This window comes from Orcinus orca, chromosome 11 (genome assembly GCF_937001465.1).
Source record: "Orcinus orca chromosome 11, mOrcOrc1.1, whole genome shotgun sequence".
In the NCBI taxonomy this organism is placed as follows: domain Eukaryota; kingdom Metazoa; phylum Chordata; class Mammalia; order Artiodactyla; family Delphinidae; genus Orcinus; species Orcinus orca.
The window spans coordinates 42430045-42551940 of NC_064569.1; the positions used below are offsets into that span (position 1 = coordinate 42430045).

Consider the following 121896-nt stretch of genomic DNA (forward strand, 5'->3'; position numbering starts at 1 on the left):
CTGTAGCAATGGCAAGAGAGCATGGGCGGGCAAATGCCAGGTCTCAGGCAGTCAGTCCATCACCAGAGAGATAACCTCGGACTGGCAGAAGAAGCAGCAGCATACAGTGGGGCTGAGCTGAGCCAAAAGCACAGACAAAGAGGTCTTTTCCCTGCAGCTACTATCTAGGATGCCAGCCCCCTAGCTGCCCCAAGACCTCGGGCCTAAATAAGGAGGTGACATCCTGCCTGTCGAACCTGGCTCTGCCCATCCAGGGTCTCAAAGGCCTGCTGCCCACCTTAGCACTGCTTTGAGCCTGTCTGGCACCAGGCCCAGCCACGCTCTGCTCTGCAGAGCTCTCAGATCCTTGGGTTGGCAGGGCTAAGGGTGGCTGGACTGTGACAGCCCTGGTCAAAGCAAAGCCTTGCTGGGGTTCCCTGGAGCTGTGTCTCACGTGCCACCCACTTCCAGACCTCTCTCACCCCTCCCCAGCCCTCCCCAGCAAGTTCTCTTGTTTGTTCAAGCTCCCACTAAGTGATGTACAATGATCCTCAAAAGGCAATAACAAACCCTCATCTAACAATTTCGAACTCCAGAAAGCTCTGAAGACCAGAAGTTTTTTTTAGTTCCCCAGCCAGGGACCAGGGATTGAAACTGCGCCCCCCTGCAGTGGAAGCGTGGAATCTTAACCACTGGACCCAGAAGTTTTTTGTAATTCACTCACCTGCAAAACCTAACCTAGAAACATCAAGGTTTTATATAATCCACCTAGGAGGAATGTTTCTGCGTCTCACTGCATAAATAGTAAAGTATGTGATTCCATGATTCCAGGGGCCACCTCAAACCTCACTGGGGTTTTCCTTATACATTATAAGCACTACATTTCCTTTCTAAAATCTGAAAGATTCTGAATCCCAAGGGTCATCTGGACCTCAGGATTGGGTTTCAGGGGTTGTGGACTTGCAGCATCAGCCCAGGCTTAAATTTAGAGCAAACAGATTCCAAGCTTGAATGCCTGCTCCTTAGAGCTGGTTGCGGAAGGGATCCCAGGAAGACAAGACAGGGTGGGGGGACGCGGACAGCTCAGGCAGTAACTATTTCCCAAATGGGACACAAGTGCAATGTTCCCATGCTTTAACGATCACGCAGCAGCCCAGGGGCATACCAGCTGCCCAGCAGCCATGGCTTCACCCTTTCCAGCGGTCAGACGTTGAGCAACACACTCATTTCCTCACATGGGTTTCTTCATCATTTAAATGAACCCACCTTGGAGGAGCACCGGGTGGGGATGAAAGTAAATGAAACGCATAGCACACTGAAGGAACTCAGTGGGCATGGGCTACCTCGACTGTTCCTTCACCCAGTGAAGTCTTCCTTGACAGCCCTGTACTGCTAAGCCCCTGTGGGCAAGACAACGTATAAGTTACAGGGTGAACTCAAGGAGAGATAGAATGTGCACACCTAAGAGTGAAATTGGACTGAGGAGATCAACGTAAGATCTCAAGGGAGAGGAGAGTTTGGCCTGGAGAAAAGGAAGCTTGGGAGGCAAGAAAGGCGCCCTGGGTGGTATCAGAAGACCTGGGTTGGGTCAAGCTGACTCATTATGCAACTCTAACGTAGCTCTTTCCTCTCTGGGCCATTTGCCTAACTGACAAAATGTACATCTAGCCTTCAGTCTCCTCTGAGTTCCCTTCTACTTTCTGTGATGTCAAGTATCTGAAGGCCTGTCACTTAGGAGAAGAGAAGTTAGAGCTGGTCTTTGTAACTCCCAGGGGAGCAAAGTGAAGGACTTGGTAAGGGGTTCTCCCACAATCAGGATGCCCAATGAGGATGCAGGATGTGTCTCCTCACCCCAGTGAGGCAGCCTGGGGACTGGGCATTGGGCAGGGGGTCAGAGAAGGGGGCCATGGCATGAAGAAAGGCAAGTGGCCTGCCCTGGGACAAGGAGAGGGAGGAATGAAAACCCAAGGGTCTGGGATCCCAGCATGCTTGCTGAAAGTTCTCTCCCTTCCTGTAATAGCAGCTGCAAACAGCCCAGGCTCAGATTCCCAGAGACACCCTGGAAGGCAGTCCAAGAGCCCAGCCAATGCCCCCACAAAACAGTCTTGGAGAGATCATTGCCTCCATTCCCTGTCTTGGGGAGACATTCTCCTAGACCCAGGATCTGCGTTCCAGTGAACAATTCTCTTCCCAGGTCTTGACTTCTGGGGGTTGGTAAGGCCTGGGTCTGGGGGTCACGAGAGAGAAAGGAGACAATCTGGGGAGCCTCTGTGACTGGACTGAGCCTCTGGGATGTACTCCCAGACCCAGTGAGCTTGCTCCAAACCATCCCCTTGCTCTTGAATTTCTTCCCTCCGCTTGCTTCTCCATTCCCCACTCCCACCCACCACCCCACCACTGAGGTCAGAGCCTACAGAAGCCAGGTGGCACCAGTGAACTGAACCCTTCCCTGAATGGTGCCAGGTCATCTGGTCCAGAAGAGTTCACCCTGTCCTGTGTCACCCGAGAGGCAGGGACGCTCCATTGTGGACAGAACCACTGGCCAAGTGTGGACCCAAGGGCTGGAGAATCCCTGGATTGGGAGATGGGGGGACGTGTGTCTCCTGGCTCCCTCAGTCCCACGCATCCTGGATCTCTGCTCCAAACATTCGTGAGCCCGCTGCGACAGTGGCAACAGCAAAGGGTAAGAAGCGGGGGAGATAAGAGACCATGGGACCCTTACCTCTCTACCCTGGACAACAGTCCACACTTTGCTTCCAGAATTATCTGTAAATCCCCATCTGTCCCCTATCACCACTCCCTCCCCCGACAAACACCTTCATTGTTGAAAGTATAAAATCCCACCTCCTTATTCTTGCATTCCATCTCTCCTATCACCCCGTATTTGTCTCCCTACTTAACTCTCCAGTCTCCTCCTTCTCCCAACTCTTTGCTCCCTAACATTGTTTCCTCAGCTGCCTCCTGCCCACGCCTCTATAATCCCCCCTACTCTTCTGTTTCCTACTTCCCACACTTCCCTCAAGGCTCAGCACTAATGACACCTCCTCCCTGAAGCCTTCTCCATAGCCCTGGCACCAGATCCTGGCGCCCTCTCATTAGGACCACTCATCGAGATTGTTCTTTTAGTACTTGGTGTGCCTGGTCCCATATGTTGGCTGGAATTGATTATTTGAACGAAAGGTGTATTGATCCAATGATGACACCTGTTCTACCATCCTGGAAGAGAGAGGATAGAGAAGCCCACAGCAGGGGTCATTGACCCCCCCAAGCCCAAACCCAAGAGATGTTCATATTATGATTAAAGTGAGATGCCCCCCTCCAGGTTCAGAAGCACAGGCCCTGTATAGGATGAGGAAGCCATAAGGGATGAAAAGAGACCCAAAAGATGGAGGCAAGAGCTGAAGCAGGGGGCATGGAAAGCACTAGGGACGCAAAGATTCACTCCCCCCAGGGAAGAGGATAAATTGCAGGGACTAAAGGGGGCAGAAACTAGTTCCTGGGAAAGAATGTGTTATTCATCCTAGAAGAAAGAAAATGGAAGCTTCCTGGAGGGGAGGGGGTGCTGATCTTATCTGACGTTTACATTCCAGAGGGCCCCTGCTGCTTCTTCTCATCTTAATTAGAAAATACCTGAGGATCCCCGCTAAGTGCTGGGAGAGAGGAATTCAGGCGCCTCCCCTGGCCCCCGCCCCAGTCCTGCTCCCTTCACCTCTGACCTCCAGGCTTGCTGTGTGGATTTCTGTTTCTTCATCTACATTGGGCGGATCCTTTAAGCTAGATTCCTTGAGAGATAATATGAGAGAGTCTGTAAACTGTCAGGACTCCGCTCCATCACCAACATCGCCCTTCCCCACTACCGTGGTACGGGGTGCCACACTTCACCCATTCATTTATCTGGCCGTCCATTCAAAGTCATTTATTAGGGCCTCCTGTATAGGTGCCAGACACAAAGCTGGGATACAGACAGTTAGTCTCTGTCATCGATGATGTATGATAAAACCTATAATCCAGCTATAAACATGCTGTGAGTGGGTGGAGACGACGTTTGTCTTCCAGATGTCCCAGAAGCAGTGACATCTGAGCTGGTCTTTGAAGGACCCATACAAGGTGGCAAGGCGGTGGTGAGGCTCAGAAGCGCATTGCAGGCAGCAGGAATAGCATAAGCCAAGGCCTGGACCCCATCCCTTCCCACACATCATCAGCTGACCTTCCTCTCTCTCCTCCGTCAGATTTCTTTCTCACTCTGCTAGGTCCTCCCATTGGCATTCAAATACTGTTGTCCACCTTAAGACAAGCTCCCTGGACCGCTGACCCAGCAGCTCCTTCCCTAGCTCTCTGCTCCTTTCCACAGGCTCTCCCCTCCCTTGCCCCGTTCATTCCTCAGCCCACTCCAGGCTGGCCAGGGCTCCCATTGCCCCATGGCAGCTGCACTAGCCTAGGTTCCCAGAGACACCACATTGTTAAAATCAGTTGACACTTGACATTCCTTCTATTCCTTGACCTCTTAGCTTTCAACAGCTGAATATGAACACTCCCTCCTTCTTGCAACACCCTCCTTCCCTCTTCTCCTTGACACCTCACTCCTGGTTTTCCTCCAGACGTAGCTCCTCAGCCTCTTTCCTCAGCTCACCCCCTTTATCTGCTCTATAAACGTTGACATTCCTCTGCTTTTATTCCGTGTACTATTTCCTTGAGTGATCTCACCCATTGCCATGGCTTTAACTCCATCTTCTGTAGACCAAAGGCTCCCAATTTTAGATGTCCAACCCAGATCTTCCTTCCGAGCTCCTGATTAGTGTATGGAACTTTCTACCTGATGCTTCCTTTTGTTTTTGTTATTTTTTGTTGTTGCTGTTGTTTGTTTTTGTTTTTGGCCATACCGCGAGGCATGCGGGATCTTCTCTGACCAGGGATCGAACCCGTGCCCCCTGCACTGGAAGCATGGAGTCTTAACCCCCGGACCACCGTGGAAGTTCCTGATGCCTCCTTTTAGATGTCTCTTAGGCATCTCAGATTTAACCTGTTTAAAACTGAAAACTGAACTATTGATCTTAACCGCCACCGGTTCCTTCTTAATTATTGCTCATCTTAATAAATGACACTCCATCCATCCAATTGCTCACACCTGAAACCTGGGAATCATATTCAACCTTTCCTTCTCTCTTACCCCATCCCTCTGCAGCTAATGAATTACTAAGTCTACTTCCAAAATAAATCCAAACCTGTCCCCTTCTCTTCATCTACACATGGTGTCCAGGCTGCAGCCATCTCTCCTCTGTACTACAATATCTCCCTAACAGTAGGCCTTCTCGTGGCTGCCTATGACCCCTTAGCTATCCTCCACACACCATCCAGTGTGGTCTTCTTTAAAAATAACTCTCATCATATCCGTCACCTACTTGGAATCCTTCAATGGTCTCAGAAACATGCAAACTACATGGTCAGTCCCCTCTTTCCAGCCCCATCTTTTCCAGTATCCTCCATGTTCACCAGCCTTCAGCGACACTGGGCTTCACCCGGTTCTTCTAACCAGGCACACATTTCCAGCCCAAGGACCTGGGAGTGTGGTCCTGTCTGCCAGTCACACCCCCACCTACGCACACACATTGTCCCTCACTTAGCTCCCTCCTACCTCATGCTCAAAAGATCTCTCAGGCTCTGGCTTCCTCCCCAGGCTCTGGCTAAATGGTCTGGCACCCAGAAGGCACTCAGTGAACATGGGGAAGGAAGGGAAGACACAGGGAGGGAAGGAAGAGGCATGGTGGGTGAGTGAGGCTCACAGCAGAGAGTAGTGTATGTGGGAGCAGGGGAGGGCTGAGGGCAGTGTTTAGACAGGTCCTTTGAACTGCCTTTGAGCATTTAGTTTCTTTTCTTTTCTTTCTTTTTTTATAAATTTATTTATTTTTTATTTTTGACTGTGCTGGGTCTTCATTGCTGCATGCGGGCTTTCCCTAGTTGCAGGGAGCAGGGGCCACTCTTTGTTGCAGTGCGCACGCTTCTCATTGCGGTGGCTTCTCTTGTTGCGGAGCACAGGCTCTAGGCACGCGGGCTTCAGTAGCTGTGGCTCGCGGGCTCTACAGCGCAGGCTCAGTAGTTGTGGCACCCGGGCTTAGTTGCTCTGCGGCATGTAGGATCTTCCCAGACCAGGGCTCGAACCCATGTCCCCTGCATGGCAGGCGGACTCTCAACCACTGCACTACCAGGGAAGTCCGAGCATTTAGTTTCAAATCTGCACCTGTTTGAATTATTCGGATTTTTCCCTGGCACTTCACTGTTACAATGATCCGTTTTATCAAATGGCAGCTGATGGCATTGTACACCGGGGACTCCAGCAGGCCCTCCGGAAGCAGCACCCTCTTAACCTTCCTCTGCCCCCTGGTGGCCTTCCAGGAGCAGACGGCTGTTCCCGCCTAACCCGGGACGACCGTGCTGTGCTCTGATTCTCTGCCTTATAGCACCACCATCTGGCCAAAGCTGCTGATAGTCGGTTTCTCCACCCGCATTTACCTCCAATTTCTTTTCAACCTTCCCACTGGGCAGAGCTCATAGAATCATGGCCTCTTGGAGTGTAAACGACCTCAGTGGACGAAGTCCCATCCAGAGTTCATCTATGCTTGAAGTTCATTCTGGAGGGCCATGCTAGAGGTGACGACAGAGTGGCAAATGACCATAGTCCAGCAGTCAAGGAACTGGCAATATGCATGGCAGGTGTGAGGCCCTGATATCTCCTTTGTGCCTAAGCTATCCCAGGTTTCCTGGTCCTGCCTTCCATCTGCCCTCCTCCCCGCCCCCCCCGACACACACACACACACACACACACACACACACACACACACACACACACAAACACCTCTTACCCTCCTTCACCCTGGGTGGAAAGTCATCAGCCTCCTATGAGGTTCTCCTCCGGATTAGCTCAGTCCTATTAACCTATTAACACAATCTTTGACCCTGTCCACTTGACTCTCACCACACTTTAACAAATAATTGTGGGGACTTCCCTGGAGGTCCAGTGACTAAGACTCTGCACTTCCAATGAGGGAGCCCGGGTTTGATCCCTGGTCAGGGAACTAGATCCCACATGCCACAACTATAAAAAGATACTGCATGCCTCAAGAAAGATACTGAGTGCTGGCAACTAAGACCTGGCGCAGCCAAAGAAATAAATAAATGCTTTTAAATAAATAAATTAATGTGGGTTTTCCTTATTACCTAAGCAAGATGTGTTCACTGTAGAAAATTAGAAAACACAGATGAGCAGAAATAAGAAAAATGTTAAACCGCCAGAATACCTCCACCTAGCCTTTGTTAATTATAACTATTGTTAATACCTTGATGTGTAGCCTTCAAGATCTTTTGTTTTTGTTTCACAAAAGTGAGATTGGATTGTACCCACTGTTTTGCAATCTCCTCTTTACACATCATATAGATAATGGGATTTTCTTTGCTTGTGAAATAAATATTATTTTTAAGGATTGAATAGTATCCCTTCAATGAATGGATACAGCATAATTTATTTAACCGTTCCCTTAGTTTTGGATATTTACATTGCTTTTCGTTTTCTGCTATCACAAACTGAATTGCAACAAACATCTCTCTGGTCATTTAAAAACTAATTTTGCATTGTAAATGCTCCTGTGGGTGGCATGCTTACCCTGTTAAACTGTGAGGACCCCACAGATAGAAGAGCCCTGCACCTTCATGCTCTGCGGCATAAGGACCCCACAGATAGAAGAGCCCCGCACCTTTTTCCCTCATGCAGAGCCACACTTGCAGTCACTGCGGTCCATCCCCTTCTCTCCTCCTGTAAGCACAGGGGCCAGTAGACTCACTTCTCATCTAAATCCCACCTGCTTCTGGTCTCAACTTCTCCAGGGCTCCCTTGTTTCTTATTTTTCTTACCTAGGACATAAATCAGTACGCATCTATGAATTAGTTTAAAAGTAAGGTGGTATTTTTACCATGGCATAGTGGAAAGAGCTTTGAAATCAGCCCAGACCTCAGTCTGAATTGCTTGTTACTCATGGGTGTCACAGGGTGTCAGCCTATGCCACAGAAGGGTATGTCTCAGAAAGGAAAACTGACAGTGAACGCCTCTAGGCAGGACACACCCTCTACAGTCTTCCATGGACTGCACAGTGCTATGTGACTTACACCGCTTCACATATGTGCCTCTGAACCCTGCAGCATTTGAATTTGAGTTTGAGACCCGGGAAGATACTATCCCATTTGATCTTTAACAAGGACATTGTAAGGAGGGCAGGGCTGTGGGAGTAGTCCACTCTGAGTTAGGCAACAAGGGGGATCGTTGTCAGCAGAGGATTTAAAAACAATAAAACTGACTAAAAGTCTGTTTTTATTATCTTCATGCATAGACAATTCTTTTTTTTTTTTGGCCTCGCAGTGTGAGGCATGCGGGATCTTAGTTCCCCCACCAGGGATCAAGCCCGCGCCCCCTGCAGTGGAAGCGCAGATTGTTAGCCACTGGACCGCCAGGGAACTCCCATGCATAGACAATTCTAAACAAGGTCAGTGAGGGAATTCCCTGGTGGTCCAGTGTTAGGACTCGGCGCTCTCACTGCCGGGGCCCTGGGTTCCATCCCTGGTCCAGGAACTAAGAACCTGCAAGCCTAGTGGTGTGGCCAAAAAATAAACAGGGTAAATGATAAAATATTCTATAAGGAAATCTTTTGTTGGTCTAAGTGCTAAACAATGGCCGTGATGACTGTTGAGGTTTTTTTGGTTTGTTTTTTTTTTGCTGTACGCGGGCCTCTCACTGTTGTGGCCTCTCCCGTTGCAGAGCACAGGCTCCGGACGCGCAGGCTCAGCGCCCATGCTCACGGGCCCAGCCGCTCCGCGGCACGTGGGATCTTCCCGGACCGCGGCACGAACCCGTGTGCCCTGCATCGGCAGGCGGACTTTCAACCACTGTGCCACCAGGGAAGCCCGACTGTTGAGTTTTGATAATAAATGTGTAAGCTTCAAATGAACACACTTTCATTACTTATCTTTCAATGAACATAGTATTCTGTATGCAGTGGATACCCAGTGTTTTCAACAATGATACCTGTTCATTTGGCGAGAAGTTTGTAACAGTTCAGAATTGTCCAAGCCCTTGCCCAGCCAGCCTTTGTGATAATACACCTTCCAGGGTTTAAATAGTAGATGGGAAATAGACAACGACCAGACACGGTAATTATAAAGAAATAGCCCTTGGCTAACTCCAACTCTGCCATTCTATGTGGACATTTCCAACTTTCACTTGTGTTTAAGATTAAAAATAATGACTGCAAACTGCAAGGTATATTTTTGCTTGGTAAGTGTAAACTTCAGGTCATACATGAAATGTTACACTGAATCTGAATAATATCTTTTAAAATAATATTTTTAGGGCTTCCCTGGTGGTGCAGTGGTTGAGAGTCCGCCTGCCGATGCAGGGGACACGGGTTCATGCCCCGGACCGGGAAGATCCCACATGCCACGGAGCGGCTGGGCCCGTGAGCCATGGCCACTGAGCCTGCGCATCCGAAGCCAGTGCTCCGCAACGGGAGAGGCCACAGCAGTGAGAGGCCCGCGTACCACAAAAATAATAATAATATTTTAAAATTACTAATTGTTCTTAAGCTAAAAAGTGAATCAAGAAAAGAATGATTCTTTCTAAAAATAATTTTGTCCTGTAGAGGAAGGAGTTTCCAGGTACCCCACTGGAGAAAGACATAATTTCATTTTTTAGATGTATTTATTATTAGCTAATTCGAATTATTATGAACTAATAATTTATTTCTTGGTTAATTAGCATTGTTACTGAATTAATAACATTTGCCCTACGATTACTGTATCAGAGTTCTCCAGAGAAACAGAACCAATAGAATATATAGAGATATATATAAGACAAGATTTATTTATTTTGGTTTTTTTTTTTGACCACACCACGCAGCATGCAGGATCTTACTTCCCCGACCAGGGATTGAACCCTGGGCCGGCGGCAGTGAAAGTGCAGAGTCCCAACAACTGGACAACCGGGGAATTTCCAAGACAAGACTTATAATAGAAATTGGCTCACATGGTTATGGAGGCCAAGAAGTCCCACAATCTGCTGCCTGCAAGCTGGAGACCCAGGAAAGCCAGTAGTGTTATTCAGTCTGAGTCCAAAGGCTGAGAATTGGGGCCCAATGGTATAACTCCTGGTCTGAATGCAAGCGCCCAGTGAAGCACCATTGTCTGAAGGCAGAAGATGGATGTCTCAGCTCAAGTAGAGAGAGCAAATTCACCCTTCCTTAGCGCCATTGTCCGAAGGCAGAAGGTGGATGTCTCAGCTCAAGTAGAGAGAGCAAATTCACCCTTCCTTACACCTTTTTGTTCTATTCAGGCCCTCAGCAGATTGGAAGATGCTCACCTAAATTGGTGAGGACGATCTCCTTCACTCAGTCTACTGATTCAAATGCTAATCTCTTCCGAAGACACCCTAACGACTCACCCAGAAATAATGTTTTACTACTGATCTGGGCACATCGTAGCCCAGTCAAGTTCACATAAGCTCAATCATCACAATTACAAATTTGAATGGTAAAAAAGATATACAACGAAAAGTACGTCTTACCACATGATCCAGCAATTCCCCTCCTGGGTATATATCCGAAGAAAACGAAAACACTAATTCGAAAGATACATGCAACCCAGTGTTCATAGCAGCATTATTTACAATGGCCAAGCTCTCCATCAACAAAAGAATGGATTGGAAACTCCCTGGCGGTCCAGCAGTTAGGACCCAGCGCTTTCACTGCCATGGGCCCGGGTTCGATTCCTGGTTGGGAAACTAAGATCCTGCAAGCCACGTGGCACAGCCAAAAAAAAAAAATTAAAACAGAAGAATGGATAAAGAAAATGTGGTGTAAACAATGGAATACTACTCAGCCATAAAAAAGAATGAAATTTTGCCATTTGCAGCAACATGGATGGACTTGGAGGGCATTATGCTAAGTGAAGGAAGTCAGACAGAGAAACACAAATAGTGTATGTTACCACTTATACGTGGAATCTAAAAAATAAAACAATTTCCCTGGCGGCCCAGTGGTTAAGACTCCACGCTTCCACTGCAGGGGGTACAGGTTTGATCCTTGGTCGGGGAACTAAGATCCCACATGCTGCAAGGCATGGCCAAAAAATAAATACAAATTAAAAAAAAATAAAACCAGTGAATATAACAACAAAAAAGAAAAGTAGGTCTTCCTACTATCCCAGATGTCCAGCCCCATACCTTACTCCAGATGCAACCACTATATACAGGTTTTTTAAGTATAGGTAGATATAATTTAAATCTTATTTTACAAATGAGGAAGCTGAGACTGAGCAAGGTTGAGTGACTGCCTGAGATCACACAGCTGAAGGAGCTAACAGAACTGAATGGAGGTCTTCCCTGACACCACACTGCCACCCTGACATCATCTCGAGTTCATACATATGTCCTGGATGTACCGCCTGGATTGAGGGCCCTCAGAGAGACAGGGCTACACATGCAACCAGCTCTAGGCAGTCCCAGCACTGGGCCACTGGACACTGCAGCAGGAAGCCTGGGATCTGGCCCACGATTAAGCTCTGTGTGGTGCTAGGCAAATCTCTTGATCTCCTCACCTGTCCTTCTCACTCACTGGGCTACGTTGGGACTCAAGCTAAGTAGAAAGATGTTTGGAAAGTAAAAGTGTCACATGACACATATGAGGGAAGGGAGGAGGCAGATATTAACGACAGGTTTAACTTTGTACTTTATTACGGACACACCATGTCCTTGTTAGATGTAAAGTTCCTAGAAGAGTGTCGCTTCTCTTCTTTTGAAGAGGGTGGAGTCCCGCTGCTTTAATGAGTCACCAGCCCAGTGCAGACAATGAGCCTGTCAAAGCGGCTCCTCTCCGTGGACAAGGTTTGGGACCAAACAACATACCCAGGTAGTAATACTTCTGTCAAGGAGCAGCACAGGGGTCCCAGTCAGCTTGGGCGCAGGACGGCTGAGCCAGGAAATTCAATCACAGGGAGTAGTCTCCATCCCCAAAGAATAAACACTTGTCCCCTGCTCCCGGCTGACATTCTATGACTGCACTGACACCTCTGCATCAGTTTAGCCATCACCACATAACAAAACACCCCAAGACTTAGAGGCTTAAAACAACAACAATTTATGAGGTCACGATTTTAGCTGGGCTCAGCTGGGCAGTTCTTCTGCTGGTCTCACCTGGAGTTGCTCATGTGGCTGCAGTCACGTGGACCAGGATGGACCAAGGTGGCCTCACTCACATATACGACGGTTAACTGGGGCTGTCAGCCAGGGTGCCTCGGTTCTCCTCCATGTGACTCTCCAGAAGAAGACCTTCTGGAGAAGAGGTTTCTTACTCAGTAAAGGCAGGTCCCAAGACAGTGAAAGTGGAAGCTTCTGGGTCTCTGGAAGTCTAGGCTCCAGAATTGACACATTGTCACTTCTGACATATTTGCTGGCCAAAGCAAGTCACAGGCAATTCCAGATTCAAGGAGTAGGAAATTAGATTCTCCCTCTTGGTGAAAGAGATGGAAAATATTTTGGTCACAGTGTTCAATCTACCACAAGCTTTATAATCCATCATTCAAAAACTCTCATCAATTAACCAATCCACACTTATGGAACACCTAATATGCACTAGGTGTTGTGCTCAATACCTAAGTATGAAAGAACTCTAAGACCCAGTATTAATTAATAGTAAATAAATAATAATGATAAATTTATTTTCTTTATTTTTAGTTTTGGCTGTGTTGGGTCTTCGTTGCTGCGTGTGGGCTTTCTCTAGTTGCTCGTCTGCAGCAGGTGGGATCTTCCTGGACCAGGGCTCGAACCCATGTCCCCTGCATTGGCAGGGGGATTCTTAACCACTGAGCTGCCAGGGAAGTCCCCCTTTCATTGTTTTTGACTAGACTCATTTATAGCTCTGCAAGTTGGGAAAACTGATAGTAATGCAGATAATGTGGGGCCATAGAAATGCAAATAAACGTTGAGATAAAAGGGGAGATGAAATTGGTTTCTGAATAAAAGAGAAAACAGGGGCTTCCCTGGTGGCGCAGTGGTTGAGAGTCCGCCTGCCGATGCAGGGGACACGGGTTCGTGCCCCGGAAGATCCCACATGCCGCGGAGCGGCTGGGCCCGTGAGCCATGGCCGCTGAGCCTGCGCGTCCGGAGCCTGTGCTCCGCGTACCGCAAAAACAAAAACAAAAAAAAGAGAAAACAAATTTGTTAAGGGCTTTTAAGTAGCTCACAGATTTCTAAGAGGACCAGTGAGACACGCTCCATGGCTAAATATCCAGGGGTAAGGCCCAATCGGGGCAGCTGTAGAGAAAACACCATTGCTACTCCTGTTCAGCATTGATAGACACGTCCAGGCTGAATGATAGAAGCTCTGTTACTCCAGTCCTTTAATAGCCAGACTCTTCTACTGCCTCGCATGCCGGAAGACCAATTCTTTCCAGAGTGGCCATCTCCTCCCTCTGCTAAATAGTCATTCAAAACAATAATAATAAAATAAATTTAAAAATAAAATAAAATTGGCTTCTGCCCAGTAGAAAAGATGATTTCAAATTTTAGTACACATAGAATATTAACCAGTTTTGAACATATTAGCAACTTCATTTCAGCATTCCTGATTGCCTATAAATGTCTGCTCTTCAGATTCTCCTTTCAGTTGGTTTTAACAAATTGCAGGGTTTTCTCTTTAATTAGTGAGTTAAATAAAATCTTTGATATGTGTTCACTTCATGTTTGTGTGAGTCATTATTTTCCCTTTTTGAAAATTATCCTACAACACAGCTTCCTCGACTGTAAAATGGTAATAATCATAGAACTTCCCCATAGGGTTGTTGGGCAGATGAAATTAGATAAATTATATAGATATATTGGGTTGGCCAAAAAGTTCAATTGAGTTTTTCACGTTACAGAAAAGCCCGAATGAACTTTTTGGCCAACCCAGTATTAGCAAAGTACCAGGCTCATAATAAATGCTAGTTTAATGTTGTTACTATTATTATTATTCAAAAGAGTTATCATTTAGTTGGGAAATCACACAAAACAGCAGCCAAGAGTTTAAGTACATCATTAAGTTCTAAACTGTGTGGCAAAGGTTATTAATCCTGGTGTTCAAAACAGGTTAATGGAGTCTGGAGTCATCCAGGAAGGCTTCCTGGAGGAGCAGTGGCCTAACTGGTCCTTGAAGGATGGGCAAGATTTGGAGAAGGAAAGAGAAGGTGGAGGAGATGGTCCCAGGGAAGGCAAGGCAAGGTCAATGTGGAAAAGAGTATAACTCGACCAGGATCTGTGACAGGTTCATCCCTAGCTCCTTCCGCTGTTGCATTTCCCTTTGGTTTGTCTGTTAGAGAATATTTCACTATTCATTTCTCCACTGACATACCATAAAAACATTAATCAGCTGAATTATATTCTTATCAATACCTGTCAAGAGCACACAATTAACTACAGATTTGTAAACTCCTCAGGGGCAGGGGTCAGGCCTTTAGCTGTTTCTCAAACACACTTCAGCATTAAAAAGTTTGAACTGGTAAGTGAGAAGGAAAAGAAGAACTTGAGCCTGCTGCTGTCAAACAAGCCTGTCCTGATGAGCAACCCGACTGCTCTCTTGCCTAAGTCCAGAGTTGGGTTCGAGTTTGAAACACTACATGGCAAATCTCTAGCCAAAGCCCTCACCTGCCCCTCCTTTGATTAACAGTCTCTAACTCAGGAAGTGAAACTATGGCATCTTTGGTGTCAGAGGTTGGATTTGGGCAAGAAAAAGCCCACCCACACTCCTCAAGCAGAAAGAGAACAGGGTGAGGGGGATCGCTTTAGACCCTGAAGCCCTAGGCGTCCCAGTGGTTTTAGCACGATGAGCTCAGTCGGCACCAGGTATGACCTGTCAGCCTCTACATTCTCTCCTGATGGAAGAGTTTTTCAAGTTGAGTATGCTATGAAGGCTGTGGAAAATAGTAGTACAGCTATTGGAATCAGATATAAAGATGGCGTTGTCTTTGGGGTAGAAAAATTAGTCCTCTCTAAACTTTATGAAGAAGGTCCTAACAAACGACTTTTTAATGTGGATCGGCATGTCTGAATGGCACTAGCAGGTTTGTTGGCAGATGCTCGTTCTTTAGCAGACATTGCAAGAGAAGAGGCTTCCAAGTTTAGATCTAACTTTGGATATAACCTTCCACTAAAACATCTTGCAGACAGAGTGGCCGTGTATGTACATGCCTATATACTCTACAGTGCTGTCAGACCTTTTCGCTGCAGTTTCTGGTTAGGATCTTACAGTGTGATGATGCTGCACAGCTCTACATGATTGACTCATCGGGTGTTTCATATGGTTATTGGGGCTGTGCCATTGGCAAAGCCAGGCAAGCTGCGAAGACAGAAATTGAAAAGCTTCAGATGAAAGAAATGACCTGCCATGATGTTGTTAAAGAAGTTGCAAAAATAATTTACATAGTACACGATGAAGTTAAGGATAAAGCTTTTGAACTAGAGCTCAGCTGGGTTGGTGAAATAACTAACGGAAGACATGGAATTGTTCCAAAAGATATAAGGAAAGAGGCAGAGAAATAGGCCAAGGAATCTTTGAAGGAAGAAGACGAATCAGATGATGATAACATGTAACATTTACTTCATTTACTTCTATTTAACTATTTAGCCCTTTGGACTATTACATACCCACTGACCAACTTTCATTAAATCTTTGTCTTGTAAAAAACAAGAACAGGGTACAAGGCCTTGGAGGAGAGGAAAAACAAATGTGTAAAATACGTCCTGGGGTTTATAATCTAATTAGGAGGATAAAATCAACCAAGTACACAACTAAATAGGAAACCAGGCCAAGAAGTCTTGGGACGATGTCTTGGAGTGGGTAAGGCTTCTCCTATGAGACTGAGAAGGTGCAAGCTATTCTAAGCGAAGAGAACAGTGGGAAAGCCCAGCGTCTGCTCTGGGCAAGGCAGAAGTTGGGGGCGACGTAAAGTTGGAGAAGCCAGCTGAAGGCAGATTATGAAATGCTTTCAGTGCTAGGGAGTAGTGCCTTGGAAAGAAACAGGATGTGTATTAGTCAGAGCTGTCCAGAGAAAATGGAACCAATAGGATACACAGGGATAAATATAGGAGGAGGTTTATGATAGGAATTGGCTCACATGATTATGGAGGTTGAGAAGTCCCATGATTTGCTCCATAGAAGCTGGAGAACCAGGAAAGCTGGTAGTGTAATTCAGTCAGAGCCCAAAGGCCTGAGAACCAGAAGCACAGATGTCTGAGGTCAGGAGAAGATGGATGTCTCAACACAAGCAGAGAGAGCAAATTCATCCTTCCTCTGCCTTTTTATTCCACTCAGGCCTTCAGTGGATTGAATGATGCCCACCAGCACCATTGGTGGAGGTTATCTCTACTCAGCCTACCAATTCAAATGCTAATCTCTTCCAGAGATACCCTCACAGAAACACCAAGAAATGATGTTTTACCAGCTATCTGGTCATCCCTTAGCCCAGCCAAGTTGACACATAAAATTAACCAACACAGAGCCCAGGTTTAGCCAAGGTTCATCCAGGCAGCTTGTGCTGGGTAGAGTCAGACAATTCCTGAAGCAGTCCAGAGGGGAAAGGACAGTCACAGCTAGGGCAGAAGTGGTGGAGAGAGAGCAGAAGACAAAGATGGGAGAGGTGGGTAACCCGCCCCTATTACCCTCTGCCTTGCTCACCAAGTTCCAGCCAAAATGGTCTCCTTGTTGGACTTCAAACATGCCAGGCATGCCTCCACACAGTGTCTTTGCCTTTGCAACAGTCTTCCCCGGAAGTATGTAAGTCTCATTCCTTCACTTCTACTCAAGTCCCCTTGACCACCAAATATAAAATAGCACCCTTCCCCCATCATGGCACTCCCTAGTTCTGTTACCTTGCTTTACTTTTCTCCATGGCATTTATCACCATCTGACCTAATATATATTTGTTTATTTTCTGCCCATTCCCAATAGTGTGCAAGCTCCATGAGGGCACAGATTTTTTTAGTTCACCGTCGTAGCCTCAGTGCCTAGAATAGGGCACACAGTATGAATACTCAATAAATAACTGCATTGGTTTTAGATGGGTAGGTTAATGTGACATCAACAGTTTGAGACTGTGACATGGAAGACAGTAGTACCTTTAACAGAGATAGGAAATTTGGGATAGAAAAGTGTTTGTTCAACATGGAACATGTTGAATTTGAGATATATGAGATTAATTGAAAATTCAGGACTAGTCCAGAGCAAACCTGCAGGGAAGTGGAAGGCAGAATCCAAACCTCCAAAGAGTAAAACAAAAGCTGAGAGGAAAACGGTTGAAAGGAGGAGCAGGATGGAGAGTCAGGTACAAAGGGCACAACCATAGATGGTCAAGGCCATAAATGGGAAAGTAAATCACTAGGTCAGAAACCATGAAGAAACATTCAGGTTGAATATGAAATATGTCAGGAAAAGGTGACTGGGGTCAAGGCCATGAGAAAGAACCATTAGGTCTTTTACAGGCTGCATTTATCTGTGCTGGCTATAGGGAGCCAGGTAGGACTCATGGCTTAGCACTCAAGAGCTGCCCTCCACAAGTTAGACCAGGGCGAGAAACCCAGAGTTGGAGGCATCTGTTGAGCTCATCAGGAGCTGTGATACAAAGATCTGGTCTCTGCCCCATCTGAACAGGAGTGACAACAGAAGCTTTGGGAACTGATGAGTCACTAAGGAAGAAAATGCAGAGCTCGAGTTGCAACTAGTGGCCCCAGGGTTAAACTGACCCCCAGGAATGTTTTTCGTGTGTGTGTGTGTGTGTGTGTGTGTGTGTGTGTGTGTGTTTTGCGGTATGCGGGCCTCTCACTGTTGTGGCCTCTCCCGTTGCGGAGCACAGGCTCCGGACACACAGGCTCAGCGGCCATGGCTCACGGGCCTAGCCACTCCGCGGCATGCGGGACCCTCCCGGACCGGGGCACGAACCTGCGTCCCCTGCATTGGCAGGCAGATTCTCAACCACTCCGCCACCAGGGAAGCCCACCCAGGAATGTTTTATTTGGGCTACACAAGGTTTTATTTTTCAAGTTAACATCTACTTTTTTATTTAAATTTACTTAATTTATTTATTTGGTTGTGCTGGGTCTTAGTTGTAGCCGGCAGGCTCCTTAGTTGTGTCTTGCGGGCTCCTTAGTTGTGGCTCACGGCCTCCTTAGTTGTGGCACACGAACTCTTAGTTGTGGCATGCATGTGGGATCTAGTTCCCTGACCAGGGATCAAACCCTGGCCCCCTGCATTGGGAATGCAGAGTCTTAACCACTGTGCCATCAGGGAAGTCCCTAATGTCTACATTTTTTTTTTTTTTTTTTTGGCTGTGTTCTTCATTGCTGCGCACAGGCTTTCTCTAGTTGCGGTGAGCGGGGGCTACACTTCACAGCCGTGTGCGGACTTCTCATTGCGATGGCTTCTCTTGTTGCAGAGCATGGGCTCTAGGCACATGGGCTTCAGTAGTTGTGGCTCGTGGGCTCAGTAGTTGTGGCTCACAGGCTCTAGAGCACAGGCTCAGTAGCTGCGGCACACGGGCTTAGTTGCTCCACGGCATGTGGGACTTCCCAGACCAGGGCTCAAACCCGTGTCCCCTGCATTGGCAGGAGGATTTTTAAGCACTACACCACCAGCGAAGCTCCCTAACGTCTACTTTTAAATGTTAAGAATTTTCAGCAAAAAATCCTTATTTCTGGTTTATCTTGCAGAAACTGGAAGATCTGGTGACACTGGGCTAACATTCCAGTTGATAATAAGAGTCTGAGCTGAGTTGTGACTGCTGCCTTTAAAGGAAGTGTATAGGGTAGGCTAGGCTATGAAATAGAAGGAGCTTCGAACGAAGATTTGTTTCGTGTTCACTCAAAGCCCAGGGTCAGTCGGGCAACTCTCCGGAGCAGCTTTCCTCCTGGTAATGACTCAGGGATCCAGGCTGCTTACACCTTATGGCTCTAGTTTAACTTACGGTCTCCATGATCAGCAGGGAGCAGCAGCTGTTCAGATCGAGCTGCTCCAGAGCTTTTAACATGCTTCCTACTTGATGGGACACAGCTCCTTCCACTGACTGTCTATCTGCCAGAACTAGTCACATTTCCCCCAGTAGGGAGCTGAGAAATGGGGAGCTTATGGATTTGGGGTGAGCAGTAGATGTCTCTGCCACAGGGAGCAAGTGCTCTGTATGCAGTTTGCCACAATGCCTACCTACCAGGCTGCTTAAAAGTTCCCATTAGCTGCCTGACTCCTGGAGGCATCTGCATCCATAGCCTTTGGGGCAAAAAGAGAGGAGGGCTGGTAGAGAACCTTGTGGAGTGTTACCAGAGGCTAGCTCACAACAGAACCCTACACTGGCAGGTGTCTTTCTGCCTTTCCTCTCCTCCCCGAGGTAGCTGGTTATCGAGAGAACCCACATCCACACCTAGCCATCCCTTTCCCACTTTCCTGGGCACACCACTGAGGGATGCCTGCTTTTTCTCCAGAGATGAGGATTCAAAATGTTCTTGTGCTCCAGCCATTGCATATTTCAAATTCCTCATAGTCAAGAATATTCTTCTATATTCTATCCACTTTACTTCCCCTTGCATTGCGTTTTTCTGTTTACCCTTGTTCTGCAGAGCTGAGTAGGAACAGAGCTGCAACAAGAACCTGCACTACTAGGCTCTAGAAATTACGAATCCCCATGTAAAACGTTATTCAGGAAGATAATTTATGTGCTGTCCCTTTAAAGTGCTTGCTTTATATATCTTATTTTTCCCCTCTGGTTTTTAAAATTATTACCATTTGTTCCTCCTTTTCTGCCTTCTTTTGGATTAAATAACTTTTTAAATCCCACATTAATTAATTTATTGGATTTTTAGCTATACTTCTTTGCATTATTTTTTTTCCAATAATATGGTATTAATTGGGAAGTAAAATTAAATGTCCAGCAAGAGGAATTAATTGGAACAAACTGTTTTTCACAGCTAAGCATAAAATTAAAACATAGCAAACCAGCAGAAGTGAAATAATTGGTTTATAATGAATTATCATTTTTAATCACCGAGAGCCCCCAAACCTACTCATTTTCCTTTTACAGTAAATTTTATTTTTAGATTAATTCTAGTTTTCCTTATTACAAATGCAATACTTACAATTAAGATACAATTAAGTGAAAAAAAGTCATAGGAAAATCACATGCTTCCAGATATTTTAATGTATCCAGATACCACCACTAATAAAACCTTGATGTTTATATTTCCAAATCCTAGTCTATGTTTAAGTTGCTTAAGTAAGTTTTATTGACTTTAGGCACACTATCATAGTTTACGCAAGCATCCCATCAATTGTGAAACCCTAAAGGTTTCCAACTAACCCATTCTTTTCTTTCCTTTTTTTTTTTAATTGGAGTATAATTGCTTTACAATGGTGTGTTAGTTTCTGCTTTATAACAAAGTGAACCAGCTATGCATATACATATATCCCCATAGCTCCTCCCTCTTGCGTCTCCCTCGCACCCTCCCTATCCCACCCCTCTAGGTGGACACAAAGCACTGAGCTGATCTCCTTGTGCTATGCGGCTGCTTCCCACTAGCTATCCATTTTACATTTGGTAGTGTATTATTTCTCTGCGGTTTTTCTTTGGCTGCGTTGGGTCTTCGTTGCTGTGCGCGGGCTTTCTCTAGTTGCGGCGAGCAGGGGCTACTCTTTGTTGTGGTGCACGGGCTTCTCATTGCAGTGGCTCCTCTTGTTGCAGAGCACAGGCTCTAGGAGCTCAGGCTTCAGTAGTTGTGGCTCACGGGCTCTAGAGCGCAGGCTCAGTAGTTGTGGTGCATGGGCTTAGTTGCTCCGCGGCATGTGGGATCTTCCCGGACCAGGGCTCAAACCCGTGTTCCCTGTGTTAGCAGGTGGATTCCTAACGACTGTGCCACCAGGGAAGCCCTCTGCATTATTTTTAAAGTACCCGTTCTAAGGCTTAGAATATCTATCCTTAACCTTTCATAGCCTACTTAGAGTTAATATTGAATCTCTTCAGACAGAAGGACCATCATCCTTTACGCTATAGTTGTAATATACACATTACACCTAAATACATCATAAATCCCACAACACAATGTTCTAAAATTTGCTTTTAACAATCAGATGCATTTTTTAAAAAATAAAAGGGAAAAAAGTCTTCTATATTTATGCAGCAATTTACGATTTCTGAAACTCTCCATTCATTCCTGAAGATCTGAATTTCCTCTGGTGTCACTTCCCCTCAGCTTTCTTCTTCTGGCACTCTAAGAATCTTGTTTCTCTGCTTTCAGGACTCTACAGTTCATGGGAAGCCCATCGCCATTCAAATTATTGTTCCCCTGTATATGATGTCACTTTTTTTCTGAATGTTTTCAAGATTTTCTTGCTATCATTGGTTTTCAGCATTTTGACTATGATAAGCCAATGCAGTTTTCTTTATATTTACACTCTTCAGGGTTTGCTGAGCTTCCCGAATCTTAACCAAATGTGGTTAACCAAATCTACAGTTTGGGGGTATTATTTCTTCAAATATTTACTATCCTATCTCTTTCTCTCCTCTCCTTTCGAGACTTCAGTAACATGTTCTATCTTTTGATATGGTCCACAGGTCCCTGAGGCTCTGTTCACTACCTTTTTTCCAATTTTTTTTCCCTCTCTTCAGATTTGATCATTTCTGTTGATCTACCTTCAAGTATAGAGACTCTTTCCTATCATCTCTCTTCCACTCTTAATCTCATCCATGAAATTTATTTCAGATATTGTATTTTTCAATTTGAAAATATCCATTTGGTTCTTTTCATATTTTCTATTTCTCTGCTGAAATTTCCTACCTTTTCATTCATTACAAGTATATTTTACTTTAACTCAACAAGCACAGTTATAATAGCTGCATTAAAGTCCTTGTCTGATCATTTCAACATATGGCTCATCTCAAGGTTGCCCTCTGTTGTCTTTTCCCTCCAGAATGGGTCACATGGGCTTCCCTGGTGGCGCAGTGGTTGAGAGTCCGCCTGCCGATGCAGGGGACACGGGTTCGTGCCCCGGTCTGGGAAGATCCCACAGGCTGCGGAGCGGCTGGGTCTGTGAGCCATGGCCGCTGAGCCTGCGCGTCCCGAGCCTGTGCTCCGCAACGGAGGAGGCCACAACAGTGAGAGGCCCGCGTACCGCAAAAACAAAAACAAAAACAGAAGGGCTCACGTTTTCCATGTTCTTCACATGTTGAATAATTTTAACTGTATCCTATACATCGTGAATGTTACGTTTTGAAGACTCTAGATTCTGTTATATCCCTCTGTGGCAAGCAGAATAATGGCCCTCTCAAAGATGACAACATCCAAACTTCTGGAACCTGTGAATATGTTATATTACACAGCAAAAGGGAATTAAGGCTGCAGATGGAATTACAGTTGCAAACTGGATGACCTTAAAATAGGAAGATTATACTGGATTATCCAGGTGGGCCCAATGTATCACAGGGGTCCTTAATAGTGAAAGAGGGTAGCAGAAAGAAAAGCCAGAGTCAAAGTGATCAATACAAGAAGGATTCAACCCAATGTTTCTGGCTTTGAAAATGTAGGAAGGGGACCATGAGTCAAGGAACATGGGCATTTATACAGAAGGTGGAAAAGGCAAGGAAACAGAATCTCCCATAGAGCCTCCAGAAGGAACACGGTCCTGTCAACACTTTTATTTTAGCTCAGTGAAACCCATTTCAGACTTCCGACCCAGAATCGTAAAAGAATAAATTTGTGTTTTTCTAAGCCCCTAAATTTGTGGAAATTTCCTACAGCAGGTACAAGGAACTAAGGTATCCTCCGAAAATGTTCATGTTTTCATTTTAGCAAGCAATTAAATTGGTTGGACCCAAACTACAACCTCTCTCTCTCACATGAGGTAGATGGCAGCTCAGATCTCAGTTCAATTCTCTCTCTTTTTTTTTTTTTTTGCTTTCCTCAGCTGAACAGTTCATGCATTCATGCTTTAATGACCAGCCAGAGACTTGGGCAGAATCAACACTAGAATTCAGGCTCTCTTCTTTACGTATTCCCTCCTGACTTTCTGAGACAGAGACTAAGTAAATTGCATCACCCAAGTGTTCATGCCAAAAAGTTGGGAGAGTTCCCTCTCCTGTGCCCTTCACATCTAATCAATCATGAAGTCCACTTCCAAAATAGATCTGCATCTATCCCTTTCCATCTCTTCATTCATGCCTAAAACACCAACTTCTCTCATCAGGATTACACCAGGGTTGACTTATCCAGTAGGCACAGCAGGCACAATGCCTGGGCCCCACCATACTTTAAGGGGCCCACAAAAACATTTTAGTTTATTTTTAAATTATAAGAAAAAAATAGGAACTTCCCTGGTTGTCCAGTGGTTAAGACTACATGCTCCCAATGTAGGGGGCCTGGGTTCGATCCCTGGTCGGGGAACTAGATCCCGCATGCCGCAACTAAAAAAAATTAAAAAAAAAAAGATGCCGCACACAGCAATGAAGATTCCGCATGTTGCAACTAAGACCCGGTGCAGCCAAAAAAATATAATAATAAAAATAAATAAATAAATATTTTTTAAAAAAAGAAATGTTTAGGCCAAAGAAAATGTATAATATTAATATATTGGTCTTTATACCAGGACAATCATAAAATATAATTTTTAATACTGTTTTTTGGAGAAAAGGGCCTATGAAGGCAAAAATACCTAGAGTCCATGAAAAGTCATTATGAGGTCCTGGCAGCAAGAACCTTTTAACTGGTCTTTCTCTTCCATGAGTGCATGTGTATAATCCACTCTCCATTCACTAAACTGAGTAATCTTGTTGTCCTTGCTTGAAGTATGATTTCTATACAGTAAGGTGCACAACCCTTAAGTGTACAACCTGACGTACATAAATATACACTTATGTAACCACCATCCACATCAAAATACTAAATAATCCTTTTCCAAATTTTATTCAAGTCATGACATTCCCTTGCATAAAATCTTTCCGTGCTTTCCCAATCCACTTGGAATAAAATCCAAACTCCTAAACCTGGTTCACAGAGCCTCACATGATCCAACCCCTACCTATTTCTCAAACCTCATCTTGTACGACGCTCCCCCCTCCCTCACCAAACTCCAGCTACCAGCTTTTAAATTCCTCCACCTGCCAACATGTTCCTGCCCTGGAGCATTTGATCTGGTAGTGCACCCTCTACCTTCTGCTAAAGCTCTTCACGGGTCTGGCTCTTTGTAATTCAGATCTCAGTTTACATGTCACTTCCTCAGAGGACTTCCCTGACCATGCAATCTAAAGTTGCACAAAATCACTTTTATTAAGTCACCTTAATTACCTGCAGAGTGCTTATCATTTCTAATATTTTATTTATTCACTGCTTATTGTCTCACTGAACTGTAACATCCTTTGGAGCAGTTTTATTCTCCGTTGTACCCAAAACGCCAACAGTGCCTGACACATGGTAAGCGCTCAATGAAATTTTTCATTGAATTAACTACTATCTATGATAAAAATATAGCATTAGCTAGAGGAAGCATGGATGGCACTCGGCTGTGAAATCCTAAGGGCCTGAGTTTGACTTAATTTAGTCAGTAAAATGAAGGCTTAAAAGAGGTAAAAGCCCGTGGCAAGTAAGCGTTCAATATGTGTTACTTATTCCTTCTAAACATGCCCAATTAAAACCATCCTTAAGCAGAATACTGGGTTTGTTTTGCTTTAACAAAAAGCGATTTACAAAGAAACTCAAAATCTTCCCTTTCAGGAAACCAATTGTGGCACGCCCATTCTGAGTTCCAGCCCGCTGCCATTCGGTGCCAGAGAGGTGGAACCTGCAAGCGCGGCCCCGCCCCTTCCGCACCGGCCGGAAGTCTGCGGATCAGGAGACCCCGCCCCGGGCTCAGACCCTGCCCCTCGTCCGCGCGTAGCCCTACGTATAGCGGGGTTTCGCGACAGCCCAGGCCCCACCCCTTTGGCCACATGTCGCGCAGGTCTTCCCGTCGGACGCCGCGCCACCTCCTCGCGCTGCTTTACGAACCCAGAGCAGCGCCGCCCCGCCTCCTGTGTCCCTCCTCGCCTCCCCGCCCCCTCCCAGTTTTGCGTCTCCTAGCCCGACGCGCTCGCTATAATCACGTGACTGCCCCATCCGGGTCTTTTGCGTTCTCTCTCCCTCTCCCAACATGGCGGCCTCAGGTGAGTGAGCGGCCGAGCGCGGCCAAGGACCGGGGTCCGAAGCGACTCACCGACCCTGATCCATTGGTTCTCTGGAGTCGGGGGATGGGCGGCACCGCTTCCCTTCGGATTTTGGGGCTGCGGCAGGCTGGCGGCTAGGCCATGTGAGGTTATCGCCTCGGGATGTTTGGGGGGAGGGGAAGGTGTCCTTCCCCTCCCCCTCACACCCTTTTCACCCCGTATGCGCGAGGTTGGACTTGGGAGCAATGGTGGACTCTGGCTTGACTTGGAGTGAGGAGGAGGCGCAGAAAGAGCCGCGGGAGACGTGAGGCCTTCGCATAGACGTGAAGCACTGTGTCCGCGTGAAGGCGTGGTGGAGGGAAAGAGGCGGTTGGCGCGCGGACGGGTGCACACTAGACCAGGTCTCAGAGGCGCGAGGCCTTTGCGGACGGGAGTGGGGGCAGGGAATAAAGGGGGGGCAGTTAGAACGCGAGCGCGAGTCGGTGGAGGGGCGGGGGAAGGCGGCGGTGCGCGTGCGCGGTAGAAGAGACGAGGGTAGTGGAGACGGGCGCTCCTTAAAAGCACGCGCGAGAGCCCAGATGGGAAGGTTTACGCCCCTGTGTTGCTTTCTTTTTAGGTCCTTCCACTTTCTGACCTTCCCCTGTTAGAGTGTGACCCGGCCCTTATATTTTTACAAGGGTAAATGTGTTAGGTTTGGAGGTTGAAGTTACTGGAGTTAGATGGGGATGGGGAACCCGATGTGGGGCGCCCACGTGTTGGAGGAGAGAAACAGGGTGGAGACCTACATTTCTTCTAGGCTGTTTCATACAGTCAACATTTTTACTGAGTGTGAGCTATATACGTGCCAGGCACGATTCTAGGTATTGGAGATATAATGGTGAGCAAGATCTGATCCCTTGACAACTTCCATTTTGATTTTGGTCGAGTTTTGATAGCCCCAGTGGTCGAGTTGGGCTTTTTTTTTTTTTGGAAGATATTTGCACAACTGCTTGGGGGTGCTTTTAGAATATTAGTGGTTGGAGTTGATTTCTTTGACTTTGGGAGAGGGAATATCACTGACATGCAAGTCTACTTGCATTTCTGATGGACTTAGTGAGCTGTGCCAACATTTCGTAGCAGTCATTTTAGTTTGGCAGATATGGTCTTTTTTCCCTGGCATGACCCTGCATTCTACAAAACATTTATTGAACAACTGTTATCTCCAGACACTCATTTCTCACCACGGATTTCTCTCCACTGTTACATAGAGATGTATGTCTTTGAGGAAATTGAGGTGCATTTGAACATAATACCTTTTATTAGTGTAGCGCTTGACGTGGACCTAGCACTTTTTTGTATGTTGTATAATTTGATGTTCTGTGAGATAACATAGGCAGATATTGGTGTCTCCCATCTGAGGAAGATGAAATGATTCATTCAGGTCACACTGCGTGCTGATGGCAGAGTAAGGTCGATATCTTTGAAACTTCTCACTCTTCTCTATTATCAACTTGGAACTAACAAGGTTGGCTTCCATGTCATCCTAAGTTTGGGATGCTGCCCAAGAGCTTCATCTAAACTACTTATTTGGCCTGAATCTGCCATCCTGATGGCTTAGTGTCATAATCTAGAGAAAAGCCTGTATTCCCTTTCTCAAAACTTGTGTGGAAGTTTTAGAGGTGGAAGACACCATTAACAATCTGTCCTTCATTTTACAGAATTGAGTGAAATCCAGACTGATTAAACTGGATGTACTTAGTGAGGTCTCCTCCTGTTCTTCCACTTTACCTGCCTGGAAGCCCTCATCTCATTTCATTCGGTTCCATGAATCTTTAGCTTGTGTAGTATGTGTAAGTTACACTTATGCTAGTATCCAGGTGCAAGGTTGCATCTGACAGTCTGCCCTTGAGAAACTATCAAATTTCTTTCCCCACTTTGAATCCTTTCCCATTGCATTGACTTGGTTGAGTGACCAGTATTCCCACATGACTGTATTAATGAGTCCGTAAAATTAGTGTATTTTCAGTATACTTCTTGAGGGTGCCTGGTGTCTTGTTGAAAAAACAGATCTTACATTTTCTTAGTGAAAATACATGATAAAACTTCATAGGCCTCTCTTACTGTTAAGTGAGACCCAAAAATTCTTTGCAGTAATACCAGCATCTAGTGTGACCCATTATTGAACTTCAAGAACAGGAGGTGTCCCAGAGCTGACTATTGAATCTACTCTCCTTACCTATGGGGGATCAAATGTATTTGATATGGGTTAACAGTTTTTGAGACTAGACTGCTTTGAGATTGTAAATAGTGTATCTATGCCCACACAAGGCCTTTCATTTGCATAACACTTTCCAGAATTATATGTATCATCTTGATTATTTTTTATGGGGTGAGGATAGTGTCCAATAGTTGTTTTCATACAATTCTGACCCTTATGGTGAAAAATAGTTTCAGTGGTTGCTATTATATGCTGTTCACATATTACCTATTTTCATATCCCTTCCTGTATCATGTTTGTTATTCTGGGAGTAAGATACCCAGATTCAGAAGGCCAAGGTTAAAACTCCTTATGAAAATTCAAGTACAAATACAGAGAGAAGTACCAAGGTAAAACATATTTCTAAGTAATGTCACTTTTTAAAAAATGTATATATTTTTATACAGCTTTGAGGTATGTCACATACCATGTATAGCTTGAGATAGGATACCCTACTACATTGTATTTGTCTCAAAACATCCTAGAATTTGTTTTCCTGATCATGGGGGAAAGAGTTAACTTAAGGATTTGGGTTGGTTTGTTTGTTTTTTAACTGCTTGTTTGTAATTAAGTATATGTATGTACATTTGTAAGTGCACACACCAAAGTCAGTTTCTTAGGTTTGTAATGGATATTGCTGTGGTCCTAATGGTAGGAAAATGCCCAAAGCAAGAAGTTATTCTTGCATTTTTATAGCTCCTCTCTTACAGAAAAGCTGCAAGTACTTTGTGTAGTGATCTATCTGCATGATGTTGTATTGGACACTTATTTTATATATTTTATGTAAGTGATCAAATTGAGTAGTGTGGAGAGGTAAGGAAAAGACAGTGTGGCATTTTCCTCAGATTGTGTCAAGATGAAGAAGTTGGACAGAGAAGAGAGGTCCCATAACAACTGAACATAGGAGTCAAGGTGGTGGAGCTTATTGGTCCTGACTTAGACTTTATTCTCTACTCTGCTAAACAGTAGCATAGTAAAGGTTGAAGCCTCTCAACATCATGATACTGTACTGCATTGTATGAAATATCTTTTTGTGCTGGGCTCTAATCAGATTAGTTCAGTTCTAGGCACTCTGGTATTTGAGTAGATTGCATTTGTACAGTATTGTTTCTTTAAGGAAATATTTGTTGATCGTTAACTAGCTTTTAATTCTGGAGACTGGCAGGATTCACTTCCCAGAAAGAACCACCTTTCCCATTAGCAGTCATTTCTCTTCTCCCCTCACCAGCCATTAATCTTACTGGGTTTTTGTATTTACTTATCCTGAACGTTTCATATAAATGGAATCATATAGTGGGTGGATTTTGTTCCTAGCTTCTTTCTCTTAGCATGTTTCAGGGTTCATCCATCCATATTGTAGGATGTATGGATACTCGTTCCTTTTTATTGACAATTCCGTTGTGTGGACATCTACAATTTATTTATCTATTTATCAGTTGGTGGGCATTTGGATTGTTTCCAGTTTTTTGCCTATTATGAATAATGCTGTGATTTTGTACGGGCTTTTATGACACTTTCTGACTTACTTAGTCTTTTTTTTTTTTTAATAAGTTTACTTATTTATTTGTTTTTGTCTGCATTGGGTCTTCGTTGCTGCACGTGGGCTTTCTCTAGTTGCGGTGAGCGGGGTCTGCTCTTCTTTGTGGTGCACGGGCTTCTCAATGCAGTGGCTTCTCTTGTTGCGGAGCACAGGCTCTAGGTGCGCAGGCTTCAGTAGTTTTGGCTCGTGAGCTCTAAAGTGCAGGCTCAGTAGTTGTGGCGCACGGGCTTAGCTGCCCCGCGGCAGCTAAGGATCTTCCGGGACCAGGGATCGAACCCATGTCCCCTGTGTTGATTGGCAGGCGGATTCTTAACCACTGTGCCACCAGGGAAGCCCTCCTAGTCTGTAGTTGCTAAGACATTCAGAAGACTTGATAACCCTGTAAAGTAAGTGGGACTTACTTAGTCTGGCAAGATCTAAAATTAAGAAACTGAATTTTTAACAACTTATCTGAATGTTAAGAGCTATGTGAATTCTCCTTCCTAAATAAGAGATACTAGTTTAAGAAAGATGGAGAAGTAGGGCTGCATTGTACAACAAATAAGCTTTATTGATTAAAGTACTTTAAGGTGTCTTCTGTTTTGTTTAAGGAAAACAGCACTTCCACAGATTTTATCACTCCAGTGTCTGTCAGTTCGTGCTTTTATTACTAATACAATGGAGTTAACAGGACAACATTCTGAGAAAAATAAAGGAAGCATTTTTACTTGCTACAGCCTGATAGTCCTGAAGACTTGGTTCAATGTGGTCACTTTTCTGCTGATGTGCTTTATATAGGGCTAACGTTTCCTTTTGTTTGTCTACTTATTTATTGATATGAAATTACCACTTAGAGCAGTGGTGCTCAATCATGGGCAGTTTTGTCTCACCCATCCCAGAGGACATTTGGCAATGTCTGGAGACATTTTTGTCACAGTGGGGTGGAGGGGTTGCTACTGACATCTAAGTCGAGACTGGAGATGCTGTTAAATATCATACAATGGACGGGACACCCCATCGCCCCCCAACACAGAATTACCCAACCTCAAATGTCAGTGATGCAGAAATAGAGAAACAAAGAGTTAAGTTGATCAGTTGTAGTATTTATTTTTATATGTCATAACAAAGCTTGTTTTTTTAATTAAGAAGACGGTAATTGTAAGATCTTTTCTTTAACCTAGATGAGTATATAAAGACCTTCACAAGAACCTAGTACTTAGTGAATAAATTACAATTGTAATGAGACAAGCAGGCAGTTAGAGGATTTAAGAAAATTTCTGGGACATATGGTTTTTTTTCCTCTTAGTACATGTGGATTTGGTCCTTTAAATAATTGGAGTGTGTTTTGTTTACCAGGTGGTTGGTTTAACTTTAACCAATTCACATAAGATTTAAAGAAAACTAAGAGTTGGACCAGTTCAATCATTGTATCAAGGGATTGATACCTCTAGAGCATTAAATGATGCTTTACTTATAAAGAAGAGAACATTGTTGAAATCCTAAACATGCAATGGACCTAGATATTGAAGGAGCAAAGCACAAGGAGGATTTAGATAACATTGTTTCTCGGTTACTGAAATAAAATACAGTGGAACAAACATTTAGGTTTATTCATTTTACTTTTTAAAGGCTTGTTCCTTTAAATCTGCTTATATTGTGATTGAGTCAATGCTGCTGCTAGATTTAAAGAAACGGAAGTTAGGGATCTTGTGGAAGAATTTTAGCCTGTCTTTAATTGAAGACTGTCCATCATCCCACAGTGATTCTCAGCCAGAAGTTTTTGGAGGGGCCAGTCACAGAATCAGGGGAGAGGGAGATGTATGATTTGAAAAGACATTCTAAAACAGTGCTTTAATATTTTTCTTTGTCATGATATTTATTATTTTGAAATTTCAAATAACATTAAAGGAGAGTGTGAGACTTGTTTGTCAAGAGTCAAGGGGTAAAAGTTGAGAAACTCTGATTTAGAAAATTGATGTAAGCCAGAATCAGACCAAAGGGCAGGTTAATTCCAGACTGTGCTGTTTTGGTATTAGATTCATATATAAAACAAAGGGAAAAGGGATCCCTCAGTCAAACTCTTACTATTCTTATGTTGGACTTGACCTCATTGTATGACTGACCACCAGTTCTATTTTTATTTTCTCAGTGACCAGACAGATCATGATACTACCTTAAGCCCCATGAAGGTAAAGATCTCTAGCTAGCATCATACTAGTCCCAGACACTTATTTTTAAATTGGACAACTAAAATAAGCCTATACATTATAAGCGTTCTACCACAGAGGTATGCTTTATGTCTTATTCAAATTAAAATTTCCCCTAGGCCTTTGCATATGAGCTAGGAGCAATATCAGTGCTATAGGACTTAAACTTTGCATAGCTGCTTTCTTTCAAGCATATAATAGATCCAAAATATAACCTGGTGATCATAAATTATAGTTTTGGAGCAGGGTTAGTGTTAAGTCACTTGAGAGAGACATGGAAACTTCACGTTCAAGACCATCTTTCCTCTATATAATTACAGCCAAGTTTGTCTGGTTTGCACATTGAGACCATAATCTCAGTGTGCAAAATGAGGTCAAGTCCAACATAAGAATGATAAGAGTTTGATTGAGGTATACCTTTTCCCTTTGTTTTATATATGAATTTAATTCATATTGTGTCCAGAATGTTCATAACATTCGTAGCAAGCAGGTCTTTAGTTCCTGAAAATGGTATTTTAAAGGAAAGGCAGGTACCAGGTGAGAGAACAATCTTCATTCAGTTAAGCAAATGGTGCATCGAGTTACAGATTCTTCATCCTCTTGGATGGAAAATTTGTTGAGAATTGGAACATGGAGGAGGAACTCATCATTATAAAAGCCATGAAAATGATCTTTGTTAACAGCAGAGCTGCTTGTTTTTTGTCTTAATTATGTCACAGCTGTTCTCAGGGGCCAGTTTTAGAACTTCAGTTAGTCCTTTCAACTCTTCTGCGTTAGCTGCTGGTGGGTGCCATCTCAGAAGTTCTGAGGGCTGGAGAGTTAAAGAGCCAAGGTCAGGCCACTAAGTGGAGCCATTTAGAGATTCCTGAAGATTTCATAACCATGGGAAACATTTAAATTGTTGGTTCTTAGGGATTTCCTATGTTTTCCCTTTAGTATAATATCTTCATATGTGGTATTAAGGTAGGGAAGGAGATTTTTTTTTTTTTCCCCTAGAGGGCAGAGAAATCAAGCTGTGTATATGAGTCTTACAATCTGAACACTTTCAAATGACAGTGAGTACATTTGCCCTGGTTGTGATAACCTGCCACAGAACTAATAACAAGCTTCTTAGGGGCTGGGGCTCCCATGGGAAGAGCCCTAGACTTGGTATCCAAAACCTTAGGTTTAATTCTAGCTCTGCCATCTAATATCACTGTAACTTTAGGATGGTCATTTAACCTCTCTGAGACTTGGTTTCCTTCTCTGTAAATTGATAGTAATGATTCCTTCCTCATGTGATTATTTTACGAGTATCAAACAATTCTCCAAAGTGTCATACAGAATATATTATTAGGGATAGGGATTTTGTTTTATTTCTTTGTGTCCCAGGAGCAATAAATGTAGTAACCTACAAAAATCTCAAATGCTACACAAGTGAATATAGTAGGAAATAAAAGGTTGCTGCCCCCACCTCAGTTTTACTCCCAGAGTAAGTTTGAAAACCCTTCTAGACCCCTTTGCATCCGTATGCATAATGTATATTTAAACAACAGGGACTTACATAGGGGCTTCCCTGGTGGCGCAGTGGTTAAGAATCCACCTGCCAATGCAGGGGACACGGGTTCGAGCCCTGGTCCAGGAACATCCCACACGCCACAGAGCAACTAAGTCCATGCACCACAACTACTGAGCCTGTGCTCTAGAGCCTGTGCGCCCCAACTCCTGAACCCTCATGCCACAACTACTGAAGCCTGCACACCTAGGGCCTGTGCTCCACAACAAGAGAAGCCACTGCAATGAGAAGCCCGCGCACTGCAACAAAGAGTAGCCCCTGCTCGCTGCAACTAGAGAAAGCCTGCGCGCAGCAACGAAGACCCAATGCAGCCAAAAATAAATAAATAAAATAAATAAATAAATTTTTTAAAAGAAAGGGGGACTTACATAATATGTATTCTGTAACTTTTTATTTTTCACATCTCGGACTTTCTGTGCCAGTACATTGTGCTTTCTCCTTTATATCTGCATGGAATTCTTTCACAGAAATATACCACAATCTGAACCTTTGATGGGCATTTATTGTTGCTTTCTTTATAAATACATTTAACAATAGTGCATTGTACAACTCTGTAAATACCCAAGTATTGATGAATAATCTTTCTCTGGCCCTTTTAAAATAGCAAAAAAGAAGAATAAGAAGGGGAAGACTATCTCCCTAACAGACTTCCTGGCTGAGGATGGAGGGACTGGTGGAGGAAGCACCTATGTCCCCAAACCAGTCAGCTGGGCTGATGAAACAGATGACCTAGAAGGAGATGGTAACTTTTCTTTTGTTTTCCGTCGTGTTTGGAATTTTCATTACCTTCTAGACAAAATCTGTTCCACAATAATTGTTCTCACGTGTAATTTGGAAGGAATTTAACTAATTTTGTAGAACCTATGTTTATGTATTTTGTAGAATCTTAGGTTTAGGCTCTAAGAGTTTGTGATAGGGGCTAAAGTGGTGATTCAAGAGAGCTTAGTGCTAATTCTGGCTATTGTAGTAACAGGGCTTTCTCAGCGTACTATCCTTTTAAGCCTTATTTTCTTCATTTGTAAAGTAAGGACTAGATTATTTCATTTTAGGTCTGAAATTCTGTGATGTCCTTATAAAGTAATATGCAGTATTAACCTATACGGTCTTTATACTCAAGAGTCAAGGAATAATTTGTTCTAAGAGCTATTAGTATGAAGTCAGGGCGCCCTGGGTAAACAGAACTGGTCTGAGGAAAAGGAATAGGACTAGGAATTATGGTGGGAAAATGCAGAAGAGTCATTGGGGTATCATTTGAATTTGTGCCTTCAAGGAATAGCCAGGAACAGGTAGGAGCTATAAGATCATTGGGTATGACGTAAATCTGATCACCCATCATTTTTCTCTAAAAGCTTTAATTGCAAACAGAAGAATACTTTTTCTTTTGTGACCTGTTTTTGTAACAAGAAATTTCATCTAGATCATGTTTTCCATAAGTGTTGATACCTGAAGTACAAATTCATGGGCAGTGCAGTAGGGACAGTATCTCCTAGCTCCACTAAGATTACCATCCTCCTACACTACCATCTGTGTGACCTTGGGCAAGTTACAAAACCTTCCTGAAATCTTAGTTTCCTTTTCTGTAAAATGGGAAACAAACTCACATGATTATTACAAAGGTGAGTTGGGATATAATGAATACGAAGTACCTGGCACACGGTAACATTCCATAAATAGTGATTGATATTCTCTCATTTCTCTGCTGCATAAGGAATAAGTTATGATTCTGTTAACAAAAGCCTAGGCTTTGAAAGGCCTTGAAATACTTAGAAACAAAGAGGCAGTAAATAGTACTGAGTCTTTGCATTGCTATCTGATTCTGACATTTCAGAAGCATTTTGTCTGTAAAGGGTCCTTATTGCTGAACCCCCCTACCCTTTTTATCTGTTTATTTCCTGATATAGCTTATTTAATACTTGGCGCTTAGCATATGTCCTCTTATTCTACAGTGGCAGTAAGGGAAGTTTCTTCTAATTTCTTATGTCTACTTTTCTATCCTAGTTTCAACCACTTGGCATAGTAATGATGATGACGTGTATAGGGCACCTCCAATTGACCGTTCCATCCTGCCCACTGCTCCACGGGCTGCTCGGGAACCCAATATCGACCGGAGCCGTCTTCCCAAATCACCACCCTACACTGCTTTTCTAGGGAACCTGCCCTATGATGTGACAGAAGACTCCATTAAGGAATTCTTTAGAGGATTAAATGTAAGTGTAAAGGTTTTAGGCAATTAACTAGATATGGAGGGTACTGTATGGGTAGTGAATGTCTCTGAATTTCTGTGTTGAGAAAGGATCTGAGGTTATGTCTATACTTGGAAGAAACAGGTATGTAATTTAGTGTTGTTTAGGCCCTTTGGCTGAGAATGTTCTCATCCAAAACCAGTTGGACAGTCTTATCAGCAAATTTAATACCTTATTGATATAGAGAGAATCTCTCAAAAATATATATCCCTTCTCTATGAAATTTAAAGGTGACATACCCAGTTAAACATTGGAAAGTGGAAGAAAGTTTCTCTGAACTCAGCTGTTCTGTTCTTGACATTCAGGCTTATATCAAAATTACATTTTAATTTTTTATATGAATACGTTTAACTGAGCAGATGTGTAGTTTTTATTAACAGAGTCTGTTCACATATAATGGGATTCACAGACTTGCTTAAAAAGCTTAAGGCAGGATGTTTGAAAACACCTAGAAGTTTCCAGAAAGACGAAAAAGTGAGTGTGAGGTGCTAAGAATCCTTTTTCTAAACTTTGATGAAAAAATACTTAGGATTTCAAAAATGGAAGAATGAGTAATAATTTCCAATTCTATTCGGTTTTTCTCCAGAGTCTTTGCTGAAGAGAAGACATTAAAAACTAGGTTTCTTCTAAGAATCTGCTCCCTCTTTCACTTTTTTATTTTGGCTGCGTTGGGTCTTCATTGCGGCATGTGGGCTTCTCTAGTTGTGGGCTCCAGAGTGCTTGGGCTGTCTAGTTTGCGGCTCGCAGGCCTAGTTGCCCCGCGGTACCTGGGATCTTAGTTTCCCAACCAGGAATCAAACCCACGTCCCCTAAATTGGAAGATGGATTCTTAACCACTGGACCACCAGGGAAGTCCCTCCCTCGTTCGCTTTTTTTTTTATTATTATGAATACAGCAGGTTCTTATTAGTTATGTTTTATACATATTAGTGTATATATGTCAACCCTTCGCTTTTGCTATGTTGGTTGACTTCTTTACTAGATCCTGTTCTCTGCAATGGGCCATCAACTTCTGTAGCTGGCTTTTCTTGTGTGATTATTTTTGATAACAACTTACAAATTTTACTCTCTGTTTAATTATGTAGTACATCTAGAAGCATGGCCTGTTTTGGATTCCTCTCTAGTAGCCTCTTTCTTCCGTAGAGTGTTGAATAATCTCTGGCCTGTTCAGGCTTTTCACCTTTATGCTCTAGAATTGGTCTGTAGCTACTTCCTTTTATTTTATTCCCTTTTTATTTTGTTCCTTTTCCTGCTCTCCTCATAAGTTGAGTTAAACTAGAATTTAAAAGCGACTGTGACAAAATCTATATCTCAGGAGCCCAGAATAAAGTATCAAATCAGTGATGCAAAAGATAGCTTGAATATATGCAAAATATTGGAGAAATGAAGAAATAAGTAAAAAGAGTAAGAAAACAGACATAAAAAGTGAAAAGTACAATTCAGTGGTTTACCATCTCAGAATTCGGCAGAAGGGGTAAGTATGGTGAGGGTTTACAATCCAGTGTTTGATTCAGCCAAGCTATTAATAATGAAGACAGTAAGTAATGTTTCTCAGGTAAGTCAGCTTGCCAAAAAATATACTGCCCAGAAAATTTTTTGGCAAAAACTGAGTCAAATTTCTGAGAGACAAAAATTGGAAATAAACTAATTGTGGAACACAGGCAGTTCCTCTTAATTGAAAAACAACTAAAAACTAGAAATGTAGAATGAAGCAGAAGTCAGGGGTACAAGGAATACACTGAACTCCTTAGTTTTTTAAAGGTTATATTCATATTGTTCAAATTGAAAAGGTTTAACAGGGTATACGATGAAGTCTCTCTTGTATCCCTCTGTACCGGTTTTCATCCTGGAGACAGCCAGGTTCTTGGGTATTCTTCCGAGAAATCCACTGCATACACAATGGTAAAAAAAAAAAAAGAAGATGATGATAAATGAACAAGAGCATTGAATTAGGAAATATTTTTTGTTTCTTTCCTCCTTAGATCAGTGCAGTGCGTTTACCACGTGAACCCAGCAATCCTGAGAGGTTGAAAGGTTTTGGTTATGCTGAGTTTGAGGACCTGGATTCCTTGTTCACTGCCCTGAGCCTCAATGAAGAGGTAAATAAACTAAGGGTGGGAGGTGAGGGCTGGGAGCTAACAACTCTTGTGTTTATCAAACTGATAGTTTTTAGGCCAGGTCAATAGCCGTTTCGAAGGTTCCCATAGTACCTACAAAGAAAAGCCTGGATTATTTATCAATATACCGGTTAACATTCAACATCTAGCACGTCACACCTCCCTTCTGCAAGTTCAGCAGGGCCTAGTAATTCAGGAATGTGTTTAGGTGGGAAATTGTGAAGAAATCCACCACGAAGTCCTTAATAAAATCTCACATTAGTTTACGCACAGCTTTGCCTCAGCTCTGTGGCTTTGCTTCTTCAAAATAATATGACCGGATCAAGGCAAATAGAAAAATCATGTTATTTTAGTATTTAAAGACGTTACCTCATTTTCAGGGAAGTAATTTTTTATTTTTAAGAGGGCTCTCCTGGGAATCTGTTACAGGAGAATGACAGTAAACATTCAGTCCTGCTTTGTAACATTGCCCATAGATATTTTTTAATCCAGACACTAGAGGTTCTGTGGGGAGAGGAGATTTAGCTGTTAATACATGAGGGGGGATGGAGATTAAATCTAATTGAAATACAGTTATTTAAGTGATTGGTGCCAGGTAGGGATTCCTAGGCTAGCCAGAGCAGGATATTGAAACATTTAGTTACTTGTTAGTGATGGAAGTTTCTAATCCAAGAACTGCTTTTTTATCTCTAGTGAGTGACTTTAGAAATCAAACTGATTATATATCGAAAGAAAAAAAGGCTGGTTTTTTCCTCTTTTAATTCCAGAAGCATCTCATTGTTCGTTGAGAAGGTAATTTCCAATGCCATTTGTGCCGTAATTCTATGGTCCATGTCTGCCATTGGACGTGATTGAAAGCAACTCCTCTTAAAATATTTTTCCTATCTCATAACTTGAGTACCACCATGATAATCTGAAGCAGATGTCAAATAGGAATAAAATTCATGTATTTAGTTAAATATATGAAAAGCAAAAGTTGTTTGAAAGTTTTTCTTCTCAGGTCATTTTAGGTTTTAGTAACATTACTAACTTTTACCTCTCAGTCTGAATAAGAAAAAGAATACCATACAATTGTTATTATCTGAAGTTTGCTGAATTGACTGTTAAATAGTGTTGTCATGGTCCAGACTTGGGAGTTAGTTTGTATTTAGAGATATCATCATAGTGGTATTTAATATAATTCCAGGTGTTCTTAACTAAATTTCATTGTTATCCTTCTTCAACTGTAGATTCTACTATGAAATGAGAAAAATATCATCAGTAGAAATAATTGGGTTCAAAGTATATAAATAGTGATGTGGGAAAGGGAAATCAGAGGGTATCCTGGAGGAACTGATTTATCGTAAGGTAATACTGAGTGAAAGAAGTTGAGATTATAAACAGACCATGCTTTATGCAACTTTGCTGGTGCATAGTAGGGACTCTATAAATGTTTGAATGTATAATTGCCCTGGACCCAAATAATACCTTTTATTTAGCTAGTTGTCTAGAAATGTTTTTAATTTATTACATGTGACAAATTGCCTGTGATAGTTAAAAAGTTAAATCTATTCTGTGAGGTTTGACTTTATAAAAATAGTAAGACAATTGACCTGACATTCATTTAAGCCCAACTTAAATGTTAATTCTAAGGGGTTATTTTATATTCAAGTCTTTATAAAGGATTCTTTAGCCAACAAATTGTAGTGTTGGCTAGATTACAGTGTTCTTCCTTTATCTTCCTTCCCCCAGTGCTTCTGCTATGCCCAGACATTCAAGGTCACTCATGGGATTTGTGCATAATGGGGCAAAAGGTTGGTTAATATGGTCCTATGCTCTCAGTCTCTAGGTAACAGGAGAATTCGAGTGGACGTTGCTGATCAAGCACAGGATAAAGGTAGGAAAGATGATTGAATGTTTTGTTTTGTCACGGTCCTGGGAAGACAAAGCAGAGGTGCCCTTCCCCAGAAACTTGTAGTAGAGGCAGATAGTGGGGGCCACCTTAACCTTGAGCAGTAGTTCTTGACTGAGGATGGTTTTGCTTCACAGGGCATATTTGTCAATTTTGGGAGACATTTGGGTTGTCACAACTGTGGGGAGGGCTCCTAACGTCTAATAGCATCCAGGGACTATCCTATAATGCGTGTGACAGCCGCCCCAACAAAGAATTGTCCAGCCCAAAATGTTGGTAGTGTTGAGACTGAGAAACCCTGATTGACCTAGATGAACGTTAAATATATACTAAATAGATTACGTACTTAGCAGCACACTGGACACAAGAGGAGCCTGATTCATGTATATTTCAGGGGGTTCCTGGCCTATCTTTAAAAAATTTTAAGATGCCTATCCAGAAGATGAGACAGGTAAGCATTAAACCAGTAGGAATAAATGTGAGGAAGGGAGTCACTTGGTTGAGTTGGAGAGTACACTTATGGGGCCTGGGGCGACTTCGTGATGACGCTGTGGGGTAAGCAAGAAGTGCAGTATGTGGGAGCAGGAGGGGGCCTCTGTGCATATGAGAAATAGCTGGCAAAAGTTTTTGTGAGCTAACCTGTGTTTTTTCATTTTATATATCTGTAGACAGGGATGATCGTTCTTTTGGCCGCGATAGAAATCGGGATTCTGACAAAACAGATACGGACTGGAGGGCCCGTCCTGCAACAGACAGCTTTGATGACTACCCACCTAGAAGAGGTGATGATAGCTTTGGAGACAGTAAGTTCATTTTTATCTAGTTAGTTTCTTGTGTATTCTGGGGGGTTGTTTTGTAATAGGACAAATGTGTTAATGTAGATGATCACCATAGCAGATAAAGAGGAGGGTAGCAGTAGATGCAGAAAAAAAATTTAAGATGCCTTTTAAAATAACAGAAAATTCATTACCTTCAAAAATACTAAATGTCTACCACGTGCCAGATACTTTTGTAAGCTCAGGATACAGCAGTGAACAAAACAGACAAAAATACTGTCTTTGTTGGACATTATTTATACCAAGCGAGAGAAACAATATGCAAATAAAATGTAATTTAGAGAAGGGGAGTAGAGAATGTCATGGGGTAGGAGCTGGGATAAACTTTTACACACACCACCTAAATCCAATAAAAGCTTTTGTAAAACGTTTGTGGAGAAAATGCTACAACTTTATTGAAATACATGAAGAAAGACTCAACACTGTCATTTCTTTTTTTAATGAAAAGGACCTTCTGTTGAGTAAAGAAATGACTAAGTGGGCTTCCCTGGTGGCGCAGTGGTTGAGAGTCCGCCTGCCGATGCAGGGAACACGGGTTCGTACCCTGGTCCGGGAAGATCCCACATACCGCGGAGCGGCTGGGCCCATAAGCCATGGCCGCTGAGCCTGCGCTTCCGGATCCTGTGCTCTGCAACGGGAGAGGCCACAACAGTGAGAGGCCGGCGTAACGCAAAAAAAAAAAAAAGAAATGACTAAGTAGTGGTTTGTCTATATAGTAGAATATTTGATAGCATAACATACATGTGATGACAAGGATAAAATTCAAGACCTGTTTTGTTTGGCCACGCCAAGCCTCTTGTGGAGTCTTAGTGTTGTCCCCCTGTCCGTCTGCATCCCCCCTGCCCTGGTCCGGGGATCAAACCCTTGCCCCTGCACTGGAAGCGCGGAGTCTTAACCTCTGGACCACCAGGGAAGTCCCTTAATTTTTAAAATTTAAACTACCTGCGGATGAATGTTCACGTAGACAAAGTGATGTCCTCTGCAAAATGAAACCATTGTTTTAAAAGGAAGCTGTCATAAAACTAAGATACTTCTTAGGCCTACTCACAATTAAACTCAAAATGTCTTTTAAGTTTTTTTGTTTTGTTTTTTAATTGGTTCATGTTTAGACATTGAGGGGTTTTTTTTTCCATATAAAAATCTGGGTTTCTGACATGTCACCTGAAGCTAAATAGCATGCAACGATTTTAATATTATAAACAACAATCCAAAGAACCTTCTTATATGTATATCTGTATAATGTGTCCAGTTACTTGCTCAGGTTAAATTCCTAGAAGTTAAATTGCTGGCCCAGAGGGTATACATGTTTTTTAAATCTTTTAGTATATAGTTCCGAAACAACTTTCAAGGCCTTTGAACTATTTTTAACTCAGCAGAGTAGGAATTGACTTATTGTGCTAAACTTTGCCACTACAAGATGTATCATTTATTTTAACCTTTCCATTTGGGCAGTAGAAAACAATGTCCCGTTTTAGTTTCTGTTACTTAAGCAGTAACAGGTAATTAACCAGTTGTCATATGTTACATATATTTTTCTTATTTTGTTTGCATCTCAGATTTGTGGTATGTGTATTGTTTTTCTGTGCTAAACTTTTTGTTTGCCAGGCCACGTGGCTTGCGGCATCTTACTTCCCCTATCAGGGATGGAACCCAGGCCCCCTGCAGTGGAAGCACGAAGTCCTAACCACTGGACCACCAGGAAATTCCCTCCATGCTAAACTTTTTAAGTAGTCTTTGGTTCTTTGGTATCAGGCATGAAAGATTCCAACTATATTTTCTTCTGGTGCTTTGTGCTTACATTTTTAGTATTCACATCTTTAATCCTGGAAGTTCATTATGGGATATAAAGTAGTCCCCGCGCCCCCTCATCTGTGGGGATACATTCCAAGAACCCTCCTGGATGCCTGAAACCTCAGATATTACTGAACCCTATGTTTTATGCTATGTTTTTTCCTATACATAACAGTATACTGTAATAAAAGTTACATGAATCTGATCTCTCTCTCTCAAAATATCTTACTGTCCTATACTGTACAGCGTGGATATGCTGGACAAAGGGATGATTCACATCCCGGGCAGGTTGGAGGGAAACGGCACGAGATTTCATCATGCTACTCAGAACAGCACGCAATTTAAAACTTAACGAATTGTGTATTTCTGGAATTTTTCATTTAAAATTTTTGGACTGGTTGACCACAGGTAACTGAAATGTCAAAAAGGTGAAACCACACATAAGGCAGTACTACTGTATAGAGATTTTTCTCTCCCCTAACTCCCTCCTAAATTGTTAGCCCAGCAACATTTATTGAATTAGTGGAGAACTTTTTAAAATAAATACCAAGGAAACTTTAATTCAATACAAATTCTTCTACCTTGGATATAATGCGATTTTTTTTTTTTAAATAAAAACAGACACAGCAGTGAATATGAAGTCATGAAAACAAACTGACCTAATGGGCTATGTTTGTTCTTATCAGTATGTGTCAAAGAAAAAGGAATGACGATACCTGTCTCTTTGCTCTCTAGAGTATCGAGATCGTTACGATTCAGACCGATATCGTGATGGGTATCGGGACAGTTACCGTGATGGCCCACGCCGGGACATGGATCGATACGGGGGCCGAGATCGCTATGATGACCGAGGCAGCAGAGACTATGATAGAGGTCGTTGTAAAACACAATTAAGTTAAATTGCTTTCTTTTAAGAACTCCTTTCTTGCCTTCTCCCTTCCAGTGTGATGATCACAATTTGGGATATGTTTACAGGCTACGATTCCAGGATAGGCAGTGGCAGAAGAGCATTTGGTAGTGGGTACCGTAGGGATGATGACTACAGAGGAGGCGGGGACCGCTATGAAGACAGATACGAAAGACGAGATGACCGGTCATGGAGCTCCAGAGACGATTACTCTCGGGATGATTATAGGCGAGATGATAGAGGTAATCATTTGCTTTTGCTTACTTAATGGGGCATTACCGCTAGAGGAACTGGTTGGGAATTTTTCAGTTATGTTTCAGATCCCTTAAGTGGGCACAGATAGAACCTACACATAGTAAAGGTTGCATTGGAACATAATGGAAAGAGCATCAGATAAAAATGGACATAATGGAAATAAAGTCTAGTTCTAACCTGTTTTAGCATATAGATTTTTTCAGTTAAAATTTAATTGGGGCTTCCCTGGTGGCTCAGTGGTTGAGAGTCTGCCTGCCGATGCAGGGGACACGGGTTCGTGCCCTGGTCCGGGAAGATCCCACATGCCACGGAGCGGCTGGGCCCGTGAGCCATGGCCGTTGAGCCTGTGCGTCCAGAGCCTGTGCTCTGCAACGGGAGAGGCCACAGCAGTGAGAGGCCCGCGTACCAAAAAAAAAAAAAAATTTATATTGTATAAACAAAGGAAAAAACATTTGCCAGACATTCTTATAGTATGATCTCACTTAAAATAGGCTGTTTTAGCCCCATTTTTCAAGTGAAGGAATGAGACTCAAACATGGTCTCATAGCCAGTAATTGGTTGGCACTGTGGGTTAAAAACCAGGTGTTGCTTATTTCAATGCCATTGATACCAAGTAGTTGATACTCATTAATTAATGGTGAGATGTCAGTGTACCTATGCTAAAATTATGCCCCTGATATTGTATCATTTATATAAAACATACAGTGTGTTACAACTCTGACCTCTCAAACATTATTATAAATGGCCACCATTTGTTGTTCTGACTTGAGTGATGTCATTTTATGTATGTATGTATGTATGTATGTATTTATTGGTTGCAACGGGTGTTCGTTGCTGTGCACGGGCTTTCTCTAGTTGCGTCGAGCGGGGGTTACTCTTCCTTGCGGTGCGTGGGTGTCTCATTGCAGTGGCTTTTTTTTTTTTAATTTATTTTTGGCTGTGTTGGGTCTTGGTTGCTGTGCACGGGATTTCTCCAGTTGTGGCGAGCGGGGGCTACTCTTCATTGCGGTGCGCGGGTGTCTCATTGTGGCTTCTCTTGTTGCGGAGCACGGGCTCTAGGAGCACAGGCTTCAGTAGTTGCGGTGCACAGGCTCAGTAGTTGTGGCACACGGGCTTAGTTGCTCTGTGGCATGTGGGATCTTCCTGGACCAGGGCTCAAACCCGTGTCCTCTTCATTGGCAGGTGGATTCTTAACCACTGTGCCACCAGGGAAGTCCCTAAAATTTATTCTTAAAAGCATTGATGATATCTGTTTCCTCTATTTCCATGCAAGAAACCTGGAAATAATAGCTAACATTTATTGAGCATTTATGCTGCACCAACAATGAGCTGAGTGCTCATACAGGTATTATTTAAGTATTCTATGTGGTAGATGTACAGTTATCGTCTTCCCTTTACTTGTGAGAAAAGTCGAGGCTCAGATGTAGTCTTCATTGACTACTGACCTTTGCCTCTCATGCCATTTCTTGCCTCCCCCAATGGCTGTACACCTGATTTCCAGCCCCCCTTCCCCCCGATGATCAAACCCCCAACTCCTTCTAAGATCTGCCCCCCTTGTCCTCAGGGTCACTGCCACTACCTCTGTTCAGACTTCATTGCTATGCCCACGTTACTAACATTTCCCTGCCTCACTCCATTTTCACGTTGGCCCAAGTAGTCTTTCTGAAACGGTATCTAATTAGGTTATTCTCCTCCTTCTAAAACTGTATCTTGTCTCTTCATGGCCTGAAAGATATCCCTTTGTACCTCTGACATACAAGGGCCTTCACTGCTGTACCTCTTCAGTGTTGTCTCCATCCCTTCCACAAAAATTGCCCAACCATCATATTCCGGACGTTAGCATGGTATCTGAAATATAGGTGTTCTAGTTATTTGTTGAGTAGGTAAACGAAATTACCAAAGGAAGAAGGAGACATTGTGTACCATAGTGGGAGGAGCAGTGGAGTTGCTTCAATAACGTGGATTTCATTCTTTGGTCCACCAGGTGTTAGCTGTGTGACTTCAATGAGTGCCTCTTTCTGACCCCAGTTGTACCCTATTCACATAGGTAATGGGCTCTTCGCAGGGTTATACAGATGAAAAATGTATCTCGGAAGTTATATAAACTACCAACTTAAAACCCTTGTAGAAAATTTAAATCTTGTTAAACAATACCCTCTTTGTTTGCAGTTGCATAGATATGTAGTAAAAGACCAAAGACGCATAAGAATGATAGATACCAAATTCAGCATACTAGTTATGAGAAGACAGCGCAGCACTAAGCATGTTATCGGGAGGCTTCAGTGGTTTTTGTGGTGTCAGGTGGTTGATGTACACAGGCTTTCTTTATATCTTTTATGTATTTTGTGTCTGAAATACTTAGAATAAACACTGATTTTGAGAAATACAATATCCTTGAAGCACTCAGGTTTATCTTGAAATATTCTGACAACTTGGATCCAGGAAGAAGTCAGACTCCCTTACAGTTTATATTCTAATGTTCGGTGTTGCATGCTTTGCCCTATGAATCACCATCAAATTTATATTCTACCCAGAGATAAGAATGTAAGAACTAGAGCCTTCCGCATCATACTGTTACAAGTTTGTCTTAACCTACTGAAGCAATCCATCTTCCAGACCACATTTTTTAACAAGATACTTTTCATCCAATATCTTATAGTCAAAAAATTTCCCCCAGATAATAGTAATCATGATAAATGCTTAATTTACCGTTGAAATTTTTACTATTTTTAGTCTTTCCCTCAGTCTGGTACTGCATCATGGATGTGGTAGTGGAAAGATTAATTGGACTTGGCTCTTTGGGCCACCCATTTTTAAATGATCTCCCTTTTTACCTTTGCTGGATTGGCTAGGCCACTCACTAATCTGAATCCCAAAAAGCATTTCGTTAAGAGGTATGTCTGGAAATCTGGCTTTCAGCCATCGGCTTCTGATGATTTTCAAAAACTATTACTTAGACTTTCATTTAACTTAGGTCCCCCCCAAAGACCCAAACTGAACCTAAAGCCTCGGAGTACTCCTAAGGAAGATGATTCCTCTGCTAGCACATCCCAGTCCAGTCGAGCAGCCTCTATCTTTGGAGGGGCAAAGCCTGTTGACACAGCTGCTAGAGAACGAGAAGTAGAAGAGCGGCTACAGAAGGAACAGGAGAAACTGCAGCGTCAGCTGGATGAGCCAAAACTAGAACGACGGCCTCGGGAGAGGTGAGGTCGTCTTGTATTACGGATTTCACATCCATGAATCCAGTGATTCTTTTTTTTTTTAATCCTGAGTCTTTATTTTAACATTTATTTATTTTATTTATTTGACTGTGCCGGGTCTTAGTTGCAGCACACAAACTCTTATTCGTGGCATATGGGATCGAATTCCCTGACCAGGGATGGAACCTGGGCCCCCTGCATTGGGAGTGCAGAGTCTTAGCCACTGGACCACCAGGGGAGTCCCCAATCCAGTGATTCTTAATGGGGGGCTTACATCCCCACGGGGCACTTGGAAAATTCATGTGGGTGTTACTGGTTGTCACTTACTAGCATTAGTGTGTGTGGGGTGGGGCTGCTAGGTGGTCTGCAGCGTGTGGGAAAGTTTCTTTACCCGATGAAGAGTTGTTGTTTATCCCTCATGATTTTCGAAAGGCCTCCTGGGCCCTGGTGGTACTTTAATACAAGAGTCTGCAAATTGTGGCCTGTACCTGTTTTTATAAATAAAGTTTATCTGGCCCTTTAAGAAAAAATTTGCCAAACCCTGCTTTATTGTGTAGAGTAAAACTCCACCATAGTGAGGTGAATGGATTTACCTCTTTTCAAGTTATTAGGGATGGAGTAGACAAAATGTTTTCACTGATACTAAGTGTAGGCTGTAAATTATTTTCCAGTTATTTTTATTTGTGTGTATGTTGGTTATATTATCTGTTATTTCAGGATAGTGTAAAGGAGTGTTTATTATTAAAAAGATGGCATGACATCCAATAGGGTAGACACCTCCTATAATACGCTGAAAAGCTAGGCCTGGTTTTGAGCAATTTGCAGAATTGTGTTACCACTAAGGGAGGGCAGAGTCGTAGATTATGTAGGTTATGTAAAAGCAGAAATCCTCTTTGGATTTCTTTCGGTTAGCAGCAGCATATATGGATCTTTCTGTAAAAGTGAAGTGGCATAAAGGAAACTTTGGAAAGGCAGGGGATACCTGTATTTAGAACCAAAGAATGCTAATGTCTGCTGCTTTCAAACGGTTTGCGCAAAAGAGACAGGTGCATGCACCCACACGTAAATAAAGCCAGCACGATAAAATATTAATAAGCGATAGTTCCTGAGGGGTCGGCATGGGTCCAAGGTGGCCTTCACTGAGCTGGACATGATGTATTTTGTCAAATCTCTTTTATACAGACACCCAAGCTGGCGAAGTGAAGAAACTCAGGAACGATCGAGGACAGGAAGTGAGTCATCACAAACGGGGACCTCATCCACATCTGGCAGAAGTAAGTCAGACCAGGGTGGGTATCTTATTATTGCCCTTTTCCATAACCTATCCATAACCAAATTATGCAGAGATTTTGGAGTATTAGCATAGATTGATCTGACTTTCACATCTGCTTTGAAAAGTCTGAGAAATGTGTACCAGAAGAGACTTTTGTTATGGGTGTATGTGCACTTGTGCATTGAGCCTCTATGTGGAAGTTGATCAGTGGTCCCTCGAGTTTACAATTTCATTGTAGGTCCCCTTCACACACATATGTGTATCCTTCTTCAAGTACCAACGTTCTAACATGGAGAATACAGAAAGATGATAATCCTAAAATAAAGAATTCTCATTCCTAGGAGAGGTCAGATAGCTATCCTTGGAGTGTCATTATTTTTCCTATTTCTCTTGCATCAGTAAAACATTTTCGCCAGAGGACATTTGGAAACCAGTTTGGGGATAATTGTATCTATTGGGAATCAAATTCAGCAGGTCTGTATTTAAGAATAATGATGGAGGGGCTTCCCTGGTGGCGCAGTGGTTGAGAGTCCGCCTGCCGATGCAGGAGACACGGGTTTGTGCCCCGGTCCGGGAAGATCCCACATGCCGCGGAGCAGCTAGGCCCGTGAGCCATGGCCGCTGAGCCTGCGCATCCAGAGCCTGTGCTCCGCAACGGGAGAGGCCACAACAGTGAGAGGCCCGCGTACCGCAAAAAAAAAAAAAAAAAAAAGAATAACGATGAAAAGCAGTAAACTCGGATGTGGACCGTTTGCCACTCTGTTGAGGTCTTAATAGATTGTTGTCCAATAAGCCCTTTTCTCCTGATGCTTTGACCTTCCCATTCTGACTTCACAGATGCACGAAGGAGAGAGAGTGAGAAGTCTCTAGAAAATGAAACACCCAATAAAGAGGAAGACTGTCAGTCTCCAACTTCTAAGCCTCCCAAACCTGAACAGCCTCTAAAGGTAATGCCAGCCCCTCCACCAAAGGAGAATGCTTGGGTGAAGCGAAGTTCTAACCCTCCTGCTCGATCTCAGAGCTCAGACACAGAGCAGCAGTCCCCTACAAGGTGAGTCAGCTTGGAAACATAGCAGTTGGTTGGCTATAGACTCTTCAGTGCTATGCTATCATGGTGGAAGGTGCCCTGTGGGGTACTGGCCTTATGCCATCTGATAAGTTCTGCCATCTTTGCTGTCATAGTTCAAATTCTGTGGTGTGCCGGTGGCTCAGTTTTCTGGAGTTTTGATAGCTGGTTAACATCACTTTGGTGACTCAATCTGCACTCACTATAAATCGGAACCTGCCAATGCCACATTCTGGCAGTACAGCCTTGGGGGTCACATCACTTCCCTAAGTTTTAGGATTCTCATTTGTAAAGTAGAGGGATAAGATTAACCTAGCATGACTATAATAATTCTAAAGGACATGACATTTGGTCAAGTTCACATAATTGCTTTCATTGTTGCTTTCCCGTATTTTAATGTTTCACAGCATTAAGTATGTATTTTTGGTTCTCTGTAAAACTTCACTTGAAGTAGAAGTTTCTCATCTGTTCCTTCCCTAAGATAGCTGATGGATGTGATTACATGTTTTCCTTCTAGTGGTGGAGGGAAAGTAGTTCCAGCTCAACCATCTGAGGAAGGACCAGTAAGGAAAGGTAAGGCCAAGAGGGGAATAGGTTATTCGCCCAGATAGAGGCCTAGATAAAAAAGTCCCCATAGAGGAGTCACAAAATACTGAATATCATTGTATTTTGCACCCATTTTTTTGTGTTAAAGGTTCTTTGATTGTCTGCCTTTTCTTTCCAGTAGAGGGCAGGAGCAGCCTCTTTGGAGAAAACATAGAGCCCTGCCCTTTCCCGGTAGAACATTTCTTTGAAAGGGAAAAAAAAAGAATCGGAAGGAAATTGACATGCTCAGTCCAGATTAGAAATGTTGCCATCTGCAAGGCCAAGGTCACTACACAGCATCATAGTCCTTATTTCCACTTTGCTTTTTATGATGGCATAACCCCACGGTGGAATTTTTTAGTGGATCTTGTTTGCGGTGTGTGTGTGTGTCTGTGTCTGATAATAGAAGGGAAGAAGGGCTTAGGAAGGAAATCTGGATTGGGGGTAGTTTTCATTTCCCTCAGTACATATGGGCACACTTCTCTTCAGCTTAAGGGAAACCTGGGAGAGGAAGAGTGTCTATTTTACTGACTTCCATTTATTTTTGTGTCTCCACTCAAGCAGATGAAAATAAAGTAGATGGGGTGAGTGCCCCAAAAGGCCAAAGTGGAAATTCCAGCCGTGGTCCAGGAGATGGAGGGAACAAAGACCTCTGGAAGGAGTCAGATAGGTACGTGTGTTCCCTCCTCATTTGTAATCTTTGATATGATGCTAGATACCTGTGTCTTTGTATGAGAAAGTTCTTGGTTCTCCAAGCCTTGCCAGATCTCCCACTGTGAACCCATTGAAGTCAACCAATATAGTCAGTTACAATTCTGAGAATCTAGATTACAAAATGTCTAGATAGCCAGAACTGTTGATTGGAGGTGCCTATTCAGTACGTCAGAACTGCTTGTGAGTATCGGGAGAGTCCTCTCCTAAAGTTGTTCATGTCTCTGCAGGAAAGATGGCAAAAAGGATCAAGACTCCAGATCTGCACCTGAGCCAAAGAAAGCTGAAGATCCAGCCTCTGTGAGTGTCAAAGACTTGCCCTCAACTTCTTGTAGCTTACTTTTGCCATTGAAATCCTGTACATTTGGGGCTGCAAACAGAGTGGTTGGAAATAGGCATTGCTGCTTGTTCTTATCGATCGTGTCTATTACAGAAGTTCAGTTCTGCAAGCAAGTATGCTGCTCTTGCCGTTGATGGTGAAGATGAAAATGAGGGAGAAGATTACACCGAATAGACCTCTGCATTCTGTGCTTTCTCCTAGTCTCTCACCACCCGGGAACATTCGAGAGCAAATCAAACCTCTATCCAGACAAGATAAAATAAAACTCACCATCTCCTGGATACCTTTCTTAACTTTTTTTTTTTTAAAAAAAAAAGAAACAAAATGAAATTCTTTTGCATGCTGCTGCAGCCTTTAAAATATTGAACTAACTGGAGACTCACCAATGTAGCCAGAGAGAGGCGTACAGCTTTTAATGCTGTAAGTTTAAAGTTGTGGTGCATTTTTATGACACGTGCAGTTGCCTGTGTGATTAGTGCCTAGGGGCCTCCGTTTAGCAAGATGGCAGTAATAGTGATGCAGTGTCTGGAATCTAGTTGGGCAGTAGGCAGGTATAAGGAAGAGTGTGAGGTTTCTACCTTTAATTCTTATCCCGTTGTGGCATACATGAATTAGCAAACAGTATCTGAATAAACTCTCCATTCTTGGCAAGGTAGGTTTAGTCTCTGATGTTGTTTTAGTCTCCAGGAGGCTGCCAGCCCCACCTCTTATTTAATTCTGAGTTACTGGGGCCAGCCTAAGGGGGAGTTCCTTCATTTGTGCCCCCCAGGGGGGTAGGTGGGAGTGAGTCTACAGGCCACTGAAGAATAGGACTGTTTGGTGACCAAAGTAAATGGGGAAATCGTGATTTGAAAAGAAGCTTGGGGATTTGATGAATTATTTTGCACCAGTAACAGGGAAAATGGTATGACCTCCAGTAAACACATAATCGTTTACCTCCTGGAGCAGGAAGCACTTAGGGGTTGTGGGAATTCCCAGGTCTTTTATGTGTCCTGGTTTCACCCTTTCTTAAACCCTGTCCCTTCTGAAAGTTCAAATATATCCACATTCTGTTGAAATCTTGGAGCTTTAAAAATTTAGACTCTTGTCATCATCTTATGTTCATCTTTCCTGTTAACCTTCCTACAGGCAGCTTCTGCTTAAGTCACATACTTGACCTCCTAAGCATTCTCTAGAGCCCCTGGGAGCTGTCCAATGAGGAATCATCACTGCTTTTTCTCAAGCAAATCTTGCCTCCTTCATGTTTTGACACTCCTTCCCTCCAGCCATTCGTGCTCCTGCTGCTTTGACCCCTTTTACACCTCAGAAAAGAATTACCAGTCTTAGGTGGTGAGCGAGGGTGGTTAAATTGGGAGCCTTTCTTACAACCTTGATTGGGGTTTGAGGGGCTTTTTAAAAAACAAAAGTTTCCTTCTCTCCAAGTGAAATCCCACACCAATGTTTGGATTTATAATGTGGCCTAGACCAATGTGTGTTTTTTTTTGGTTCTGTTTTTTTAGCATCCCCTTGAGAGAATAAATGATAATGGTCCTGGCTTCTCTTGCAACACAGTAGCTTTACTTGCCTGCTTTTATGTGCACCTTGGTACTGTCAGCTCAACAGATGGTGTCCTTACAGGCAATATTGGTACCTGCAGAGGAAAGACACCTTGGTCTCTTCTCGCATCAGTCCTAGGTTAGACCCTTTACAGCCGTGCAGGGGTGCTGGTTTATGAGTGCTGCAGCAGTGAGCATAATGAATCATTTACCCAGTGGACATAAAAGACATACCAAGTGAAGTAACTTTAAATAATTGGCTTGGAGTGGGTAGTAGCTAGGAAGTGGCTTTTAGAGATACCCAAGGTTGAGAGGGTATTTTTTTTTAACCATTTGCTATAGATGATGAAAAAGTAGGGTTTGCCCTCTTCATGTCTGCTTCCAAATAGATGTGTCCAAAAAAGCTGTTTTTTCCCCCATTCCTCTACCCTGCCACCCTGTTAAAACAAACAGGGATTTATGACCCGCTCCTCAATACATGTAAAATTTGTACAAAAATATCTTCTATGAAAATGATTTGTAATCTGTAGACTTAATACCTGGGAGATGTCTTGAGATGTAAAATCCCATCCTTTAGGTTGTGGGGTTTTTTGTTTTCTCCAAATAAATCTGATCTTTAAAGTTCACTTTAATGCTTAAGTGTCTTGGCGTGCATGCCTCATGCTGTGTTTTTTATTCCATTCCCTATTGATACTCTGCTCTACAGACACACACACACACCCCTTTCTGAAGTTCCCTCTCAGTATTGGATACCATTTTATGCAGGTGGAGGGTGGGAGTACAAGAGGAATCTGTTGATTGAGGCCCCAGAACTGGGAATTTGCGGAGCACAGGCTCTGGACGCGCAAGCTTACCGGCCATGGCTCATGGGCTCAGCTGCTCCGCGGCATGTGGGATCTTCCCGGACCAGGGCACGAACCCGTGTCCCCTGCATCGGCAGGCGGACTCTCAACCACTGCGCCACCAGGGAAGCCCTCCCCTCTGTTTTTACCTGGTGTTTACCTTTAATATTTGAGAGTATCTGTGTTCCATTTCCTGTACTGTTTATTTTAGTCATAAGATTAAGCGGGAACTCTAGCGATAAATCCTCATGTCCTTGAGGGGGTGTCTCCATAAACCTCCACCCTTCAGTCTGGAGAGGTGATGTGTCTGCTGTCCTAGGCTATACCACACAGGCAGAGTGGAGTTACGGTTGACAGCGTGGTGTGGGTTACAACTGAGGCCACTTTTAATGCACAGGCAGCGGGAATTTTCCAAACAGCTAGGGACAGACTGTTCATTGTTGCAAGGCAGGAAAGAGGTTAGAACAGTGGCAGAGAATCCTTAAGGTCACAAGGGGGTGGGAGCACAGAAAGCCACGGAAACCTCAGTCGACAGTTTTGGGGACTTGGAGCCAAGAGGAAGTGTGGGGCGGGAGGTGTAAGGAGATGGAAGCACAGTGACACAGGTGGCTTTCCTGGGCCAACTGCAGCAGCAGCTGCTCTTGTAGTTTATTGCTGGTGCGTTGACTTCTGAAGTCGAGCAATAAGTGGCTTGGTGTGCTGTGATCCCTGTGGGTAGGGAGGAAAAGCTCCGGCCCAGGCTACCTGTACCTACAGCCTACAAGGCAGCGCTTGCATACTGCAGCTCCACCGCAGGCAGCAGCCTCAGTCACATCCTCCAAAGCCTTCATTTCAAGCCACTCCCCTCACTGTGTAATACTGAGGTCTTGGTAAACGATGATGGAAAAAAGGGTGAAGCTAGGAAAGGCTGACCGGAAAGAGGTTCATGTTGGTTGTGCACAGAAAAGGCAGGGAGGAAAACTCCCTGTACTATGGCCCAACAGGGTACTCAAGTTCAAGGGAAAGGTAGGCACCGGTATGGCCCCCATCCTCAGTCATAAGAATGTGTGGACTCTTTCAGAAGCCCAGCCGTGGAAACGGGTCCCAGGATGGGTCAGCCCTGTCAACCTACGTAAATCTCGAGCCATCAGAGGCTGCAGGTTTGGCATCAACTTCAGTCTGGTCAGGTCCCTCGTGTATTCCAATCCACACGGCCTAGTTTCTTCTAAACAGAGTCAAACACTAGGCTCTGGATCCCAAGGCAGGGTCCCAGTTAGTGCTGAGGGCGTCACCTCGAGCGCTAAGTGAGCTCACAGCATCTGGTTTCTCAGGAAGTGGGAGAGCTACATACACATCTGCTCCTGGGAAGCATTATTTCTCAAATAAAACCTTGTTTCTCAGCAACAATTTGTAGCCCCCAGGGCCACAAGTGTGGAGGGAAGACGTGCCTTCCCTCACCCCCCAGCCTCAGCAGAAAGAAAGAGTTTGGAAGAGGCGAGCTGTGCAGCTCCCCGCCCAGCTGCAGCAACCTCCCAGCTGGACAATATACCCTCTGTCCTCAGCTAGGAGATCTTGCCTCTGGAGACAGCTCTTCCCCTTCCCCCACTCTTCCTGGTTCCCAGAGCCCAAACCCTCCCCTGAAGTTCCCCTGACCTCTTCCAGCCAGACCAGCCTACTCCCTCAATGCTCTCCTATAGTCCCCCACCCCCAGGATCTGAGCACACTCAGTCACAGGCATGGGATCACCCCAGACCAGGGAAGAGGGGGTTCAGCCTTCCGTGCCAGGATGGGCTGCCCCCTGCATAGTTAAGGTAAGAAACCCTGCATGAAGGGTCAGAGGGTGTTGCTCAACTTGTTTCACCTTCACTAACATGATCCTGCTTTTCTCCTCCCTTTCCCCTTCCTTTCTAAAGTCCCCTCTGCTCTGAGCTGGTAGTCAGGATGCCTGGCTGGCCCTATGTGCCACGTGCCACCCATTATAATTTCACCCCCTCCAAGCCACCTTCTATATTTTCTCACTCTCAACCTTCCTCATCAGCTTCCCCCCTTCAGCCCCCTTCCGCCGTCCCCACATTGAGAGCAGGAATCAAGTCTGGGCTGGAAGTTCCGCTACCCATCTTACGACCCTCCCCCAATTCCTTGGAACCTCAGAAGTGCCTCTTAGCGAGAATTCCCTGGCGGTCCAGTGGTTAGGAGTCGGGGCTTTCACTGCTGAGGGGCCGGGTTTGAAAAAAAAAATGTCCTCTTAGGGGCAGCAATACCAGCATGAGTGTGAGGCTCTGGCCCTCCCATCATTCTGGGATCCAGTCAAGTACGTTTTCTCTGGGTCCCAGTCTCTCCTTTGGTACCTCTAAAACCTACCCTTTGGCGTGCATCCCAGGGCCCAGCCAAAGACCCTAATGAACTCTGGAAAGAGCAAGATTTTAAAAGAGGTAGACTTAGGCTCCAAAGAACGGAGTGAATTTTCCTATCTTGGCTATCTCGATTACATAATCAAATCTTACCAAAATACACAGAACGACCTTCAGCCCTGCCCCTTCGCCAGTAGCCTCTGATCCCCGTGGTTCTCCTCTCTCCTCTGGCCTTCTCCAGACTCTGGCCTCTCACCTTCTCCCAGTGCCTCCCTACCTCTTCCCTCCCCCGCTCCGTTGGCCCCCAGCCCTTCCTCCAGATCCCAGTGACTCCTGCCGCTCTAATCTCTGCCTATTGGACACCAACTCAGTCAAGAGCAGTAAGATCAAGGCTCCCCGGTCCCAGCCACACCTACCCCTCCCAAATGCCAGTCTCTGGGGGACCTGCATTGTCACCATCCGCAGCTTCCCAGCCTCTTCCCTGCCGCCAGATTAGCATCAGGTGCCCCACTCCCTCGTAGTCAGAACCAGACTTCTCAGCCTTTGCCAAAGGCTAGATGAGCACAGAAAAGACCCAGCTGAGAGAGGAGACAGGGAGGGATAGAAGGCCTTAGCGCGGGCGATACTGGCTGCCTTGAGCAGGTATTGGGCATTGAGGTCTGGGCACCGGCTCCTCAGAATCCGCCTGCCCCCCTCCCCCACCAGTTTTCATCATGGAAAATCCAGTGGGGAGGGTGAGGGAGAAAGTGTCAGGAAGTGCTCACTGCTAAAGAACACTGGGGAACCTGGGAATGGGAATAGATTGATTGAGCTTCTAGAAAGACATCCTTTCCCTCTACCTTCCCCTCCAGGGTGGCACAACTCAAACCAGCCCCACAGCCCATTAACTCAGCTCCAGGAAGTTCCTATCCAGTACCAGATCCAGACACTGCAAAAGAAGTGAATGAGATTAGACCACAGAATAAATTTCCATGTCCACTGGAAAGCCTGGAACTTGAGTTAAATGAGAGGAAGACTTTAATAGAATTATCCTAGGGAACAGGAATGACAGTCCAGGTCCAAAGCAGGGCGATGTTTGGGCCGACTGGAGCAGCTTAGGCGTGGGGTTGGGAGGTTGAACTTGACCTGAAGGTCCTCAGCTGTGAGTCCTTTGGGGCAGACTAGGTGGCATTCGAGAAGTCTCCCGTGGCAGAGGACCAGAGGAGTGCGTCCAGCGACTTGGGACATAAGTGATACCAGATGCCTTCGTTTGAAGCCCCGGTGGGTAGGTGGCGCTAGCCCCACTAGGCTAGGCCGCAGGTGGCCCCTGATTTCGGGGTCAGGCCCACTCCCAAACGCATTCCCGTGGAGGGGCCGAACTGAGAGAGGCCGAGGCAGTCCTCTGCACCCTTGTTTCTAGTGCCTTCTGGACCTGTGTCCACCTTTTCTTCTGCGTCTGTTTGGCTCGTAAGTTTTTTTGCCTGTGTCCCTCTGGGTCAGTCTCTTCCGGACTCTTTGAGATTTTCCTGTCCCTGTGTTCTCCGCGTCCACCTCTCCCAAAATCTCTCCCCGCATTTCTGTCTCTTCCGATCTCCAAGGGTCTCTGCCAGTCCCCGCATGCCTCCTTCCCAGCTCCTGGGCGCGTGGGTTCGCCAGAGAAGGTGGGGAGGAGAAAAGGAAGAAGGAGAAGGACGAGGGGCGGGGAGCGGGCGGCACGTGGGGATTGGAGCCCGGGAAGGAGGGAGAGAGGGAGGGAGAGGAGCCCGCGGGAGGGAGGAGAGGGCGGCGCAGGGAGCGGCAGGGGCGAGCGCAGCGCGCCCGCCCCGTCTCCTCCGCCTCCTCCGCGTCCGCTCGGCGCGGGCCCGGACGAGATGGGCTGGCCCGGGGGCTCCCCCTGCTGCTGCCCCGCCCCGCCGCGCCCCCGCCCCGCCGGGCGCCCCCCGCAGGTGAGTGGCCGCGCTGCGCCGGGCGGGAGGGCGGCGGCCTGTGCGTCACGGCCCGGCGGGCAGTGCCGGGGGCGGTCGCCAGGGGGCGCGGGGCCACCGGGTGGGGCGAGGGGGCGCGGGGAGCGGGGCGGGCGCGCTGGGCCGGGGGTCGGGAGCCGCGGGGCCGGGGACGGCAGCGGGCGGGGCCCGGAGGCCGGAAAGGTGACCAGGGGGCGGGGCCGGCCCGCGGTCACTCCCCGGCCCGGCCGTCTCGCCTTCGCCCGTCCCGGGCGCACACGCCGCCGCTCCGTCCCGCCACGCACGCGCTCGCGCCGCCCCTGCAGGCCCGGGACCTGGGCGGGAACTGGCCGGGGAGAGTGCGAGTCAGGGTTTTGCTATTTTACTTCACATCTGGGGAAACCGAGGCAGATTCGGCTTCCACCGTCAATTCTCCAGGTCACCCTGGGCACACTCGCACACTCCGCCTTCCCTCCTTGTCTCCTTCCCTGGGCCTCACCCCTCCTCGCGGCTGGGCTCCCAGCCGCTCATCCAACCACAGCTATTTCCAGGAAGGGGGAGTGTTGGGTGGAGGGGGTTCTCCAAACAAACCCAGGGCTTGGGAAGTAAGAGGAGGCCAGGCTGGGGGACAGACTGACGGGCTCTGGAAAGTTCCAGGCAGGAGGAGGGTGAGGGTCCCAGGGGTCTGGCCTGGCCTTTCCAGGCCTGCCCCAGCGAGCTGCTTTTCTTCTCAGCACTGCCTGAAGGCTCAGCGCTCTCCCATCCCATCTCACTTCAGAGGTGCTCCACAGGGTGGGGAGGGACTCAAAGCCATGCTTCCCTGGCCACCCAACATGGGGGCTAGTGAGCCACCCACGAGGACAGGAGTGAGGGTCAGAGAAGGTCTGGGGACCTGTTGCCAGGTGAGGGGACTTTCAGCCTCGGGAGGCAGCAGGAGTAGAGAGAAGCCTGCTGGAGGGGTCCTGGCCAGGGTAACTGTAATAGGAGGGGAGAAGGGCCATCCCACCACTACCACAGCACCTCTCCTGATCCCAGCAGGGCTGGGGACTGCACCAGGCCAGGCCCGGTTGCCCACACTGGCCAGGGGCCTGGAATGTCCTGGGACCCAGCCAGGGCTGGTGGGGTGGGAGTGTGTTGCAGAGCTAGTGCCCCTCTCCAGTTACAGGCTAGGCCTCCCTCTGGCTAAGGTACCCTGGGGGCAGACTTCCTGACCTGGAAGGAGAATTAGAGCTTCAAGGGAGAAGCCTCAGGGTAAACCCAGTCCAGGCAGCCCAAGGAAGTGTCCTGATTGGGCTCATCCCGGCAGCAGCGGCAGGGTTAGACCAACCCAGATGGGCTCGAGGGAGGGAGAGGGAAGGTTAAGGAGGACCTGGTGGGAGAAGCCAGAGCTGGGGGAGCTTCCAGAGCCCTGGGACATTCAGTAATACGCTGCAAATGGGGGCGGGACACACACGTTTGCACATTCTTTCAAGCCACTGGACTGTTCCACTGGACTGCTCTGGGGAGCTGCTGTCCAAGGCTTGGGGCTGAGGACCCCCAGGCTATTAACCCCTTATACTTTCGGAAGATTACTCCCCCCCATCCTTTCCAAGGCCCCAATCCACCTCCTTCCCTTAACTTCCGGGACAGGAAGCTGGCCGCATTCCCAGGAGGGAGGCAGGAGGCCCGCGGAGGGGCGTGGAGTATGTGTTGGGAGGGGGGCCTCCTGTCCGGTTCTCGGGCCCTGGGACAGCTGCTGAGGAAGGAGAGCGGAGCTGGGAGAGCCATGAAGGTAGCGTTCAGGCTCGGGAGGGGGGGGGGCGGGGGGGGCCCAGACCTAGAGCTTGGGGTGGCAAGGCTCAAAAGAGCTAGAGACCTGAGAGAAACAAGCCAGAGAATAGGTGAGTAGGGTACTGTGTCAGGAGCAGAGCAGCTGGGGAGCTCTCAGGAGAAGGGCCCCAAATGCCTCGGGCTGGGGCAGGAGAATGGCTCGCTCCTGTGCGCAGAGCGGACTCTGGCTGGAATTTGACCTTCCAGTGTAGATGGTGGGGGCAGGGGGCCAGTGCACGTTCTCCTTTTCCTATTTCTTCACAACTGGTAAAACTGAGGCAGGAAGCTGGCCCTCAGTCCCATTCTCCCTTACCCTCAGGATGCACTTCAGTCCTGAGCTGGCTGGGGTGGCAATTCCCAGCTCCCACTCCCCCCACCAGAGTCCCCAGAGAGCCTGAGAGTTCAGGCCGGGAGGCTGGCCTGGCTGGGACGCGGTGTTCCCCGCTGGCCCTTGAGCCCTGCCCTGAGACCTAAATTCCCACCCCGCCCCTGCCCCGCCCCACTGGGGGCTGGATCTCAGGATCCCACAGATCCCTGGATAGGGCAGATCCCTGGGCATGGGGCAGCTCCAGAGCAGGGTGGGCTGGGGGCAAAAGATCCTGGGCTGACACTCCCAGCAGGGTAGATCCTGGGAATCTGATCTCCTGGCCTCCCCCACTTCCTACCCCCCCCACCCGCCCCCACTTCCTGGAGCAGCGACCTGCCCCCTTCCCGCCTGCACTCCCCTCCACTTCCAGGGCTGGGCTTCTCCTCACACCAGCCAGACAGCCTACTCTCCACCCAGGGGAAGTGGCTGCCTCCGCCAGGCCGCTTCCAGGAAGCCCCGGGCCAGGCCCCAGCATTGTTCGGGCCCCACGGCCGGCACCCCAGGCAGCCGGACACCATGAAGTCCAGCGGCCCAGTGGAGAGGCTGCTCAGAGCCCTGGGGAGGAGGGACAGCAGCCGGGCCACCAACAGGGTAGGAGGGCCCATTGGCTGGACAGAGGAGGGGCAGGGGCGGAGGTGTGGGCAGTGGGGGAGGGGGCCAGGACTCAGGCCAGACCCCCTTCCTAGTTTCGGCTTCCTCAGCCTTCTCCCCTTATCCCGCATCCCCTCGCAACCCCTCGTTACGCTATCGCTCTGGAGTGGCCAGTCTGGCTGTGGCGTGAGCAGCAGACGTTAGGGTTAGAGCAAAACCTGGTGTCCCTTTCAGCTCCCCTGACACATTCCCTGCCCTAGCCCAGGCCAGCCCTGCACCCAGGAAGGTATACATCATCGTAGGACCTTCCTGGGTACTATTCTGGAACCCCAGAGAGGACGTCCCTAAGCTGAGAAGTTTGAGGGAGATGGGATGGGGGTGGCGAAGGAAGGGAGGGAGGGAGGGAGGCAGCCAGGTCTCAGGAGTGCTTTAGACAAGCGGGGGGAGTTGATTGGCTTTCCACTGCTATCACCTGTGTGTGCCATTAATGCCAAAATGCACCCAGGTTTCCTAGTGGGTCTGGCAGAGTTGGTCCAGCCCAGAAGAGTTCAAGTTGGGTTTAATCCAGAAGCTTCAGGGACAGCCAAGAGACCAGAGGTGCTGCCTGCATCCCCAGGCTGAGGGGCCTGGAGGCCCCTTCACTGCCTTTCCCCACATTTTCTCAGCCTCACCCCAAAAGAAGCATCTCAGGGCAACATGAGACAATACAATGGGGGAGGGAGGCAGGAAATTGAACGCCAGAGAAGGAGAAAAATAGGTAGAAGAGAGAAGAGGCAAGGAAGCAAATGGTCCCCAGAGGATGGGAGGGATGGGACAAGGTAGGCCTGGGCCATAGGGGGCATCCCAGCCTCCCCGCTCACTGCACTCTGGGTGGGGAGGGGCCCAGGAGCATCTGCTCCACCCTCTCCCCCTCCAACGCTGGAATCCCACTTGAACCTCCTCAAGTGACGGGGCACTTACTACATCCCGGGCACTTACTACATCCCGGAGCAGTAAGGCAGCGAAATATTTCCAAGTCATGCCTCCATCTGCCTCTCCCTCTGAGCATTACCGCCCCCTCCTTACACAACTGCTGCCTGCCGCCTGGGTGCACAATGAGTAAACATGTTGTTCTGACACTAGGGGGAGGAGGGCGTGTCAGCCGCCTGGAGGACTGGGACATCGGGACCAGGGGAGCAGGCCTGGCTGAGGCCCTCCTGCCGGGTCAGTCTGGGTGCTGTGTGACTGACACCGTACATTCATGTCTGAGCCCCTCCCTGCTCACTCTACCGAAGCCTCCAGCTGGGGAGGGCAAGATGGGAGGAGAAACAGGTTGTCTTCATAGCAGAGTCAAGGAGCACCATCCCCCCACACCAGGACGGAAGCTCTAGGGCTTGGGTGGCAGTGACCGCAAGGGTATCACACACCAGGGCCACGTGAGGGGCCTAAGTGATCCCTTGGGGAGGAGCTGACCCAGCTAGGGTGACGCAAGGCGCCAGGTTCTATGCACTGTCTAGGACAAGCCCTACAACTGCCCGGAAACAGCTGTGGCCAAGTGCATTCTACGAGTTTGGGGGCTTTATTGGGATGGAAGAGAGAAACTGTGCAGTGCTCGGGCCCCGGCCTGGTCCTGGAGATGGGCCCGTGGGAACTGACACCTCTGTCTGTCTGTCCCTCCACCTAGCCTAGGAAAGCTGAGCCACATAGCTTCCGGGAGAAGGTTTTCCGGAAGAAACCACCGGTCTGTGCAGTGTGTAAGGTGACCATCGATGGGACAGGCGTCTCATGCCGAGGTGAGGCGCCCTGCCCTATGCTGTGACTCTGCGAGCATCACCCAGCACCACTGGGTTGCACAACCCCAGCAGGCAGACCGCAGAACAGAACCCGTACTGCGCGTGCTGCCCCTGGGCTGGGCCACGTGGGAGCCAAGAGGAACTGCGTCCCCTCCAAACAGCCCTTGCTCCCCCAGCACCCCAGGAGACCCAGTACTCTAAATCACCTTCCCACGTCACCTGAGACTGGAGGCTTTCCTCCCTTGCTTCCTCTTCACCCGCACCCACCCTAGAACGTTACCCCTGGCTCCCTCCCTCCCTGGCCTGGGCAGTAGGGCACCACTGCCATGCGCTTCCCTTGAACTCTGCCCCTGCTCCCCCACTCCAGCCAGCTCAGTACAGCCGGAGTCCTGGAAGTCCCAAGGTCTAGTTCCAGGGCCTGGGGAGATGGGAGAGGGCCACCCCTTCCACTGCCCCAGTGGGCCCCTGCTAACCCCTCTCCTCCCCTCCATCCCCTCTAGTCTGCAAGGTTGCGACACACAGAAAATGTGAAGCAAAGGTGGGTACCTGCTGTGGGGAGGGGGACTGGGGTCCCTTCCTCCTCTGAAACAGGCTTCTCCGACCACACTGGCATCAACCCTCCACCCTTCTCATCATTGGGGAACCCCTGCTGGGTGGGAGAGGGTACTGTACTGGGCCCTTTAAGAACCATCCTACTCCACCCCCTGGAGGGCTGGCCCAGGCAGCGCAGACAGCGACAGCGCAGCGTTTGTCTTGGTGCGGTGCCCAGGCTGCAGCTGGCGAGTGGATGGGGGGTAGGGAAGAGGAGGAGAGCGAGGAGGAGGAAGGGTGGGGTGGGTGGGTGTCAGAGCAGGATTTCGGAGACTGGCAGCCGGATGGGCTGTGCCTTCCTTCTGGGGAAGGGTCCTCAGGATGCCTGAGTGGGTCTTGTCCTGGGCCCTGGAAAGGCTGGGCAGAAGGTGCAAGGTGTAGATAGCACCCACTGTCCACTGGGAACCTGAGACAGCTGCATCTCTGGGGAGGTGCCCTGGTCCTCCTCCTGCAGTGTGAGGGGTCCTAGGGCCTTGGAGCTGGCTTTGGGGAGCTGTGTGCCCAGGGGCGGGGTCTCCCAGTGAAAGAGGCCAGTGTCCATCCCTAGCCATGGCCTGCCTGCATGGCTCTATATATAACTCCTGCCCTGCAGCTGGATGAATGGGGGTCTGTGTGGGCAGGGGGCTGGAAGCCAAGAGTAACAAGTGGGGGGCCCAGGGGTGGGGGACCGAGAGGCCAGAGGGGAGGCTCCCTTAAATAGAAGAACCTCAGTTGCAGCCTGCGCCCATCTGCTGACAGCCCCTCCAACTTCTCGCTGAAGCTGAGGGGTGGCCCCATCCTTAAGCCTGGGAAAGCCCATTTCACCAGCAGCTCAGCTCCTCACTCCCGTCTCCTTCCAGGTGACTTCGTCCTGTCAGGCCTTGCCTCCCACGGAGCTGGTAAGTATGCTCTGGGATGGGGTGACCGAGGCAAGGAACCTGGCTGCGGCGGTGTCCAGAGGTCTGGTGGCCACAGAGAGGGCCCCCAGGAGGTTACCTTGAATGGACTAATGTGGATAGTGGTCAATCCTGAGGCAGTGGGAAAAAACTTGAGCCCTCTGCTATCGTCCTCTTGGGCCTGCTGGGGGCTAGGACTCCGCCCCCCCCCCCAGTACATTCCTCACAGGGATGCCGGCTGGTCCTCGCCCCTTCCCTAACCACTCCCTTTTCCTCCCCCATCTCCCTCTAGCGGAGAAACACGGCCCCTGTGAGGCGCATAGAGCACCTGGTAAGGTGATGCTGGAGGAGGGGGGCGGAAGCAGGTAGCTCTGGGACTAAGGACCTAGGTTTCTTCTGAGGCAAAAGTTCATGGAACTCTGGAGTGGGGAGCCTAGAGTGAGGGGCACAAAAGACGTGTGCAAAGTCTCATCTCATCCACCAGGGATCCACCAAGTCTCTGAACTACTCAAAGCAACGCAGCACTCTGCCCAGGTAAGTGAGGGCGCGGGGTGTGGTCCCATATGAGCCCCTTCCGCTGGCCTCACACCTCAGCCCAGGGCAGGGCCCCCCAACAAAGCTCTCCAGGCCAGCGCCGCCCCCCAGCTGGTCCCACCCACTCTCAGGACCCAGGAGACCTCACCTGTAGTCAGCCAAACACCCTTCCTCCACACCAGCCTCCGGTGCCCGCCCCACCCCCACTCTCCGCCCTGTTCCTAACACAGGCTTCGCCTCCTCCCCAGGAGCTTCAGCCTGGATCCTCTCATGGAGCGCCGCTGGGACTTGGACCTCACCTACGTGACGGAGCGGATCCTGGCCGCCGCCTTCCCCGCGCGGCCCGACGAACAGCGACACCGGGGACACCTGCGCGAGCTGGCTCACGTGCTGCAATCCAAGCACCGCGACAAGTACCTGGTGAGGGGCGGGACCTGCCTCAGTCAGCCAACGAGAGGGCTGGGAGGTCCAGGCCCCTCCCTGACGTCACGCCGCGGAGGCGGAGCCCCGAGTGGGCGGGGCCCGGGCGCAAACCTGGACCGCCGACTGGGCTGTACGAGCTAGGTTGGGCCTTAGCGACCCCCTCATTTTGGAGAAAGACCCTTCCTTAGGGTCACAGCGGGTGATACCACCTCCAAGCATCATCGCGCCTCGCTGCCTGGGGTCACTTCGCCTAATGCCCCCACTTTACTTGCAGCTCTTCAACCTTTCAGAGAAAAGACATGACCTGACCCGCCTAAACCCCAAGGTAGGAGGGGATTAAAGCCATCACCCCCTGCCTCCTCGGTATTAATAGTAGCAATTGCTATCTACTTCACTCTGAAGCACTTTCCCATATGACACGCCACTTGGGACACCCCAAAGCATGGTGCATCAGGTATCAACCCATTGTCCAGGTGAGGGAAGTGTTGAAGCTGCCATGGACACAGCCAACAGGCCCCTGACCTTGTCTCCAGGCCCCTACAGCCTGTCCCTCTTCCACCCCCACCCACCTCTTCTTTGGTGGCCACCAGCCCCAGTCCCACTCCTGCACCCCTCAGGTCCAGGACTTTGGCTGGCCTGAGCTGCACGCGCCCCCGCTGGACAAGCTGTGCTCCATCTGCAAAGCCATGGAGACGTGGCTCAGTGCTGACCCGCAGCATGTGGTCGTACTGTACTGCAAGGTGAGCTGGGAGCGCGAGTTCGCAGGGCTGGGGTGCCCTCAGCCAGGAGCCCCAGCAAGCCCTGCATCCCTGTCTCTTTGTCCTTAGGGGAGCAAGGGCAAGCTCGGGGTCATCGTCTCTGCCTACATGCACTACAGCAAGATCTCTGCAGGGTAAGGCTCCCCAGCCCCGAGCGCCCCCTTCCCCAGTGACCCTTCCTCCAGCTGGCCCTTGACGAGCCCATCTCCTCTGAAGCCCACCTCAGTGTTCAGAAGAGCCATTTACTATAAACTTGACCTTTCCACCTCCTTCTTCTCACTTGTACTTCACCACAGTTTTCCTAGGGCTGCTGTAACACAGTGCCACAAACTAAGTGGCTTAAAACAACAGAAACCTGTTGTCTCAGTTCTGGGGGCTACAAGTCTAAAATCTGAGGTGTCAGCAGGGCCACACTCCCACTGAGACTCTGGGTAGAGACCTTCCTGGCCTCTTCCTAGCTCCTGGTGCTGCCAACAGTCCTTGGTGTTCCCTGGCTTGCAGATGCACCACTCCGATCTCTGCCTTTGTTGTCACATGGCCTTCTTCCTGTGTGTCTGTGTGTCTGTGTCTCTTCTTCTCTTCTTCTAAGGACACCAATCATATTGGATTAAGGGCTCATCCTACTCCAGTATAACATCATAACTAATTACATCTGCAACGACCCTATTTCCAAATAAGGTCACATTCTGAGGTACATATCTTTTGCGGGGACACGATTCAACCCATAACATGGTCATATTGTCCCATTTTACAGAGGAAGAAACTAAAACTCAGGGAACAATTGCCCGAGGTCCAACAACTAGTAAAGTGACTGGGGTTTCTAGTTCTCTTCACCACCACTCTGGGCCTCCTCTAGACTTGGGGGAAATCGCACCTCTCTTCCCTCCCCTGGGGCTTAGGGATGGGAGACCAGGTTGGAGACCAGCCCCTAAGACCCCACACTGGTCCCACTCTCCCCAGGGCGGACCAGGCGCTGGCTACCCTTACCATGCGGAAGTTCTGTGAGGACAAGGTGGCCTCGGAGCTGCAGCCCTCCCAGCGCCGGTGAGCAGCCTAGGTGGGGACGGGCCAGAGGAGCAGTTCCCTCCGTGGCTACGAAGGCCGAGGTTCTCTCATTCATGCCGCACACCTTCATGGAGCGCCTCCTGTGTGCTTGGGATTGTGCCAAATGCTGAGAACGCAGAACAAGCACAGGGTCCCTGCTCTCACGGGGCTTATTTACACGCTAGTGGGATAGACGGCAATAAACCTGTGAATACGGAGACAAGGTTGTTTTGGATGATGACAGGTGCTATCTATACAAAAATAAAGCTGAGTCTCGTGGTGAACGGAGACTCACAGGACAGTCAGGGCCCACCGCTATATAACGTGAGGCAGAGATCTGGGGGAAGAGCATTCTAGACAGAGGGAACAGCAAGAACAAAACCTCGGAGACAGCAAGAAGGATGGAGGTTAGATGCAAGGAAGAAATCTCTGTTGAGCTGGAAGATGGGAGGGAAGCGCCGAGGAGAAGGTGGCTGGGGCAGCGTTCGTGGTTGAGATGACACCAGGGGATCTCCAGAGGAAGGGGCTTACGTCCTCCTTGACATCCCCCCACCAGGTATATCAGCTACTTCAGTGGTCTGCTGTCCGGCTCCATCAGAATGAACAGCAGCCCTCTCTTCCTGCACTATGTGCTCGTGCCCATGCTGCCAGCCTTTGAACCTGGCACGGGTGAGTCTGCTTGGAATGTACTCCGGGGAGCGGGCTGTCGCCCACCCCCTCCACTCAGCACCCCTCACGTGCCTTCTCCTTCCTGCCCCTCCAGGTTTCCAGCCCTTCCTCAAGATCTACCAGTCCATGCAGCTTGTCTACACGTCTGGAATCTAGTGAGGGCTCTGTTCCCGGGCCCCTGCTTCCCTGCTCCCTGGGTCCCTGTTTCTCCAGCCTCCCCAGATAGCTGGGCCTCCAGCCACTGCACCCACAAACTAATAGCATCACAGAATCCGTTTTATAGGTGGGGAGGCTGATGCTTACGGGGCTCTCACTAAGGCAGTGTTCAGTCTCCAGTCTCCCAACTGCCTCCTGGCTCTTCACAGCCACCCGTGTACCCGAGTGCCCCTGATTCACCTCTGCCCTCTCTCTTCCCCAGTCATGTTGCAGGCCCTGGTCCCCAGCAGCTTTGCATCAGCCTGGAGCCGGCTCTCCTCCTCAAAGGCGATGTCATGGTGAGGGGGCCTTAGCGACAGGGAGAGTCCTGGGGGTGGGGTGAGGGGCGGTGGTATGAGCCGCCAGCTGCACAGTCTCTGGTGAGCCATCAATTCGAGGCCGATGGGAGGGCAAAGAGGGCATCCTCCTGATGGGGAGGTCACCCTGGGGTTCAGGCAAGGCAGAGCCGTGGCCAGATAGTCCCCAGGGTGGAAGCACTGAGGAGACGTGAGTGGACACGAGGGCCTGAACGCCAGTCTCCCTCCCCTCACCCAGGTGACGTGCTATCACAGGGGTAGCCGGGGGACTGACCGGACCCTCGTGTTCCGAGTCCAGTTCCACACGTGTACCATCCATGGACCACGGCTCACCTTCCCCAAGGACCAGCTGGACGAGGCCTGGGCCGGTGAGTTGGAGACAAGTGGCTTGGGGGCTGGAGCCCAGGTGAGGGCGGGCGGGCGGGCGCCTGGTTCCTCACTGCCCACTCCCCGCAGACGAGAGGTTCCCCTTCCAAGCCTCGGTGGAGTTCGTCTTCTCCTCCAGCCCAGAGAAGATCAAAGGTGAGAGCCAGGCCTGGCCCCGACTGGGGGCGGAGGGGAGTCGTCCCTCCCTGCGCCTCACCCCCGGGTGCCCTTCCGTAGGCAGCACCCCACGGAACGAGCCCTCGGTCTCTGTTGACTACAACACGGCAGAGCCTGCCGTGCGCTGGGACTCCTACGAGAACTTCAACCTGCACCACGAGGACAGTGTGGATGGTGTGTGGGGCGCGGGGCGGCAGGAGGTGGAGTTTTGGGGGGCACACTCTTCCCTCCCCAGGCAGACACCCCTCCCAAGAGACACCCCCTGAGCTGGAGTCTCCTGCGCTGTCCCCTGTTAACTCTCTCTCTCTCTCTCTCTCTCTCTCTCTCTCTCTCTCTCTCTCTCTCTCTCTCTCTCTCTCTCGCCCCCTTTTGCCTGCTTGCCCTCCCTCCCGGACCTCTCCCCACCCAGACTCCGTCACCCATACCCGGGGGCCCCTGGATGGCAGTCCTTACGCCCAGGTGCAGCGGGCCCCCCGCCAGACCCCGCCGGCGCCCTCTCCGGAGCCGCCCCCGCCCCCGCTGCTCTCTGTCAGCAGCGATTCTGGCCATTCGTCCACGCTGACCGCCGAGCCCGCCGCCGAGTCCCCTGGCCGGCCACCCCCGACAGCTGCCGAGCGGCGGGAGCTGGAGCGCCTCCTGGGGGGCTGTGGCGTGGCCGCCGGGGGCCGGGGAGCTGGGCGTGAGACGGCCATCCTCGATGATGAAGAGCAGCCCCCGGCGGGCGGAGGCCCCCGCCTTGGAATGTATTCGGGACACAGGCCTGGCCTCAGCCGCCACTGCTCCTGCCGCCAGGGCTACCGGGAACCCTGCGGGGTCCCCAATGGGGGCTACTACCGGCCAGAGGGGACCCTGGAGAGGAGGCGGCTGGCCTACGGGGCCTATGAGGGGCCCCCACAGGGCTATGCTGAGGCCTCTGTGGAGAAGAGGCGCCTCTGCCGATCGCTGTCCGAGGGGCCGTACCCCTACCCGCCTGAGCTGGGGAAACCGGCCAACGGGGACTTTGGCTACCGCACCCCAGGCTACCGGGAGGTGGTGATCCTGGAGGACCCTGGGCTGCCTGCCCTGTGCTCATGCCCCGCCTGTGAGGAGAAGCTAGCGCTGCCCACGGCAGCCCTCTATGGGCTGCGCCTGGAGAGGGAGGCTGGAGAGGGGTGGGCGGATGAGGCTGGCAAGGCCCTCCTGCACCCGGTGCGGCCTGGGCACCCGCTGCCCCTGCTGGTGCCTTCCTGTGGGCACCACCATGCCCCAGTGCCCGGCTACAGCTGCCTGAAGCCGCCCAAGGCAGGCGAGGAAGGGCATGAGGGCTGCTCCTACGCCATGTGCCCCGAAGGCAGGTATGGGCATCCAGGGTACCCTGCCCTGGTGACATACGGCTATGGAGGAGCGGTTCCCAGTTACTGCCCAGCGTATGGCCGGGCGCCTCACAGCTGCGGGTCTCCAGGCGAGGGCAGAAGGTATCCCAGCGCTGGTGCCCACTCCCCCCGGGCTGGCTCCATTTCCCCCGGCAGCCCACCCTACCCCCAATCCAGGAACCTCAGCTACGAGATCCCTGCAGAGGAGGGAGGGGACAGGTATCCGCCGCCAGGGCACCTGGCCCCAGCAGGACCCTTGGCATCTGCAGGTGAGGGCACTGGGATGGGGAGTGCCCAGGGCAGAGGAGGGCTCTGGAAGATGGTGGGGGAAGGCACAGAGTGAGAAAGAGCTAAGCCAGACAGAAGGGGCTCTTCCTGGCTCACAGCCCCTCCTCTCACCTTCCCTGCAGAGTCGCCGGAGCCGGTGTCCTGGAGGGAGAGCCCCAGCGGGCACAGCACCCTGCCTCGGTCTCCCCGAGATGCCCAGTGCAGTGCCTCTTCTGAGCTGTCCGGTCCCTCCACGCCCCTGCACACCAGCAGCCCAGTCCAGGGCAAGGAGAGGTACCCAGAGGGGCTGGGCAGCTCAGGCGCCTCTTGGTCCGGGCAGACCCTGAAGCCTGGGGTGGGGGCAGCTCTCACGGGGTTCTGCGGCTCTACTAACCACCTGCCCTCCCACCCCGCAGCGCCCGACGGCAGGACACTAGGTCCCCCACCTTGGCGCCCACTCAGAGACTGAGTCCCGGAGAGGCCTTGCCACCTGCTTCCCAGGGAGGGGCTGAAAGAGCTCCAGAGCTGCCAGCAAGAAGTGGGCCTGAGCCTCCGGCCCCTGGTCCCTTCTCCCCAGCCTCCCCGCCCAGCTCACCCAACGACTGGCCTCAGGAGAGGAGCCCGGGGGGCCGTTCGGACAGCACCAGTCCAAGGGGCCCTGTACCCACCACCCTGCCCGGCCTCCGCCACGCCCCCTGGCAGGGCCTTCGAGACTCCCCGGACAGCCCAGACGGGTCCCCCCTCACCCCTGTGCCTACTCAGATGCCCTGGCTTGTGGCTAGCCCAGAGCTGCCACGGAGCTCACCTGTACCTGCCTTCCCTCTGGCTGCATCTTATGACATCAGTGGCCCTACCCAGCCCCCACTTCCCGAGAAGCGCCACCTGCTGGGGCCTGGGCAACAGCCGGGACCCTGGGGCCCAGAGCAGGCATCGCCACCAGCCAGAGGCACGAGTCACCATGTCACCTTTGCACCTCTGCTCCCGGATAATGCCCCCCAACCCCCAGGTATAAAGGCCTTCAGGTGGCTGGGGCCACCTCAGGAGAACCCTTTTTCCCAGGGAGGGGCATGGCATGGGGACTGGGGAGCCCTGAGGCCAAGCTCAGTCCCTCCCTGTCCTAGAGCCCCCTGTGCAAGAGAGCCAGAGCAACGTCAAGTTTGTCCAGGATACGTCCAAGTTCTGGTATAAGCCACACCTGTCCCGTGACCAAGGTGAGAAGCCAGCCTGCGCCCACCCCCCGTCCAGGGCTCTGGCTCGGCTTTGGAGCCCATCCTTCCAGTCGGTGCCTCTTCCCCGTCTCAGCGGGCCTCCTCTGGGCCGAGCCTTTCTCTAGCTGGTGATTCTGGGCTTCGGGCTCAAGGAGGTCTAACACTGTCAGCGCTCTGTGCGCTGACTCCCCAGCGGCGTCCCGGGTGCTGTCGCCGCAGCTGTTAGGGCCAGAGGCCTGGGGAACTTGGGCAGCAGAGCGGAGGGGCTCCTTGGGGCTCAGTCGGCCGCTGAGAAGACTTCTCCCAACCTCCTGCAGCCATTGCCCTGCTGAAGGACAAGGACCCTGGGGCCTTCTTGATCAGGGACAGTCATTCATTCCAAGGAGCCTATGGGCTGGCTCTCAAGGTGGCTACGCCCCCACCCAGCGCCCAGCCCTGGAAAGGTACAGAATGGTCAACCGTGAGGGAAACGGGGAGTGGGGTGTGGGGAGGTACCAGAGGCCAGACAAGGCAGGGTGGGCCGTGTCGCTTCTTAGTGGGGAGAGGGAGCAGGTGTCCTCTCCTGCTCGGGAAAGAATTCCAGCAGGCGAGAAGCAGAATCTGGAATCTGACGAAGCCTTCCTCTCCCCTCCCCTCCCCTCCGCTCAGGGGACCCCTTGGAACAGCTGGTCCGCCATTTTCTCATTGAGACTGGGCCCAAAGGGGTGAAGATCAAGGGGTGCCCCAGCGAGCCCTACTTTGGTGAGAAGCAGGGGCTGGGAAGGCTGCACTGGGCTGGTCCAGGGAGGCCAAGAGGCGTCAGGAGGGAGGAGGTAGACCGCGGGTATCTCCGGGTGCCTCGAGACCCCACTCGCCTCTCCCCTGCAGGCAGCCTGTCGGCCCTGGTCTCCCAGCACTCCATCTCCCCGCTGTCCCTGCCCTGCTGCCTGCGTATTCCCAGCAAAGGTGGGTGTCCGGTCATCTGTCCTCCCACCTCTCCCCACCCACTGCAGGCAAAGGCAGAATCCCTAGGTCCTGGCTTCCCGCCTGCCTGCCTGCCTTCCCTCGGGGATGGCAAAGGTTGCTCTCCATCTCCCAGCACTGCCACTCCCCACTGGCCCCCGTTTCCCTCAGATCCTCTGGAGGAGGCCCCAGAGGCCCCAGCGCCCGCCAACATGAGCACAGCGGCAGACCTCCTGCGCCAGGGCGCCGGTACGGGCCTCTCCTTCCTTTCCTCCCCCTGGGCACCAAGGGGGCCGTTGCTGATACATGGGGCACTGAAAGGCCTTGAGGTGGGTGGGTGGGCCCTGGCGGATGCGTCTAACCCCTGAGGGCGGGGGAGCCCTGCATCTGTAGGCACAGTGGGAGAGGGAGTCCTTGCTCTAGGCTCCGTGGGGAGGGGGCTTGTTAGGACGCAGATTCTCAGGCCTCTTTCCAGCACCTCTGACTGTGGATCTGGGGGAGGCACAGAATCTGCCTTTTTAACAGGTTACCTGTGTGACATGCATCCCGAGCGCACTGGCTGGGGAAAGTGCGAGAGCCGGTGGGGTGGGGGGATCGAGGGGAGATAGACCTGGGGGCAGGCAGAGCCGCTGCTCCCTCCAACCCCCCGCCCCCCCAGCCTGCAGTGTGCTCTACCTGACCTCAGTGGAGACGGAGTCGCTGACAGGCCCCCAAGCGGTGGCGCGGGCCAGCTCTGCAGCTCTGAGCTGCAGCCCCCGCCCCACGCCAGCCATTGTCCACTTCAAGGTCTCAGCCCAGGGCATCACGCTGACGGACAACCAGAGGAAGTGAGTGTGCGTGCCAAGCCCCCCCGGGGGGGGGTGCAGGCCCTGGGGCCCCGATTTCCGGGTGACTTTCCCCACCCTCCTCCTCACAGGCTCTTCTTTCGCCGCCATTATCCAGTGAACAGCATCACCTTCGCCAGCACTGACCCTCAGGACCGGAGGTGACCCTCTCCCTCCCAGCCCTTTCGCCCCACAGTCCCCAGCTCAGCTCTTCCGTTGGTAGCTATTCCCCGGGTGCATCCCTTCACAGTTCTTCTCCTTCTGCAGATGGACCAACCCGGACGGGACCACCTCCAAGTAAGCCTCCCTGGGAGTGCAGTCGCCCCTCCCTGGCATGGCATGGCATGGCACTGGCGTGGCACTGGCGTGGCACTGGCGTGGCATCGAGGCACCTCCTTCCTCCCCAACCCTGGCGTGGCAGTCCCTGTGGAAGGGATGCTAAGCCCTCCCCATCCTGCCTTTGTACCCCCAGGATCTTTGGTTTCGTGGCCAAGAAGCCGGGAAGCCCCTGGGAGAATGTGTGTCACCTCTTTGCAGAGCTTGACCCAGATCAGCCTGCAGGCGCCATTGTCACCTTCATCACCAAAGTTCTACTGGGCCAGAGAAAATGAAGGAAGGCCACAAGCTCCGAGCCCACATCGACACTGCGCCCCTCTCAGCACCCCACAGCCCTCACTTCCCCTGGCCTGGACCCAGGAGACCCGGGATCCAGCCCCTCCCCTAGGAACGGGGAGCGGACACCGGCCTGGGACACTGCTCTCCTTCCCCGCCCCCAGCCTGCTAAGCAAAGTGGACGGGCCCATGAGATGACCTTGCATGTGAGCAGATGGCAGAGATGGGTGTGTGAAGGGTGAGAAGGCATCAGCAGTGGAGCCTGGAGGAGATGGGGATGGCCCTGCCTGCGCGAGAACATCAGCGCTGGCGGAGACAGGCCCTGCTAGCTCCACCCAGCTGCAGGTCCCAGCATGGCAGGGAGAGGGGAGAGTGTGGGGAGCAAGGCACTCCCTCCTCTGCCTCCCCTCTGAGCAGAGAGATCAGAGTGGGATCACATGAAAAGGGGGCTAAAAAAGAGTCTATTTTTGTCTAATAATAAAGAGTTTCTATAACGTTTAGTCGGAGTTGGAGTCATGCCTTGTTTCCAGGAAGGTCAAAGCCTCAGGTCTCCCAGGGGCACACCTGTGCTTCTTGGGGCATCCCAGGCCCAAGCCAGGCCCATGGGACACACACGATCCCCCTCCCTGGCCCCATACTGGTCCACACGTGCCTGGTGAGCAAGTGCCCTGGGCCGCCCCCTCCTCCAGCCCTGTCCCTGGTCCCCTGTACTGGAAAGGATTCCCCTGTCCCGGCCGTACTGATAAATATGGAAACTCCATCTTTATTGGCTGTATAAACATCTCTGGTCTGTACATACATTTCATATATCATAGTGCAGGGCCTGAAGGGAGGGCCGAAGGGGAGGCCCCAGCAGCACAACACCTCACCCCTTTTCTCCAAGCCCTGCCCACTCTGCCCAAACCAAGGCCTCTCCCTCCCAGAAGTCACTGAGGAGGGGACAGGGGTCAAGCAGCTGGGAGACCGGAGGGCTTGGTGCGGAGGACACGTTAAGCGCTAGAATCAAACACTGAAGCGAAACAGGCAACTGGCACAGGCAGCAAGCAGGGGCGGGGGCAAGGCAGGGCAGGGGAGCGTGGGCCCCGTGCCCTCGGGCTCTCGCTAGGGCTCTGGGGTCCTGCCCCCACCACGTGGGAGAGACAGGCTCTGGAGTCTCCGCCTGCCTCCCCAGGAACGAGAGACGGGTGCCAGAGGTGAGCCAAGGAGGGCAAGGGGGAGACAGGAGCAAAGGCCCCAGTTCCCCGATTTGATAGCCCCTCTCTCACCCCATCAAACATGTCATGGACACCATCTACGTGTGTACAGCTGGGGGAAGCCAGAGACTCGCATTCTCGGGGGGACTGTGGTGCCTGAGCAGGCAGTGAGGGAGGAAGCTGGCTCGCAGGGGAAAGAACGGAGACCCTCGAGTAGTCTTCTCGGGACACCAGTCAGTGGAAGGAGACAGAGGGCCCAAGAGAGCGCCCCCCCAGCCCAGCCCGGGGGGATGACAGCGGCAAGTGCTTCACACGACGAGGACAGGAAACAGGAAAGAGGATGAGAAGAGGAGCCCTGCGGTAAACAGAGGACGGGGTGTCCTGCTCCACCCTTGCCAAGCCTCACGCCCAACAGCAGCTGAGACGGGCGCTCACTCCTCTCCCCTCACACGGGCCAGGGTGGGAGGGGCACGCGGGAGCCCACGGCCAAAGCCAGTGGGCCCCACCCATGAAGCAACACCATCCTTTGGGCTGGTTCCTGTCCAGCCAGGAACTCTCGCCCAGGGACTAACAACAGGGGCAGCACCAGGTCAGAAACATGGGCACAGAGGAGCCTGGCAGGGGCCTGATCCGGTAGGGCAGAGGGACAACACACCCCCTGGGGCCTGCTGGGTAAGCAAATCCTCGGGGCGTCAGGAACGGGGTACCTGGCTCTGCAAAGGGCGAGGAGAGGGAGAAGGGGCAGGTCCAGGGGAGAAGGCCTAGCCACTCAAGGGGTGCAGATCCACTTTGACTTTCTCCCCACAGCTCAGCATCCCAATTGTGGGGAAGAAGCCCCCAGAAGGTACGACAGCATCCTTCTTCCCAATGATCTTGCCATTCCGAGTGAAGAAAACCTGGGGGTGGAAGAGAAAAGTGGGATAGGCAGGCTCTAGCCTCTCCTCTGAGGATGCTGGAGCTACGCAGGCCTGAGCCGCGTCACTCCCAGCTCGCACCACCGTTGGCGAGAGACAGAGGACGATGCAGGAGGTGACCACGAGAGGGCGTCCCGAGGCCGGAAACCGGCCTCCCAGCCAGTCTCCCCACTCAGCAGCCCCACGCCCACAGCAGCCAGGGCTTCCCCTCTCCCCTCCCTGGGCTCTGCTTTTTGTACTAACACCAGACCTCACAGAGGCCCAAGACCCCTAGTCCAACCCCAGACACACCCCACTCACCACCACCTTCTTGCCCTCGTGCTCCTGTTCTATCTCTTCCCCATCATCTTCCTCTTCCTCTTCCTCCTCTTCCTCTTCCCCTTCCTGGTGCAGGTACATGACGTTCCGGACATTCCGGACAGCTCGGGCGGTCGGGGACAGGATCACTGTGTCACAGCTGTCATCACTGTCACCTGGGGGCCAGGAAACCTGAGCTCCTGTGGTACTGCCCCCACCTTCTGCCCGACCAGCCTGGTTGGCCATGGTCACCCCACTCACCCTCACTGTCCAAGATGTAGTCCCGGGGGAACATGATTCCACAGCCCATGATGTCCCCTTTGTAACAGCGTGGCCCAAAGGGGTCCCCCACACCACTGCCATGGAAGATCTTCCCGTCATCTGTCGGAGGGAGGGGAGAGGACACACACCTGAGGGAGGGGCCGACACCCTACAGCCCCTAGAGCGGCCCCTGCTTAAAGCTGAAGTGTCCCTCCCTCCCTCGCTGGCCCTGAGGAAGGGAGGAGAGAGAATGAGGGCACCAGATTAAAGAGAGACACACATCTGTCCCCTCAAGGGGCTAAGGGAGAAACTCCCTTGGGAGCTGGTCAGAGAGCGGGGGCCCTCGGGAGGGGAGGGAGAGGCGGGACCAGGAACTCACAGCCCCTCCTTTCTAAAGGAAGCCCTAAAGGAAATCAAGCCGATCAAAAAAAAAAGAAAATGCAGAATCTGCAGGAAGGGTGCAGAGGGAGCCAACTCAGAGGCCTGGAATGTCCAGTTTGGGCCCAGATCCCCCACCCCTGTTCTGCTCCCCTGGCTTTTTGGGCTGGGAGGAAAAACACAGATGAAGACAAAGCGCTAGCAGCTTGGGAGGGGGAGAGCAGAGAGCGGCAGGGGAAAGTCTCTCGGGCCAGATGCTGAAGGCGAGGCCCCTAGTGTGGGGTCAGGGAAATGGATGTCCCTGTGCCCCTATACCCCACCCCACCCCCAGCTTCCCCAGGGCAGCCCCTCACGCACCTGCATGGTAAGCCACAGACCCTCTGCTCCAGCCAGGGTGCCTGTTCTTGGGATAATCCTACACCAAGACAAGAAAAGAAAGCTGTGGTACCTCGCACAGGAAAGAGGATGCGAGAGTGGCTTACGAACCACTTCTGAAACAAGCTACGACCCAGATGGCTGCTCCCACCCCGGCAACCTCACCCCTTCAGGCACTGGAGGTCGCAGGGGAAGGTGGGAAGGTGCTTGGCTTTCCCAGCCAGGGCTGCAGGCTGCCCCCCACCCCACATCCAGGCCTTGGTGCGTGTGGTGCGCTCACGACCCTCTCTCAGCTCCGAGGTGACTTGGGGTCTGTGCCCTCACACAGCAGGCACATACGGCCTGTTCTGTCTCGGGTTAGACCTCCCTCTGCAGCCCAGCCCCTTGATCTCCCCAAGAGCTCCGGGCCCCGGCCCAACAGCCCCAGAGCTGAGCAGCTCCACAGGCCAAAAGCCAGCACTGGCGCCCACCTTCCGGGCCAGCCCCAAGGCGATGTAGCATTTCTCTCCAGGGTCCACGATCTCCACTTCGAAGTAGTGGCTACGGGTGCTCAGCGGGTGCCGGGCCTGGGCCAGCCCCACGTCCACGATGCTCTTGCCCTTGCCCAGGTACTCCAGTAGCTATGGGGGAAGAACCAGGGGTGGGGGGCAGGCTAGCACCCCACCCCTGGAAACCTGGTTCCAGGGCCATCTGGGGACCAGTTTTCCTGGGTCTCACAGAAAGCCCTGGCCAAAAGGGAAGGGATCCTGGAGGCACAAAGTGGGCCTCAGGGTTCCAGGCAGGCATGGGAGAACAGGGATGGGGGCAGGGGCGTGGAGGTGGCAGCACGAGCAAGAGGGCTGAGCCCCTGCTAAAGGCTGCGCCCACCTGCCTACCGAGCCAAAAACCCTCTCCTTGCTGTGGGGACCCGGCGAGAGCAGCACAGCGATCCAGATGGCCGAGCGCCAGGACCACACAGGGGTCTGTACACTCTGCCATCACTTCCCTCAATCACCCTTCCAGGAAAGGGCCACCCAGGGGCTCTGAACACAGAGAAGAGGAGAGGCAAAGGCTAGGCTGAGAGGAAGCCTGATGGCTTTCTCAGGGTGCCTCGGGCGGATAGGGAGGATGCAGAGGTTAGGGGCCAACTCCAGACGTCTGGGGGAGGGGAGACGAGCCCAGAAGCCAGTTCTGCCTGGGATGGGACTGATATAATTTCTCAAGGTCTTTGTTTTACTTGGCTTTGAACAGAGCTGTTTGTAGCGGGGTCGAGGGGAGCCAGGGAACCGAGGACAACCAGCTCTTCTCCTTCATTTAATGCGAGGGAGGGGAGCAGGCAGAGAGAAGCTAGAAAGGCAGGCGTTCCTGCCCCCAGCCCCTCACGGCTCTTTCAAGCTGGAGCAGGGGTGTGGAGGGGAGTTGACTGATGGGCTCTTGGGGCTCTTCGGCCCCACAGTGATCCTGCCTGGGCATGATGGGGCGGCAACCCCCGATCTGGGAGGATTTATTTATCAGTTGTCATGGTGATAGTAGGGCTGTGACTCAACCCCATCCCCTCTTTCCCCCACCCTCAGCATCACCTGGGATTCCTTAATCCCTTTTTAATTAACCAAACTGCCCCTCAAGACTTTGTTCTACCCTCCCACCCCTCCGGCCCTGAAGAAAATTCACTCCCTGAGGATCTCCTCCACTTATCCCTGGCAAACCTCGGGACGCTGGCCTTTCACCCCACAAAGAACTCCTGCCTGAACAGGAAAGGCATCACACTCGCCTGCACCAGTGCCGAAGCCTCCATGTGTCTTCAGCAGAGGCAGGCGCTGCATCCTCAGCAACCCCTTCAGGGAGGCAAGAGAGGGACTCGGCCCCCTTCTCAGCCCTGGATCCCCGAAGCCCTGTCACCTCAAGCCCATTCTCCCCTCCTCCCCAGAGAACTGGAGGCGGGGGACAGGGGGCACCAGGAGAAAGGCCAGAGGTGTACAGGAGGCCACCTCAACTTTCTTCTCTCCTTCCTGCAGCCAGGACCATACATGTTTCGGGCTACACTGGCTCTGTGATATTCATTCTCCTAGCCCAAGTCTCCATTATCTCACACTGCTTTCTTCCATCAGAAAGGGGTCCCCTGCAGGTGGTCTTCTGATTTTCCTGGGTATTATGAAGGCCCACACTGTTTACATTCTATTTCTGGTCCTCTGTATGTTCTCGGCGTGGCCTGGGTTCCTCCTCTGCATCTCTCCCCACAGGGCCCGGAGGGATGTGGTATGATGCACATTAACTAACATAGACTCCACCCAATCCGAGCAGCCCCCAGCCCAACCTCTCCACCCTGCATTGCAGAACTGGGTGGGGGATCCCACAGCTGCCCTTGACCCACTCCATCCAACTGGCCTCTGCATAGGAAACACAGTGTTCTCCACTTCCAGAGCCAAGAGACAGCAGACCCAGATCCTGATCCTTGGGAAAAACCCGCCCAACCATTCCCTCTGCCTCAGCCCAGAGGAGGGCAGGCTGCCGGTTTGTCTGTGGATAGGTGGGGATGGTTCCTTAAGCTAAAAGGCCAGGAGGATGAAACACACTAACGTGGGACTCTAAAGCCCACTCCCCAGCCCGCAGAGCAGCTCAGACAGGCTGCTGAATGCCTGGAAGACTAGGGCCGTGCACAAGCCACCTCTTCAAGAGAGGAAGCACCCACCTCCTAGGGTGTAAGCCCCTGGATTCATCTGTTCCTCTGCATCCACTCTCCTGCCCCTGGGCAAAGTCCTCCCGAGCCCTGGGAGCCTTCTCAGAGCACTCAGAGGAGCAGGTAGGGGAGAGCCTGGCCTCCCTGATAGATCCTTGCTTGAGCGCGCCCCTCCCCTCCTTAGACTAGGGCTGGTAGAAGCCTAGAGAAGATGAGAGGTTTGGCACCTAGAGTCTGAGTTGCTAGAATCTTGATGCTGGTCCCTCAATCTGTGCCTCAGGTGCCTCTTAGTTTCTACATTTTTTTGGCCATGCCACAGGGCTTGCGGGATCTGAGTTCCCGACTGGGGATCGAACCCGTGCCCCCTGCAGTGGAAGCATGGAGATCTAACCACTGGACCACCAGGAAATTCCCAAGATACTTCTTAGTTTGAAAGAGAATCAAACAGACCTGGGTTCAAATCCTAGCTCCTATTACTTACTAGTCACTAAACTCAAGCAAGTGACTCTCACTTCGTTAAGCCTCAGATACTTCATCAGTAAAATAGGGGTACCACTACCCGCGTCTCCAAATATGGGTACGATGAAGTGAAGTGAGTGTCAAGGGCTTAGCCTGGAGCCTGACCCCCAGTAGGTGATAAATGCACACGTCAGCCTTTCCCTGACTCAGGAAATGGGAGTGATACTGGAATATCCCAAAGTTCCCATGCTCCCTAAACATTAACAGTCTACAACAGACTGGAACTGCCAGTCACAGAGAAGGAAAGGTTCTCTCACCTCAGCCCTTACCCCCAACTAGAATGCTCCCTTGGGCTCCCAGGACACTCCTCAGATGACTCCATCCCAAGGGGCCAACTGTCTTCCTCCCAGTATTTCTCCTCAAACAATACCCCCAATCAACAGGCATGCTCCTTTACATCTTTGGTGGGGGTGGGGAACTCTTTCCTTAAGGCTCCCAAGACCCCCTCCCCACCCCACCTCCCTCCACACACAACGGAAGCCTTGAGAGGCCAAACAGGTCAACTCCACAGAGCGGAGCTGCAGACCAGAGTGCAGAGAGCCTCCTGCACCCCGCCCCCTCCCTCATACCAGTAGCCCTTCTCAACCTCCTCTCCTGCTGCGACCCGCCCTCCTCCTCTTGCTAGCAGAGACCCTAATCCCTCTTGACAGCAGCAAGGGAGGACTCAGTGCCCGGAGGGCCTAGAAGCAACTGAAACACGAACCAAGAACATGCTCCCCACCGGCCAGCTCAGGCCCCAACACGGTCTCCTCCTGGGTTGGGCCCGGGGAGGACCCCTGAGAGGGTGGGGCCTCATTCACCCCACTTTGTGTACCAAGGCTGTTGCCCCGTCACTAAGGAGTTGTTAGAGGAGCTATGAACAGAAATGAGAAACAAAGACAGAACGAGTCTAATCCCCCAGCCCTACCTACTGCCCCCCCCTTGACACATTACCTCACTGTGCAAGGCCTGGGGACAGGAATGAGGGGTAGCACCCCATGCCTGAGCAAATGCAACAGCAATTCTTCAGCATCCCGGAGCTCAGGGAAGGGGGCGCTCTTTAGGAGGGGAAAGTGAGGCCACAGGAAGCAGGGAACGACTTCCCTCTGGAAAGAGCCGGTCTGTCTATATATAGATCCTCAGATCAAACAAACACAACTAAATATTAACAACTCTCGAATCTAGATAGTGGGGATACAGTGGGTGTTCACTGTGCTATTTTTTCAACTTTCCTGTATGTTTGAAACTTTTCATAATGAATTGCTGGAGGAAAAAAAAGGGTCAGGAGTTGAATTCACTCTTCTGTATGGGAAGAACCAGTGAGAAGGGAGAAAAGAGGATAATTGAGACTACAAAACTGGGAGAAAGGGCTATAGGAGTAAAAGAATTCCAAGCTAGCCAAGTAAACTCACCTGGGAGGCCCCTGGCTAAGCCACTAGACGGGAGAAATCCCCAGGGACATGGGAGTTTAAGCCCAGGAACTCTGGATTCACCTTATGAGAAGCGAGTAGGAGAGATTGGCTACAGAAGAGTGGGCCTGGGCAGAAGGCAGCAGCATATATCAGGCAGTGGAAAAAGCTGGGGTAGGGGTCAAGGAATGAATATCTGGGCTTAGTTCTGCTGCTAATTCGCTGTTTGACATTTGATCAAGTCTCTTCACTTTTCTCTGGGACTGCTTTCTCAGCAGTACAAGAGGATATATGGGAATGTCGGGCAGTCACGACAACTGGGGCGCAGGGGGTGGGGGTGGGGTCGGAGCTACCAGCATCCTGGGTCTGGGAACCAGGGATGCTAAATGGCTTGCACATCAAGGAACTGTCTCACCTAAGATGCCCACAGTCTCTGCACTGAGAAACCTGGACAGGATGGCATCAAAGCCTCCTCCAGACCTTTATGGTTCTATGGCATGTCCTCCTGGGAACATCACCTGGGGCAGGAGACAGGCTGCAACAACAGCAGAGGTCTGAGGTCTCAGGGAAGTGCTCCCCACAGAGGGGGACATAAAAACAGGAAGGGCAGAGAGGAGAAGCAGCTGTGCTGGACATCTTTAGAAATAGGAGGCACAGGCACAGCCTAATGACCTCTCCCAGGCTCCTCCAGGCTGACACCACTCTGACTGCTGGATCGGAAATACAGTGGATGGTCAGAGGGACAAAAAGGATGAGGCAAGAAGGTCAGGAGGCAAGAGTGGATGGGGGGCCGAGGGGCTGGCAGAAACTGGGTAAGTCACCCTCATTTGAAAGATGAGGTAGTTGGCAAGACTAGAAGAGAAGCCTGCGTCCCTCAGGAGGCTCATGCCCACGGCTGCCCCAGAGAAGCAAGTGCGCAGGGAGCAGTGTGCCTACCCTGGCAGCTGTCCCCAGCTGGGGTGCGGGTTTGACAGAAGAGCTACACTGAACAGCTTAAGTCAAGAAAGAAAAAAATCCTTAAATGTGTGGCCTGAGGGCACTGGGGGAAGGGCAGGGAGGAAGGAAGGCTATTTATAAATGTCTACAGGATTCCACATCAATTAGAAAAGACTGCCTGGGAGGAGCAGGGAGCAGAGTCGGGACAAGTCCAGGCAGGGAAAGGGTGCCAGGAAAAAACTCTTGAGGAGAGGTCAAGGATGAGAGCTGGGACATTGCCCTGGCTCAGTCCCAAGCTCAACTCTGCAGATGTTGTCAAAATGATGGTGGAAGGGGAAAAGAAAGGAGAGATGAAGGTCAGGGAGTGGGCATCTGAGGCCTCCTGGACCCTAGTGCCAGAAGGGGGTGCAGAGTGCCCGAAGCTGCAGGAGGCCACACTTTCTGCCATTTTCCTTGTGTTTGACTCACCTTGAACTCCAGAGTGGAGAGCCTTACTCATAATCCACCCACTCCCCCCCCCCCCCCGCCACCCCCCGCTGCTTCTGTTTTGCTATCAAAGGCTGAGTTGAAAACAGCCTGGGTTGGGGTGAGAATGCCAGAGGGTGGAGGAAAAGGTTGAGCCGGGAAGGAGGGAAGGAGCGGGAGGGCCGCAGAGGGACAATTCGAAGTGGAAGGCCCGAGCAGCCCACTAGAGGTCAGGGCCAGACCCCTAAGTCAGCAACCATTCACTCCCAAACCAGCAAGAGGCACAGAGGGTAGATATGAAGAATTTCCCTCTCTCAAGGTCCATACACTTCCCAAGAAAGTTTAAAATCTAGGCAGGGGACTAAAGCAGGTATGGTGAGATGTATAAAAAGGCCAGCTTTGGAGGATCAAGGACTCTCACTGAATCATTATCTGCCTCTATTCTCATCCTCTATAAAATGTAGGAAGGCAGAAGAGACTGTCATTGATGCTTACTCGAAAAAGAACTCAAAGAACCTTCCCCAGCATGAGTGGGATTTGTGACCACACCTGCTCCACAATGCAGAGAATGGAAAACTGTGCTAGCTGGGCTGGGATCAAGCCAAAAGGGTGTTCCAGGCATCCGGCCTCCAAGTCAGCCCAGCCTCTCAAAGGCAGGCGTGCAGGGCAGCAGCGTGCATGGGGTGGGGGGTGGGGGGCCTGAAGGAACCAAAGAAGGCAAAGGAGAGCTACTGGCTACTGCTCGTTCCTAGGGTTAAGCAACTAGGCTGAGCTCTCAAACAAAGGGAAGGCAGGAAAGAGGACCACCGCTAAGGAGAACACAGATCTGGACTCAAGAATCATGTCAGGACGCCAGGCTCTCCTGACAAAATTCCCACTTTCCAAAACGCTACAAAAGACCCTGTCTTGGGACTTCCCTGGTGGCGCAGTGGTTGAGAATCCGCCTGCCAATGCAGGGGACATGGGTTCGAGCCCTGGCCCGGGAAGATACCACATGCCACGGAGCAACTAAGCCCGTGCGCTGCAACTACTGAGCCTACACTCTAGAGCTCACGAGCCACAACTACTGAGCCCGTGTGCCGCAACTACTGAAGCCCTCGCACCTAGAGCCCGTGCTCCGCAACAAGAGAGGCCACCGCAATAAGAAGCCTGTGCACCGCAATGAAGAGTAGCCCCCGCTCGCCGCAACTAGAGAAAGCCCGCACGCCACAACGAAGACCCAATACAGGCAAAAATAAATAAATAAATAAAGTAATTTTTAAAAAGACCATGTCTTCACTCCCTATTCTAAGCAATCCTGACATGCTTCTGTGGACCCCGGGATTCTGCCCAGCCCTACCCTTCCCCTTACTTACAGTTCCGCAGACTCTGACGTCGTGCAGCCGGCCCCACTCGTCCTCATAACTGTCCACCATCATGACACTGTCGTCCTCGCGGCCCAGCTCAGCGTTCAGGTGCAACCGCACCTCCTCACCCAGGGAGTGCATGCCCACTGCTGGGAACAGCCCATCGGGGGACATGGGCATGATGGTGGAGCCCACCTGCAGCGGAGGGAGGGGGAGGAAGGGAGGGAGCTGCCGCCTGGCTCACCTTTCCACAGCTCATCTAATTCTCACAAGGGGACTTCTGAGATGATGCAACCAGTCATCATCACACACGCTGACAGGTAGCAAAACAGAGGTACAGAGAAGCATAAAAAGCTGCTGAGTACTGCTAGCTGAGCAAGGTACCCACGGAGCTAAAAGGCAAACACAAGTCTCTTGTCAACCCCCCCCCCCGCCCCCCGCAAACACTTTAGGTACGCGTGAGTGTGGACTGGAGCAGGAAAGTGCTGAGCATAGGTGCTTAAGGAAGGAAGACCACTAGGCTGGCCGGCGGAGGCCTGAGAAGGCAATTTCTCAGGGTGGGAGACGGGGCTGGGGAGAAGAAGAAAGAGAGCTGGGGTCTCTCCTATTTGCTCTTATCCCATCCCTTCACCATCACTAGTCTCTCTCTGAAGAGGGAAGGAAAGGAGAAGTGAAATAAGGAACACGAAACACAGAAAGGACATATCCCCAAAAGCATTCAAGTCAAAAATCCCAAGGGACCTCCAGCTTATGCAGCCAGGTCATAATCTCCCCATCTTTTTTTCTGCTCAAAACCTTCCCCCGTATCACCAGTTCTGTCCCCCACAGTTTCTGCCCCTCCTCCGCTGCACAAACCTGCCCCTCTGCGTCCATCACCTGGGGAATGTCCCAGCTTCCCCTGGGTGTGGGGAGCATCTTCTCCTACATGCAGGAGACCCCAGGAGAATCTGAGGCTGAACTGAAGAAGATGGGAAATAAGCCCGTGGGGCCCTGAGCAAGCCCCAACTAGCAGACTCTTTCTTATTACTCACACAAATCCCTGGACAGCTTCAAGCCGTTTAAATCCCACTCAGGATGTCCCACTTACCCGCTTCCCATTTTTGGTGAAGAAGATCTGGGCAGTCTGCACATCAAAGGACACTGGCTCAATGCCACAGCCAATCCGGTCCCCGGAGTTGCACTTTGACCCAAACTGGCGGCCCTTGGCCCGGCCATTGTACAGCCTGTGGACAGAGCAGCACAGACACAGGACCCGAACCCGGCTTCCCAACCTCTCCCCAGTGCTCCTGCTTCCATCACTCCGCAACGGCATCGACCTATGTTCTCGGGGGAGCTCCACCCTCCCCTTTAAGTCTGCAAACCTCCAAGGGTAGCCAACAGGCCACCTTCCTGTCCCTATCAGAAAGGTCTATGAAAATACCCCAAGACCAGTGAAGGAATAGCCAAAGCCACCCTGAGGTAGTCCATTATATCCAAGATTCCCAAATCCGTAGGAAAGGGGTCGGGTTCCACAAAAGGCAACTCACTTGCCATCATCAGCATGGTAGGCTACAGAGTCAGGCAACCAGCCAGGCTGGTGATCCAAGCTGTAGTACTGAGGGACCAGTCCCACAGCAATGGTACCCCGGACCCCGCTGTCCACAATAGACACCTGGAGGGAGGAGAGCAGGGCACAGTTAGCAAGGAGGGGAGTTAGACATCAAAGGGGGCTGAGGCTCAAAGAGCAAAAGACAGGGGAATCAGAGAAAAAGTCAGGGCACTCAGAGGGAGAACTGGGGAAAGTGGGGGCCCACTTTACCACAATTACTTAGAAAACAATTTCCAAGCTATGGAAAAAGATGGGAGATGGAGTAGATGCTGGGCCTGGGTTAGGGGGTGGGAAAGGACATGGGTCAAAGTCTACCTAGGTGAAGTGCAGGAGAGCAGAAGGGACAGGGTGAAAGGACTTTAGGGTGTCTCTCAGATTAGGCACCATGCTATCCTGGGCCCTTTTCCCAGCCAACAGGATAATCCTGATGGAAAATGTAAAGGACCAGTCAAGAACCCAGTAAAAGAGCGCCTTGGAGCTTAACCATCTCACCCCCTGCTCTGCCCACCCCCTGCCTTGATCACCTCAAAATAATTGCTGTCCTTTGTCAGGGGTCGAGAAGCCACATAGCAGCCAACTTCACCAGAGTTTCCATGGTAACTGAAGGAGGAATGAAGGGGAAGTTCCATTAGCAGCCTAGTCCAGGGGTTGGGGGGAGGGCCTCAACATCCCCAACCCCCACCCTGTGAGGGCCAGCACAGAAGAGAATCCATCAGGCCATACTTCAGGACATCTGCACAAACACCATAACAAGATACTTGAGGTCACCCACCCCACCCGCCACCTCCAGCCAGGGCCCAGCCCACACCAGACCAATGCAAGCCTGGCTTCTTCACTGCCGGTGGGGAAGAGAAGGCGGAGCCTCCCTCAGTTGCCTATTAGGGGTCTCACAACCCTGTCTAACCTCAGTCCCTCATGCTGCAGCTTCGGCCCTTTTCCTCTGGCTCTGTCCTCGGTGGAGCTGGAGAACAGCTGGTCTCTATCCTCGGGACCAAAGCCCTTTGCAGATTGGAAGACAGTTACTCAGTCCCCACTCCTCAGCTTTCTTGTCTCCAGGCTAGATAGCACTACTTCCTCCCCCGCTTCCAGTGACAACTTTGTGACAGAATTAGACTCGGATGGAGTCAGGGGAAGGTTCAAGCCAGAAAATAGAGCGAAAACAAACACAACACACAAACCAAAGGGTTGGAAGGCAGTAAGCAGGATGCATTACAGGACTGTCCTTCACAAAACAGGAAATCCACTGCCTTTGAAATGGCCATTCTTCACCGATCCCAACTACAGAGATGCAGGCAGGAGAGCCCGGCATCGCACAGACTCACTGGAGTCCTTTCAACAAGGCAGCTGGGCAATTCCGGAGACCCCAGCAGCCTCCATCTCTGACATGACTGCTTCCAATGCAGACTAGGACAGAGGGACCCACAGACACAGGCAGAGGGGGGTGCGGGGTGAAGAAGCATATACTGCTCCATTCGGAAAGGCCTCCAGGGTTTACAGCATACCCCTCGCTGTGCAATGCAGACAGTCCTCTGCCTTTGCAAAAGCCCCTTTTCGTCTCTAAGATCTGGCACAGAAAGGAAAATGTGGAAGCACTCCCCGAAACTCACCTCAAAGTGTCTCCATCTACAAGAATGTGCTTGAACCTCTCCTGATATCGGAAAGCCCGGACCTCTCGAATCTCCCGGATCCGCCGGCGCCAATTCAGAAACCGGTAGTGCAGGTTGAGGTCATCCATCTTGTTCATGAGAACAAACCTGCCAGGGGGAGAAGGATATTGAGGAGGAAGAAGCAAGGCGCTGAGCAAAGTACCTCAGCCTGTTCCACCCAGAATGCAGAGAGGACACTGGACTTGAAGCCAGTTGCCCAGATTGACCTCAACAGTCCCCACCCTCATCCTTTCATTCAACAAACATTTACTGGGCTCCCACTATGTGCTCCTACTGTCCTAGGTGCTAGGGATACAGCTGTGAACAAGATGGATGGGATGTCTGTTCTCATAGCACTTCCATTCTATTGGGGGAGGCATGACAGGCAATAAACAGACACGGCAACGTTAGACAGTGGAAGAAAAAGCAGAGTGCTCTGATAAAGAATAATGGGGTGAACTCTATGAGATAACAAGGTGACAGGCACGTAACAAGCCCAAGAAAGAGCATCCCAGGCAGAAGGGACAGCCAGGACACAGGTCCCGAGGGGCAAGGCAGCTGGCATGGTAGGAAAATAGAAAGGCCGGGTGGCTAGTGTGTAGGGAATGGGAGGGAGGGAGAATGTACCAGAAGAGGATGGAAGGAAGGTAGGGGCCAGATCAACGCCCTACAGACCATGTTAAGGAGTGTGAATTTTATTTCAAGTGTGATGCGAAAGCTCTGGAGGGTTTTATGCAAGAAAATTATATGATTTTAAGGTTTATCAGATCGTAAAGCTCATTCAGGCGGTTGGTTGGAGACTAAACTGATCCCATAAGAGGCAAGAACAGAAGTGGCAAACAATTAATTAGGAGGCTGCTGCAGCTGTTCCAATGAGAGATGGCATCCCCAAAGACGGTAGCAGTGAAGATGGAGTGGAGTAGGAAGACCCAGGTATTTAAACCACTAACAGCGCTAACATATGAATGAATGAATGAATGAATGGACGAATTTTTCCCAAAGCGACAAAAAGGGGAGGTACTTTCTCTTCCCATCCCCCAAACCCTTGGACAAGGGTTCCATCCAGGCCTGACTGTGCCTTGCACACAGCAGGGGCTTAGGAAGCCTCGGCTAGGCTGAATTCAATCCCAATGCGCATATTACACGCGTCTGCAGTAGCTACAAGCCACCGCGTGACCAAAAGGGTAGGCAGCTGTGGGGCAGCCCTAGAATTGGCCTCCTTGGCACTCGGCCAGGGGGCTCGACCCCAGGTCGATGTTGGCGCCCAACCTAGGGGCATCTGCTTGCCTAGAACCCCACAGCCTTGGCGCCGCCCATGCGCGGCCATACCGGGCCCCGCCTCCACCCCGGGCACAGCCCGATCACTCAGACGAGACCCGGGGGAAAGGGGCCCTGGCCCGTCAGTGTGACTACGCCCAGCCTCCCCAGGCCCTGCACTGGGCCAAGGAGGGTCCCCAGGGAGGAAGACCAGTGACCAGAGCGCAAGACCCCGCCCCTGACTCCGAAGCCTCCTCCCAGGACCCCAGCCTCCCGCCTCAGGCGCCGTGGAGACCGACCCGAGGCCTCGGGGACCCCGCCCCCGATCCCCGCCTACCGGGGCCGCCGCGTCCTCCTCATCCATAGGCCTCTGAGCTCCGCTCACTAGCTCTTCGGCCGCCGCCACCACACACATCCGGGTCCCCGCCCTTCCAACGGTCCCCGAGACCCGCCCCTTTCCACCCACCCCGGCCAATCTGCAGCGGCTGAGGACAACAGGCACCTGTAGAAGCCAATCGAAGGACGCAGGCCGTGTCGGGCGCGGCCCGGTGAACCCGGTACCTAGTGCCGGGTAAGGGGCTACTAAATACGGGTGTGGAGAGGGTGGGAGGCGGCGACGTGGCAGCGTGGACGCCACACTGGGCGCCCTGGGCGCTGACTGGCCGGTCAAGGGGCGGCTCCCTCCGGGCGGGGTGGGCGGGGAAGGTCGCTGCGCACCCACAAATACTGCGACTGTTGCCTCAGCGCTCGTTCAGTGTTAGTCGTGAGGCTAAGAGCTTTGAAGGAATGTCCTTTTAATCCGTTCAACAACCTTATGAAATGAGTCTTATTAAATCCTTTTTGTAGATGCAGAGCCTGAGGCTGGCCTCCACAGTTCGTGCGCCTGTTAACATATACTTTGTATTCTCCCGAGCTCCATTTCATGTTACCTTTCCTTCATTCTAGGCAGGGCATTCCCTTCCTGGAGGAGAGAACTTCGGATGCAAAAAGCAGTGGCATGAAACGGCACGCTGTTCAGGAACAGAGGGGTTGGTGTAACTTAAGGAAAGTTAGGCTGGGGCCATAATGTGAAGGGAAGAAAGATACTGACATTTATTGAGCACCTACTAAAGGGTGATTATTGCCGTTCTGGGGAGGACTTCCCCGGTTCCTCCCATCACCGAATTTCTCTATTCCAGATAGGAAGGTTTTCCCTCCTCTGTATTCTTTTTTTTTTTTTTTAATAAATTTATTTATTTAGTTTTGGCCGCATTGGGTCTTTGTTGCTGTGCGTGGGCTTTCTCTAGTTGTGGCGAGCGGGGGCTACTCTTTTGTTGCGGTGCGCTGGCTTCTCACTGCGGTGGCTTTTCTTTGTTGCGGAGCACGGGCTCTAGGCATGCAGGCTTCGGTAGTTGTGGCACGTGGGCTCAGTAGTTGTGGCTTGCAGGCTCTAGAGCGCAGGCTCAGTAGTTGTGGCTCACGGGCTTAGTTGCTCCGCGGCACGTGGGATCTTCCTGGACCAGGGCTCGAACCCGTGTCCCCTAGCATTGACAGGCGGATTCTTAACCACTGCGCCACCAGGGAAGTCCTCCTCTGTATTCTTATACCATGTCGTTTGCACCTCATTTGTAGCACTTATTACAGTCTTACTTTTATTATTAAAGTAACTTCTGTTTGTAGATCTGTCTCTGCTGGACTGTGAGCTCCTTCAGACCCCTGAGAGCTATCCTATTCTTATCATAAATAGGTGCTGTACAAATGTTGAATGAAATGGAAGCCATCCTCTCCTATACTATAAACAGTGGCCACTTGGCATAATGGAGATAAGGTGTCAGAAATAGGTGTAGACCAGACATTAGGAAATCTGGATTAGAACCCCAGATCTGTGACTGACATTTACTTGTCATGTTTCCTTAGGCTCCTTAATCTGGGACAGTTATTCAGTCTTTCCTGAAGAGTAGATGCCAATTATCTTGTTTAATATCCCTCAGTTTCATTTTAGCTGATATTTACTCATTATTAGATTGAGGTTATGCATTACCAGCTTTATCCAGATCTGTGATTAATTTTGAGTTAATTTTTTTCTTTTTTTTTTGCATATGGACGTCCAGTTTCTCCAGCAGCATTTGTTAAAAAGAATATCCTTTCTCTACTGAATTCCTTTGCACCTTTGTCAAACATCTATTGAACAAGTTAAAAAGAAAAAAAAAGTGTTTAAAGAAAAGGAAAAAAATTAATTTACTGTATTTTTGTGGGTCTATTTCTAGGCTCTCTACTCTGTTCCACTGATCTGTTTTTCTATCTTTATGTTTTGATTACTATACCTTTATAATGAGCCTTGAAATCAGGTAGTATAAGTCCTTCAATTTTGTACTTTTTAAAAGTTGGTTTGAGTTATTCCAGATCCTTTGCTTTTCTATATGAGACAATCAGCTTGCCAATTTCTACAAAAAAGGCTTCTGGGATTTTAATTGGGATTACGTTGAATCTGTTGATCAATTTTGGGAGAACTGATGTTTTAACAATATGGAGTCTTCCAATCCATGAGGATTGCACTGAAGTTTCTTACTCTAATCCAGTACCACAGGGTTCATTCTAGCCTTCCTCCCTACTTCTCTCTGACAGTGAGAAACCCAATATCCATTACTTATTTGCTCAACCCCAGTACATATTAAGCAGTTGCAAAAATTTTAAACCATGAGAAACAAATTTATCAACTAGAGTACAGTGTTTATGTAGAGTGTAGAGTATGCCATTACATTTATCTTTAGCCTTACAGTTTCCAGTCATAACACTGTTTTCCAAATTACTTAAGTCAGCACCTTTTTTTTTTTCTCACCCCCTCAGTGTGTTTTTGTCATACATATATAATACATTTAGATTCACCTGTTACAGTCTGCATTCTATCCTGGAATACCCTCCCATCCCGACTGGTTTTTTAGGTGTTTATTAAGTGTGTGTTGGATGGACAGATATTAATTCTAAGCTCCTTGGGAGCACAATTCCTCCCTATTTATGTCCATATAATGTAGTTACATCCACATAAATAAATGCTCTATCAATCTACTGAATATATTTTTATTCATGTAATTACCAAAAAAAGCAAAACTCAGACTCCCAGTTGTTATTTCTTCTCCACTAATGATTCCCAACTCCCAACCATCTGGCTGGCTCCAGCCCAGTCTAGAAAACTGCTCTGCTCCCTTCCCAGTTCTCCTTTCTCTGATATCATTGGGACACTGGGAATCTAGACAGAACAAATCATGCACACACATTCACACGCATGCCTCTTTCCCCTCATCTCTGTTACACAAAGATGTGCTTTCCTATCTGAGATGCCCTCCTCCCTCTCCTCCTAAACTCTTTTTTTTTTTTGGCCTTGCCATGAGGCATGTGGGATCCTAGTTCCCTGACCAGGGATTGAACCCGGGGCCCTCAGCGACGATAGCACCAGGTCCTAACCACAGGACTGCCAGGAAAGTCCCCTAAACTCTACTTTAAAGCCCTATTCTCAGGACTTCCCTGGTGGCCCAGTGGTTAAGAATCTACCTGCCAATGCGGGGACACGGGTTCCATCCCTGGTCTGGGAAGATCCCACGTGCCCTGGTCCTGGAAGGTCCCACATGCTGCAGAGCAACTAAGCCCGTGTGCCACAACTACTGAGCCCATGCGCCGCATCTAGTGAAGCCCGCATGCCTAGAGACCATGCTCCGCAACAAGAGAAGCCACCACAGTGAGAAGCCCTCGCACCACAACGAAGAGTAGCCCCTGCGCGCCGCAACTAGAGAAAGCCTGCACTAAGCAACAAAGACCCAACGCAGCCAAAAATATAAATAAATAAAAATAAATTAAAAAAAATAAAGCCCTATTCTCCGGGAAACCCTCTTTGGTTTATCCTGGGGCCAGGTTTCCCTTTCTTATTGAACTCTGACCACACTCTGGCCTCTCAGTCTCTTTGGCCTTTACTTGGAGAACAAGGGGGAGAAATAGGAAAAGAGAGAGGAGGAGTTAAAGGAGTTGGAGAGCCACAAGACTCTGGGGTGGGTGGCCTGGGCTAGCTCAGAAGTAGAGGAGCCTCCAGAAGAGTTACAGTGCGCCCGCTTCACCTCTCAAGGCCCTCCCCCAGGACTGCCTTTGCTCCCACCCAAAACAACAACTTTTACCTGTATCAATTCCGAACTCCTTATATGAACTGAGAGCTGGGGGGTCCAGAGGTGAAGAAGATGTGGGGCTCCTGTTCTCAAAACACTCAGAATCTGAGACTTCCCTGGTGGCGCAGTGGTTAAGAATCCGCCTACCAGTGCAAGGGACATGGGTTCGATCCCTGGTCCGGGAAGATTCCACATGCCGTGGAACAGCTAAGCCTGTGCGCCACAACTACTGAGCCTGAGCTCTAGAGCCCACGCGCCTAGGGCCGGTGCTCCACAACAAGAGAAGCCACCACAATGAGAAGCCCTTACATCGCAACAAAGAGTAGCCCCCGCTCGCCGCAACTAGAGAGAAAGCCCGTGCACAGCAACGAAGACCCAACGCAGCCATAAATTAATTAATTAATTAATTTAAAAAAACCCCAACACTCATAAGCTAACTGGAAAAATAAGACACAAGAAAAGATAAGCAAAAATTTAAGATAGCAACACAACAATGTGGATGAATTAAAAGAAAGGCAGACAGCTGGCTGAGCAGGTGGGGATGAGGTGGGAGAATTTGGTTTGTGGTGAGAGGAATGGTGGGGAGAATTTCATCCTTATGAGCTAAAAATTTGGAGTTCAGGGGAAGAAATTACCTCTGGGCACCACACCTTCCCTTCCCCTAATCTCAGTTCAGACTCAGAGATGAGAAACTGCCAGGGGGTTTTGGGGAAGGTGATCCCACCAGATGGCTGAACCACAGTGTCCTTCCCGGGCCAACCGTCCACAGGGTCATGATTGGCATATGAGAGCATGGGTCCTTGCGGGGAGGGGGGCATGGAGTACCGCCAAAGGTCTTTGAGGAGGAGAGAGTCACAGGAGCAAGACCAACTGGGAGGCTGTGTGTGGGACAGATGGCAGAAACCAGAGGCTGGAGACCAGTGGAGGTTATCGCAACAGTTCCCATGAGACCCACACCAGACTTAGGCCATGTCATGATGTGGTCATTAAGCCTCCTCTCTGGTGCTTTCTGTCTGTGGACTGTGCCACTACTTGTCTTTCCTCAGACTCAAAGCTCAAAAGGATCCAGGCAGGCCCCCTCCTTTACCCCTGGTTGTCAAAAGGAAGTCAGCACCTGGGGGTGCTGTGGATTTGGAGGGATGGGCTGGGTGTGAGAGATGCCGAGCATAAGGGAGCAGCACGACAGAGTGTAACCTGCAAGAGGAGAAGGAAGTCCTGTCAAAGTTTATTTATAAAAAGCCTAAAGGGCTTCCCTGGTGGCGCAGTGGTTGAGAGTCCATCTGCTGATGCAGGGGACGCGGGTTCGTGAAGATCCGAACCGGGGAGATCCCACATGCCGCGGAGCGGCTGGGCCCGTGAGCCATGGCCGCTGAGGCTGCGCGTCCGGAGCCTGTGCTCCGCAACAGAGAGGCCACAGCAGTGAGAGGCCCGCGTACTGCAAAAAAACAACAACAAAAATAAATAAATAAAAAATAAATAAAAATAAAAAGCCTAAGTAACAGCCCCAGCTGTTTAGCCTTTTCACAGCCCTGACAGAAGCTTTCCTCAAACTCTTCTCTCCACAGAGGCCAGACAGAGTCCCAGAGTGTGTGCACCTTGGCCCACACTCCATCCTGAGCACGCACCATGCGCTTCCTACCTCTGCTCTGGGTGCTGAGGTGAAGGGCATCCCAAAGGGAGGGAAAGTAGAGTTCAAGAGTCTCAGTCTGCAAGAAAGAGCCTGGTTAGACCCCAGCACTGACAGCACAGCTCGCCGCTCTGGACATCCATACTGGAGGCGTGGGGTCGAGGCAAGAGCAGTGCTGGGGTGGCGGGTGGGACTGGGCTGTGCCATGGCTGTACTTAGACTGCGTGGAGGGACCAAGCTGGGCAGGGGGTAGCAGTAAACAGGGGAAATCTGTAAGGGTGGCGGTGGTGATGTGGGAGGGGGAAGGGGGAATTCGGGAAGGCAGCGGTAGATGTGAGAGGCTAGCAGAGTATTGGGCTTCTCTGCAATATAACCTACCAAAGAATACAAACTTCTTTAAAAAGCCACACTGGGATCCTGCAGGGAGTATGGCCAACTCTTCCCCATCTCAACTTTCCACAGACCTTTCCATCTTATTCAGAAGCAGCAAGATGGAGCTGAGGAGAAAAGCCCTAGCTAGAACCATGTGCAGGGCAAAATAAATCGTGATAAGGACGGAGGGACAGGATGGAGCTCGCTACCCTGGGGTCAGAGCTTGGAGGAGGAGGTCCCAGAGCCTCCAGAGAGAGGAGAGCTGCTCCTCCCACTGCCCCAGCAGCCACCCCCCCACCCCCCCACCCCCGCCTGCCCAATCTGCGTCACAGTCTCAGGGCTACTGGAAGACGCTGCTCCCCAAATGCTGGTTCTAGGGTCCCAGGGTAGCCCTAGGGGGCGGGCTGGGAGTAAAGTTCTTTTTATTTTGTATTTACCTAAAAGTTCAGGAAGGCCTTGCTTACATTCTTGCTTGGAGGACCAGAATTTAAACTTAGTCACTGCCCAGAGCCGTTGTTTTAGGAAAGAATGAGATGGCCGGTGTTGCGTAACCCAGAGCTGGGTGGGTGTGGGTTGCAGAAGGAAACGGTCCTTCTTCCTCCCTCTAGGAAGGAAGGCTCAGCTAGGAGTCTCAGATGGGCGGGGCACTGCCTGGAGAAGGGCGGCCAGGGGTGGGGAGGTGGGGTAGACAGACCAGCGTGTGAAAGCTCGGGGAGCAGGCAGACTGAAACACTCAGACCAGTCACCATTCAATCCCCCTGGGTAGAGCACAGCCTGAATAATCCAGAAAACCCAAAGGGTGGTACTGGGTGGGTGTGGAGTGGAGGACAGATTCTGGGAAAGGAGAGGAATGGAGGGGTGGGCTGACCTGGATGAAGGACAGCGTGGGTTGGGGATCTGCTCTCTGGCCACTGTCCCTAAGAGCACCCAGAGTATGGGTTCCTCTAATCCTCCCCCCCGCCTCTCCCCCCCCCCCCCGCCCCGCCACTATAATTTCAGCTGGCCAGTCCCCCGTCCCTACCTCCCAGGTGTTCAGCTAGTTCTGCGGGCACGCTCCGCCCCCTGCAATCCCTCCAGACTCCCATGGCCCCAACACAATGCTAGGATTTCTGACAGTTCGTTCAAGGTGTGCTTCCGCCTCCCCCCACCTCACCCCTTGCTTCCCCCAACCCCTTCTATCATCTTACCCACGTCTGGCCCCCAGTACCCGCCTTCCCCTGTCATATCTCAGGGAGACCTTCTCTTGCTCCTGCCTCAGCTTTGCTCTTCCTCTCCTCGCCCCTGGTTTACTCTCTTCCATCAGCGGTCAGTTCTCCCAAGACCCCACTCTCGGTCGTCTCCGCCTTTTCTCTCTTTTCGCCCGCATTCCTCTCATGACCCCCACACCATCCCTTCTGCGTCCACTTAAGTCCGCCATCTTCTCACTCCCCATCGGAGTCCCTCCGTCTCCTTCATCCGCCACACATGTACCCGAACTGGATTTCAGGTTTCCCCTTCACCCCTACTGCCGCTTCTACCCCTCCTGCTTCCACCCCTTCCCACCCTCCAGGGCCTCCAGCCAGCTGTCCAGCTCCCAAAATCCGGGCGAGATTCCCGGGAACAAAGCAAGAAAAATCAGAGTAATTTGGGAAGTAAACAGAAACCGGGAAGGGAGGAGGTAGAGAAGAGTGGGGAGGACCCAGGTGGAGGGGGGGGCCTCTCCAGTCCCACCCAGTTTAGGGAATGCCCCTGCCTTCTCCACCGCACCCCCCCTTCACCTGGCTCTTAAAGGGCCCGGCCCCTGCCGGCGGCTACTTAAGGCAGAGGGGCGGCGACGGGCAGCAGCTGCGCTACGACTGCTCTGGGAGGAGTGGACGGGGCAAAAATCTTGACCATGACCCCCCACAGGCTGTTGCCGCCACTGCTGCTAACTCTGCTGCTCGCTGCCCGCCCAGGAGGCGCCTTGGCAAGGTGCCCAGGCTGCGGGCAGGGGGTGCAGGCGGGTTGTCCAGGGGGCTGCGTGGAGGAGGAGGATGGGGGGCCGCCGGCGGAGGGCTGTGCGGAAGCTGGGGGCTGTCTCAGGAGGGAGGGGCAGCAGTGCGGGGTCTACACTCCAAACTGCGCCCCAGGACTGCAGTGCCAGCCGCCGGAGAAAGACGAGGCGCCTTTGCGGGCGCTGCTGCTGGGCCGGGGCCGCTGCGGCCGGGCGCGCGCGCCCTCGGGTGAGTCCGCGCCCCGCCCCTGCCCCGCCCACGTGAGGCCCGCAACTCTGCCCGCAGGGTCCGGGAGGGATGCGCACGGGCAGCCCTGCTATGAGGGTCCTGAGATTGACGCTTCCTCCTCCCCAACCCTGGTGGGGGGTACATTTTAGGGGCTGAAGGGGCCAGTGCGGGGAGCTCCTAGGAGTCTGGGGTACGGCTGGGGGCCCTAGGGATGAAGCAGGGAGATGTCTGAGCCCGCAACCCTTTTTTGCCCCGTCAAAAAAGGGTTTCCCTTGAGGGGAAAGGGAGGAATGGAAGGGTTTAGGGACGTGCTGTATGCCACAGAGGCCCAGCTCCTTCAGCCCTAGACCCCCAAGCTGGAGAAAGGACCCAGGCATTGTTACCAGCTTCCACTTGGAGAAAGAGGGAAGAGAACTCCAGACTCCCAAATCCTGCACACACTGAGAAATATCTCCTCTTAATATCAGGGTGTCCAAAGCACCCGAACATGGGGTGGAGAATAGAAGATGGCTCAAATCCAGAGCAGTTTCACACTAGACTAGGGTCCGATGGTTGGCGCTGGCCCTCCCCACTCCCCACCCGGAGCGGGGGGGATAGAGGTGGGAAAAGAAGGAGTCTGCCAAATCAGGGTTATGATTTAAAGCTTCTCAGAACCCTCCAGCCACCCCACCCCACCCCACCCTAATCCAGAGAGGAGAATAGAAGGCTGAGTCATTGGGTGGGTGGGACAGAAGTGAGTCAGAACCTGAAAGATGGGGGGCAGCAGGGAGATGGGAAGAGGAGGAAATACAAACGGCCCCCACCCCAGGGGCATCTGAGCTCCCAGTTTTTTCCACAGGGAAGGATGGGAAATCAACTTAGAGTTTCTTTCAGTCCTAAATGCCTGAGTCCAGGCTGCTAGGGGTCCTCCTGGAAAGAGGTGGTCTGGTTGGGTCAGAGGAGGCAGCTGGCAGCATGGTCGCGGTAGGATGCTGAATAGAGGGAATGAGGGGCAAGGTCTGAGGAGTGTGGAGGAAGAGGGATCGGACTCAGGATTGCAGAGGAAATGGTTCTTGGCTTTTGAGTAGCAGGCAGATGGGAGCAACTTCAGGGCTCATAATATCTCATTTTACAGCTGGGGCAAATTCCAAACAGTGCCCGCTCCCCTCCCTGTCTTTTCTTTGCCCTGACACCCTGACTTTCCCTTCCCATCCTGAGCCTTCCCCAAACCCCCCAGTACAACGTGTGAAACTTTCTCCAGCGCCAGGAGCTGCCTGCAGGTTGGAAGCCGCTCATTCCTGCACCTTTGCAGCCTGCCCGCCTTCCACCTCCTGGTTAAGGGCTGAATCACACATGCTCCTGGGACCACTGGGGTTGAGCTGGGCTGCGTCTCAGGGGACCAGGAGGGAGAGGCCCCCACTGCAGTGCCCCCAAAGTAACCATGTCTCAGCCCTGGGAGGGGTGGGCTGAGTCACAGCAGGGTCACAGCGGGGACACACATTCCACTTGGGTCCCTGCTGACCCCCTCTCACCGCCGTTGCTCTTCTGCCCCATCTCCCTGGCTTGGTGCACCCCCTGCTGGCCTCTGGTGGAACAGCCCGGTCTTTTCACCCAAAGCCCCAGGCTCCTCAATCAATGAACATATTGATTTTTGCTTTCCAAAGTGCTTCTCCTTTATAAGCCTTAAAGCCTTAGTCTGCAGGGGACTTCCCTGGTGGTCCAGTGGGTAAGACTCCATGCTCCCAACGCGGGGGGCCTGGCTTCGATCCCTGGTCTGGGAACTAGATCCCGCATTCATGCCACAACTGAGAGTTCGCACGCTGCAACTGAGAGTCCGCATGCCACAACTAAGAAGCCCACATGATGCAACTAAAGATCCCGCATGAAGAAACTAAGACCTGGTGCAGCCAAAATAAATAAATAATTAATTAAAAAAAATACTAGTCCGGGGATATTATCATGAAAGGTAATATTACCATCTGTCATAGAAAGAAACTGAGGCCAGGAGAAGGTAACAGTGGAGCCAAACTGTAAACCCCCTCACTACTCTGAAAGCCCCGCTCGTTTCCGCTCGGCTCTGGCCTTTGACATCTGGTTGATTTCCGGCCTCGTCTTCCCCATTCCCCATTGTGGCTGTAGGGGAGAATCCTAAGGAGAGTAAGCCCCAAGCAGGGACAACTCGCCAGCAGGACATGAACCGCAGAGACCAACAGAGGAATCCGGGGACCTCTACCACTCCCGCCCGGCCCAATCCTGGGGGCGTCCAAGACACTGAGATGGTGCGTTTGGGGCTGCAGGGAACGGGAGGGGTGGAGAGTCCTGGAGATTCCCATCTGAGACTGCTCCCTTGGGCTTGGCCGAGTCTTCCATCCCAATCCTGGGAGCCTGGCTGGTGGGGCCAGCAGGCTCTGCAGCAGAGCTATCCCTTCCTCCAGGGCCCCTGCCGCAGACATCTGGACTCAGTGCTGCAGCAACTCCAGACCGAGATCTACCGCGGGGCTCACACCCTCTACGTGCCTAATTGTGACCATCGGGGCTTCTACCGGAAGCGGCAGGTGAGGCCATTCCTCTCCTCCCTTGGTCTATCAGTACAAGGGTCCTACTAGCAATTGGGTAGGGGGACTTACAAAGTTGCATAAATAAGACACTTGCCGGCCCTTAGGGCTCTCCCAACTTTAGGGCCCACACAAACAGAGAGAATAACCAACCACAGCTGTGGGAGAGGAGCTAGACTATCTAAGCAATGCCTAACTCAGAGGGTCACAAGCGTGAGGAGCAATCAGAATCACCCAGGTGTGAACACAGGTGGCTGAGCCCCGCCCACAGAGCCTGAAAGTTTGCATTTCCAATGCGGCCTCTAGTGATGCTGATGCTGTTGGTTTGGAAACCACACTTTGAGAACCACTGTTCTGGCCTAGAAGAACAGGCACAGTTTGGTGGGTGGAGAAGAGAAGCCATGCAAGGGAACCCAGCGGGCTTCGCTGTCCCGAGAACACTCAGATGTTTCCACAGACTCAGACTCAGGAGTTGACAGCCTGTCCCCCAACCCACGGGGCCCCTCCCATCTCTCCTGGGCCACACCTCTGATTCTTGTGCCTCTCTCCCCAGTGCCGCTCCTCCCAGGGGCAGCGCCGAGGTCCCTGCTGGTGTGTGGATCGCATGGGCCAGCCCCTGCCCGGGTCCCCAGACGGCGATGGAAGCTCCCCCTGCCCCACCGGGAGCAGTGGCTAAGGCTGGGTGGGAGGCTGCATGGCCGCTGGCAGGAGCGTGGGGCTATCATCTTGGGTTATTTGTTGAGTGCTGAGTAACTCAGGGGCCCAGAGCCCCACACTCCACCTGCAGGCCCTGCCCCATTGTCAGCCTCACACATGGAAAGATTGTTGGTGTTGGCTTGGGGTGTTAATAAAGCTGTGTTGGGGGTCTCTGGCCTACGTCTCTGTGTTCACCTCTCACATTGTGGAGTCCCTGGCCCTTCTCTCTACCCCTGTCCAGCCTCTTATAGCAGCTCTCTTCTCCTGTGGACTACCATCTGTCCTTCCTGCCACACTGGGAATGACAGAGACAGCCACTGGTAGACGTTTCATGGCCTCAAACCTCACCCAACTGCCCACCAGGGAGTGGAAGGCAGCAGGTGGGGGCAGGGATACACTGAGGCCGTGGCCTTGGTCTGAGGTTGTGACATTGTTTCTAACACTGATCTTTGGACACAAAGGGAGAGGAAAGATTAATAGTTAATCCCCACCAGGAACCCAACAAAGAGGAACTCTCAAGGCACTTACCCTTCTGTTACTTCTTCAGGAAATTATTATTTATTGCACTCTTGCCATGGGCTATGCCCTGGACCATTTTATGGACTGCCTCGTTTTATGCTTACCTCATTTTATGCTTACGATAACCTTATGAGGTAGGGACTTTTACCCCTGTTTTTCAGAGGAGGAAACTCTAGCTTAAACTATTAGGGTCATCTGCCTGCAATTCCACAGCCAGTAAATGACTGAGGGAGGATTTAAATCTGGTTCTTCCATATGTGACAATGCCTGGCATTCCTCAGGTGCTGATTAAGTGATTGTTTTGCCTCCTTTCTGCCTACCTGCTAACCCAAGCAGGTGTAGGGAAGAGGTGGTGTTCAGGGCCCCCAGCCCCTAGCCTTCCCTGGAGGGGCCACGGTACCACAGTCGTCACAGGTACCAACCTCACAGAATACTAATCACATGCACAGAAATCTTTGTTGACAAGGTTCTTTCACGTACCTTATCATGGTCTATGGGAGCTGAGTGCCTCATACCTGAAGATGTTTCTGACTCCTTCCCAACCTTCAGCCTACTGAGAAAGAGATTGGGAAGCAGCCTACCAGGTGATAAGCCTCAGAGGGGCAAAGTCCCCCTCCCCATGACATGTATGGGTGCAGAGCTCCCATTCCTGTGGGAGGGAGCTGGGCATCTGGGTGGTGGTTGGGCTATTTGTTCAGGGGTTGTGTCCATCCCTGTGACAGCCGGTAGAGCAGAGCCTCTAGCTGAGATGGTACTGCCTTCCGGAAGGGGATCATGGATCGGATAACCTATAACCCCTCCTCCTGAAAGGACTTTAGTCTTTGGAGCTGTCAGAGGAGCTGAGTGAGATAAGAGCTCTGCCAGGCAAGCCTGAAGGAAGGAAGGGAACACTTACCAGCTGCCGCTGCCCAGTCAAGACACACATCATGGAGCCAAGGGCGGCCCAACTGCGGAGGAGAGAAGGGCTAGGAGGAGAGAAGGAAGACCGGCCCTCCAGAGAAGGGAAGCCCCACTTTGGGAATGCAAAATGCCCAGGTGGGGTTGCAGGTGGGGTGCACTGTCGAGAGGGGGTTCCTGCTGTCTACCTTCAATCCTTCCTGCTGTCCTGGGAGGCCAGTGAAGGCAGATCCCAGCCTCTGCTCCCTAACTAGCCAGCTGGGGAAGGGAGGAGAAAAGAGCTATTCAGTACCTTGCCTTATCTTTCTGACTCTTTTACCCCCGATGGTGATTAGAGTAGCTTCCCGTTCCCTGGGTACCCTGTTTCCAGGAATGTCATCAGGCTCCCCGCTTGCCAGTGACCTCCTCACCCCCTGCAAAAATAACTGCCCCTTCTGATTGCTCCCCCCGCCACCATGATACTAGGTATTGACTAGTTGGGGGTGGGGAGGCTGCTGAGCACACAGAAAGCACTTCCTGGTCAGAGGATGCCTCTGGGTCTGCACTAGGCAGCAGAACCCTCACTCCTCCCCTCTGACCCCTTATCCTAGGAAACAATGAGACACATAGCGGCCCAGATTTGCTACAATGGACCCGACATATGCAGGTGAGGGAGGTCACAGGTCAAAACGGACAGGTCCTGGAGTAGAGGGAGGGAGGGGGGAGGACTGGCTTAATGATAAAGACAGTTTGTTCTCGGGTTCAAACCCCTCAGGTCAGAGCTACGAGTTAAGATGGAGGGGTTTGAAACACAGGTCATCGGGACAGGTGCCAAAGGTCAGCCAGTGAACAGTCTTCTGTTAGTGGGGCTAGAGGTCAGGAGAGGGAAGGCTGGGGTCAGGGAGAAGAGAGTAGGATCAGAGATGACAAGGTGGTTGAGGTTCAGACCCAGAGTCTGAAAGTATCTTTCCTGGATCCTCACTGCTGCCCTGGGAAACCAGAAGGAGTTAAACTGGGGGTGGAAACGTCTGGGCAGGAGCCATGCTTGTTCATCTTTCCATCCCTAGCACTTAGCAATGTGCCTGGCATGGAGGGAGGCTCAGTCAATGCTTGGTGAGTGGGAGGATGGCTGACTGGATGGAGGGACCGCGGGCCCTGCCCTGCTTTGTCCTGTAGGCTGTGAAGACGCAGTTGCTGGAGCAAGCACAAGGTCAGCTGACGGAGCTGCTGGATCAGGCCATGTGCGAGGCTATTCAAGCCTACCCGCCACAAGACAGACCAGTGCCCTCCATCCCTCCGGATTCCTTGTGCAAGTAAGAGTCTGAGCAGCCAGGGGGCTGGGGAGGGGCTGCACAGCCCCCTCCGTCGTAAGGATTATGAGCCACAGATGCTATCCCATGTACCCTTTGCCAGCACTGATGTAACTCCAACTTCAGTCTTCCCTCTTCTCCCCTTATCGCCTCTGCCTTCCTGACCTCCACTGCTGGGCTTTGGTCTGCCCTGGCCCTCCCTGACCTTCCACCCGGTCCTGCCCGCTGGCCCTAACACTGACCTTCCCCTACTACTGCCCTCGGCTCCCAAATATTGACGTCCCGCAAGGCCCTACCCTCTGCCTACTGCCTTCTTCCTTTGGGTCCTGGCCCAGAACAACTGTCTCAATTCAGGACCCGGGAGCCATCCCTGGGGAAACGGAAAGTTTTCATCAACCGCAAGTCCCTGCTTGAGTAAGTCGGGGGTGAGGACGGGATGAGAAGAAAAGAAAGAGCTTTGTCTGGGGAACCAGGGCACCTCATTTGTCATCCTCAGGCTCTAGGTGGTTTGGGGGAGGACTTGGAGATGTTTTCTAAGGTTCTGTTTCTCTATTTGCCTTGGGTGTGATTGTGGAAGAAAGGCCACCAGGATGAGAATTGTCTGGGCTGGAAAGAGCTTTGGACAGAAGTCCTAGCCATATTGCAGCCCATAGCTGCAAGTTCCCAATCGCTAGGTCCCATCCCCACTTGTGTACAGTGCCTGAGCTAGTCTGCATGAACTTGAGGACTCTCCCACTGACATTCGGGCCCCTGTCCTTCCAGCGAGCTGATGGAGGTGAAGCATTTCCGCACCATCTACCACATGTTTGTCGCCGGCCTGTGTGTCTTCATCATCAGCACCCTGGCCATCGACTTCATTGATGAGGGCAGGTAGGCACCCCTCCCACTCGGGATAGGCCCACAGATAAGATCAGACCACCCGGGTTCCCAGTGTTCCACTTGCCACCGGCCTGAGAGAGCACAGGCCCATTGGATTATTAGACACACATCAGCATTGCTTTCCAACCACCTTCCCACCCAAAAAGTCCTCTTAGCACAGCCTTGGATAGCCTTTGGTCTGTTTTTCCAGAGTTAGCCCTCTGGGAACACTACTCCCCCACTCAAATTCTTCTCAGTTGGACCCTTGTCCTGAGGCAGACATGCACGTATGTGCACACACAAGCATGGTTCCCACCCCACCGCTCTCACACAGTCCTTTCCAAGGCAGTGGTGTTCGGTTCAAGTAACCTCCAGTGAGCCCCTCCTAAGTACCAGCCCTGGGGGGCAGAGAGATGAGGGGCCGACCCCAGCCCTCTCTGTGAGGCATTCCCAATCTTGTGGGGAAGACAAGATCTTGTGCACACAAGTGCCTTGGTGGGTTGCTTCCCCCAAAAAGCACCTCCCCACTCTGGGGATGAGCCTCAGGGAGCTGTAGACCCCTGGGGGTCTGGACTTGCATGACCCCACCTCACCCTACATATGGCTTAGGAAGCAGTAAAGGGAAGAGGACCAAGCATCTGCAGGTTCAGCAAAAGCACTTCCTTTTGGCAAACTTGTTGTTCATCCTTATAATTAAGGATCAAATCTCAGGAAAGGTTTCAAATATATGTAAGATGGCTCCTTCTCCATCACCCCCCTCCATCCCAGACCGCTCCCCAGGGGTAACATTTTTAATGGTTTTGAGAGCTTCCCTCCAGAGCACTTCGATGCATCCACTTCCAGATGTATATAAGAACCAAGGGAATGTATTTTATGGAGGTTTACATTAACAAGGTACTTACTGTACCTATTGTTTCCTTTTCACTCCCTAATGACCCATATTAGAGATCTTTCCATGTTGGTCCATTGATTTTAATGACCGGAGAGTCTGGAAGTGCCAGCTTTTGTTCATTTAGTTCTTTACTAATGGACGTTTGGGTCGCTTCTAATTTTCTAATTTTTCACCATTACAAACCATACACTCTTTTTTGGCTGCACAGCAAGGCTTGCAGATCTTAGTTCCCCAACCCTAGGGATTGAACCCGGGCCACGGCAGTGAAAGCACCGAGTCCTAACCAATGGACCACCAGGGAATTCCCTAAACACTATACTCTTTTTTTAAAATTAATTAATTTATTTAGCTAATAATAAATTATTAATAAATTTATAATAAATTATAATAATTATTATAATTAATTAATTTTAAAATTTTTAATTAATTAGGCTGCATTTTATCTTAGTTGTGGCACATGGGCTCTCTAGTTGCCCTGCAGCACGTGGGATCTTAGTTCCCTGACCAGGGATCAAACCCACATCCGCTGCATTGGTAGGTGGATTCGTAACCACTGGACCACCAGGGAAGTCCCAAACCGTATACTCTTTTTTTTTTTTTTTTGCGGTACGCGGGCCTCTCACTGTTGTGGCCTCTCCCGTTGCGGAACACAGGCTCCGGACGCGCAGGCTCAGCGGCCATGGCTCACGGGCCCAGCCGCTCTGCGGCATGTGGGATCTTCCCGGACCGGGGCAAGAACCCGTGTCCCCTGCATCGGCAGGCGGACTCTCAACCACTGCGCCACCAGGGAAGCCCCTTTTTTTAAAAATAAATTTATTTATTTACTTATTTTTGGCTGCATTGGGTCTTCGTTGCTGTGCACGGGCTTTCTCTCGTTGAGGCAAGGGGAGACTACTCTTCGTTGCGATACGTGTGCTTCTCATTGCGGTGGCTTCTCTTGTTGTGGCTTGCAGGCTCTAGAGCGCAGGCTCAGTCGTTGTGGCGCACGGGCGCACGCGGCATGTGGGATCCTCCCAGACCAGGGATCGAACCCATGTCCTCTGCACTAGCAGGCAGATTCTTAAGCACTGTGCCACCAGGGAAGTCCCCAAGCCGTATACTCTTACTAAGCAAATAAAACACTCAACAACCTGCTTTCTATTAATTCAAGTCTACAGCTCCAGACACTCCAAAAGTACAAAACTAACAAAAATCAAAGTTAAACTCTAGGCACCTCATACCCTAACACCGGTGGCATGGGATGTACTGAACCCTTCTGCAATGCCACAGAGGGCTCTATAGGTTATTTGGAAGCAAAGCCATCCCATGATTGAGTCTCTTCGGGCAATGCCCTGTTGCTAGAAGTCCTGGGCGACAGAGGTGCCATCTTGAACAATTTCAGAGATGGGGAGCTCACAACCTTGGCAAGATGCCTCAGTTTATCTTCCAAGAGCTCTGACTGCAGAGGAAGCAGACAGGATGGGCCTCACACCTGTCTACTTTGTCTCTCCTTCCCCACTCCCAGGCTGATGCTGGAGTTTGACCTACTGATCTTCAGCTTCGGACAGCTGCCCTTGGCGCTGGTAACGTGGGTCCCCATGTTCCTGTCCACTCTGCTGCTGCCCTACCAGGCTCTGCGGCTGTGGGCGAGGCCCCAGTCCAGAGCGGCCTGGATGCTGGGGGTGGGCCTGGGCTGCATGCTGCTGGCCGGCCACACAGCAGTGCTCAGCATCCTTCCAATCCATGTAGCAGTGGAGTATCAGCTCCCGCCAGCCTCCAGCTGTGTCCTAGTCTTTGAGCAGGTAGGTGATGGGCGGGACCAGTGGTGGGCGAGGCCCCTGGGAAGGAGGGCATTGGATACTGTATTGGTGGGGGCAGAGCTAGTTACCAGGGGCGGAGTCCTTTGCGAGGGATCTGAGCCAACCAGGAAATGTAAACGAACGAACGGACACTGCTATGCAAATATGATCGATTGGGTTGGCCAGCTGGAGTCTCTGCCCTTTCCGGTACCCCTTTACCCTCGATTCATCCCAGCAGCCGTCTGTGTTAGGCTATAAGACAGTCCAACAAAAAGATAAAGTATGGGCTTTGAGCGTACAAAGTTTACAATCTGCCTGCCCCTCTCCCGTAAAAGAGACACAGAGAGGTTAAGTGATCTGCTCAAAGTCCCACAGCACCTTAACCTCTTTTCCATTCCATCTCAGGTCAGGCTCCTGATGAAAAGCTACTCCTTCCTGAGAGAGACTGTGCCTGGGACACTTCGGGCCAGAGGAGGTGAGGCCTTCAGCAGGTGCTGCTGTGAACTCAGTCCTCTTGGCTGGCTGCATGAAGCCAGCAGCTGCAGGATCCTCATAAAAGCTCCAACCTCCTAAGGCCATCTTGCCCACGGTTCACAGCTCCGGCCCCCAGGTGGGCTCTGTGGGCCTTAGTCATTCTCTTAGGTCCCACCTCTGATACCCCTCCCCTGCTGCCCGGGACTCCCGGCTCATTCTTATTAAGACCCAGGGTGTGAGCGCCTTCCATTAGGTAGTCAGAACAGAAGCAGAGAGAAGTGGGTGGTGCAACTTGTGGGTGCCACAGGAAGCTCTGGCCACAGCAGGTCCTGTGCCAGAAAATGGGGGTGCCTGGAATGGAAGCAAAAGGAGGGCGTTAAAGAGCAGGTTCAGCTCCTGCCCAGTTTCACCTCCCCCACTCCACCTCCAGATCCAATATCCAGCTCCTCACCCCCCCCACCTCTGTCCTGTCCAGCTCTATTCACCAGTCCCACTGCCCTTCCCCAGCATCCCACCCAGCTGTGTCCTCTCTCCCTTCCCTCTTCACTGACGGACCCCTCTTACTCCTCCCCAGGTGAGGGGATCCGGGCCCCCAGTTTCTCCAGCTACCTCTATTTCCTCTTCTGCCCCACACTCATCTACAGGGAGACTTACCCGAGGTAAGACCCTGCACCCCCTCCCCCAAATGCCCAGGCCCGTCAGGGATCTAGCCCTTCTACTCTCCTCTCCCTGAGGTCTTTCGCCTCATCCCAGACACTGGCCACTTTCTCAGGCAGCACCCCATAATAAAAATGGGAAGTAAGGAGCAGGTATATTACTCCTTCTCCTTGCCCCAGCTCATGGTGACACAAGGGTGACTAACTGTCCTGGTTCGCCCAGGACTGCCCCAGTTTTAGCACCGAAATTCTTACATCCTGGGAAACCTCTCAGTCTGGGGCAAACTCCAGATGGTTGGTCACCTTAGTAGACACTCAAGCTAAAAATCCACTTGTCGTCTCTGTTATAGAAGGTCCAAAGTGTTCTAGACCCCCACCTCTCCAGGTAATCCTCCCAGGCCTGAGCAATTGAGGGGGCTGCGGAGAGAGGGCCCAGGTGCTGGGCCCCGGCCCAGGCAGGAACAAGATAAAAGGATGAGAAACATATTATCCCCATTGCTGCTGCAGGACACCCAACGTCAGGTGGAATTATGTGGCCAAGAACTTTGCCCAGGTCAGAAGACGGGGTCAAAGGGTGGACTACCTATGACTCATGGTGGCTGAGGGGACATTTCTGGGAGTGAAGTAAGGGAGGCCTGGGGAAGAGGTCAGAGGGTGGCGCTAAGGAAAGAGGATGCAGTTGCTGGGCCACAGTCTGATTTCAGAAGGAGGGGCAGCGACCAGTGATTCCTTTCAAAGTTATGCGTCCTCCACCCCCTCCCCAGGCCCTGGGCTGCGTGCTCTACGCCTGTTTCATCCTGGGCCGCCTCTGTGTTCCTGTCTTTGCCAACATGAGCAGGGAGCCCTTCAGCACCCGTGCCCTGGTGCTCTCCATCATGCACGCCACCTTGCCAGGTATGCCCACCAGAGGCAGGGCTGCAGAAGGCTGCACCCTGGGGAAGACTTAGCAGGGAGCCCCTCCCTCCGCTCGCTCACTCTTAGTTTCAACACCTCTTCCCTCTGACTCTCCCTTATCTGCCCCCTCCTGTGGTTGCTCATCGTCAGGGTCTCACTTCAGATTGCCACCTACTCCCTACCTTTCAACCACTCTATGAACTCCCAACAGGCAGAGGTTTGGACATTCATCTCTGTATCCCCAACATCTGGCATGGGCTTCATGAGCAAATGGAATGAATGAATGAGTGCATGAATTAGTGAATGATTAACAAATGATTGGTGGGAGTTGGGGCCCTGGTTGCTGGGCGAGGGCTTCCTGGGGGAACCCCTGGAGCTTCGTGGGGGATCGGGGGGCCAGGCTGACTTGCAGCCCCTTGTCTCTACTTACCAGGCATTTTCATGCTGCTGCTCATCTTCTTTGCATTCCTTCACTGCTGGCTCAACGCCTTCGCAGAGATGCTACGATTTGGAGACAGAATGTTCTATCGGGTGGGGCCTGGACCTGGGCTACTTGGGAGCTGGATGCAGGGAGGGCTAGGGAAGGATGTGGGGAGGATGGTGGCTATGTTGGCTGTCACCTAGTTACCGAACCAGGTTCATTTGACCAATTCGCAGTAAGCCAAACACTGAGACGCCAAGATTTACAGCGGACAGAGGGTTTATTCACAAGGCAGCCAAGTGAGGAGAAGGGAGAACAACCTCAGATTCGCCTCCCCAAAGGCCAGGGGCTTGAGATATTTATGGGATAAAGAAGCAAGATGATCTTAGGTGTGGGGAAAAGTGATTGGAGGTAGGGAAAAGGTGAGGTAATCGGTGTTCTGCACAGGTGTATCTGAGTTACATGCTTCTTCATGGGATGCATGTTAAATGGAGGCAGGGCTTCCCTGGTGGCGCAGTGGTTGAGGGTCCGCCTGCCGATGCAGGGGACGCGGGTTCGTGCCCCGGTCCGGGAAGATCTCACATGCCATGGAGCGGCTGGGTCTGTGAGCCACGGCCGCTGAGCCTGCGCGTCCGGAGCCTGTGCTCCGCAACGGGAGAGGCCACAGCAGTGAGAGGCCCGTGTACCGCAAAAGAAAAAAAAAAAAGAAGAAAAAAAAATGGAGGCAATTAGCATGATCTGAGGGTGGAGTTTTTGGCCCTCTGATGTCAAAAGGTCATTCATCCGACACCTGTGCAAGCCCAGTTTTAGGGTCAGTGGTCCCAACCAGTCTTAGCCCGCTTGAACTAGACAAGAGCCAACTCCAAGTTCCTGGAAAACTTATGCCCCCTGTTACTATAGTGACCCATACATCAGAGGTGTTATCTATACGGGGCAGTTAAGGGGTCACAAAAAAAAAAAATTTAAGGCTTAGTCAGTGAAGGCAGGTTACAAGCAGAAGGGTTTTTTAACAAGCTGTTCCCTTACCTGCTGTTCTGTAAGACGAGCTCAAGAATTTCCATTAGTCACCAGTTTCTCTTAACCCTGTGGGGCACAATTTCAACATCAGCTGTGCTGTCAATCTTCCACAGTGAGAAATGTGCTCCTCTGGGTATGGTTGTATTGTCACCCCTCTACCCCCTGACCAGCCAGGGCTAACTGCTCTTACGGGGATGCTAAATGGAATCTTCTTCTCCTGAAAGGGAGAGTAGGAGGCAGGGCAAGGACCCCAGATGCTGAAGAGGGAGTTGGGAGGTTGCTTGCTGTCTCTCTCCTGCTGGGAGCCAGCCCTTGTGGAGAACACTGGGACAGGGGGCAGGAAGCAGGGGAGAGAAGCTGGGGCCTGGGCAGAGACAGGGCCCTGATGCTCACCTCCTCTCCCCCCCTGAACACCCCCCCAGGACTGGTGGAACTCGACCTCCTTCTCCAACTACTACCGCACTTGGAACGTGGTGGTCCATGACTGGCTGTACAGCTATGTATATCAGGATGGGCTGTGGGTATGGGCTCTGCACACCCCGTCAGCTCCCAAAGTTAATGGAACCTCTCTGGGATATCCTCTCCTTCCCTTTCTCTGCACCATTCATCTTTTCCAGACCTAAGGGCCCCTTTGACTTTCACCTGCCCCCATTCTACCCAACCCAATGGGCAGAAATTCCTTCTTATGATCTAACTTCCTTCCTTCCTTGTCCTCAACTACACCTCCTCCACAGGGCATTTCTCCCCTCCTTAGCCTTCTAAGGAACATGCATATAGCAATTTTCAGTTACCAAGAATTTTCACATACTACATAATCTGCCCTGTAACCCTGAGAAGTGTTATTATAGCCCCTTTTGAAAGTTGCATCTAAGGCCCGATGGACTAATAAAATGCTCTTAAATAGGACATGTCAGCCCTTCTGATCGCAAATCCCATATTCTTTCCACTGTACTACACGACCTCTGGCTTCCTTAAGGAGGGGGCTCTTTGTGGAGGGGGCTTAGGGAGACTCACTCCACCCTCCTACCCCCGGCTCCTGCCAGCTCCTTGGTGGCCGGGCCCGAGGGGCAGCCATGCTGGGCGTGTTCCTGGTCTCTGCAGTGGTCCACGAGTACATCTTCTGCTTCGTCCTGGGATTCTTCTACCCTGTCATGCTGTTGCTCTTCCTTTTCATTGGAGGTGAGCTTGGCCTCTTTATGCCCCTGGAGAGGGAGACAGCCAGAGGGAAGGGACCTGGAGTCCCACTCCTGGAGATTCCAGACTGATGGGAGAGGCCACGTACCCAAGACAGAAGGGGGAAATGTGTGTGCCTTCTGGGGGAAGGCATCAGAGTTGTGTGTGAGAGTTGTTGGAGGGGGGGCAGGACGGTCGGACTTGGGAGCAGGGAGGGAGGCAGCAAAGGGATATCCTGGGGGATGTGGGAAAAGACCTCTGGCTGGAGAGGAGCATCTGAGCAGGGCACACATACAGGGAGACAAAGGGGAGAAAACTGGTGGGAGGTTGGGAGGTTTAGTAAGAGATCCAGGATACTGAAGTGTAGACCGAGGAATCCTCGTTTTACATGAGCCACTTGAGACCTCCGTGAGCTTTTGGAGCTGGGTTCAAGATCTTCCTCAATGGTGCCTTCCTGTTCCAACTCTTCCCCGTGCCCTGAGATAGGAAGGCAGCCAGAAAGATTAGATACAGGTATCTGGAGCTGAGGTGACAACATTTCCTCCTGCATCAGGGCCACTGAACTTCATGATGCATGACCGGCACACGGGCCCAGCGTGGAACGTGCTCATGTGGACCATGCTGTTTCTGGGCCAGGGCATCCAGGTCAGCCTGTACTGCCAGGAGTGGTATGCACGGCGCCACTGCCCCCTGCCCCAGGTAAGGGACCATGACCCTCGCTCAGCTCCCCACCCAGGAGGACCTGCCTCCACTTCCCAAGAGCCAGCCCCCTCTTGTTGCCCAGTTCCACAGCCACGGTCAGGGGCCAGGGCCCGGTTTGGGGGTGAAGGATGGGCTCCCATGTTTTAGATGCACAGGGTGGGCACTGGGAGGGACCTTATTCACAACTCACCTTTCTCTGGCACAGACAACCTTCTGGGGGCTGGTGACACCTCGATCTTGGTCCTGCCATACATAGAAGTCAGGGCACACTCACTGCCCAGATGACACCGCCAAGTTCTCTGCCTGCAAAGCCTGGGATCCGGGCTCCTCTCTGAATTCCCAGACCTAGCTCTGAGTCAAGGGGGCCTGCCATGCCTGACCCCACCAGAGAACTCCAAGGACTGAGATCTGTGGACCTGTGGACAGGTGAGCACAGACTCAGAACGGTGGTAGCTCTTGAGCCCCCAGCCCCGTGGGTTGGGCAAAAGGCCCCCTCTCACTCCATGGCTGTTCAGACTGGGGGAGACACGAAGGGCCTTACAGATTTGGTGAAGGTGGGGTGACTTAAAGCAACTCGGGCCGTCAAGGTCTGACAGGTGTTTGTTTCTTTCTTTGTGCTCTTTACAATACAATAATAAACTCTTTGTATCGCTTTTTATTCATTCGTTTATTCATTCATTCATCATTTGTTGAAGACCCACTTAAAAAAAATTCTTAATTGAAGTATAGTTGATTTACAGTGTTGTGTTAATTTCTGCTGTACAGCAAAGTGATTTCATTATACATATATATGCATTCTTATTTATATTCTTTTCCATTATGGTTTATCCCAGGACAGTGAATATAGTTCCCTGTGCTATACAGTAGCACCTTGTTGTTTATCCATTCTATATGTAATAGTTTGCATCTACTAACCCCAAACTCCCAGTCCATCCCTCCCCCACCCCCACTCCCCCTTGGCAACCACAAGTCTGTTCTCTATGTGAAGACCCACTTTTGACAGGCATGACTGAAGACAGGCCAAGTCTGCAGAGGCAAGACTTTGTGATGGGAGGGGCTGAGGCTCTTAGGTGACATTCTCCCTTACCTATTCTATGCCACCCCATCTCCCCAAAACTCAGCCTCATCCCCTCTTCCACCTCTACTCCTTCAGATCACATTTCCCCAACCCTTGAATCCTCTGCTCCTGGCAACCTCCGGCACATCCTGAGAGGGCATATGGCTGGGCCTCCTTTCCTTCAGAGGACACAGGAGAGGAACCTCCTGTACAGACCTTAGCCAAATCTTTTAACTTCGTGAGCCTCAGCTTCCACAGCTATAAAATGGACATTTAGGCAGTTCCCTGGTGGTCTAGCCGTTAGGGTTCAGCGCTTTCACTGCTGTGCTCCAGGTTCAGTCCCTAGTAGGGGAACTGAGATGCCGCAAGCCACGCGCGTTGCGGCCAAAAAAAAAAAAAAGGACACTTAGGTGCTTTGTGACCACCTAGAGGGGTGGGATAGGGAGGGTGGGAGGGAGACGCAAGAGGGAGGAGATATGGGAATATATGTATAACTGATTCACTTTGTTATAAAGCAGAAACTAACACACCATTGTAAAGCAATTATACTCCAATAAAGATGTTAAAAAAAAAAAAGGACATTTAAGTTAGAAGTGTCTTGACTATATGGGGACATACTGTTCCCTCATGCCCCTTTCCAGTCTACTCCTCAGCCAAAGGCAGCTACTTTCTGATTTCTACCCTCATATATTAGTTTTGCTTCTTTTACAACTTCACGTGAATAGAGCTCTACAGTAGGTACTCCTGTAGGGATGTAGTCTTGCTTTGCTGAATATAGTTCTTAAGATTATTCCATGTTTTGAATGTATCAATTGTTTGTACTTTCTTCCTGCTCAGCAGTATTCTATTTATGAATATATCACAATTGGTTTATCCATTTACCTCTTGATGGACATTTGAATTGGGGTTGCTATGAATAAGGCTGCTCTGAAGATTCATATAGAAATCATTTTGTGGGTAAATTTTTTCATTTCTTTTGGGTAAATGCCAAGAAGCAGAATAGCTGGATCATAGAGGTGATACACGCTTGACTTTATAAAAAGGTGCAAAACTTTTTCCCAGTGTGGTTATAGCGTTTTACATTGCCACCAGCAGTGTATGAGAACTCTAGCTGGGCACCGGACTTCTCACCAATGTTTGATTTTGCTAGTCCATTTTTATTTTGGCCATTCTAGTGGAGTGTAATTATATAATTTACATTTCTCTGATAATCAATGGCATTGAACACTCTTCCATGTGTTTATTGACCGCTCGTGTATCTTCCTTTATGAACAATCTATTTAAGTCTTTTGCCCATTTAATTCTTTAATTTTTTAAATTTTATTTTATTTATTTATTTTTGGCTGCATTGGGTCTTCATTGCTGTGCATGGGCTTTCTCTCGTTGTGGCGAGTGGGGGTACTCTTCGTTGCGGTGCATGGGCTTCTCATTGCAGTGGCTTCTCTTGTTGTGGAGCACGGCCTCTAGGCAGGCGGGCTTCAGTAGTTGTGGCTCTCGGGCTCTAGAGCACAGGCTCAGTAATTGTGGCACACGGGCTTAGCTGCTCCAAGGCATGTGGGATATTCCCGGACCAGGGCTCGAACCCGTGTCCCTGCATTGGCAGGCGCATTCTTAACCACTGCACCACCAGGGAAGCCCAATTGCCATAGACATTTATTTTTATTTTATTTTTGGGGGGTGTTAGGTCTTCGTTGCTGCGTGTGGGCTTTCTCTAGTTGCGGCGAGTGGAGGCTTCTCTTTGCTGTGGTGCACAGGCTTCTCACTGCGGTGGCTTCTCTTGTTGTGGAGCACAGGCTCTAGGCACGCGGGCTTCAGTAATTGTGGCACGTGGGCTCAGTAGCTGTGGCTCGTGGGCTCTAGAGCTCAGGCTAAGTAGTTGTGGCACACAGGCTTAGTTGCTCCGCAGCATGTGGGATCTTCCCAGACCAGGGCTCGAACCCGTGTCCCCTGCATTGGCAGGTGGATTCTTAACCGCTGCGCCACCAGGGAAGCCCTGCCATAAACATTTAACAGTATAATATTTTGCCAGGTTTGTTGCTCACTGCTTTTTCTTTCTCCTTTTCATCTTCCTCTATCTTGACTTCTCTGTTCTCTAACCAAAATTTTCTTCAGTAGTTTCCTCAGGTGAGATATGGGATTGATATACTCTCTGAATCCTTTATATCTCCATATATCTTTCTTTTGTGCTAACAAGTGAATGCTTCCTCAGCTGGGTATGAGATTCCGGAATAGCCATCCTTTTCTCTCAGTATTCCTACTGTTAACTTCCAGTGTTGCAGATGAAAAGTCCTGTGTCAATCTGATTCTTTTTGCTTTGTAAATAACTTGCTTTTTCTGTCTAGACACTTGAAAATATCTTTCTTTAATCTTGGAATTCAGGAGTTCCATGCTTAGATGTATGTCTTCTCTTTTTGTATCTTCCTATGCCCTTTCAGTCTGCAAGCTCAGAACTTTCTTCAGGTCAGCAAAATATTCTACTTTTAAAATATTGTCTCTCCTCCATTTATGCCTTTTCTTTCTTTTGGAACTAAAATATTTGAATGTTAGGATTACTGGTCTCTTCTCCAAATCTCATATTTTCCTCATTATTTCCATCTCTTCGTATTATTTGCTCTGTGCTTTGAAATATTTTTCCACTTCTTCTTCCAAGCCACTAATTTGAGTCCCGCCAGTGACCAGACTTCTTTCTTTCAGTGAATAGGCTGATTTTTTTTGTTGTTAAAAATAATGTTTTTTTGGTTCCAGAAAGTATTTTTGGGGTACACTACTAGAATCTCTTTAGCTGCTCCTGATATGTTCTTAAGTTGTCACGTACCTCTTCAGTGGTTCCTGTGCTGTCCCCAAGGCAGGAACACCAGCTATAATGACCTCATCCCTGTAGGGCCAAGGCCCTCTGAGTCATGTTCTTCCAGTATCCCTACAGTCCTGACCTCTGCTCAGGGGCTCTCCAGAGCTGGTCTCCAGGCTCCTGTGTGTGAAAATGAGGAAGCTCCTCACCTGTCTCCACACCAGGCCTTCCCCATACTAATGCCAAGTCCAAGCCTTCACTTGTATACCCTGATGCCACTGGTCCCAGCAGCAATATGGCTAAAAAGAAGCACATGTTTGGAGATGGAAGTAAAAAAATCCCCTTAGAACAGTGGTTCTCAAATTTGAGGATGCATTAGAATCATCTCCAGGGCTTGTGAATATGGACGGTTGAACCCCACCCCAGGAGTTTCTGATTCATGAGGTCTGGGGTACGGCCTGAGAATTTGCTTTACTGACCAGTTCCCAGAGAATGCTGTTACTGCTGATCCAAGAACCACGCTTTGGGGCTTCCCTGGTGGCGCAGTGGTTGAGAGTCCGCCTGCCGATGCAGGGGACACGGGTTCGTGCCCCGGTCTGGGAAAATCCCACATGCCGCGGAGCGGCTGGGCCCGTGAACCATGGCCGCTGGGCCTGCGCGTCCGGAGCCTGTGCTCCGCAACGGGAGAGGCCACAACAGTGAGAGGCCCGCGTGCAGCAAAAAATAAAAAAAAAAAAAAGAACCACGCTTTGAGAACCACCGTGCTAGAATACATCAAACCAAGCCCTCCTCCTTCATCTTCCTCAAAATTTTACCTTTTTTCTCCGGTAAGGAAATTAATCCAATAGCAGGGAGATATCATCTCCTTATTTTATATTGGGTTCTTCAATTTGTCCATGATATGGAGGCTTGTACACATCCAGACCCCCTCCTCCACCAAAGCTCTCACGGGCCCTTCAAGACCCTGACTCCCACTCTGAGAAGTGTGCCCAGGTAAGGATGCCTTGAAGCTGGGCTGAAGTGGAATAGAAGTGTCAGGGGAAAGGAGTCCTGAGCCTGTGCAAAGGAGGACCCCTTTCCCCTGGCGGCACCCTTGTTTCACCCTTGTACCCAGAGGGCAGCATCGGAGCTGCCCGGCACTCCCTCCACGACCCACTGGGGTCAGTGGGGACTCGGGGTGGAAGCGCCTGGAGTGGGGATGAACGTGGGAGGCAATGAGGGCTCTCTGGCCACCCTCCTGCCCAGTGGGGCTCTGCTCCCGGGCTAGGAACCCCGTCTTCCTGTCTGGGGTCTCCTCACCCTGCCCCACCTGTGTCCCCAAACTCTGTGCCCACTCCCTTGCTTCAATCACACTCTCTTTACCCCTTTGATTCTGTCCTGTGTTTTCTCCAAATTTCCCTGCCTGTCCAGGACCCCCCGTATAACACCCACTCCACTCTTCTGTGGTCCCCTAATTTGTGCTGGCCCAGTGGTCTATGAGCTCCATCACACCTTCACATCAAAGGCCAGTCTCTCTCACCATCTCAAACACTTAGTCCTTTTGATGAGTTCTGGGCACCACCCTGTCCTTTTCCCTATCAAATTTCTCCCATTGGCATCCAGATACGCTCCTCTACTACAATCATCTCTTCACCCCACATTCTCATCAAGCTGTCTCACTTCTCAGCTTTCTGTCATAGCCAAACTTCTGGAAAGAGCTGTCTGAGCTCACTCTTGCTGGCCTCTCACACCCATGGGTCTCCATATTTTAGTACGCGTTGTTTACTCCAGTTCCCATCCCTTACTGCCATTTCCTCTGCACCATACGTATCCGCTCTAATACATGACAAACCTATATGTATTCTTGAAAAATACGGTGTTGTATTGCACCTTTTTAATTTGTATAAAGTAATTCCAAAAATGCCATAATTCTTATATAAAGTAATTTTAATTTATATAAAGTAATTCCAAAAATGCCATAATTCTTATCCCATTTCATCCATCGTTTTAAAAGATGTACAAGGGTGTTACAGGTAAAGTTAGTTAATTTCTGCTGATAGTTCATTCCATCATATGCATGCACCACATTTTATATATGTCTTGTTTTTTTTATATAGTCATCTTTTATTTATTTATTTATTTATTTTTGGCTGTGTTGGGTCTTCGTTTCTGTGCGAGGGCTTTCTCTAGTTGCGGCAAGTGGGAGCCACTCTTCATCGCGGTGTGCGGGCCTCTTCACTATCGCGGCCTCTCTTGTTGCGGAGCACAGGCTCCAGACGAGCAGGCTCAGTAGTTGTGGCTCACGAGCCCAGCTGCTCCGCGGCATGTGGGATCTTCCCAGACCGGGGCTCGAACCCGTGTCCCCTGCATTAGCAGGCAGACTCTCAACCACTGCGCCACCAGGGAAGCCCCTATGTATGTCTTTTGGACATTTAGTAGTGGATATTTAGCATGGGCTTGAGGAAACAGGGGTTCTCTGTGGGATTTCCTAGGAACTTGTTCTTAAGACCTATTTAATTTCACTAAGAACAGCCAGGTGTTCTCCAGAATAGCTAGACTTAGAGCCATTTACATGCTCACCATCAGTACATGAGGTTTCCTCCATTTTAAGAACAGGAGGTATCTAACTTAACTTTGCATATAAATAGCCAGTTGTTCCACCACCATTTGTTGAAAAAACTGTACTTTCTCCACTGAATTGCCTTTGCAACTTGGTTGAAAACCAATTCATCATATATGTATAGATCTATTTATGGACTCTCATTTCTTTTCCATTGATCTATAATTATGCTAATACCACACTGTCTGTTTGTTTTTTTTTAAAGGAAGTGGGAAGGAGAAAGGATTATTTATTTATTTATTTATTTATTTTTGGCTGCATTGGGTCTTCGTTGTCGTGTGCGGGCTTTCTCTGGTTGCGGTGCGCGGGCTTCTCATTGCGGTGGCTTCTCTTGTTGCGGAGCACAGGCTCTAGACGCGGGGGCTTCAGTAGTTGTGGCACACGCTCTCAGTAGTTGTGGCGCATGGGCTTAGTTGCTCCGAGGCATGTGGGATCTTCCCAGACCAGGGATCGAACCCGTGTCCCTGCATTGGCAGGCGGATTCTTAACCACTGCGCCATAAGGGAAGTCCCACTCTGTCTTGATTACTGCTTGTTATTAAGTCTTGAAATCAGGTAGTATAAGTCCTATTTTTTCTTTTTCAAAGTTGGTTTTGGCTATTCTAGATCACTTGCGTTTCCACATGAATTTTAGAATCAACTGTTAATTTCTACAAAAATCATACTGGGATTTTGATTGAGATTACATTGACTTTCTAGATCAGTTTGGGGAGAACTGACATCTCAGCAATACTGTGTCTTTCAATCCATAAACACGGTATACCTCTCCATTTAAGTCTCGTTTAATTTCTCTTAGCAATGTTTCTAGTTTTCAGTGTATAGAATTTGCACATCGTCCATCAGAGTTGGCCCTAAACATTTCATTTTTTGATGATATTGTAAATGATATTGTCTTTTAATTTCAACTTCCAATAGTTTGTTGCTAGTATATAGAAATACAATTGTTTTCTGCATTTTATATCTTGTGTCTTATAACCTTGCTAAACTAGTTCTAGTAACATTTTTGTAGCTTCATCAGAATGTTCTAAACAGATGATTGTATCACCTGCAAATAAAGACAATTTTACTTTTTCCTTTGCAATCATTATGTCTTTTATTTATTTTTCTTGCCTTATTGCCTGGGTAGAACCTCTAGTACAACTTTAAATAGAATGAGTGAGTGTGGACATCTTTGCCTTGTTCCTGATTTAGAGGGAAAGATGTGTATAGATACATATATACATATATATGAGCTATTTTATCAGCTTTATTCAAATATAATTCACATACCATTCAATGTATCCACATTAAAAGGGTACAAGTTAATAGTTTTAGTACATTCACAGATCTGTGCTACCATCTCCAGAATTCATTAATTTTAGTACATTTTCACCACTGTCTCAAAAAATCCTGTAGCCATTCCCCCAATCCCTCCAGCTTTGGGCAGCTCTTTCTAAAGTGACTGCACCAGGTTACAACCCCACCAGAAGTGTATGAGGTTCCAATTTCTCCATACCCTCACCAACACTTGCTATTTCTCTTTTTAATTATAGCCATCTTATTGGGTATGAAGTGGTATCTTGTTGTGGTTTTTATTTGCATTTCCCTGATAATAATGATGTTGAGCATTTTGTCAGTTGCTTATTGGCCATTTATATATCTTCTCTGGAGAAATGTCTATTCAGATCCCTTGCCCATTTTTTAACTGGGTTATTTGTCTTTTATTGCTGAGTTGTAAGAGTTCTTCATCTACTCTAGATATAAGTCCCTTATCAGAGCTGTGACAAAGCGAGAGAGAGGCATGGACATATATACACTACCAAACGTAAGGTAGATAGCTAGTGGGAAGCAGCCGCATAGCACAGGGAGATCAGCTCGGTGCTTTGTGACCGCCTGGAGGGGTGGGATAGGGAGGGTGGGAGGCAGACGCAAGAGGGAGGAGCTATGGGGATATATGTATACGTATAGCTGGTTCACTTTGTTATATAGCAGAAACTAACACACCATTGTAAAGCAATTATACTCCAATAAAGATATTTTTTTTTAAAGTCCCTTATCAGATATATGATTTGCAAATATCTTCTTCCATTCTTTGGTTTTCTTTTCACCTTGATGCACAAACTTTGAAGCACAAAAGTTTTAAATTTTGATGAGATTCAATTTATCTATTCTTTTCTTTGGTTGGTTGTGCTTTGGTGTCATTTGTAAGAAGTATTTGCCTGACCCAACCTCACAAAGATTTACTCCTCTATTTTGTTCCAAGAGTTTTATAGTTTTAGCTCTTACATTTAGTTCCATGATCTATTATGAGTTAATTTTTGTGTATAATGTGACAAAGGGTTTCGACTTTGCATGAGGCTATCCAGTTGTCCCAGCATCGTTTGTTGAAAAGACTATTCTTTCCTCTAATGAATTGTCTTGGCATCCTTGTTGAAAAGCAATTAAGTGGAAATGTGAGCGTTTACTTCTGGATTCTCAGTCTATTCCGTTGACCTGCATGTGTATCCTGTAAACCACATTGTCTTGATTACTATAGCTTTGTAGTAGTCAAAGCTTCCATTGTAATCAAAGTTCCATTCAGGACACGGTACTGTCTCATTGATGTGTGACAGTATGTGGCAGAAGGGAATAGCACCACAACACCTCCAGTTGACAGTAAAAACATTTAAACCTCTGAGCCAACTTTAAAATGTATGTGATTATAAGTAAAAACTAAAAATACCATGCTACAAACTAAGGAAATGTGCAAGCTCATTATACTGGCACTAGATAATTTGCTAAAAATGAACTTCAGGAATTTTTCAAAACTAGGCCATCAGACTACTGGATTCCTCTAACATGTGGAAACTGGATCTCAAGAACCAAAAAAGTATCAGTCTAGAAAAGAAAGAACAGAATTATTGCATTTGGGGTATAAAATTAAAGAGATGCTGGCTTGTACAAACAAAAGATATTCCTCATTAGAATAAAATACATCTTCTGCTTAAGAGACAGACAATTTTGTGGCCTTGTCAAGAACCTGAGCTTTGCCCAGCCTCAGCTGCCTTATTTGTAAAATACGGCTTTAAAAAATCTACCTAAAGGCCAAGGTTGTACAGATGAGTACCTGTTCTGGCCTTTTAATTGCAAGACCAAAAATTCTATGAAACTTGGAATGCTAATGCTAAACCAGGGTCTGCAAGAGCATTGCCATCTTCATACAATACCCAATCTGCAAGCATCCCAACTCTGTACCTCACCCCCCACCTACCATCCTAGTTTATCAACCCATTCTCTCTGCTGCCCCTGTGCTAGCTCTCAGGGGAGCCGCATTTCCCCCTTTAGAACTCTGGCTTTTTGTTTCCCTTAGCACAGTTATGATGGGTTAGGAGATCCAAAAGGATGTTAGTTTAAATTTTTTAATTACATGAATAGGGACTTCCCTGGTGGCACAGTGGTTAAGAATCCACCTGCCAATGCAAGGGACACGGGTTCGAGCCCTGGTCCGGGAAGATCCCACATGCCGCGGAGCAACTACACCCGTGCACCACAACTACTGAGCCTGCACTCTAGAGCCCACGAGCCACAACTACTGAGCCGACGTGCCACAACTACTGAAGCCCGCACTCTTAGAGCCTGTGCTCCACAACGAGAGAAGCCACCGCAATGAGAAGCCTGTGCGCTGCAACTAGAGAAAAGCCCGCGCGCAGCACCAAAGACCCGACCCAGCCAAAAATAAATAAATAAATAAATAAATAAATAAATAAATAAAGTACATGAATATATCCAGTACCTATGAACATACCTAGGGCCTAGATTGTGGTTTCTAAATGCCATTCTCCACTAAAAGGAATCAGGGCTCCTTGCTGATTGCAAGAGTGGGCAAAGAAGGGACAAGATTTTTGCTGTGCCAGGAAAAAAGGCAGTGTTTTAAAAAAGGACATGGGAGCCAGATTAAAGCAGCTCTCTATGGTCAAAACTGGGACAATCTGAGCATTAAAAATAAGTAAGGTTAGAAATGGATTATAAGTTACTTAATAAAACAAGGGTCTGGGACTTCCCTGGTGGTCCAGTGGTTAAGACTCCGCGCTCCCAGTGCAGGGGGCCTGGGTTGGATCCCTGCTTGGGGAACTAAGATCCCACATACCGCAACTAAGCCCGTGCGCCGCAACTAGAGAAGCCCGTGCACTCCAATGAAGACCCACCGCAGCCAGAAAAGAAGGGTCCATATTGAAAAATATATATGACTAAATGAATAAGGGGAAAGGAGGGCTCTTCTTTATAGTCAAATGCCAAATTATAAAAGTGGAGGGAATGTTGGAGTTAGAAAACCACCATTTGGCAATCGTTATGATAAAAGTTGGTTTGGCAAGCATCGTGAATGGATACTAAGTCTAGATGGGGAAAATATGAAGAGGAACAGGGTATCTGCAAAATCTCAAAATGTCTCCTTACAGATTATTAGCTGCAAAGGGCACAATAATAACCATGCCTTGGAGAAACCAGACACCACCTTGACCACTTCTGACTTTGATCAAAGTTACATCACCAGTAAGGAACAGATGGCCATTGTGGCCGTTGTGATGTGCTTCTCTGAAAAGGATACACGTGACAAGTCATATTGCAGCTTAGAATGCTAACCTGAATCCAGTCGTGAGGAAGCCTCAGGAAAAAACAAACTGATGACCATTCTATAATATAACTGGCTTGTATTCTTTTAAAATGTCAATGTTAATGATAAAGAAAGGCTGAGGAACTATTTTAGAGTAAATAAGACAAGAAGACATGACAACTAAATGCAATACATGATCCTGGACTGGGATCTTGTACTGGAAGGGGAAAATGCCATAAAGAGCATTGTTGGGACAATCAACAACT

The 121896-nt window shown here is 49.8% G+C and overlaps 5 protein-coding genes, 1 long non-coding RNA gene and 1 pseudogene across 21 annotated transcripts; 5 read left to right on the plus strand and 2 right to left on the minus strand.

The window, feature by feature from the left end:
- The first annotated feature begins 14825 nt into the window (after positions 1–14825).
- Positions 14826–15652, plus strand: LOC101269560 (proteasome subunit alpha type-3-like; annotated as a pseudogene).
- A 9500-nt stretch (positions 15653–25152) lies between these two features.
- EIF4B (eukaryotic translation initiation factor 4B) lies at positions 25153–52120 on the plus strand. 4 transcript variants are annotated; one of them, XM_012534605.3, is made up of 15 exons: positions 25153–25215; positions 33337–33474; positions 34731–34939; positions 36957–37073; positions 38913–38967; positions 39651–39785; positions 42345–42482; positions 42585–42758; positions 45746–45974; positions 47154–47245; positions 48082–48295; positions 48828–48883; positions 49460–49565; positions 49837–49906; positions 50040–52120. In XM_012534605.3, the coding sequence occupies exons 1-15, from the start codon at positions 25203–25205 to the stop codon at positions 50118–50120; spliced, it is 1827 nt and encodes a 608-aa protein (XP_012390059.2). In that variant the 5' UTR covers positions 25153–25202; the 3' UTR covers positions 50121–52120. The 4 variants fall into 4 exon arrangements, with proteins under 4 accessions (XP_012390059.2, XP_033292102.1, XP_033292101.1 ...); XM_033436211.2 differs by having other exon boundaries at positions 25180–25215; positions 47154–47260; XM_033436210.2 differs by having other exon boundaries at positions 25182–25215; positions 47154–47260; positions 49457–49565.
- A 1798-nt stretch (positions 52121–53918) lies between these two features.
- Positions 53919–72768, plus strand: TNS2 (tensin 2). Of its 11 annotated transcripts, none has more exons than XM_033436205.2 (29): positions 53919–54113; positions 61006–61114; positions 61615–61652; positions 62545–62583; positions 62873–62911; positions 63065–63114; positions 63345–63534; positions 63812–63862; positions 64155–64277; positions 64365–64429; positions 65256–65339; positions 65896–66008; positions 66103–66163; positions 66427–66502; positions 66759–66888; positions 66977–67042; positions 67124–67237; positions 67473–68684; positions 68826–68976; positions 69099–69688; positions 69804–69893; positions 70208–70333; positions 70539–70631; positions 70758–70835; positions 71004–71081; positions 71491–71659; positions 71749–71817; positions 71924–71953; positions 72129–72768. In XM_033436205.2, exons 1-29 carry the CDS (start codon positions 54039–54041, stop codon positions 72265–72267), a joined length of 4248 nt encoding a protein of 1415 aa, XP_033292096.1. In that variant the 5' UTR covers positions 53919–54038; the 3' UTR covers positions 72268–72768. The 11 variants fall into 11 exon arrangements, 10 of the variants coding, with proteins under 10 accessions (XP_033292096.1, XP_049550973.1, XP_004274327.3 ...); XM_049695016.1 differs by lacking the exon at positions 53919–54113 and adding an exon at positions 55223–56578; XM_004274279.4 differs by lacking the exon at positions 53919–54113 and adding an exon at positions 56748–58346 and having other exon boundaries at positions 63363–63534.
- Positions 72769–73005: 237 nt separating this feature from the next.
- Positions 73006–87958, minus strand: SPRYD3 (SPRY domain containing 3). 2 transcript variants are annotated; one of them, XM_004274277.3, is made up of 11 exons: positions 87825–87958; positions 86192–86338; positions 85109–85184; positions 84523–84647; positions 84084–84219; positions 83006–83191; positions 76157–76306; positions 75669–75726; positions 74934–75053; positions 74676–74848; positions 73006–74357 (listed from the first exon to the last, which is right to left on the minus strand). In XM_004274277.3, exons 1-11 carry the CDS (start codon positions 87845–87847, stop codon positions 74223–74225), a joined length of 1329 nt encoding a protein of 442 aa, XP_004274325.1. In that variant the 5' UTR covers positions 87848–87958; the 3' UTR covers positions 73006–74222. The 2 variants fall into 2 exon arrangements, with proteins under 2 accessions (XP_004274325.1, XP_033292100.1); XM_033436209.2 differs by lacking the exons at positions 86192–86338; positions 87825–87958 and adding an exon at positions 85489–85570.
- Positions 87959–92812: 4854 nt separating this feature from the next.
- LOC125960564 (uncharacterized) lies at positions 92813–94593 on the minus strand. The gene is made up of 2 exons (XR_007470363.1): positions 94054–94593; positions 92813–93741 (listed from the first exon to the last, which is right to left on the minus strand). It is a non-coding gene; the product is annotated as an uncharacterized LOC125960564 (long non-coding RNA).
- A 614-nt stretch (positions 94594–95207) lies between these two features.
- Positions 95208–99222, plus strand: IGFBP6 (insulin like growth factor binding protein 6). The gene is made up of 4 exons (XM_004274276.3): positions 95208–95817; positions 97936–98075; positions 98232–98351; positions 98905–99222. Exons 1-4 carry the CDS (start codon positions 95490–95492, stop codon positions 99025–99027), a joined length of 711 nt encoding a protein of 236 aa, XP_004274324.1. The 5' UTR covers positions 95208–95489; the 3' UTR covers positions 99028–99222.
- Positions 99223–99351: 129 nt separating this feature from the next.
- On the plus strand, positions 99352–111282 carry SOAT2 (sterol O-acyltransferase 2). 2 transcript variants are annotated; one of them, XM_033436201.2, is made up of 15 exons: positions 99352–100613; positions 101054–101109; positions 101619–101755; positions 102107–102166; positions 102515–102622; positions 105007–105283; positions 105686–105755; positions 106329–106413; positions 106918–106963; positions 107175–107304; positions 107738–107835; positions 109165–109263; positions 109786–109921; positions 110469–110614; positions 110823–111282. In XM_033436201.2, the coding sequence occupies exons 1-15, from the start codon at positions 100493–100495 to the stop codon at positions 110871–110873; spliced, it is 1620 nt and encodes a 539-aa protein (XP_033292092.1). In that variant the 5' UTR covers positions 99352–100492; the 3' UTR covers positions 110874–111282. The 2 variants fall into 2 exon arrangements, with proteins under 2 accessions (XP_033292092.1, XP_004274322.1); XM_004274274.3 differs by having other exon boundaries at positions 99352–100601.
- The last annotated feature ends 10614 nt before the right edge of the window (positions 111283–121896 follow it).

Excerpts from the sequence above, each read along its gene's own strand:
- EIF4B (XM_033436210.2), top strand. Across the intron at positions 38,968-39,650 it reads TGATCAAGCACAGGATAAAG|ACAGGGATGATCGTTCTTTT; the intron begins GTAGGAAAGATG and ends ATATATCTGTAG. Across the intron at positions 42,759-45,745 it reads TTATAGGCGAGATGATAGAG|GTCCCCCCCAAAGACCCAAA; the intron begins GTAATCATTTGC and ends CATTTAACTTAG.
- TNS2 (XM_033436203.2), top strand. The coding sequence starts at position 58,260 with ATGTGTTGGGAGGGGGGCCTCCTGTCCGGTTCTCGGGCCCTGGGACAG. Across the intron at positions 66,503-66,758 it reads TCCTCAAAGGCGATGTCATG|GTGACGTGCTATCACAGGGG; the intron begins GTGAGGGGGCCT and ends CCCCTCACCCAG. Across the intron at positions 71,818-71,923 it reads ACTGACCCTCAGGACCGGAG|ATGGACCAACCCGGACGGGA; the intron begins GTGACCCTCTCC and ends CTCCTTCTGCAG.
- SPRYD3 (XM_004274277.3), bottom strand. The coding sequence starts at position 87,847 with ATGAGGAGGACGCGGCGGCCCCG. Across the intron at positions 83,192-84,083 it reads TCACCAAAAATGGGAAGCGG|GTGGGCTCCACCATCATGCC; the intron begins GTAAGTGGGACA and ends CCTCCGCTGCAG. Across the intron at positions 75,727-76,156 it reads CCTTGGGGCTGGCCCGGAAG|GATTATCCCAAGAACAGGCA; the intron begins GTGGGCGCCAGT and ends GTCTTGGTGTAG.
- IGFBP6 (XM_004274276.3), top strand. The coding sequence starts at position 95,490 with ATGACCCCCCACAGGCTGTTGCCGCCACTGCTGCTAACTCTGCTGCTC. Across the intron at positions 95,818-97,935 it reads CCGGGCGCGCGCGCCCTCGG|GGGAGAATCCTAAGGAGAGT; the intron begins GTGAGTCCGCGC and ends TTGTGGCTGTAG. Across the intron at positions 98,076-98,231 it reads GCGTCCAAGACACTGAGATG|GGCCCCTGCCGCAGACATCT; the intron begins GTGCGTTTGGGG and ends CCCTTCCTCCAG.
- SOAT2 (XM_033436201.2), top strand. The coding sequence starts at position 100,493 with ATGGAGCCAAGGGCGGCCCAACTGCGGAGGAGAGAAGGGCTAGGAGGA. Across the intron at positions 107,305-107,737 it reads CATGCACGCCACCTTGCCAG|GCATTTTCATGCTGCTGCTC; the intron begins GTATGCCCACCA and ends TCTACTTACCAG. Across the intron at positions 109,922-110,468 it reads GCTCTTCCTTTTCATTGGAG|GGCCACTGAACTTCATGATG; the intron begins GTGAGCTTGGCC and ends CTCCTGCATCAG.